Here is a 144,179-nt window from a genome sequence, read left to right on the forward strand (position 1 = left end):
GGCAGGCGGGGAGTGACAGGTTCCTCACAGAGCAGCAGGAGAGACAGCAGGCCAGCACGGAAAGGAGGACTTGTGTATATCTGTGCAGTCCCAGGTAGTGAAGGGCTCAGGTCTCCAAAGCCTCATAAGCCTTGCTGAGGTCCTAGGGTCCAGAGACCTGTGGGTCTAGCTCCAGGGACTGAACACTTTCCTACCTGCCCACCTGCCCCGGCCTTGGTTTACACTCAGCCAGAATATAAACATCAAAACCTCCTTTAAGATGGCACTTCAGTAAAGGTGCTTGCTGCCTATCCCCAAGACCTTAGTTCGATCCCCAGGCCTATGTGGTAGAGGGAGAAGTTACTACTACCTTCTGAACTCCACACACACCAAGGTACAATGCTGCTACCGCCCCCTGCGCGCGCGTACATACACACACACACACACACACACACACACACAGAGAGAGAGAGAGAGAGAGAGAGAGAGAGAGAGAGAGAGAGAGAGACACGCATGGGGTGGGAACGGAGAGAGAATTGTAAGCTAAAAGGCAATCCTGAAAGAAGGAAGTGGAGGGAGACAGTGGAAAGACTCCTGCCTCCTGTGGCCGCTTCTTCACCCTATTTCCTAAGCTTTTCTGTGGGTCACACAAGCCCAGGTTGTCAAAGCAGGGTTGTCACAAGCCCTGTGGGCTCTGTAACTACTGTTTTCAGATTCTTCCCCGGCACATCTGAACTCCGACTGAGGAGTAACTGGCCTCTGAATAGCAGTCCCAGGTGTCTATTTTCTTTCCTTTTTTTAATTTTTTTATTTTACAGAAAGCTCTCCTGCATTTCCATAACTTACTGTGTAGCAGAAAATGACCTTGAACTTGTAGTCTTTCTGCTTCCACCAAGGCAGGGATTTCAGGTCTGTTTTTACCCCACCTGGGTTTAGAACCTAGGGCTTTGTGTATGTTAGGCGAGCAGTGAACCACATAGATGCCTAGCAATGGGATTAAAGACAAGAAAAAGCAAAGAAGGAGAAAAAAAAAAGGCCAGACGATCAGTGTTCAGTGCAAGGAAAAACAAAAGCAACATTAACGCGATCCAGAGTGCCTAGGTACTCCTGCCACTGACAAGCGCTCCGTGTCTCTGGGGATCTGCCCTGGGCTCAGCGTCGGGGCTGAGAGGCCAGTAGGCCGCAATGAGGGTGGCCCTGTCCCCAGGGGCAGTGGCCAGGAGCGAGCTCCCGGTAAGGCACGGGAAGGTTCAGCCAGGTGCGGCCCAGCGCCGCCCTCCCGCCGCGCTAGCGGTAGGGGTGGACCGGCAGTAACCACGCCCCAGGATGCCACGCCCACCCGAGGCCCATAAAAGGCGCCGCCCGCCGGGTGCTCGGGTTCGAGTGCTTCTTTGGGGTGGACTGCTGGTGGTCGGTGTCGCCGCGTCCAGCTCGGTGCCACGCCCCGGCCGGTGCTGCGGAAGCCCCAGCCATGCTGTTCTGGCATACGCAGCCCGAACACTACAACCAGCACAATTCTGGCAGCTACCTGCGGTAAGACCGGACAGCACCTGCCTGCGATCGGGGTCAGGGCGCCGACAGACCAGTGCGGCCTCCAGGGAGGGAACTCTCCGGGAGACCCCCGGGGGGCTGATTGGGGAGGCCGCGCGCTGATGCCAGCGGGGCGATTCTGCGAGGTCTCCTGATCGCTTGCAGCGTCCCGGGCCAGGTCCCGCAGCCTTCCCTCTCCCTTCTCCAGTTGGAGAAATAAACTTGCCACATCCATCAGGAGCTCGTGTGTCCCAGGAAGCCAGGCCCCACTCTTTGCTCGTCTCGGCTGGTGGGCCCACAGGTGGGTGGTGGGAGCCGGTTTGCGCTGCAGCCTTGAGGGCCCGGGCTCTGGTGGGCTGGCTGTCCCTGTCCCTTGCCCGGGTGAGCTTGGTGTGGCCCCCGGGCCCCTGCCTCTAAATCTCTGCTGCGGGGATTTCTCTAGCGTGCATCAAGGGAAGAGGGTCCCGCGGGTATCGCAAAGTTCTCTGAACTCCCTATTTTAGGAAATAGACTCCCCCCCCCACTCCCTTTGCTTCGGTGACTATGGGATTCTTTTTTTCCACCGTGGTACAGCTGACTGGAGGGCCAATAGGCAGGCATTTCATTTTCTGAACTCGCCAGAACCAGCTTCAACCTGTCTTTATTTCCATCCTACTCCCAGTTTATTATATGTGCCTTACTTAACCCAAAAGGTGTTGGACGTGGGTTCAGGAAAAAGCGAGCTTGCAAGCAGAAGTCGATCCCAAATGCAGAACCTTACGTGCTTCCTTGGACCCCCAAATCTCCCAGCTTGAATTTTCTGTTATGTGTACTTTTAACTTTCTATGTCCAGAAGCCCTCTGGGAAGACACCCCCTTCTTAGAAAGCCTAAGCCTGACCAGGTTTCGCTGGTGTAGCTTCAGTTTTTGTTTGTTTGTTTTAACTCCAAGTCATAGAAAGTGGCAATCAGTCTGACGGCAGATCCTGGTGTGCTGAAGGTAATGCAAAGCCCACAGTTAAAAATGCTACAGAGTGAGTACGTGTTAGCTGTAACACCTATGAGGTTGCTGGTAGTTTCTTTTGATCTACTACTAGATGGAGTGGCCGCTAGGTAGCTCGTCCTGTCTTAATGAATTTGAAGGTGACCTTGAGTTAAAGTTGGAGGCACCTGTTAGGGGACAGTTTTGTGAGAGGAAAGGTGTGGTCTTGCATCTTCGCCTGAGATAGAAGTTAGTGAGCTAACCCAGATACTTTTAGGATTTGGACTTTGCATGGAAGGAGGAAGTCAATCATTGGGGCTGAGTGCTACCAAGCTGCACCGGTTCCTTTGAGGGAGCACTGGGTGAAGACAGTCCATGCTCCCCTCTTAGAAGCTGCCTTTTTTATTTTTTATTTTTACTTTCAAATAATTTTTGACCTCCTTGAAGGCCTGTGGTCCGTGCTAGAGCAAGGATATTTTTGTTTTGTTTTTTCCTCTTTAAATTTTTTAATTTAATTAATTTATTGTTGTTTTTGTTGTTGTTGCTTTGTTTTTTCTCTGTGTACCTTTGGAGCCTGTCCTGGAACTTGCTCTGTAGACCAGGCTGGCCTTGAATTCACAGAGATCCCCCTGCGTCTGCCTCCAAAGTGCTGGGATTAAAAGTGTGTACCACCGCTGCTTGGCTAATTTAATTTTTTACAGTGCTGGGATGAACCCCGGGACTTTCCATTTTGATAACTTCCGGCCCTCCTTTTTATTATTATTCTGCTGGAAGTTCTACAAGCCATCTGACTTCACCGAATAGTGAGTGGCCTTCAGGTCCCTCCCGCTCCTTTCTGTTTGATGTTCTGGTGACTTTTATTCCTTGGCAAATAAGGACACCAGGCCAGAAACAAGTTAGTGTTGAGTGACGGTTCTTAACAACCCCCCTCTTTTTTTAATTTAAAAGTAACAGCGCATGGATTATTAACTTAACATGGTCTGGGCAAACATGAAATTATGCAATTCCTAGGTGAGCAGGACGGCTTGCGCTCCTTCATAACTGCCCAGGCTGGAGAAGGGGGAAAGGGAGGTTTGCTTCTGGTGCAGGTGCAGCTAGCTGGTCAGCCCTGCTCTGTCTCTCTGGCTCTGTCTCTCTCTCTGTCTCAGCAGCAGACAGGAATAACAGAAGAGCCCACGTAGGGAAGGTTTCCCAGGTGTGCCCACAGGCAGGCTTTCTGGGAGTTAAACACTGTTGGGGTGTGTGCTGGGTTGTGTTTCATGGACACTCATTTATGATGCTGTACAGGGAACACATAGTCCTGGTGACTACGCAGTGAAGTTGGGTCAGCTGATCTGATTCATGGCCCAGACCCGTGGAGGGAGGAGGGTCATCAAGATAGGGCAGACACCCTCTGGGTAGCTGTTTCTGCAGCAACATAGTTTAGAACCTTTAAGCAAGTCTTTCCTGCCTGCAGGTCATCCTGATCCTCAGGGATTTCATTGGTCTTTGCAATGGCATTCATCTATAGTCCTTCAACTCAGTGGACAGTTCATTGAGTCTGGGAGTTCAAGGCTAGCCTGGGCAACATACCGACTAGACCTTTCTGGAAAGGTCTAGAAACAAGTTCCTCCGCTACAGGATGATTGGAGGCTGATGTGTACATGGATGTGATGATCTGTGCATGTGTGTAGGAGCCAGAGGACTACCTTCAGTATTGGTTTCTTGTTTGTTTTGTGTTTTTTTGAGACGGGGTCTCACTATGTAGTTCTGCTATCCTATAACCCTATGTCGATCAGGCTGGCCTTGGACTCACAGAGATCCACCTGTCTCTCCCTCCCAAATGATTAAAGGAGCGGCCACAGTGGCCAGCTAGTCTTTAGTGATGTTCCTCTCGCTGGGTCCCCTGCTGGCCTGAAATTTGGCAGGCAGGCTAAGCTGATTGGCCAGTGAGCCTTGGGGGTCATCCTGCCACCCCGTCTCTCCCATACTGGGGTCACTAGTGAACGCTACTTCATTCAGGTTTGTAGACTGGGCTCTGGAAGGTGACTTTAGGTCCTCATGCTTCCACATACTTTGCTGACTGAGCTGGCCCCCCAGCCCAGGGCTGACTTTTTGCTGTAGGGAACATTATTTAGTAGTGAAGGAAACAACTCTTAAGCCTTTTAAGATTTGCTGCTTGGGTAAGAAGACTGAAATCAAGGTTTTCTATCTTCATAGTATTTTGGGTAAATCATTAGGAGCTTTAAAGCAGGACTTTTGGACTGGCAACATGGCTCAGCAGGTAAAGGTGCTTGCTACCGAGCCTCATGACCTGAGTTCAATCCCAGGCATTCACATGGTTAGGGGAGAACCAGCTTCCAAAGCCCTCCCCTGATCTTGGTGTTAGCACACTCTGTGTACGCACGTGTTCACATGTGCCTGTGCGCAGACACATATGCAAATAACTAACTAAATAAACGTGTCAAATTCAAAAACCAAACAACAAAAAACTCCAGGCTGAGTGATGGTGGTGCACGCTTTTAATACCAGCACTCTGAAGGCAGAGGCGGGCAAATCTCTGAGTTCGAGGCCAGCCTGGTCTAGAGAGTAAATTCCAGGATAGCCAGGGCTACACAGAGAAACCCTGTCTCAACTCTGCCCCTCAAACCCAAAACAAACAAGCCAAGCCAGTTGTGTCCCCCTTTTGGGAGAGATGGGGTGCATGTCCATGTGAATGAGGAGGCACTTGCTCCTCAGCTATGCAGTTTATAGTTAGGGAGTACTGCCGAGTGTCGGTATATAGAGTTGATTACAGAATAAAAATTGAGGCTGGTGAGGTGGCTCAGTGGGTAGGGGTGCCAAGTTTTACTACCTGAGTTCAGTCCCTGGGACCCATGTGATAGGAAGGAACTCATTTTTGCATGTTGTCCTGTGACTTCCACATATGTCGTGACAGGTGTATTGCTCACACCGCCCACTAAATTAATAAATAATGCAAAAAAGCAAAAATTGTCCAGATGATTATTTTCAAAGCTGTTTTGAGTGTTTTGCTTACAGATGGGAAGCAGGTGCCCGTGTTGGGCTGTAGCTCAGTGTGGTATAGCATTTGCTTAGCATGCACACAGTTCCTGAGCACTATATACCTCTCCCACTGAGAAAAAGGAGGGGAAAAAAAGCAGCTCTCCAAGAGAAAAAGAAAGAAATAGTTGCTGGTTTCTGTCGCTTAGGCCTCAGGAGGTAGACAATTTTACACTTTCCCGTCTCCAGGCTTTGGGTGACTGGATCTCACGAGGGCCGTTGAACGGCATGCCGTAGTGGTTGCACCTGAGATTTGGACCGTGTCTGGGACCATGGCCTGCATCTCTCGCCCGACATAGCTCTGTATTCCTGGACTCGACTCCTTACCACCGCTTCCTGTGTTTTACAGTGATGTGCTGGCTCTGCCCATCTTCAAGCAGGAGGAGCCACAGCTATCTCCTGAGAATGGGGCCCGCCTGCCACCCCTGCAGTACGTGCTGTGTGCTGCCACCTCCCCAGCTGTGAAGCTTCATGAAGAGACCTTGACATACCTCAATCAAGGTAGAGACCTCCTAGGGGTGGAACCCGGGCTGGCCTCATTAGCTGTGACGAGACTCTGGAAAGAGTTCAGGCTTAGGGGTCAGGCATAGGCTCCAGTTCTGTGGCTTAGCTGTGTGGCTTCCCAGGACTGCCATGACTTCACTGGGTAAATGGAAATATTGAAAACTGAGCTGGGAGTAGTGACGTGGGCCCGTCGTCCTACTCCGGAGGCAGTGGCAGCCTGAATGACAGAACGAGAGTCCTGAAAATGAGGGAGGGAAGGGAAGGCCAAGTGTGGGTCATCTTGTAATGTTTCTTCCTCATGCAGCCTCCAAAAGTCGGTGATTGGTGGTTGCTACTACTGGTCTGCTATCCTTCATGGACTAAGAGCTGGCCTACATCCTTCTCAGTTCAGGGTCTGGCTTCCACCCACTGGAGAGCAGCTGCCCTTGGCTGCCCAGATCATTGTGCCTTCAGCACAGAGACCTGCTATTTCTTATTCTCAGAGCCTCAGTGATCTCTCTCTCCCTGCCACTCTGGTTTTTCGAGACAGGGTTTCTCTGTAGCTCTGTATATACGTCAGGCTGGCCTCGAACTCAGAGTTCTACCTTACTCTGCCTGACTGCTGGGATCAAAGGCCTACACCGCCACTACCCAGCCCTCAGTGATTTCTTACGGAAAATAAGAGTCTAATTTTGGGGGGCCTTTAAAAGGGTGACATGATGGCAGTTGTGCAGCCACTAGCCCTTCCAATTTGTGTTTGTTTGTTTGTTGTTTCTTGAGTTGGAATCTTGCTAGGTAGCCCAGGCTAGTCTGAAACTCAACCTCCTGCCTCAACCTCCTAAGTGCTGAGACTAAGGATAGGCGTGTACTCTGTGTTTAGTTTTCAATAATTCTTTAAAAGTTTCCATTACATTTATGTATGTATGTGTGATTTCATTATGTATATGTATAAGTGTATGTGTGTGATTACATTTATGTATATTTGGGTGTGGGTGTGTGCACCTCAAGTTCTCTTCAGCCAGGTCATTGATTTTACTCAGTCAGCCATCTCACCACCCCATATTCCCGTTTTTGAGTGTTTCGTTCGTTAGACACACGAGCCATATCCTGGTGGATAGAGTGTCCCCAGTCTCTGTCCTGATGATGGGACTGTATTTAGCACTGTCTCCTGGATGCCTCGGAATGAATCTGGTTGCTGTCTCCCATGCATGCACTGGTTCCACGCATGCACTGCTTCCTCCTCTGCTGTGAATTGCAATCTGGGAGAGGCAGCTGAGCCCCGATTTAAAAAAAAAAAAAGCTGCCTCCGTTCTCTAGAATTGCCTCTTGGATTTGACCTTGCCCTGGTCTCTAGCTCACAATGAATGGAAGTGTCTGGGCTACTCCTGCACAGAATCTGCCCATCTTGCTAGTCTCTTCCCCAAGAGGGCAGGGTTCACCCTTGTGGGCTGAATACTCACTACTCTGGCTGTGGTGCTGATGGCCATTGATGGCAGGTGACAAGCCAGTTGGAAGCAGTCCCTTGTGTGTTTGCACAGCGGCTTCTCTCATTGTCCTTTCTTACTTGTTGAAGGTTAAATGCTGCCAACTTTCTCTTTGAGCAGTTTCTTTCCTCATCAGCCCCCCCCCCCAATGCCCTCCCTACCACCCTCCTCTTGCTTAAACTTGAGAGTGAAGTAATGAGGCCACTGAGCTGATGTGGGTCTTGTCTGGGGCCATGTCCCGTGTGAGCAGTGTGAGGTCTTGTTGCTGAACAGGGACTTTGTGTTTTTGTCTCCTGCCCCCATTTTAAGGCTTTTCTTTGGCTGTGTTCATCATTCCCCTCCCTGTTATTTAGCCAACGGTAGGAAGTGTTTGATAGCATACTAGGTTTTATTAACAAGTTTAAAAGAGAATGTCCTCTTCCCCATCACAGATGGTGAAGGGCTCACCCTGTGGTTCCATCCGCCTGCCTGTGTTAACTTGGTATTTTTCCTTTGGATATATACAGATTTATTTACTATTTTACAACAAAGGAAACGGAGCCTAGGGCCTCGCACAGCAGGCCAGTGCTCCAGCACAGAACCACATCCCTCCATCCCTACATACTTTTCTGTTTTCTTTTTTGGTTTTTTGAGACAGGGCTTCTCTTTGTGGCTTTGGAGCTTGTTCTGGAACTCACTCTGTAGACCAGGCTGGCCTCAAACTCACAGAGATCCACCTGCCTCTGCCTCCCGAGTGCTGGGAGGATTAAAGTCTGTTTCCAAGGTTCTTCTGGAACCTCCTGTGCACCCCGAATTGACCTCTGTCTAACTCTGTCTTGTCTCAGTTTTGCAAATGCGGGGTCTTGCCTGAGGAGTAAGTAATAAGATAGTAGATGTTCATTACAGAAAGTGTAGATCAAATTGTTAAAAGGACTTGGATTAAATTGTTCAGGAAGGACTGGGACCTCGCCCAGTTGCCAGAGCGCTTGCCTAGTATGCAGGAAGCCATGGGTTTTATCCCCAGTACTTTATAACCAAGTGTGGTGGTGCATACTTGTAATGTAATCCCAGCTCTCTGAGAGGCAAGAGGGTCAGAAGTTCAAGGTCATCCTCAGCTACAGAGAGTGAGGATAGCTGGGGGTGCTTGAGACCCTGTCTTTAAAAAAGAAAGGAGGGAAGGGAGAAAGGAAGCTCTTAGAATTACAGTTTTAAAAATGAGTTATTTGGGTTTGGTGTGGTGGTGCAGCCTCTAATCCCAGCTCTCAGCAGAGACAAGGGGATTTCTGTGAGTCTGAGACTAGCCTATTTTATATTGTAGTGTAGGTTCCAGGCCAGTCAGAGTCACATAGAAACCCTGTCTTTTAAAAAGTTACTATTCAACAGCCAGGGCTCTCTGTAGTAGCTTCTATGTGACAATATCCATGCAATATGCAAAATATATTCATTGTTGCTAATTTGCATGTTTCTGCCAAATTAAAAAAAGTATCCAGCTGAAACTCAGAGTAACTGAAAAACAAAAGCAAAGGCAGAAAAATTCAAGGAAAAATCAAATTTAAGTTGCCTATAATATTGTGTGTGTGTGTGTGTGTGTGTGTGTGTATTTAACCCATTTATTTAGTGTGTGGGGGCACTTTCTTGCCACTGCACACGTGGGAAGGTCAGCTTTCTCCCACAGGGGTCCTGGTGGTGGGAGGGTCAGGCCTGGAAGCAAGTGCCTTTACTGTCTGAGTCATCTTGCCAGCTTGGCAACTAACCTTCTATTTGTACATATTTTAAAATTGGAATAGTGCTATATCATAAACTCTTTCTCTGGCCAGCTTTATATTGTGAGCAGTCATTTTTCTATGGTTAGAAATTAAACATTTAAAGACAATAAGATGACTCAACACATAAAGACGGCTTTGCCACCAAGACTGCTAACCCGAGTTCAATTCCCAGGACCCACATGGTGGAAGGAGAGAACTGACTACTTCAGATAGTTGTCTTCTGACTTCAACATGTGTGCCATGTACATATACAAATAAATGTAATGATTTTTTAAAAGTTAAACTGAAGAGTGGTGTTATAACTTAGTGGTAGAGCACTTGTCTAGAAATTAGACATTGATAAACATCCTGTGGATACAGCTTGATCATTTTTTAGTTGTAAACCTAACAAATAGAATTAGAGCATTAAAATGTTACACACTGTCTTGGCAGAGGGTTTCACGCCTCCCAGCCTGGTGTGTCTCACTGTCTCTCTCAAGTCAGGTGTTGCCAGTTTTCACAGGAGAATTTATTTTATTTTTTTATTAAAAATCTTTTGTGTAGTATCTTAGTCACTGTTTAAGGTGAGGTCCCAGTCTTTATGGAACTTAGTCTAGCCTCAAACTTGTGGTCCTCCTGTCTCAGCCTCGAGTGCTGGGATTATAGGTGGTGAGCACCAGCTTGGTTCAGTTCTCTGTGCCCTAACTAACATGATGAAATATCTAAGATACCGTAGTCTTTTAGGATGTATGCGTAATTTTACTGTGTCCTTTGTAAATTTCTCTTTGCTATTTGTCCCTTCCATCCGAAGAGACTCATTTATGACCATTTAGCGGACATGTGTTGCAGTGTTTATTTTTCCTCTGTCAGTCATCCAGCTGTATTTTGCGATAATTACACTTGTGTGTAGCACGTACGACCTGAGGGTCCTGAGCATGCTAAGCTAGCACTCTCAGACCAATGACTAAATTTTGTATGTATGAATATATGTTCATATGTATGCATGTATTTATTCATTTGTGTGAGTGCCTACAAACCATACACACATGTGGAGATCAGAGGAGAACTTGTAGGTATTCTGTCCTTCAACTATATAGGAACTGTATAGGTCCTGGGGATTGGCTTAGGTTGTCTAGCTTGGTGGCAGAGACATTTGGCCTTACCTGCTTAATGATCCTGCCTGCCCATGGCTTATGTATTTATTGTTTGACCTGCATTTTAAGCATTATGTTGGATGCCTTATGGTACATGAGCAATAATTACCCAGAAAATGTATGCATCTTTCTTCCTTTTGCTCTTATCGATAGCATACTCTGTCTTTTCAGCACACCTCCCATCCAAGTACTTAACCAGGGCCTGCCTTGATAAGCTTTAGATCAGATAAGATTGGGTGACTTCTGGTTAATCTGGGTTAATCTTGATTTGGTGGCCAGCCTGGGCTATATAGTAAGGTCATGGCTAAATAAACATGTCATTATGATCATATTATAAATAGCATGTCATTCAAGACCCTTTTATCCCATTGAAAGGTTTTCTCTTTAGTTATTTATGTTTATTGTATTGGCCCTATGATATTTATTGCTGTTTTTTCCCCTCGGTTGTGCTGAGAACAGAAGCCAGGGCCTTGTGTGTGCTAGGTGAGTGTTCTGTCTTTGAACTGTGCCCTCAGTTGCTTGCTGTTTTATCTGTGTGAAGCCCATCCAAGTCCTTCTCGTGGAGGGCTGTGTTTAAAGTTCTCTGAGAGCAGAAAGAGAAGTGTATGTATATCGTTTCTTACTGAACCAATGGACCACCACTCCCTGCCGTGCCTGAGGAGTGCCACACAGGGGTGTGCTGGTCTCCAAACCTAGTGGCTGGTTTTAGATGTGGGGAAAACTGTTTGAAAACAAGTATTTTCAGAGGAGATGTAAAGGAACGAACAACTGCAGAATGCAGAATAGACTGAAGGCTTGCAAGTTCCCTGTTGGGGTCAAAGTTCCTTGTGGACACAGCTTTCCTGACCCAGGAGCCTGAGGGGGAGGGAGGAGAATCCCAGGCGCTTCTGGCTTGGTGATAAGAAGCTGTTTTCAGAGTGCTTGCTGAGGAGAAAGCATTGGTATTTTCCACCCAAACGACTCTTAATATTTTTTTTAATTGAATTTATTTATTTGTTCTTGTGCTTCTGAGATCAGACAAGATAGGGTGCATTAGTTTGTGTGTGTGTGGGGGGGGGGGCTTTTGTGCTTCAGGGAGCATGTGTGGAGGTCAGAGTGTCGACAACCTGCCGGGGTTGGTTCTCTCCTACCATGAGGGGTCCCAGGTAGAATTCAGATCATCAGACGTGGTGGCAAGCGCCTTTATGTGATGAGCCATCTCAACAGCCTCAAAACGACTGTGAGCCTTAAACCTAGTGACCCAACGTCACTGGACCTTGATTTCATCCACCCAGGAACTACAGTCGTGGAGGGTGAAGGTTCTGAAAGGAGGGGAAACCGAAGGAAAGGCCAGCGTGGCTGACACATCTGTCTTGTAGCCAGGGGACCTCTCCTCTTCCATGACCTACTGTAAATTGGGCAAAGAACACCCTTTTAAGGTGCTCCTCAGGCGATACAGCCAGCTGGAGATTGCCGAGCCTGTGGCCAGCCGCCTGGCTCCAACAAGCCCATTTCTGCCATTACTGTTTATAGAGAGAAAACATGGGCTGGTGAGTTGGCTTAACTGGTAAGTGTGTTTGCTGCTAAGCATAACAGCCTGGCTTTGATCCCAGGACTCATGTGAGCAGAAACAGTGGCGGAGGAAGAGGCTCCTGCATCATACAGCCCTGTGGGGTAGTGTGTGTGTGTGTAGTGTGTGTGTGTGTGTGTGTGTGTGTGTGTAAAATTAGCAGTTGTACTTGCTTGTGCTTCTGTGTCTGGCATAGAGGACTTTTTTTTTTTTGAGAAGTCTTGGCCTCAACCTGAGGATGATCCTCCTGCCTCCACCTCCTAAAACCTGGGATTACCTGAAGGGGTTTATGTAGTTAGTGCTGGGAATCTAACCCACAGCTTTGGGTATAGCAAGCCAGCACTCTGTGGACAAAGCCATATCCCCAGTCCCTAAAACCATTTCTAAACACTGCTATTGACTGGCAGAACACATGCCTTCTAGGGCATAGGAAGCCTGCTCGCCAGAAAAGCACTTTCTAAGCTGTGTGTATGTGTGTGTGTGTCCCGCTGGCTGAGGCGCAGGCTCAGAGCCTGAGTCTTGGCCTTACCCTGATATTCTCTTCTAGGTATATTCTAAAATACAGTGTTCCCAGCTTTTTCAGTAACAGCCTGATGTCAGGCAGGGTCTGGGAAGTGATGGCACTCACTGTAGTGGGTCATGAAGAAATTTCTGGAAGGGGAGGAGTCATGGGCAAACTAGGTTTTGTTTGGGTAGGTCTAGGCCCTGCATTTTCTCTAGCCTCTGAGGACCTGTGGGGAAAATATCTCCTGGGAAGGAAGAAAGACATAGCCTCCCTTCAGGGAGGGAGATTACAACCCGGGCTGCACAGCTCCTGAAAATGGAGTTCAGCTTTCCCGCGGCTCCTGGGAAGTCCTTTCATCTCTGGGCTCCTGGCTATTCTCTTTAGGACAACCTCCCTGCGGCTGTTGCCCGGAGAACTGAGTGTTCCACAAATGTCTGGTTGCATTTTTCCTTCTTCCCAGGTCTCTTAGTGACTGAATTTAGAGAATGAGGTGGGATTAACCCCTGGTTGCTGACTTTCCTCCACAGCTGAATTTACTTTTTCAGATTAATTTTTAGCCCGAAGTTTGGGAATATAAACTACAGAAGACAAATGACCCTGAAGCACAGTACTTAAAAACAAAAAATACTTTCCATCTTCCTTTTTATTCCTAAAGGGGTAAGCGCTGCTCACAGCAGTGACTGAGCGGAGAGACACGCCCACTCCAGAAACCATCTCAGTTGTCCATCTTTTAGATTTGTTTCTTGGTCACACTAGCATGGCATGGGCATGTATATATCTGTGTGTTTGTGTTTTTGAGACAGTGTCTTAGTATGTAGCCCTGGCTAGCCTGGAACTCACTGTGTAGTCCAGGCTGGTCTCAAACTCTTGGACATCTGCCTGCCTCAGCCTCAAGAGTACTGAGATTAAAATCCCAGGTCACCACATCTGGATGTACGAATCATGTATAAATTTTTATGATGTGAACTTTTTCCTTTTTTCCCCTCTAAGACAGGGTTTCTCTGAATAGTCCTGGCTGTCCTGTAACTCACTCTGTAGACCAGACTGGCCTCAGAGATCTGCCTGCCTTGGCCTCCTAAGGACTCAGGTTAAAGGGGTGTGCACCAGCATCACCTGGCTTGATTTTTTTCCCTTTTGAAGATAAACAAGGTTATTTTATAAATACCACCTGAAAATTGCAGGCCACTGAACATTCCTATTCCTGCCCTAAGGGTACATTGTTGTGTTGGAGGTGTGGCTCAGTGGGCATTTGCCTTCTGTGCTCAACTGGAAGAATTTGCTTGTTTGTTTTTTCTCCACGTAACTATCCTGGCTGTCCTGGAACTCACTTTGTAGACCAGGCTGGCTTTGAACTCATGAGCTCCACCTGCCTCTGCCTCTTCATTGCTGGCATTAAAGGTGTGTGCCACCACCACCTGGCTAATCTTCTTACTTATTTTATATGCATAGGGTTTAAATCTCTGTTTAACTAATTTATTTCTTATTTGTTAGTTTCTAGTTTTTCAAGACAGGATTTCTTTGTGTAAATAGCTCTGGCTGTTCTGGAACTTGTTCCGTAGACTAGACTGGCTTCAAACTCAGAGATTCACCTGCCTCTGCCTCCCAAGTGCTGGGATGAAAGGCTTGCACCACCACTACATGGCTACTTTTTAAATTTATTTTTATTTTTATGTGCATTAGTGTTTTGCCATGGGTTTCACGTCCCCTAGAACTGGAGTTACAGGTAGTTGTGAGCTGCCATGTGGATGCTGGGAGTTGAATCTGGGTCCTCTGGAAGGGTAGCCAGTGCTCTTAACCACGGAGCCATCTCTCCAACCCTGTGCTTTTTTAATTTCTGAAAATTACATTTATTTATGTGTGTTTAGGGGGCAGTGTACTGTGATCCCACTATGGAGATCTGAGTACAGCTTAAAGAAACCGAGTCTCTCCTTCCACGATGTGGGTCTCCTGGATGGAAATCTGGTCCCCAGTGCTTGTTGGGAGGCTTCTCTCACCAGCCTGCCTCTCTCTCACCAGCCTCTGCTTTTTTTGAGACAAGGTCTCATGTAGTCCACGCTGTTGAACCTCCTAGTAGCTGGGTCTGTCATTGTCGTTAACTTCTGGTCTCTCTGCCTCCAAGAGCTGGGCGTACAGGAGCGTTCCACCATGCCCAGCTCTGTTCATTAACTTTTATCTGTCCAGCTACATCTTCGAACTCACTGTAGCCAAGGATGACTTTGAACTCCTTTCTGCCTCTTCCTCCTAAGTGCTGGGCTTACACCAGGCTCAGTTTACATGGTGCAAGGGATCACACCCAGTGCAATACGTGTGCTAAGCAGGTGCCTTACAACTGGGCTTCATCCCCAGTCTCTTCACATGGCTTTAATTAAAAAAAAAAAGATTTATGTTTAGGTGTAGGTGAGTGGGTGCCCTGGAGGCGGAGTTGTGAACCACCTGATCGCCTGGAACAACAGCAAGTAATCTTAACCACTGGTTATCTCTCCAGCCTGGCCCCTTTACCTATCTTATCATAGGAAAGTCCTTTGAGTAACCTGAGAGTCTCTTCTTCTTTTAACCCCATACAACTGATGAAAAAACTGAGGCCTGGAAGGGTAATAACACTTTCAGCTTACACAGTGGGGTCCTGAAGCTTACACAGTAGGGTCCTGACCATCTCTGAGTACAGTCCTGGCTCCTCGCTGGGGTTCAAGGGTGGCATTCAGATAGCTCCTAGAGGGTGGGCTTTTTTTCTCTGTGCTTGAGCCTCAGGAAAGAATGCTAGGGACTGTCTTCTCTGTGCACTAGAATGGGGTGGAGAAGGTGGGGCTGAGCACACAGTCTGTTCTCTCCCTTGGCTCAAGACCACTCTGTGCCTGAGAGAACCTGGCATATTCTTGACCTTAGCATTCTCCAGCTTGCTACTAAGGGTTCTGTGGGTGCAGAATGGAAGGGAGAGGTCAGGTGTTCTAGGATTCCAGAGTACAAAAATGAGACCTCCCACCCCCAAGCACAGGACATTTACACCGCCTTGCTCTCAATGTTCCTGCACTGTCCCTACAGAAATGCAGAGTCCCCTGGTGTCTGCCACCAGGACAATCGATCAGAACCTGCAAATTGCTGGTGCTTTTAAATGTATTCAGATTATAGAAACATGACTAGCCCTTGTGCCTCAGCCATCCGTTTCATAGGTGGGTAAACTGAGGTTTAGAGAGGTGGTATGGCTTGCCCCAGAACATGCAGTGGTACCCCTCCTTTTCCTTCCCTCCCTCCAGGTCTCACTTTTATCTTTCTCTAGGGTCTCATAGCCCAGGCTAAGGAATAGCCTTGAACTACAGATCGCCCCAAGTGCTGGAATTGCAGGTATACAGGCCACACTCACTTTTATGAGCTTCTGGAGATTATAGGCATGTGCCTGCCACCACACCTGGCTTTGCTTGCCTTATTTTTTCAGATTTATTTTACACATATGAGTGTTCTCCCTGTGTCTTAGTCACTGCTCTATTGCTGTGAAGCTATTGCTATAACCAAGGCAACTCTTACAAAAGAAAGGATTGAATTGGAGGCTAAAACGTACAGTTTTAGAGGGTTGTCCATTATCATCCTGGCAAGAAGCAGAGAGGCATGATGCTGTAGCTGAAGCTTTTTACAACCTTGATCCACAGGTACAGAGAGGAGGGGGTGCTGGAGAGGGCTTTTGAAACCTTAAGTGACATACCTTCTCCAACAAGGCCTTGCCCTTTCCCAAAAGTTCCCCTAACTGGGGACCACGCATTCAAAATGAGCCCGGGAGAGGGGGGGCATTATCATTCAAACCACCACACCCTGAACGTTTGGATGTGTACCACGTGTGCCTGGTGGTGGTGGAGGGCAGAAAGGGCCTCAAATCCATTGCAACCCGAGTTGGAAATGGCTGTGAGCTGCCTCGCTGATGAAACCAAGTTCAGTTCTCTGTAAGAACAGCAAATGCTCTCAACCATTGAGCCATCTTTCTAGCCCTTGGTCTGTTTTTTAAAGACATCCTTAGAAAACAGCTTTATTGGAATGTAATGTCTATAGCATGCAATCCATCCATTTAAAGTGTACAATTCAGTTGGGTGTGGTGGCAAATCTCAGCATGTCACTTTTCCTGGACAGGCGAGGCAGAGGCAGCAAGATTTTCAGTCCGAGGTCAGCCTGGACTACATAGCAAGACTATCTAAAAGAGATAATTTAATGTTTTTTAGTATGTTCGACTAAATACGCCAACATCATTTTGATTAATTTTAGAATATTTTTGTCCTTGGCATCCATGAGCAGTCGGTCTTTACTACTCTTATCCCTTTTGAAGGACAAAAGCTCACTGAATACACTGCACCAATAAACGGGCATCAAGTCGAGTTCCACCTACTGCACAGAACAATAATCCATATCCTGTCTATGAAATTTTCCTTTTCTGGCGCTGGAAAGATGGCTCAGATGGTAAAAATTGCCACGGAAGCCTGAGGACCTGAGTTCAGTCCCTCAGAGCCCATGTGGGAAAAGCAGACTGGATGTGGTGGTACCCCAGTAACTCCAGCACTGACAGACTGGATGTGGTGGTACCCCAGTAACTCCAGCACTGACAGACTGGATGTGGTGGTACCCCAGTCACTCCAGCACTGACAGACTGGATGTGGTGGTACCCCAGTAACTCCAGCACTGACAGACTGGATGTGGTGGTACCCCAGTAACTCCAGCACTGACAGACTGGATGTGGTGGTACCCCAGTAACTCCAGCACTGACAGACTGGATGTGGTGATACCCCAGTAACTCCAGCACTGACAGACTAGATGTGGTGGTACCCCAGTAACTCCAGCACTGACAGACTGGATGTGGTGGTACCCCAGTAACTCCAGCACTGACAGACTGGATGTGGTGGTACCCCAGTAACTCCAGCACTGACAGACTGGATGTGGTGGTACCCCAGTAACTCCAGCACTGAGTCAGTGAACGACCAAGAAGAAAGAAAAGAGTAAAGAGGAAGGTGGCCAAGGAGGACCCCTGACCCTGAGTGCTGGCCTCCCCATGGACACACATGGGCGTGGACACATTCAGTTTGCGCATCAGTGCTGTCCTAGAAATGTTGACCACTTGACAGACTCTTTAAAGTCAGCTTAGTGTTTACAGCTCAGCCATTATGACCACATGTCAGAACCTTCTCTCCTGGAAATTGCAGAACCATCTTCTATTGTGCCGGCAATGTATCCATATCTTATTTATTTATTTTTATGTTATGTTCATTGATGCTTGCCTGCATGTATGTCTGTGTGAGGGTGTCAAAGCCCTGGAACTGGAGTTAATACAATTGTGAGCTACTATGTGGGTGCTGGGAACTAAACCCAGGTCCTCTGGAAGAGCAGACAGTGCTCTCAGCCTCTGAGCCATCTCTCCAGCTCCCCCATATCTTATTTAATTGTTCTTTAGTTGGCTGTGTGGATGTGGGTGGGTATGGGTGTGGTTCTGGGGTCTTGTTCATAGTAAACAGCTGTTCTGGCTCTGAGCTAAATTCCCCAGCCCGTGTGTGTGTGTGTGTGTGTGTGTGTGTGTGTGTGTGTGTATGCTTGTGTATGGGGGCCAGAGGACAATCATTGTTCATCAGGTGCTAAATATCATAAAATGTCTTTTAAATCACTTTTATTTATTTATTCCATGAGCACGTGCTGTGGTGTTTGTTCATGTGAAGGTCAGCGGACACTGGGTGGGGGTCCCTGCAAACCAATGCCTGGAACTTGCTCTGTTGACCAGGCTGGCCTTGAACTCCCACAGACCTACCTGCCTCTCCCTCCGTGTGCCTGCTGGCTTTGTCTCTCCCCACTGATCTCCCAGCCTCCTCTGAGGTCTCTTATGCATGTTTGTGTGTGTGTGCGCATATATGTGCATGTCGAGGCCAGAGGATAACTGTGGATGGTCTTCCTTCAAGCTTCCACTTGCTTTTTGACTTTGGGTCTAACACTGTCCCGGAACCACACAGTCAGTCTGGCTAGTCAGCAAGCACCAAGGACTCCGTGTCTTTTTTTTTTTAAGATTTATTTATTTATTTATTTATTTATTATGTATGCAGTCTTCTGCCTGCATGTATGCCTTCCAGCCAGAAGAGAGTGCCAGATCTCATTTTAGATGGTTGTGAGCCACCATGTGGTTGCTGGGAATTGAACTCGGGACCTCTGGAAGAGCAGCCAGTGCTCTTAACTACTGAGCTATCTCTCCAGTAAACTCCCCCACCCCAATGCCTTGTTTTGTCGACTGTTTTGTTTTGGGTTGGGTTTTGGTCTGTTTGTATAGCCCTGGCACCTGGAACTCACAGAGAGCTGTCTGCCTCTGGTTGCTTACTGCTGAGTTTAAAGGTGTGCATTCGCCACCAGGTCTGGCCTGCATGGCCTGACTTCCTCCTTCCTTCCTTCCTTCCTTCCTTCCTTCCTTCCTTCCTTCCTTCCTTCCTTCCTTCCTTCCTTCCTTCCTTCCTTTCCGAAACAAAACATTGGTTCCAGGGATCTTAGATTCTGTATTTCTGCCCTAAGTGCTGTGGAAGCGACAGGCGCCTTGCAGGACACGTTACTGGAATCACTATGCTGTGTTTCTTAGTGCTAATGATGCTAACTTTGAAGACTGAATTAAGACTGTCAGTGTGTGCTGGGTTTCTGTGTGGTAAAATTGTATGTCCCCCTGTGCAGCTAATAAATACCTGAGCCGAGGAAGACACTTAGGTTGACCCTTTTCTTTTTCTTTTTTTTTTTTTTAAAGATGGAAAATACACAGAAAATCTTTTTTTTAATATTTATTTATTTATTATGTATACAATATTCTGTCTGTGTGTATGCCTGCAGGCCAGAAGAGGGCACCAGACCCCATTACAGATGGTTGTGAGCCACCATGTGGTTGCTGGGAATTGAACTCAGGACCTTTGGAAGAGCAGACAATGCTCTTAACCTCTGAGCCATCTCTCCAGCCCCAGGTTGACCCTTTTCTGCCTGCTGTCTAGTAAACAATTACTGCTGTAGTTGCCTGACATTGCTTTCCTATTTATTTCCTTCTTCCTGCACTTGGATTAGAAACACTTCTGTAAGGAGTTTTCTAAGGCTGGGGAGATTAAGATAATGCAGTCAGTAAAAATCTTGTCAAGCAAGCATGAGGACCCAAGTTCAAACCCTAACACCCGTAGGAGGAAAAAACAAACCTAGGCATGGTGCATACTTCCAATCCCAGTGTTGGGGAGATTAAAGACAAGGGACTCTCTAGAGCTCACTGGCCAGCCAGCCTCCCCAAATCAGTGAGCGAGAGACCCCATCTCAGAAAATAGCGTGGAGCGAGAGAGGACAACTCCTGACACTGACTTCCGGTCTCTACACCTGACACTGACTTCCGGTCTCTACACCTGACACTGACTTCTGGTCTCTACACCTGACACTGACTTCTGGTCTCTACACCTGACACTGACTTCCGGTCTCTACACCTGACACTGACTTCTGGTGTCTACACCTGACACTGACTTCTGGTGTCTACACCTGACACTGACTTCTGGTCTCTACACCTGACACTGACTTCTGGTCTCTACACCTGACACTGACTTCTGGTGTCTACACCTGACACTGACTTCTGGTCTCTACACCTGACACTGACTTCTGGTGTCTACACCTGACACTGACTTCTGGTCTCTACACCTGACACTGACTTCTGGTGTCTACACCTGACACTGACTTCCGGTCTCTACACCTGACACTGACTTCCGGTCTCTACACCTGACACTGACTTCTGGTGTCTACACCTGACACTGACTTCTGGTCTCTACACCTGACACTGACTTCTGGTGTCTACACCTGACACTGACTTCTGGTCTCTACACCTGACACTGACTTCTGGTCTCTACACCTGACACTGACTTCCGGTCTCTACACCTGACACTGACTTCTGGTGTCTACACCTGACACTGACTTCTGGTCTCTACACCTGACACTGACTTCCGGTCTCTACACCTGACACTGACTTCAGGTGTCTACACCTGACACTGACTTCCGGTCTCTACACCTGACACTGACTTCCGGTCTCTACACCTGACACTGACTTCCGGTCTCTACACCTGACACTGACTTCCGGTCTCTACACCTGACACTGACTTCCGGTCTCTACACCTGACACTGACTTCCGGTCTCTACACCTGACACTGACTTCTGGTGTCTACACCTGACACTGACTTCTGGTGTCTACACCTGACACTGACTTCTGGTCTCTACACCTGACACTGACTTCTGGTCTCTACACCTGACACTGACTTCTGGTCTCTACACCTGACACTGACTTCTGGTGTCTACACCTGACACTGACTTCTGGTGTCTACACCTGACACTGACTTCTGGTCTCTACACCTGACACTGACTTCTGGTGTCTACACCTGACACTGACTTCTGGTGTCTACACCTGACACTGACTTCCGGTCTCTACACCTGACACTGACTTCCGGTCTCTACACCTGACACTGACTTCCGGTCTCTACACCTGACACTGACTTCCGGTCTCTACACCTGACACTGACTTCTGGTGTCTACACCTGACACTGACTTCTGGTGTCTACACCTGACACTGACTTCTGGTCTCTACACCTGACACTGACTTCTGGTCTCTACACCTGACACTGACTTCTGGTCTCTACACCTGACACTGACTTCTGGTGTCTACACCTGACACTGACTTCTGGTCTCTACACCTGACACTGACTTCTGGTCTCTACACCTGACACTGACTTCTGGTCTCTACACCTGACACTGACTTCTGGTCTCTACACCTGACACTGACTTCTGGTGTCTACACCTGACACTGACTTCTGGTCTCTACACCTGACACTGACTTCTGGTGTCTACACCTGACACTGACTTCTGGTGTCTACACCTGACACTGACTTCTGGTCTCTACACCTGACACTGACTTCTGGTCTCTACACCTGACACTGACTTCTGGTCTCTACACCTGACACTGACTTCTGGTGTCTACACCTGACACTGACTTCTGGTCTCTACACCTGACACTGACTTCTGGTCTCTACACCTGACACTGACTTCTGGTGTCTACACCTGACACTGACTTCTGGTCTCTACACCTGACACTGACTTCTGGTGTCTACACCTGACACTGACTTCTGGTCTCTACACCTGACACTGACTTCTGGTCTCTACACCTGACACTGACTTCTGGTCTCTACACCTGACACTGACTTCTGGTGTCTACACCTGACACTGACTTCTGGTCTCTACACCTGACACTGACTTCTGGTCTCTACACCTGACACTGACTTCTGGTGTCTACACCTGACACTGACTTCTGGTCTCTACACCTGACACTGACTTCTGGTGTCTACACCTGACACTGACTTCTGGTGTCTACACCTGACACTGACTTCTGGTCTCTACACCTGACACTGACTTCTGGTCTCTACACCTGACACTGACTTCTGGTGTCTACACCTGACACTGACTTCTGGTCTCTACACCTGACACTGACTTCTGGTCTCTACACCTGACACTGACTTCTGGTCTCTACACCTGACACTGACTTCTGGTCTCTACACCTGACACTGACTTCTGGTGTCTACACCTGACACTGACTTCTGGTCTCTACACCTGACACTGACTTCCGGTCTCTACACCTGACACTGACTTCTGGTGTCTACACCTGACACTGACTTCTGGTCTCTACACCTGACACTGACTTCTGGTCTCTACACCTGACACTGACTTCTGGTGTCTACACCTGACACTGACTTCTGGTCTCTACACCTGACACTGACTTCTGGTGTCTACACCTGACACTGACTTCTGGTCTCTACACCTGACACTGACTTCTGGTGTCTACACCTGACACTGACTTCTGGTGTCTACACCTGACACTGACTTCTGGTCTCTACACCTGACACTGACTTCTGGTCTCTACACCTGACACTGACTTCTGGTCTCTACACCTGACACTGACTTCTGGTCTCTACACCTGACACTGACTTCTGGTCTCTACACCTGACACTGACTTCTGGTCTCTACACCTGACACTGACTTCTGGTCTCTACACCTGACACTGACTTCTGGTCTCTACACCTGACACTGACTTCTGGTGTCTACACCTGACACTGACTTCTGGTGTCTACACCTGACACTGACTTCCGGTCTCTACACCTGACACTGACTTCTGGTGTCTACACCTGACACTGACTTCTGGTGTCTACACCTGACACTGACTTCTGGTCTCTACACCTGACACTGACTTCTGGTGTCTACACCTGACACTGACTTCTGGTGTCTACACCTGACACTGACTTCTGGTCTCTACACCTGACACTGACTTCTGGTGTCTACACCTGACACTGACTTCCGGTCTCTACACCTGACACTGACTTCTGGTCTCTACACCTGACACTGACTTCTGGTCTCTACACCTGACACTGACTTCTGGTCTCTACACCTGACACTGACTTCTGGTCTCTACACCTGACACTGACTTCTGGTGTCTACACCTGACACTGACTTCTGGTGTCTACACCTGACACTGACTTCTGGTCTCTACACCTGACACTGACTTCCGGTCTCTACACCTGACACTGACTTCTGGTGTCTACACCTGACACTGACTTCCGGTCTCTACACCTGACACTGACTTCTGGTGTCTACACCTGACACTGACTTCTGGTCTCTACACCTGACACTGACTTCTGGTCTCTACACCTGACACTGACTTCTGGTGTCTACACCTGACACTGACTTCTGGTCTCTACACCTGACACTGACTTCTGGTCTCTACACCTGACACTGACTTCTGGTCTCTACACCTGACACTGACTTCCGGTCTCTACACCTGACACTGACTTCTGGTGTCTACACCTGACACTGACTTCCGGTCTCTACACCTGACACTGACTTCTGGTGTCTACACCTGACACTGACTTCTGGTGTCTACACCTGACACTGACTTCTGGTCTCTACACCTGACACTGACTTCTGGTCTCTACACCTGACACTGACTTCTGGTCTCTACACCTGACACTGACTTCTGGTGTCTACACCTGACACTGACTTCTGGTCTCTACACCTGACACTGACTTCTGGTGTCTACACCTGACACTGACTTCTGGTGTCTACACCTGACACTGACTTCTGGTGTCTACACCTGACACTGACTTCTGGTGTCTACACCTGACACTGACTTCTGGTGTCTACACCTGACACTGACTTCCGGTCTCTACACCTGACACTGACTTCTGGTGTCTACACCTGACACTGACTTCTGGTGTCTACACCTGACACTGACTTCCGGTCTCTACACCTGACACTGACTTCTGGTGTCTACACCTGACACTGACTTCTGGTCTCTACACCTGACACTGACTTCTGGTGTCTACACCTGACACTGACTTCTGGTGTCTACACCTGACACTGACTTCTGGTCTCTACACCTGACACTGACTTCTGGTGTCTACACCTGACACTGACTTCTGGTCTCTACACCTGACACTGACTTCTGGTGTCTACACCTGACACTGACTTCTGGTGTCTACACCTGACACTGACTTCCGGTCTCTACACCTGACACTGACTTCCGGTCTCTACACCTGACACTGACTTCTGGTGTCTACACCAAATAAAAAAAGAACCTAAAAAGGAATTTCCTTTGTTGGCAAGATGGCTCAGAAGGTAAAGGTGCTTCCTCCGGGCCTGATGACCTGAGTTCAGTTCCTGGGACCCAAACATTGAGAGGAGAGAGCTGACTCCCTTTGCTTGTCCCAACTTCTTATATATATTATGTACTCTTTTGCCCCCTAAATACATGTATTTCATAAGAACCTTGGAAAGAATTTGCTGTTGTCTTTTCTGCACTCTGGCACATTCAGGTACACATTTCAGGGCTCACATTGTCCTGCCCACACTGCAGGGAGTCCCTCTGCCTGGCTTCTGTCACCTGTTCCTTGAACATTTCCTCCTCTTTGCACCACAAGGTGCTTCATGTTCTTCTGGTGTTTGCCCTGACCCCGCCTTGGCAGCAGCCCCTTCTCTAAGTGTTCAGGCCATGGTTTTCTTTGTGGGCGGGGCTATGTGCCCACATAACTATCTGGCATATTCTGACTGGGGATCTACTGTGTGCCAGGCATGATACCTCATCCATGACACTCATAGAAGGAAGGAGGTTAAGGCCTTCCAAGGTCACATAGGTCATGGACCTTCTAGGTCAAGACTTGGGTCCTGGACAGAAAGGCCTTTGTCGCTGATTTGCGCTGTTTCCTTGAGTGCACTTGGTCACAGTCACAAGTGCTTGCATAGTGCCCTACGCATGGGGTGACAAGCCGCGTTACCCATGCTGCGCTGCTTGGCTACCTCACCGTGCTTTTCCTCCACTGTATAGGACTCTTGGCACATTGCCCTCCTTTCTCTGGCATGATAATGGCCTCTTATATATTTTACATGACATTCATTACCCAAACCAGCAACTGTTGGAAAGTAAACAACCTGTAAATCTTGGCTGGCCCGGGCAATTGCCTCCTGTTCTTGGGAACATGGTGATCTGGGCAGAAGGCCCTGCTCTGGGTTCTGCCCACTGGGAAGAACTATTCTGGTTTGTATGCCATTCTTGTAAAGGCACTTGGTGGGCTCTGCCCTTTGGAGGGCAGCTGGGATAGGCTGCTGCTCTGGGCAGCACTGTGTACACACAGGATCTGGCTTCTGGGAGACAGTGGCTGCCTGGTGAGGTCTAAACCCTGGGGATGGGACTCTGCTAGCCCCCCCCACACACACACACTTATTGACCTTGTGTGCCGGGTCACTTGGGGAACAGGGTGATGAGGCAGATGCCGCAGGAGAGTTTATTTGTGCAGTTTAGAGCGGCTGCACAGGAGTGGAGCAGGTGGGAAAGCACTGTTCTCACCTCACTGTGGTCATGCAGCGGTAACAAGAAGTGCTGCAGACAGTATTCTGCGGGCATTAAGGAGACACAGGGAGGTTGAAAACTTGGCTTTGGAAGCTGTGGAAATGGCTCAATGGGTAGAACACTTACTGGGCCAACATGAGGACCAGAGTTCAGATAGATTTATAGCGCACACGTAAAATGATGGGCGTGACTGCACCTGCATCAGTAAGCCCAGTGCAGTAAGGGGCGGAGACAGGAGGATGGCTGGGTTTTCTGCTGACAGCCTAGCTCTAGATGAGACCCTGTCTCAAGGAAATGAGACGGTGATAGAGCAGGACACCCAGTGTCCTTTGTGGCCTCTGTGTGGTGCCCAGGAACCTGGACACACATGCATCTTGCATACATACGCACTTAGCTAGTTCTCGTTCTCTCTCTCTCTCTCTCTCTCTCTCTCTCTCTCTCTCTCTCTCTCTCTCTCTCACACACACACACACACACACACACACACACACACACACAACTTCACAACTTGCCTGTAAGACTAGGGTGTAGCTCAGTGGTAGATGACTAGCTTAACACACATGAGGGCTCCGTTTGGTTTTATAACAATAAAAAAGTCAAAACCAGAACTGCTTGGTCACACAACAAACCTGGGAGGGTCTGGGCTCAACCCCAGGGTATCTGCACTGATCATGCCCCACTTTTCCCTTGCTTCACCTAGGCTGCACACCGCTGAGTCTCGCCACTGACTTAAAATACACCATGGCCTTGGGCATGTTAGCACCCCCTCCCAGGCCCTGAACTCCTTGTCACATTGCATTGTGGGCTTTTTGTTTTTTGAGACAGGGTCTCATAGAACCCAGACTGACTTAGTGCATTGTAGTCTGAAATGAACTCCTGACCCTCTTTGCCTCTCCTGACTTCTGGGACTACAGGTGTGCACCTTTATTCCCTGTTTGTGCAGTGTGGGGAAGCAAACCCAGGGCCTCAGCACACTGGGTGAGTGCTGGACCAACCGAGCTGCATTCCCTGTGGCTGCCCTGTGGAGTCTTAGCTCCTTGGGTGGGAGCCTCCTTCTGTCTGCTTGATGTGTCTTACTCATGTCTGTGCCTCTTAATTGATTCCATCTTCTCAAATGCCCCCTTGTCAGATGAGCCTTGGGGTACCAACTTGGCTCTGAAAGAATTAACAGCAGCCATTGTTACCCTGCACATTGTCTGTGGCCTGGAGTGGCTCAGACAGTCTTCTTAGTTTGCGTTTCTTCAAATTTACTCATAATATATACTCCAGTTTTGTATGTTCTTACTGTTTTCTTAAGGCATTTTGAAGTTGTCTTTTAGTGTGTGTATATTTGTAGTTGTCTGGGTATATGTGAACACTGGCTACAGATGAAGGTCAGAATAGATGGTATGAGTCTGTATGTATTTATCAGTCTCTGCATTTGTAGATGCAGTGTGTAGATGAGTGTGTGTGTCTGCATGTGTATGCATGCATATTTGGATGTGTGGGAGTGCAAGTGAGCATGTGTGTGCCTGAGTGTGGAGGTTCGAGGCTGATGTCAAAAGTCATTCCACAGTTCATTGCATCCACAACCCTGTGTTCCCTTCACCATGTGTTTCTCGAGGGCAGGACTTTTTGATACTTTTTAGGATTTATATGTGTGTGAGTATACATGTGCGGGTCAGACAACAACCTGTGGGTGTTGGTTCTGTCCTTCCACCTTGTGGGTCCCAAACTTGAGCTTAGGTGTTGGGCTTAGTGGCCGGCGTCTTTAACAGCTGAGCCATCCTGATGCCCCCAAGGACATTGTTTTATGTTCCCAAACTGAGGAAGTTCAGCCTCAACAGTGTTGATAAGGCCCTGGCACGGTGCTCAGGAGGCAGAGACAGGTGGGTCTTTGTGAGCTGGAGGTCAGTCGGGGCTGCACAGTGTGGCCCTGTCCTATCACCCCTTTTTTTTAAATAATATGCTGGGAATCAAACCCAGGGTCTCAAGCATGCTGATGAGTGCTCTTTCACTGGGCCAGACTCCAGCCCTAGATCGCACTGTTGGTAGCAGGTTTCTGGCTTGTCTGCATCTCTCCAGCAGCTGGCTAGCCTATACCCATTTGGACCCCCGTCTATCATAACACTGAAGGAGGCAGGCCAGGTGACTGTACAGTGTTACTCCACTTAGGTTTGCCTCCTGTGCCCAGATGATGCCAGCTTAGACCCTAAGTGAATGTGTGTGCCTTGTTCTCTGCTTCTGCTTTACAGTTTCCTGAGAACCCAAATGTGGGTCATTTACTGTTTCCAGGGTTAGCGCTCAGTACTGCTGCTTGATGCAGCCCTGTGCAAGTATTGTGTTTGTGTGTGTGTATGTGCATATGTATATATGTGTATGTATTATGTATGTTTGTATGCATGGGCATATGTTTGTGTATATTATATGTGTATATATTATCTGAGCGTGTATGTGTGTACACGTGTATGTATTATGTATATTTGTGCATGTATGGGCATATGCTTGTGTATATTATATGTGTTGTATTATCTGAGCATGTATTGTGTGCATGTGTATGTATTATGCATGTTTGTGTATTTGTAGATGTCCAAGGCAGACTGATATCTAGTTCCTTCATCATGTTCCACCCTATATATTGCTGTAGGGTCCCTGAGTTTGAGACTTGGCTTTTTTGGCTAAGCAGCTTGCTCCAGGGTCTCCACCTCTCACATGCAAAGATGGATGGGCTTCCATGCTCACCTGGCTTTTATATGAGCAAGGGCTTTACTGGCTGAGCCATCTCCCTAGCGCTGTGCAAATATTCTTAAGCACCAGTAAATTAATGCCCTGTGTCTTGTAAATTAGTGTCTGGTGGGGCATCTGAGGCCATTAGTTACTTGTCTCATTGCTGTGACATAAACCCAATAAAAGAAACCTATGGAAAGAAAGGGTTGTTTGGCTCATAGTCCATCATGGCAGGAAGGCAGCGGTGGGAACATGAGGCAGCTGGGCTTGCTGCCAGGAAGCAGGGACACTCTTAGACCCCTGCCCATGAAATGGTGCTGTCCACACTGGAATAGGCCTGACCAACTCAGCCTAACCTAGAAAGTTCTTCACAAGCACACCCAGAGATTGGTCTCTTGGGCGATTCTAAATCCTGTCAACTTGACAATCGGTATTCACCATCACACCGAGGACTGTCAAAATGTCAACTAGAATGTGTGACCAGTCTTCCTCCAGCATGGTAAGATAATGTTCCTCCTGTATCCCACAGGACACTAGCAGTCTGTGTTTGTTTCCTTATTGATAACCTGATGTGAACCAGAGTCTAATTTTTACTGAGCATTTGTTGATCATTAATGGGGGTAAGGAAGATTCCATGGTCTTCTTGGCTCAGCAGCTCCAGCTCTTATTTGCATTAGGGTTATGGTGAGATTGACTATATTAGGGGTTATGGTGAGATTGACTATATTAGGGGTTATGGTGAGATTGACTATATTAGGGGTTATGGTGAGATTGACTATATTAGGGGTTATGGTGAGATTGACTATATTAGGGGTTATGGTGAGATTGACTATATTAGGGGTTATGGTGAGATTGACTATATTAGGGGGTTATGGTGAGATTGACTATGAACAAGAATCTTGAAAGCTGTTCAGGACAACAGGTAGGCTTTGCCTGGGACAGCTGCCACTGGGACCTGTGACTTCCATGATGCCGTAGGAAGGACCAGCAGGGGACTGGCAGAAAGGTGAAGAAGCAGAGAGAAGGAAGAGAGTCCACAGGAAAGATGTAGGATTGTATGAAAATTCTCATTGCGGGCCAGTGGGGTGCCTCACCAGGCCCAGGCTCTTGTCGTCAGTCACGCCAGATGACCTGAGTTCAATCCCAGAACCTTCGTGGGAGAGGGATAGAACCTACTCCCACAGGTTACCCTCTGACTGCCACCAGGACGCCTATAAATTTTTTTGTTGACGCTCAGCTGTGCCCTTTCCCCACCTGCACGGTCCCAAGCTGCTTCCTCATTCTCATGGTGGGGTCCTAGCCACTGGGCCTGGCTGCTTCCTGGTCCTGATTATAGTAACTGCCTGAGGAACTTTGATAACTGCCAGGGATGCTATGAGTTACTTTAAGGCAGTGGTTCTCAGCCTTCCAGATGCTCATGTCATGACCCCAACCATAAGAAAATTACTTTCATTGCTACTGTAATTTTGCTACTGTAATGAATTGTAATGCAAATATCTGTATCTTCTGATGGTCTTAGGCAGCCTCTGTTAAAGCCTCACTTGACCCCAGAGGGGTTGTGACCCACAGGTTGAGAACTTCTGCTTTAAGAAGAAGCTAAGATTTACTCGTGTGTGTGTGTGTGTGTGTGTGTGTGTGTGTGTGTGTGTGTTTCACTATCCCTTCTGTCACCTGTCCTCATAGGTCAAGTAAGGAAAGGAAAGGGTAAGGGGGCTCGCAGGCAAAGCCAACAGAACCTGGAGATTTCCTTGCCCATTCTGGAGGCCCAGCCCCTTTGAGCACATTCCAGGTCATCCCTCTGAGGTAGAGATGAAGTTGGACTGAACTTAAATTACTTCAGGAAGTCCCCACCCCTCTTTGGGAGGGACAAACAGTACTCCTTAGAGCCCAGAGGTTGAAGAAGGAAGGAGTCATCCAGCTCAGCCACCACTGTGAGTGGGTGGTGTTGAGTCCTGCCTGAGTTCCTGCCACTCCCGGGTCACCTTGGTTCCCTGGGTTGGGCTGGGAGCTGCCTGCCAAGGGCTAGTTTAATCACAAAGTCACCTGGGGCTCTTTCCCTGGGATCCTTTGGCAGGCTTTTAACAATTGCAAGTAGAGGGCTTGTCTTCTCAGGGAATTTCCTTGAAGTTGTTTTCTGACGTCACCACCTGTTTTTTTTTCCATCTTCCTCCTCTGAGACTGGGACCCTCAGATTCCCTGCTGGCTGCACTGACCCTCTCAACAGTTTGCAGTTGCAAATGTCAGTTCTTGTCTACATTTCCGAGTGCAGAGACCAGGATGGGGAGGTGGGGTGCAGAGAGACCAGGATGGGGAGGTGGGCTCCTCAGAGACCCCCCCCCCCGCAAGAACTGGCTTCCCATTGGTATTTGCTTATGGTGCATAATTATTTTTGTTTGTTTGGTTGATTTTTGGGGGGGGGTGTTTTTTTGCTTTTTGAGACAGGGTTTCTCATGTAGCTTTGGCTGTGCTAGAATTCAGAGATTGACCTGCCTCTGCCTCCCAGAGTGCTGGGCCTAAAGGTCTTTGCTTCCACCGCCTGACAATTATGCTTCCTTAGGTGTGATTGTGCCTTAAAATATTGATCCAGGTTTAAAGCCACAGTGGTTGACGGTGTAGCTTGGTTGGTTGAGTGTTCACCTGACATGAACAAAGCAGGGGGTTTGACTTCGGAGTCCCATTACCCCATAAATTGAGGGTGATGTGGGATCTTGGTACCTTGGAGGTGGGGAGAACAGAAGTTCAAGGTCATTCACAGTTATCTGGAAATCCTATGTCAGAAACAAACATCCCAAGAACCCCTCTGTTTCATACCTCTGAGATCAAAATTTTCATTTCCTGTAAGACTTCTTTTCTCCTCTCCAATCTCAAATGGATTCTAAATCTTGGGATGTTGGAAAAGATCTTAACTTGGCAGAAAGATGTTGTAAGGTAGTTGGGGTAGCCTTAAGCACTTAACCAATAGGAACAGTTGAAAGAAAATCACACACAACTGTCTGGCCCTGTCACTCACTAGGTGTTTGAGCTTGTCCTGTGAACCTCTGTTGCTATTGGCTAGTCGAGAGACCTTGGCAACCAATCAAAAACTATCCCAGGAGTCTTTGCCAGCCATAAGTTCCCATGAGTGAAGGTGTCTATCATTCTCCAGAGAAATCCCCATGCCTTGCTGGGCTTTTGCTTAGAGTTTCTGTCATTCGTTTCTTTCCTTGACCATGGACACCCTGACCCTTCCCGTGCTCCCCACATCCTCCAGCCTTGCTTCACGTGTCCTGTCATAGTCAGGACGAGTGGACCTGGCCTTCCAAATTCTGCTTCATCCAGTCCTTTTCCCTGTGTTGTTTGAGTACCTGGAAAATTATAAACCTTTGAGGACCAGAGTGTGTTAAACCCTGTGGAACATAGAAGAGCATTGTAAAGAATTTAAAATTGGGGCTGGGGAAATGGCTCAATTGGTAAGATGTTTGCTGTGCAAGCATGATGATTGAGGTGGAGCCCTAGACCCCACATGAAAAGCTGGGCATGAGAAGGAGGCAGAAGTAAGCAGATCTCAGTGAGTTCAAGGCCAGCCTGGTCTACCAAGCGAGTAGCCAGGACTGTTACACAGAGAAACCCTGTCTTGAAAAACCAAATAAATAATAAACAAATAAAAAAAACTTGGGCATGATGAGGCTGGAGAGACAACTTGGGTTATGAGCACCTGATACTTTTTCTGAGGACCCAGCACCCACACCAGGAGGCTCACCACTGCTGATAACTTCAGTTCCAGTGACTCCCCTTCTCTTGGCTGCTATAGGCATGCACACATAAACAAAAATCTAAGTTAAATCTTAAAAAAGAATGAAAGAAAAAAGAGCTGGTGCTGGTATTCCCAGTATTGAGAAGGTAGAGACAGTTGGGTCCCAGAGGATTGCTGACTAACGAGCCTATCCGGTTAGTTAGTGAACTCCAAGTTAAGTGAGAGACTTTACCTCAGGAGATGTGGTGAAGAACCAGCGCACTCATTTAATCCCAAATTTGAGAGGTAGAGGCAGGCAGATCTCTATGAGTTCAAGCCCAACCTACTCTATATAGAAGTCCCAAGCCAGTCAGAGCTACATATGAGAGACCTGTCTCAAACAAAATGATACCAATCTACCAGCCAGTCAAACAAGCCATAATCCAAACCAGTCCAAAAGATAAGGAGGTTGACAGGGAAGACACCGTCTAGCTTCCATTATGTGCACGCATTTGCACTAAGAGCAATATGCATATATTTTGCATATAAGAACACTAATATACATATAGTATGTACATGTACACACCAGAGTATGAAATCACACAATCTTTTGCACAGCACCTACTGTGTGCCAACCGTAACTGAGCAAACAAAGCAGCAATTAGGCCAGACGGTGGTGGTGCACACCTTTAATCCCAGGACTGGGGAGGCCAGACGGTGGTGGTGTACACCTTTTTAATCCCAGGACTCGGGGAGGCAGAGGCAGGAGAGTCTAACAATTTTAAAGCCTGGAAGCCAACCCTCCCCTCAAAACAACAGCAACAAACCCCCCAGCAATTACACAGAGACCCCAGACATGGTCCGGGCCTTCAGAGAACCTTCTGCCCATGCGAGTGCAAAAGCATACGAAATAGCACTGGCCGAGCCACCCATGGTGAGTGTGACCATGCTCACCAGCTAGCTTGTGAGGGGTGGGGAGGACAGCCTGGTCCTAGTGTGTCAGCCTTGGGGCGCACAGGGGACAGGCTGACTTGGGAGGGGCAGGGTGGCTCTATAGAGAGCATCCTTGGCAATTTGTTTGAGATGGGGAAGACCAGGAAGATGGCATGGGAAGAGCATAGGGTGGATTCCCATTGTGATGAAGCTCACCATGTGAACCTGGCCCACAATCTACGCAATGGGTCCGACCTGCCAGTGCTGCCTCTTGGTGCAGACTTGGAAACAATTCTATACTGGCAGGAGTTACCTCTGCTTGACCTGAGTAGAGGTTGCCCTGCAGAGCCTGGGGCCAGAGCTAATTGACTCCCTGGGGCTCCTGTAAATGCATGTAATGACCACTTGGGCCTTGGGCCTCTGCCAAACACCACCTACATTCTTCAGCAAAGGCAAGGACACTGGAAAAACCAGTTAGGGTGTGGAAGGCCCTCAGTATGTCCAGGCTGAGGGAGTGCTGGACTCTTGGTTCAGGGGCCTAGAAGCGGAGCTTAAATGTCTGAGTTGCTAAGAACATAACTGATAAAAATGTTTGGTGCTGAGTTTGGTTCCCAGCACTCACATAGGAAAGTTGAGCATGGTGGCCATGGTGGCACTCTCTTGTAGGTCAAGCTCGAGGGAGGCAAAGACAGGTAGATCTATGGGGCTCTCTGGCCAGTCAACTTGGCAAGCCACCGGCCAGTGAGAGACTCTGAAAAACCAGACTGACTGATGGCCGAGGAAGGACAGCTGTTGTTCTCTGACCTCCACACGGCCAGCATCGGGTCCAGGCCTAGCCACTGTGGTCAGGAATCTGGTGCACATGTGGCTGGGGCCCTTCCACTCACTCTCAAAGCCCCAGGGTTTGCAGTGTGCTCCCTGTGTACTTGTTACTCAGCAAATATTTGCACCAAATGGTTTGATTTCCGGTTCTGTGCCCATTCCGGCATCCTCGCTTGGCTTGTTTCCTTGGCAGCTGGTTCTCACAGCTCAGAGCCTGGAAGAGAGGCGTCTCAGGGAGCTGGGCTGTTTCTTGGGCAGAGGGGCCACTGTTGTCCATTAACCTTCTGGCGTCTCCAGGCAGTTCTTGGCTTGTGGCCACGTCACTTTCCTCCACTCTGATAGTCTCCTTTCCCTCTCTGTCACTGTGTGTCACTGTACGCGCCATTGGATTTGGGCCCAGCTTTTCTCCAACTGTCCCCTTATCTTAGAGTCCTTAGTTTAATTGTCTGCTCAGACTGTCTGTCTGTCCTAATTTAAGGCCACATTCCCATTTCCATAACTGGATGAAGGAGGGTGTAGGTATTGATCTAACTAGTTGCCTCTTTCATTTAAAATGTTTTATGTGCATGCATGTGTGTGTGTGTGTGTGTGTGCGAGTGAAGGTTAGAAGACATCTTGAGGAAGTTTGTTCTTTGCTTCTACCACCTCTACCTTGTTTTGTTCTTTGACAAAGAATCTCACAGGGCCTGTGCTGGCCTTGAACCGCCAATCCTTCTCTCCTGCCTCAGCTCTACACTGGGATTCTAGGCTGCTGTGTGGTACACAGACATCCATGCCTGTGAAGTTGTCCAGTAGTCTCCGGGCTTGCTGACACTGCCTTGTTTTAGATTCACATTGTATATATGGGACTTTAGAGCTGTGTCTCCTGTTTGTCTCTGACTTCAGGTTGGGGAAGTCTTTCCCTGGTAAGCTGCTCATAGCAGCTGTTCATGTTAAAATGAAACTTTGAGGAATGGATTGTTTATTTATTCTGAGTCAGTGTCTCACCGTGCTTTTGAACTCTATGTTTGGAATTTCTTCCAGGTCATTTTCATTAAGTGCCATTATTATGGGATTAGTGATTAGCAAAGGAGTCATGATGTATTAGGTTTTCATATTGTTCCTATTTCTGTGCTGGGACTTGAGTATCTGGATTCAGTTGGTTGAAATTTTCTGGCTGGCTGGTAACCCATAGTGACCTGCCTGCCTTTTCCCCCCTGAGTGCCAGCATGCCTGACTGAGAATTTGATTTTTAACTTTTTAAAATCACTTTATGTGTATGGGTGTTCTGGCTGCATGTATGTCTGTGCACCACATGTGTGCCTGGTGCCTTCAGAAGCCAGATCCCCTGGAACTGTAGGTTATATATGGTTGTGAGCCACCATGTAAAGCTGGGAATTGAACTGAGGTCCTTTGGAGGAGCAGCCAGTGCTCTGAACTGCTGAGCTATCTCTCTGGCTCTGAGAAATTGGTTTTTAAAAATAAATTAAAATTTTAACTGAGTATGTAAAGTACTCGCTGTGCAAGAGTGTGGACCCGATCTTGGAGCCCTGGAACCCGTGAATAAACTGGCTGTGGCTGGGAGGCAGAAACAGGAGGACTGGAAGTTCATGTTCCTCCTTACCTACACAGCAGTCTGAGGCCAGCTAAGGCTACTGAGATCTTGTCTCAAAATAAAATTACAGAAAGAAATGGAAAATGTATTTCCATCCTCCCTCAGGTCAGTCATATGAAATCCGACTGCTGGAGAATCGGAAGCTAGGGGACTTCCAAGATCTGAATACGAAATACGTGAAGGTGGGTGAGCACTCACATGCTGGAGGGGGAGCACTATGAAGGTGGGTGAGCACTCGCATGCTGGAGGGGGGAGCATTGTTAAGGTCGGTGAGCACTCACGCTGGAGGGGGAGCACTGTGAAGGTGAGTGAGCACTCATACGTGGAGGGAGAGCACTGTGAAGGTGGTGAGCACTCGCACGTGGAGGGAGAGCACTGTGAAGGTGGTGAGCACTCACACATGGAGGGAGAGCACTGTGAAGGTGGTGAGCACTCACACATGGAGGGAGAGCACTGTGAAGGTGGTGAGCACTCACACGTGGAGGGAGAGCACTGTGAAGGTGGTGAGCACTCACACGTGGAGGGAGAGCACTGTGAAGGTGGTGAGCACTCACACGTGGAGGGAGAGCACTGTGAAGGTGGTGAGCACTCACACATGGAGGGAGAGCACTGTGAAGGTGGTGAGCACTCACACATGGAGGGAGAGCACTGTGAAGGTGGTGAGCACTCATACGTGGAGGGGGGAGCACTGTGAAGGTGGGTGAGCACTATGAAGGTGGTGAGCACTCACACATGGAGGGGGAGCACTGTGAAGGTGGTGAGCACTCGCACGTGGAGGGAGAGCACTGTGAAGGTGGTGAGCACTCACACATGGAGGGAGAGCACTGTGAAGGTGGTGAGCACTCACACGTGGAGGGGGGAGCACTGTGAAGGTGGGTGAGCACTATGAAGGTGGTGAGCACTCACACATGGAGGGGGAGCACTATGAAGGCGGGTGAGCACTCACACGTGGAGGGGGAGCACTGAAGGTGGGTGAGCACTCACACATGGAGGGAGAGCACTGTGAAGGTGGTGAGCACTCATACGTGGAGGGGGAGCATTATGAAGGTGGATGAGCACTCACACGTGGAGGGGGAGCACTATGAAGGTGGGTGAGCACTCATACGTGGAGGGGGAGCACTATGAAGGTGGGTGAGCACTCACACGTGGAGGGGGAGCACTGTGAAGGTGGTGAGCACTCATACGTGGAGGGGGAGCATTATGAAGGTGGATGAGCACTCACACGTGGAGGGGGAGCACTATGAAGGTGGGTGAGCACTCATACGTGGAGGGGGAGCACTATGAAGGTGGGTGAGCACTCACACGTGGAGGGGGAGCACTATGAAGGTGGGTGAGCACTCACACGTGGAGGGGGAGCACTGTGAAGGTGGTGAGCACTCACATGCTGGAGAGAGAGTACTTTGAAGGTGGGTGAACACTCACTTGCTGCAGGAGGGTCTGAATGCCTGGGGGCTGGGGATGGTTCCAGTTTCTGGAGTGTACTGTCTCCACGAAATGGGTAGGCAGTGGACCAGGGTAGCGTGGCTTATGTTGGTGGAGTGTGCTCTGGGTTGCCTCATTTTGCTCCCCACTGAGCCTTTCTTCCCTGCATGAATAATAGAATAGCGTATTAGTTAGACGTGTATGTAAAGCTGCTCAGAATATCAGGAACCATGGAAGGCATTGGCACCCTTCTTACCCTTGTCTATGTCTTTAGGGTTCCCAAGAAAAGGGTCTGGAGGGGGTGGCGGGTTCTTCCTGGTCAGGAACAAGGAGGCCCGCTTTTCTTGGGGCCCCTCGGTCCCTGCATATAGTCACCTCCGACATCTGCCTTCCACAGAGTATCATCCGTGTAGTTTTTCATGACCGCCGGCTACAGTACACAGAGCACCAGCAGTTGGAGGGCTGGCGGTGGAGCAGGCCTGGGGACCGTATCCTGGACATTGGTGAGTCTCCCCAGCCAGTGCCAACCATGAACACTTGGGCCATGTGGGGGTTCTTTGTGAATGCCACTTGGAATTATGCTCACAGGGAAGCCCAGCATGGCAGCACATGCATGCAGTCCCAGCACTGGAGATGGCTCAGGCAGAGACTGATGAGATGTCTCGCTGGCCAAGTGCACGCATGAGGACCTGAGTTCAATCCCTAGAATCTGTGTAAAAAGAAGCCATGTGTGGTGACAGGCACTTGTGATCCCAGCAATGGGGAGGCAGAAACAGGCAGATCCCTAGTGCCTGCTGTCTGGCTAACTGAGCTGAGTTGATGAGAGACCCTGTTCTGAAAACTATGGCGAAGCACCCAAGGGTGGTCGTCATGTATGTGCGTGTATGTGTCCATGCGCGCACACACACACACTGGCACAAATACCCAAATATACATATGCGGAAGGGAGAGGGAGGGAAGGAGGAAGGAGCTTTCATTGGTGACCCAAGCCACTCACTGGGTGCTGCCCACAGGGCGTTCTTTAAGGCCAGTCAACCTGGCTTGAAACTCTGTGTAGGCCATGTCGAATTCAAACTCACAGAAATCCACCTGCCTCTGCCTCCTGAGTGCATCATGTGCCGCCATGCCTGGCTCTCTCAAGGATTTTGATGAGTGGCTAGGGAAGGGTGGGCATATCGCAGAGCTGGAGGGCTCAGGTACTGACCGCCCCACTTCCACAGCCCTCAGCTGTGCTTTGGGAAAAGCTGCGTTGATGATAGGGTGTGCAGACCAGGGCAACAGCCAGCCCTTCCACATGGAAGTCAAGAGGAACTTTCCATAAGAAAGGATGAAGGCAGCAAGCAGTTCCTGCCAGGCTGTCTGCCAGCAGAGATTTGAAACTTAGTTTCAGATCAGCAGCGGGGTATCTGGGATCTAGGATCTGACTTTGCACTTTGTGTGTGTGTGCAGATGTTCCACTGTCTGTTGGTATCTTGGACCCCAGGGCCAGCCCAACCCAACTGAATGCTGTGGAGTTTTTGTGGGATCCGGCAAAGAGAGCATCTGCATTCATTCAGGTAAGCAAACCTGGGAGCTTTGGGGAGCACCTATCGGCCTGTTGGAGGGACATAGCTGAGGGAGGACAAAGGATGGGTGGGCTCAGGGTCACATGTCAGGAGGTTGAAGCGAGGACTTGGAATGTTGGAATTATGTTTGGGTTCTTGCTTACAGAACGCTGTGAGGTTGAAAAAGATTTGGTATTTTCAAGGCTAGGGAGATGGCTCAGTCTGTAAAGTATTCATCACAAAAGCCTACGGACCTGGGTTCAATCCTCCATATAAGAAAGACTGGAATGGTGATGTACTGTGTGGTGGGGGTGGGGTGGGGGTGAAAGTAGGTGAGTGCAGCCAGCCTTGCTCAGTTAGTGAGTCTCAGGCCTGGGAGAGACCCTGACGTAGAACATCAAGGTAGACTGAAGTAGATCTCTAATCTCTATGTAGATGCACACAAACACACTGTGTACACGCGTGCGCGCGCGCACACACAAACACACACACACACCATTAAAGAAAAAAAAGTATTTGGAATCATGAGATGGCCTGAGGTACAGGCACCCGGTGCTAAGCCAGATAGCCTGAGTTTAATTCCATGGACCTAGATAGTAAAGGGTTGAGCTGACTGCCAAAAGCTCTTCTGGCCTTGGCACCCACCCACCCACATTTACACACACAGTGAATAAAAATGTAACAAGTTGGGTTTTTCGTTTTGTTTTCTATTTTTGTTTGAGACAGTGTTTCTATGAAGCCCTGGGCTGCCCTGGAATACTCTGTCAGTGGTTCTGAACCTGTGGGTCTTGTGATCTTTTAGCAAACCTCTGTCTCCAAAGATAGATTCCTAGCGGTGGCAAATTACAGTGATGAAATAGCAGGGAAAATAATTTTATAGTTGGGGTCACTACAGCCTGAGGAACAAACTGTGTTAAAGGGTCACAGCACTAGGAAGGTTGAGAGCCACTGCTCTAAGTAACCCACGCTGGCCCTGAACTCACCAGAGACCCACCTGCCTCTGCCTTCCGAGTGCTAAGTTGAATGGGGAGCAGCTGAAGAAGAACCACAATGCCAACATCTGTGTTCCAGGTGCACAGGCATGTGTTTGCACACACACTTTGGAACACACTGAGAGTCTTTAAGAGCAAGTAATGTGCTTGTCACAAAATTTAGTTATATTTGTATTGCAGTAATGCTATCTTTTATAACAGTATAGTATCAGAGCACTGCACAGTATCCAGCATCTTCTCTGTCGTAAGCACTCAGAAGGACAGAGATGAGTTGGGCATTCTGACTATGGCTGCAGACTTGCTCAGTAACCAGGATATCTGGATTTCAGAGAGCAACAGGAATGTGCTCTACAAGTCTAGGATATACCAAGAGACAGGTTCCTGGGTAAAAACTGATGCTGTTTAGTGGACCAAAACAATGATAAGGCTTTAGCTGATCAGATAGGGACAGAAGTGGACATTGTGTGTGTTTCATGGATAGAGAGCAGGGAGGCCTTGCTTGACCTGATGTGGGGGTTAATGAGAAGTTAAACAGAGCCGGGAGTTGAAGCATGGATGGTCAGTCCATGGGGGAGAGGAGGCTTAAGGCATCCAGACTCCTCCCCTCCCTGACTTCTGCCCCCCCCACCTGCCAGGTGCACTGTATCAGCACAGAATTCACCCCCAGGAAGCATGGGGGTGAGAAAGGAGTGCCTTTTCGGGTGCAGATTGACACGTTTAAGCAGAACGAGAATGGGGAATACACGGAGCATCTCCACTCTGCCAGCTGCCAGATCAAGGTGTTCAAGGTAGGTGTTCAAGCCAACCCCGATCAAACCCGCCTGCCAATGACGCTTTGCTATATGCCCAGAGCATAGACCCTGCTGGGTATATGGCCTCCTGCGTTTCTCTCTCGTGGATCTAGGCCTGTCCCTGACCAGCCTTCTCTGGTTACTCAAAAGTGTTGGATGGGGTATCTCGCTACATCAGTATAAGGCTCTGCTTTTGTTAAGAATGACCGACTTGGCATCTTTTTAGAGTTGTATTTTCCCAGACTCCAAGAATTTCACAGGAATTCATATGATCTCCCATGTAGCATCTCCTTAAACATGAGGGCAAATGCCGGTGTACCGGTGCCTTTAATCTTTGATTTCAGACCAGCCTGGTCTACAAAGTGAGCTCCAGGCCTGCCAGAGCAGCAAAGTGAGTGAGATCCTGTCCCAGACAAAACAACAAAAAAGAAGTTAACATGAGCCCAAGGGGCCATTCTTGGAAGTCCAGCTCAGTGCCGTTTTTCTCTTCATTGGTTGGTTTGTGTGTGTGTGTGTGTGTGTGTGTGTGTGTGTGAGAGAGAGAGAGAGAGAGAGAGAGAGAGAGAGAGAGAGAGAGAGAGAAGGAGGAGGAGGAGGGAGGGAGGGACACACACACACACAGAGAATACTTTACAGATGTCAGAGGACAGAAATCAGCTCTCCTTCTACCATGTGGGCCCTGGGGATTGAACTCATGGCATCAGGCATTGCCTCTATCCGCTGAGCAATCTCTCCACCAGAGCAATCTCTCCACCTGAGCAATCTCTCCACCTCTATCCTGAGCAATCTCTCCAGCTCACTGTCCGCCTTAGTCTTTGAGACAGTGTTTCTCACTGAACTCGGAGCTCACCGATACAGTGTGGCTGCCCTGACCTCCCGGGATCCTCCTGTCTCTGCCTCCTCAGCACCAGTATTATTCCAGGTGTGTGTGTCGTCACACCTGGCTTTTTTCCATGAGTATTGGTTCCACACTGAGGCTCTCACACTTGCATGGTGCGTATTTCACAAGAACTCTACAAATGAGAAGACTCTCAGGTGGTGTGGGGCTCAGTGGTAGAGGGCTGGCTTTAGCATGCAAGGAGGTCCTGAGTTCTGTCCCAAGTACCAGGAGAAACAAATTCATCTTAGAAAGAAACATCTTCAGAAGACCATCCAGCCTCTTGCTGTCCTGATTCACCCTGCAGTCTCTCACCGCTGGTTCTTACCTCCTCAGTCTGGATTATTTCCTGAAGGTGGGAGCCAGTGTTCTTATCCACAGTCCCTTGTGGCCTCAGAGAAATGGAAGGTGCATTAGGCCCCTGCCATTCTTAGAGAGCGAGGTTAGCCCGTAACTAGCAGGTTTACCTGTAAAGAATTGGAGCCCCCTCCCATTAGAGGTCACGTTAGGTGACCAGCCTTAATATCTGTCCCAGAATCCCCTTCTTCACATCCAGGTGAATTTGGAACCTGCTGGCACTGGAGACCAGGGAAGAGTCGATTTCGCTAGGGATGTACTAGAGAGACAGCAGGCTCAGGCTGCTGTTCCTGAGCAGGGATAGCCATAGACCTGGAGGCTGAGCAGTTGAGGCTGCCCCCCAACTGACTTAGTGCCCCCAGAAAAGCAAGACTGCCATCACCCTCTGTGTGTTCTGGTACTTTGAGTCCATGGCAGGCATGTTACCTATAAGATACCTTTTCTCTCTGTATGTCTAAGGGGTGTTTGTATGTGTATGTGGGGGTTGAGTATACATGTGTAGCACGTGGAGGTCAGGGGTCAACCATTAGTCTGAAGGATCTACTGGTCTGCTTCCCCACCTCTGGAATTTGAAGTGTTTGCCCATAGTTTATCCAACTGTGCCATGGCCTTTTTATTTTTACGTAGTTTCAGGGGGATCAAAATCAAGTTCTTTTTTTTTCTTAAAAAATATTTATGTATTTATTTTCTGTATCTGAGTGTTCTATTTGCATGCACACCTTTATCCCAGGAGAGGGAATCAAATCACACTAGAGATGGCTGTGAGCCACCATGTAGTTGCTGGAAGAGCAGTCAGTGCTCTTAACTGCTGAGCCATCTTTACAGCCCCCCAAAATCAAGTTTTTGATGTGTCATGTTTCTGAAAAAGAAAGCCAACATGTTCTGACCAGCCAGCTCCTTGAAGGACACACGGTGGAGAGCTTTACTCCATGCATGCTAGTTGACGGTCTGGCCGCACCTACCTCACCTGTGGCCTCTGAGGCAAGAAGGAGAGGCTAAAGTTGGTATTAGAGCAGGGAGCTAGATGTGGCTGCCATGACCCTGGGTCCCTCACAGCTTCATCTGTTCACATAGTGAATACTCTGCCTGCTGTTAGTGTCCCTGTGTAGCTCACTGCAGGCTTATCTTAATCTGGAGATGGCTACCAATGGCCACTTGCAGGCCCAGCATACCCAGCCGGAGGAGGCTTCCCTAGAAGCCCTTGAGCATGGAACCGAAAGGCATGGCCTGAGGAAGGCACACACTGGCCTGGGAGTTCTGGAGGCCACTAGACCTGAACTAATTGCTGGTATCTGCATAGCACAAGTGTGTAATAAAACTGCTCAGGCTGAGGGGCTCTGAGTCTTATGCCAAGCAGAATGGAAGCCACAGGGGAGGGACAAGGAAGGGACTGTAGCCTCGGGCTGTTGCCATCAGCTCGGGCCCTGAGCCTATCTGGTTTGGCTGTGAGGCCAGGGCACTGTTGAGTAGCACGGAGATTCTGCACTGTCATTTAGCTACAAGAGAGACAGATATACCATTGAGGTTGAGATGAGTTGAGGGCTGGGTATGCTGGGCCTGAGTAGAGGTGAGCATGGCACAGGCTGCCTGCCAGTAGGCACTTTCACCTCCACCAGTCACCCCAGCACTGTGGTGTATCTCTCATCTTGCTTGGTTCTCCATGGCTCCTCCCAGAAGCAAGTGGCCATTGGTAGCCATCTTTCCTAAGTACCTACTGAGCTGCCAAACAGTTGGCTCAAGACCTCAGGGGAGGTGCAGAGCTGTCCTGCCTGCTCTTCAGATGCCAGGTTGATGTGGGAGCCCGAGGCCTCTTCCTTTCCCAGCCAAGGGACCCTGTATTTTGTACTTGCAGCCAAAGGGAGCTGACCGGAAACAGAAAACCGACCGGGAAAAGATGGAAAAAAGAACAGCTCAGGAGAAGGAGAAGTACCAGCCATCCTATGAAACCACCATCCTCACTGAGGTGAGTTGCGGCTGGGAGTGGGCTTGGAGTGAGCCGAGGACATGGTGCACAGCAGATTGGTAGTGTAGGCGCTGGCTTCTGTTTGAGACTGGGTCTTCTATGTGTCCCTGGCTGTCCTGGAACTCTCAATGTAGACCAGACCAGGCTGGCCTCTGCTTCTTGTCCTGGGATTAAAACTGTGCACCACAATGTGCAGCAAGCAAGCACAGACTTATGGCTCAGTAGAGTAAAAGTGCTTGCTGCATAAGTCCAGCAACTGGATCCCCAGGTCCAAGGTGGAAGGAAGGAACTGACTTCTACCATAAGCCATGCCAAACACACACATACACACACACTCACACACACACCATATATACTCACATAATACAATAAATACACAAGTAAATTTAAGATTCAGTGTCAGAGCTGGACCCTGGCCAAGATCTCAGGTGCATACAATGCTCGGCCACTGAGCCCCAGCCCGTCCCCAGCACTGGCTAGTTCTTCTTCGGACAGATACAGACATGCACTTCCTGACACCACAGAAGCAGCCCTCTGCAGCCATCCTTGGGTTCAGAGAGCTGCTCAGAAGCCATCGCCAGCTCTCCCTGCTTCCTGTCACTGGCTTTACTTTTGCTGGTCTATTTTCTTTTAAATAGCCATTCCTTACTGTGTTGGGGATTTTTGACTAGTTGGATTCCCCTTGAAGGCGTGTATAAGACCCAGGATGGCCATGCAAGGTCAAGGCTCTGGTGATGGTGAGACTTGCGTGTAGAAATCCAAGAGGAGGGAGGCCATGTCCTAGCTGTGCATATGCCTATGTGTGTATGTGTAAGACACATGCGAGGCATGTTTGCATAAGCTGGATAAAAAGCTAATGAGGTTTGCAAGTATGTACTGGCACTTTATTTTCCTGAGGGTGACAGTGGGCAGGGAGCCCAGAACAGGAAAGTTTCCGCATGCTCCCTGCCAGCAGGACACAAGGACTGTTTCATGCAGTTTCTTCCCATGCCTGGTCCATGCCTGGCTGATGACGTTGCCAGGAATACCCCATCTAGTGATGTTTCTCATCCTGGCTGAGCCCCAATTCTCTGTTCTAATCCCGACTTCCCTGAAAGAAGAGAGTGTGCTCTGTGGCTGTGCAGGCCCTCACCATAGCACAGCGTAGCTGGCACAAGGAATCCAGGCTGTGACCTTGGGATGCCAGCGTGCCCCTTCTATCAGCTCATCAGATTTCCTCCCTCAGTAGGATTTAGCATCAACAAATTCCAGCCCACACTCACAATGGTTAAATATTTACCAACCTGGCATTTGGTGGGGGATAGTCAGTCTTTAGGAATGCTTCAGGCTGCCCCTCTCCAAGCCTACGAGAGAGGGAAGGGAAGAAACTCAGGCTTGGGGCGCTCCCTTTCCCTGGAGGTCTGTGTTCTCTCCCTAGCACCTGCGACTGGCCTGTGCATTGGAATGTTCTCCAGGGGAAGGCTCGCATTATACATGTTTCCATCTTTTGGAGCCCAGATGGGTACTAAAGTGGAGTAACTGTGCACGTTGGCTGGGAGGAACAACTCTTGGAAGAATTCCAGGACCCCTCCAGCTTGCTGCAGCCCTGCCCTGCATGCTGTCTCCTCACTTTATAGAGTGGGTTTTAGCTCTGAATTGCACTGTTTTCTTCTTTAGAAGTTATCTATCTTCCTTATATCTTCCACACGTATTTCAACATATGTGACTAGTTGGGGTTTGATTGTCTGGATTTGTGGGTTTAGGCATTACATGATGCTTCTTTCCTCCTTCGGGTTGACTACCAGGAAGCTGAAAGGGGTGCACTTCTTGGTTTGCCTGCTCCATGTCATGTTGGGTGTCCATGCAGTGTGGCTGGCCATGGCTCTTTGTGAGTGCTGTCAGTATGGGCTGTGCTGACATGTCAGTACTGATTGCTTACGTCAAAGGGCCTAAGGTGCGTGGGCCGCTCTCTTGAGTTTGTCCTAAGATAGCTGTTGAGTCACACTGTCCTGTATCTCTTCCCACAGTGCTCTCCGTGGCCTGATGTAGCCTACCAGGTGAACAGTGCTCCATCCCCAAGCTATAATGGCTCTCCCAACAGCTTTGGCCTCGGTGAAGGGTATGTCCAACCTTCCTTTCCTTGGGGTTCTGGCATGCATTGGGGTAGAGGTTCCTGTTTGGGTCCACTTCCTTCATCCCATAGCCTGGCATCTATTTGGGTTTTAGTGTGGCTAACTGCTATAGCAATTGCAGCTATATTTATCTATTCCTTGTCTGACCCCCATGTTGGGGGTAGAATCCAGGGCAAGAGCCCTACCACTGAGCTACACCCTCAGCTCCCTTATTTAGCCTTGGGTTCCTGAGGTAGGGTTGTGTATAATCCAGACTGGCCTTGAGCTTTTGGTTAGCACAGGCTGGCCTGGAGCTTGGTTGGAGTCCTACTTTGCCAGCCTCTTGTGTATCATCACACCTGGTTATGTGTGTGTGTGTGTGTGTGTGTGTGTGTGTGTGTGTGTGTGTGTGAGAGAGAGAGAGAGAGAGAGAGAGAGAGAGAGAGATTGTGTATGTGTGTGTTTATGTGTTTCTGCATACTTCCACAAGTGGCATTGGGTTTGTGAGAATTTACCTTGAAGGCCAGTGTTCACCTGAGGTGGATGCTGGGTGGCTGAGGCATTTAGAAGGTTCTCCTTGGTTTTCTCTCTAACTCTGGTGTATGCTTCCTGAGGGACTGTCGAGGTAGGAGCCTCCACCCTGGGTTTCCGTGTTTGTTGTACCAAAGCTAGTTTTGCTGAACCTTGGCTGACTTGGCCACAGATAGGCTTGAGGCCCTGGCGAGTGCAGACCGAAGCTCTTGACATCACTATGATGGCTCTGTAGTAATGCCCTGGTAGTGAGGAGACTCCAGCCTGGATGCTGTTAGCCGGTGTGGTTTGCGCCTTGAGCCCCTGCTCAGCAGTCCTCAGCAGTCTTTAATGAAAAATCAGTGTTGGGGATGGAGCTGGAGCTCATTTGGTAGAGGAAACGCTGGGTTTGATCTTCAGCACCTGGTGTGGTGGCACCTGTGATTCCAGCATTCTGGAGGTGGAAGAGGATCAAGAAGTTTAAGATTATGTAGCAAGTTAAAGGCTAGCCCAAACTAAAGGAGATATGATCAAAAAAATTTAAAAAAAAGAAAAAGCAAGGCTGCCTGTGAGCCTGGTTTTACCATTGTGAAATGTCTTCTCGTGAGTATAGAATAAAAAGAAAAGGGCCATTTAGTTCAGACAAACCTGCTCTTTAATGTGTATACTCTGGGGAGCAACTTCCTTAACTTCCATAAGCCCTGCTTTCCCTGATGCAGAAGGGAGCTAGGGTTCAACACCAGTGATGGACCTGTGATACAGACAGTGGAAAGCTGCTGATGTCTGGGATGAGGGTCATCTCTGCAAGGGGACTGTATGTGTGTGTGCACGTAAATATGTATGTGTGTGTGCATGTGTCTGCACGTGGAAACCAGAAGTTGATGCCGGGTGTCTTCTGCTCACTGACTTGGTAAAACTGGCAGCCAGTGCTCTCCAGTGAAGTTTCTGTCTCGTCTCCAGCACTGGGATTAGAGGCATGCCCTACCACACAAGTTTTCGTGTGGGTGTTGGGACTTGAGTGTGCTGGCAAGCACTTCTGTACCTTCCTACTGGGAAAACCCAGGCCATGATTTTCTTCCTAAGTTGGTACCAACTTGTGTATCCAGGTTGTACCCCTGAATGTGCCCTTCTGGCTAGGATTCAGTTGATGATTCTGGTCCAACTGCAGCTTCCTAGGTGCAGAATTCCTATAAGGAGTGTGGCCTGGTCACCTTGTCCTTTCCTTAGACTAGAACTCTTGGGTATTATAGAAATTTCCTTGCACTGGGACAAAAATTCCTGACAAGAAGTGTCTTAAGGAAGGATTTATCTCAGCTCACAATTCAAGGAGGAACAGTCTATCACTGTGTAGAAGCCACAGCAGCCAGAGTGTGAGGCATTTGGTCACACTACATCCAGTTAGGATGCAGGATGTAGAGATGGATGCTCAGCTCAGCTCCCTTTCTCCCTTATAGTCAGCCCAGGACCCCAGCCCATGGATGCTGATGTGTAGAGTGGGTCTTCTCAGCCCAGGACCCCAGCCCATGGGATGCTGATGTGTAGAGTGGGTCTTCTCAGCCCAGGACCCCGGCCCATGGGATGCTGATGTGTAGAGTGGGTCTTCTCAGCCCAGGACCCCAGCCCATGGGATGCTGATGTGGAGTGGGTCTTCTCAGCCCAGGACCCCAGCCCATGGGATGCTGATGTGTAGAGTGGGTCTTCTCAGCCCAGGACCCCAGCCCATGGGATGCTGATGTGTAGAGTGGGTCTTCTCAGCCCAGGACCCCAGCCCATGGATGCTGATGTGTAGAGTGGATCTTCTCACCTCAGGACCCCAGCCCATGGATGCTGATGTGTAGAGTGGGTCTTCTCAGCCCAGGACCCCAGCCCATGGGATGCTGATGTGGAGTGGGTCTTCTCAGCCCAGGACCCCGGCCCATGGATGCTGATGTGTAGAGTGGGTTTTCCCACCCCAGGACCCCAGCCCATGGGATGCTGATGTGGAGTGGGTCTTCCCACCTCAATTAGCTTGATGTAGAAACTTGCTCCCAGACATGTGCAGAGGTTTGTTTCCATGGTGATTGTAAATCCTACCAAGCTGAACCGTCGCAAGGGTAGCCCTTTTTGGTTTTTGCTGCAGACTACACAGGTAGAGTAGTTGCTTGAACATGCTAAACTTCCCATGCAGTAACAGGTGAGTTCAAGAGACATTGTGAGAGATTAGGACAGTTTGTCTGATTCAGGCAGTCACACACCTGCTGGAATGTAGGCACCTTGTAGGTAGGCTCTGGAATCTTCTTCATGTCCCTGGAAGTTCGCATGTTCATCTACCATCTCTTTTCCATTACAGCAACAGCTCACCTACGCACCCCGTGGAGCCCTTGCCCCTGGGCAGTGATGTAAGTATGCATGGGTGTTGGCTTGCTGGTGGTCCCTCTGGCTCTGTGACCGTGTTGAGCCTTCTTTCTCTCACTCACAGCACCTGCTCCCCTCAGCCTCTATCCAGGATGCCCAGCAGTGGCTGCACCGCAACCGCTTCTCACAGTTCTGCCGGCTCTTCGCCAGCTTCTCGGGTGAGCGTTGTGGAGTTAGGGTCCCGTGGGCCCGTGGCTGTGTCCAGGGGAGCCCTCAGTGTGGATTCCCTTTCTCACAGCTTGAAGAACTGGCTCTACACAGTTCGAAGATAAGAGTTCAAGGCGGGGAAGTTGAGGCAGCAAGAGTGTGAGGCAGCTGCTCATAGGTCATCATCCACAGCCTAGAAACCAAGATGGACGCTGGAGCTCAGCTTCCTTCCTCTCTTTATTCAGTCCAGAAGCCCAGACCATGAGTTGGTGCTGCCCACGTTCAGGGTGGATCTTCCCATCTCTGTTAACCGAGTCTAGAAACTCCTCACAAACTTGCCCAGAGGCTTGTTAGATCCTGTCACGTTGGTAGTATTAAAAACGGCAGGCCCTCTTAGCGAATCAGGACAGCGCATACCTGTCGTGCAGGCCCTGACGTTGTATGGCTGTGACCTCCTGGGGTTGTTTAGCCTAATGCCATTTCTCTCTGTGGAATGTCTAATGCTCACTGAGGGTGGAGCTGGACCTACTTTGCCCCAACCCTGCTGTGGGGTCTGGAGGTGTATGCCATGTAAATGGTGCTGCATGTCTCCGCTTAGGTGCTGACCTGCTGAAAATGTCTAGAGATGATTTGGTCCAGGTTTGTGGCCCTGCAGATGGGATTCGACTCTTCAATGCCATCAAAGGCAGGTAGGTGCCGGTTGTACAGAAGCCAGCCAAAGACTGGCTACTAGGCTGCCTGTGTATAGCAAGAAACCCCACCCCAGCCTTTTGAACTGTGGGTGTGCCTGCTGGTGGGGCCAGCTGATGGAAGGAGTCCCTCCATACCCCAGCACTGGGGTAAATGCTGGAGGAGACGTTGGGAGGGTGGATAGTGAAGGAGATGCCATGTGGAGATCACGTGACACGGGGCTCCGTGGTCCTCACTCACAAGCACCTCAGTATTAGTTCCTTTTCTCTTTGCCTCGACAATGCCTGGCAAAGGCGGCTTATGAAGAGGAAGGTTTGCTTTGGCTCGTGGTTTGAAGGTACAGTGCCACATCCAGCACGGCTCCAGGGACGGACCAGACTGGGGCCGCTAGGGAATGAAGAAAGGACAGATACACATACAGGAAAGCCAGGCTTGGAAAGACTGGGCTCCTGATGGAGGCAGGCTCAGTGTGTTTATTAGAGCTGAACGGAGGTGGGTGATTGCATGCAGCTGAACAAGGGTTAGTGCCACAGACAAGCAGGAAGGAGGTTTTCCGGTGCACAGTTGAGGAAGGATGGTTTAGCTAACCTCAGTGGGAGCAGTCTCTGTAGGGGAGTAGTCTTCAGGCCGGAAACATCAAGGGGGGGAGCCACGGTGTTTGTTGGAGGACACCGGTTGTTTGTCCCAGCCGCCCAGAACCGAAATAACCACACAGAAACTATATTTAAAACACCGCTTGGTCCATTAGCTCTAGCTCCTTATTGGCTAACTCTTATATCTTAGTTTAACCCATTTCTAGTAATCTGTGTATCACTACGAGGCTGCTGTTTATGCTGTGGCATCTGTATTGACTACTCTCTGACCCCCCCCTTTTCTCTCTGCCTTCAGACCAGTCCTCCCCTCCTAGCTCTGCTCCGCCCTACCCTGCTCTGCTATAGGCTCAAAGAAGTTCCTTTATTAACCAGTGATATTCACAGCATACAGAGGGGAATCCCACATCACATGGCAGATGTTTTCTGAACTCACTATCCATATTCACACATGGACTCTGAGCCCCACTCCAGGGCAAGGCTTTGCTGTTTTCCCATGGGTCTGAGGTCTGGGTCCTTGACACGGCCAACTAGTGGCAACAAAACACATTCACTCAGGGCTTCCTCTGCTCCTCACAGTACAGTTCATCAAGGAAGTCATGGCTGCAGTAGCGGGAAGTGGCTGGTCACATTGTGTCTTTAAAGTCAGGAAACAGGAAGAGAAGAATGTTCAATTGCTTTCTTCTTTGTGTGGGGTAGGAGACCCTGGTTCATGAAATACTGCTGCCTACATTTATGGTGGGGCTTCTCACCTCACTGACACCAATTTAGAAACTCCCTCCCTCACAGAAGTTTGTCCCCTACATGATTCTAGACCCTCAATTAATATTAACCATCACAACCTCCCTTTCCTCCATTGGACCCTTGGATCTTGGCCTTTAGTCAGTAGCGCAGAGTCTGGACAGTTGCAGAGTCTTGGCTGAGAGCAGACAGTGCAATCTTCAAGGTGATGCTGTCTGACAGAACTCTCTACTACCATGGAAACGAAATGTTCTATGCTAGTCCAGAAACCTGGTACTAGAGTTCACATCACAGTCAAATCCAGTTTAAGTTCTTACTGAGATTTTGTGCTCCTTATTCTTTCTGGTGCTGAGACTGGAACCCAGAGCTTGTGTATGCCAACATGTGCTGGGTTGTTGAGCTGCTCCTGAGCCCTGAAGTTCAAACCAATTAGCCAGCTGGAGACAGCACAGTTGTGGAGTGAGGGAACACAGTTGAGGAGGAGCCATAGATCTGCCTCCTAGGAGCTGTGCAATGAAAAAAAAAATAGTTTCCACAAACATCCACCAGCGCTGAATTCTATCCCGGGAGACCATGAGAAGCACTCTGCACCCCTAACACCCACTTTCCCTAAATCCCTCCACACTGCAAATTCTACTCAAGGTTCCAGAACATTCTAGAGCATTCCAGAACATTCTAGAGCAACAACCTATCATATTTGTGAATTATTTTCTTTTCTTTTGCCAGGAATGTGAGGCCAAAGATGACCATCTATGTCTGTCAGGAGATGGAGCAGAATCGACTTCCCTTGCCCCAGGAGCAGGATGGCAGCGGGGACAATAGCCTGTTTGGTGAGTGGGGCGGAGCCTGCAGCTGTCTCCTGAGTCTGTTCAGTTTTTGCTCTCGGTGTTTTAGTTACTTTTCTCCAAGCAACAGCAACTTCAGGAAGGAAGTCTGTTATGACTCACAGTCTGGGGGCACAGTCCATGTGGCAGATGCACCAGGTCATGTGGCATCCACGGCAAGGAAACAGAGCAATGAATTCTGGTGCTCAGTTGGCTGGTTCCCCAGCATGCACTAATAATTGTCTTTAAAGATCCTTCTGCCACCGAGTAACCCCTGGAAGGTGACATGGCGCGCTCTCCTCCCATGGTGCAGGCTGTGTGCCCTCCAGGCACCGCATCTGAATTCCGTTGTTCCTCTAGGCCTCCCCTCCTCTAGTTGGGTACATTGTGGTCTGGTTGGGTCTGTGCCCTTGAGAGACAAAACCAGCCAGGCTATGCTTACCTGTCAGTAGGCTCTACCAGCCTCCTCAGCTTCCAGCAGAATCCATGGCTCTGGGCATGAGCATCCTCACACGGAAGCTTCTCATGATGGGACAGGTTCTTGTTCATTTAATGGCCCCTTAAAGAAGGCACTTGCTCCTCCTCTCCAGTGTACCATGCCATTTTCCTGGAAGAGCTGACCACCCTGGAGCTGATCGAGAAGATCGCCAGCCTGTACAGCATCCCCCCGCAGCACATCCACCGGGTTTACCGGCAGGGCCCCACTGGCATCCATGTGGTGGTGAGCAATGAGGTGAGCTGACCTGGACCTCAGGAGGAGCCCCAGATCCCCACATAGTAGCAGACGCTACAGCAGAGGTTCTCAACCTGTGGGTCACAACCCCTCTATCAAACCGCTGCCTCCAAGAGTTATGATTCACGATAGCAGCAAAATTAAGTTATGAAGTGACAGCGAAATAATTTTGTGGTTGAGGGTCACCACAGCATAAGGATGGCAACATAGGCAGGTTGGGAGGGCTGGAGAGGCCATTGGTCAGGGTTCTCAGTGTTTTCTACGTGTGTGGCTTGCTCAAAGCTGGATCTGTAACAGCCACTTGCGGTGCAAGGGATGTTCTGATCACGACTGCGTCTAAAGGGCTGCCACGTTGACGTCGCGAGCCTTTCCCCGGGGAAACATGAACAACTGTCTTCTCCCCTGAGATAGGACATCAACCACAGACTAAAGTAACAATTCCAGGACTGATTAATTTATTAGGTTCACTTAACAGGAGTGCAGGTGACCCTAGAGTCTCTCTTTCAGTTACCCTTCCAAACTAATTACATAAACCTGGGAGGGAGCTGTAGGAAGAATCAGCTTCACATGAGGAGCCAAGAATCCTTCTCCTGCCCTCCCTCTATAAGGGACTGGCAACAAGCCCTATAATTAAACACATTTTATTACATGTATTTCTTTATTTTGTGAGGGGTGCCAGGTGGGTGAGTGGGTGCTCAAGTGCCGCTGCACACAGATGAGAGGACGGCTTGCTGGATCAGTGCTCTCCTTCCACCACATGCTACCTAGAGATCGGAGGTGGGGCAAACACCATTATTAGTTCAGCCATCTCCAGGGCCCAATAGGCTTGTTCTTGCTCAACACAGTCCCATGGAAGGAAGCTGGAAGCAGCTGCTAGCAGAAGGTCTAGGAAGTCACAGAGTCCTGTTGGAACCTTGCCCCCGCCCTTCAGGGAGGAGAGATGTGTTGAGCCGACTTGCCCACCAAATTGGGTATCCCTTGCCCACGATGGATCAGATAATCTGAAGCTTGTGGCGTCCTGGATCTTCCTTCCACTGACTGTTCAGAATGGAAACAGTTAGCTTTCTGGCACTGTAGCAAATACCTGGGATCGCAAACCTAAGAAGAAAGGTTCATTTTGGGGGAAGGCTCGGTAAAGAGCTCATCTGAAGTGTGAGCACCTGGATTCGATCTCCTGTACCCATATCAACAGCTGGACACGGTGTATACCCCAGTGTAATCTCTGTGCCGGAGAGAAGGAGCTAACACACACACACACACACACACACACACACACACACACACACACGACTGTTTCACAGTGTGAGAGATTTCGGTCTGGCAGTTTCCTGTTATTGGGGCCTGGTGGTGATATTAGCCCTTCATGGTAGGAGAGTGAACATATTGTTCTCACTATGACCAAGAAGGAAGGGGGTGAGGGCGGGGCACAGGTCCCCATATCCCATTCAACACTAAGCCTTATTTACTGGGCCCAGTAAACCTCTTACCCCAGAAGCACCAGAGGCCAAGACCAAGCATTCAACACTGGGGCCTCGGGGAGACACTGCAGATCCAAACCAGCTAATGCTGCTGTGCCTTGCTGCGCTCTCTCTCTCTCTCTCTCTCTCTCTCTCTCTCTCTCTCTCTCTCTCTCTCTGTCTCTCTCTTTCTCTCTGTGTGTGTGTGTGTGTGTGTGTGTACACGTACGTACACTGAAGTCCCCACTAGGATCCCATGTCACACATAGGAAACTGAGGCACAGAGACACTGAGAGGTTGCCCACCGATGTGACAGCTGAGATGGGGTGGAGATCTGGTGGAAACCCAGATGAAGAAGCCTTTGGAGGACTGGGCAAGTAACAGATTCAGCCTCTTGAGGAATGGGTGCTGTGGTTTGGTTTGGTTTTGCTTTTGTTTTGTGACAAAGTCTGCTTATGAAACTCTAGTCATCCTGAAACTCGTGATGTAGACCAGACTCGCCTTGACTTGTGGCAGGGCTCTGCTTGCCTCTGCTTCCCAAGGGCCAGGGTCCCAGAAGTGTGTCACAGGCCCAGCTTAATGGAGTCACACTTCTTCGTTCTGTTCTGACTTCAGTGTAGAGCCCTGACCAGCCCAGCACTCACCGTAGACCCGGCTAGCCGTGATCATGCGCAGTCTTCCTGCCACTGCCTTGTGGGCACTGGAACTGCAGCCATGTGCCACCGCCAAGTCTAGCTTAAAGCAGCTTCCATTTCACAGAAAACGAAAATGGAACCAGAAGTCCCTGCCTCTAGAGCTGACTAAGATGAGTGAGGCGGGTGGAAGGCCCTGGAGTGGAGACTGCTCAGTGGAGTAGAAGACATGCCACTTCGTGCCTCAGAGAGAATTGCTTGTTTGGGACAGGATCTGTAGCCTAGGCTGGTCTTGAACTTGCTGTGTAGCCGAGAATAACCTTGACTTGCTGGTTTCCCCACCTCCACCTCCCTAGTGCTGGGGTAGTAGAGTGTTGGGATTACATCTCTTACTGTATCACACCTGGTTTCTGTAGCCCTGGAGGCGGAACCCAGGGCTTTGTACTTGCTAGCTAAGCAAGCGCTCTAGCAGTGGAGCCACATCCACAGGCCCCCGAAGATTTCATTTTGAGAAGATAAAAACATTGAGTGTAAATGCTTTGCAACTTCCCAAGTCCCCGAGGAAGCCCCTCCCCCACTTGCCCTGTGCCCTCAGCAGCAGGCCGTTAAGCAAGTGAAGCAGAGAACAGACCTCAAACGCCACCTTGGCTAAGTAGGCCATTCTCATTCCCCCAAGTCTCCTTCCCACTCAACCCGAATCAATTTGGAAACCTTCAGCTCGGAATTACCCAGAGTGCTGGAGGCAGCCTGGCCAGCAAGGAGCCAGCCCCTGGGGTGCAAGGGCACTCAATTAAACAAGGGAGTTACTGATTAAGCCCTTGTGGGCCCTGGTTTTTTCATGCCCAAGTGGCTGGGCGGCCAAGAGTCCGAGCTGGAGCAGGCTGAGGTATAGAATAAATGTTCTTCACGCACCATTAGGCCCTGCAGGGAGGGGCAGGGTCGACAGGTGTGTGCATTTGTAGGATTTGAGGCAGTAGTCCAGAGCAGGCGATAAAAAGTGGGTTGCTTTTTTGTTTGTTTTAATTGAAAGGGGCTTTGCTACCTGTTGGTTTTGGCGTGCATGTTTATGTATGTGTCTATATTTTACCTATTTCTGAACTATATATTGGGAAATGCAGCATACACATGCAAAGATTTCATACAATCTAATCTTGTTTTTACATGTGTGTGCATGTGTGCATTCAGGTATTTGTATGCTGTGGTGTGTGTATGGAGATCATAGGACACTATGTGTGAGTGGTTTCTCTCCCTCCTCTGTGGGTTTTGTGACTCAAACTCAGGTCTTCAGGCTCACACAGCAGGTGCTTGACCTACCTCATTGACCCTGACTGACACACTTTTATAAGTATCCAAGTCCCTGTACCCAGTTTACTAGACTATGATGGTTATAAACCCCTCTGTGGACTCGAATCATCTTTGACCTTTGCCTGTCCATGTGTGTTGTATAGCAAACGTTTCTTTTTTTCTCCCTAACCGGAAGGATGGTCTTGGCTGTTGTTTCTTGGGCACCACCCACCATGGCCTTGGAGACAGGAGCTCTTCATGCCTTAGAGCTGGCCAAGTAGGCTGTGATGGCTGCTCAGGGAAGCTGAGCAATCCTCTTGTTTCCATCTGCCCAGCCCAGAGTTACAAGCGCACGGCATCATGCCTGTTTTATTTGGTGGGTTTTTAACCTGCGTTCTGGGGATCAAACTCCTGCAAAGCAAGCATGCTACCAACCGTCCATGTCCTCACGCCAGTAGGCCGCTTTTTTCCGCCTACTTTAAAAACTTCCAGGTGTGGAGTAGCCATGCTCTCCTCCAGGGCATTCCCCATTTTTTCACTCTTACCGTATGCTTTTGATTCATGAATGCTGATGTGTGTAGCTGAGGCTCACTCTGCCTCTGAGTGCTATGATTGCTTAGATCCCACTTGGCTCACACTCCCACCACTGGCAATGCCAGGGATGGTATGAGCTTTATTCATCATCGTTTTGCTCTCAATATTCTTCGGCGTGTCTTGAGGGTGCACATGGGGAGGGGTTTGTGTAGTTCTCCATGCCTGTTTCTGTGCTTAGTTTTTAAAAATCGATTTTTGTTGTAACATAAAACCTTCCTTTAGTCCAGTACAGAGAGTAGATGTCCCAGCAAATAAATAAATGTTCTGTCTTTTACTAACTTTTGTCTTGGGCCCATGGGCATGCGGAGGTCAGAGGAGCCTGGTGCTGCTCTGGTGCCGCCCTCAGGCTCACACAGCACCGACTGGGCTGCCTCTGCGGCTCCCCCTCCCCCGCCCCAGCCTGCAGTGCTGTGAAGACACCATTGAGAAGAGCGTGTCTGTCTCTCTTTTGCCTTTCAGATGGTTCAGAATTTCCAAGATGAGTCTTGCTTTACGCTCAGCACGTTGAAAGGTAAGCCCCTCCCTGCTTTCCTGATTGAAGTGTGGCCTGTGTTCCCTATTGTCATAGGGTGGCAGGTGGCATCTGCCTGGGCAGGGTCCCTCCACAAGATGCTGAACTTGGAGCAGCCCCTTGGAACAAGAAAAGCCCAAGCTTCCTCATACTTAGTCCTGGCCATGACAGGATGAGAGGCAATCTCCAGGGAGGCCTGGGCATTTTTTTCTCCGTGGCCATGGTGCTGGAACTTTCATAGACGGTCTCTGGGAGCCCAAGCAAGGACACCAATGGCAAGCAGAGTGAACCAGGGGCTTGGAGAGTCCATTGGAGCCAGATATCTTGAGGTAGTGTCAGGATGCCTATCCTCTGCTGAGAGTGTGTAGCCTGGGGACCAAGGACAGAGCTCAGTGGACACATTGCTGTTGCGGGAAATCCGAGTCTGGCTGCCTGCACCCATGTCTGGTGGGTCACACCCACTTGTTACTCCAGCTTCATGGGACCCAAAGCCTATCTCTGGCCTCTGCACATACACACATACACATGCATAATTAAGCCTGAAACACGTCTTGAAGAAAATAAAGAACAAGAGACTGGATCCCAGACAATGTTGCTACCACTTCCTGCCCCATTCTGTGAATCTAGGGTATGTCAGTTAGCCGTCTGATACTGTGGAAATGCCCGAGATAACAAACAATGAAGACGGGTTTGTCTGGGCTCAGTTTCAGAGGTTTTAGCTCATGGTCAGTTGACCCTGTCACATTTGGGCCGATGGCAAGGCAGCTTGTGATGGTGTGAGGTTGGTGAACTGCTCTGCTTAAGGAGGAAGAGCTAAGACCCAATGTCTTCTCTGAGGTCACTCTCTCCCGTTAGGCTCCACCCCTTCAAGGTCCCACCATCATTCACTAGTGCTATAGGCTGGAGACTAAACCCATCCCGACATCAGTCCTATCCTGAATATAGCACAGACAGTGGATCTTACAGGCCTCAGCCTGAGCCATAGTTTGCCTGTGCCTCCTTGGGCCTATGGTGAGAAGGCTCATTGTAAACACCAGAGTGCCTGTGAAGATCACTCGGTTGATAAGAGTGCTTGCTATGCGAGCCCAAAGATCCGAGTTCAGTCTCCAAGATCCATGTTTGTTTTTTAAAAACTGGACATTAGGAGCTGGAGAGATGGCTCAGCGGTTAAAAGCATTGCCTGCTCTTCCAAAGGTCCTGAGTTCAATTCCCAGCAACCACATGGTGGCTCACAGCCATCTGTAATAAGGTCTGGTGCCCTCTTCTGGCCTGCAGGAATACATGTAGACAGAATATTGCATACATAATAAATAAATAAATATTTAAAAAAAAACTGGACATTAGAGGTGCATGCTTGTAACCAATCCCTGGATCCCTGGGGCTCACTGGCCAAGCAACCCAGCTTACCTGGTGAGTGAGCTCTAAACCATTGAGAGATCCTGTCTCCAAATACAAGATGGATACAGCTAAGGAGTGACACCTGATATTGTCCTTTGACTTCTTCACAGGTGTGTACACACAATAATTATTTAGAACAAATGCCTGGTTGAAATCCCCGCTTCTATAAACATAATCTTCCTTATGTAGCTATTTAAGTGGGTTTGTTTCTGTATTAATACACGCTTTCACGCCTTTCGGGACACCTAGATCCCACTGTACCCCGTGTCTTCTGTGGCACATGCCCACACCAGTGTTTCTCTTGCAGCAGAGAGCAATGACGGCTACCACATCATCCTGAAGTGTGGACTCTGAGCAGCCGCGACCTGCACCTGTCCCCACCCCATGGACCCCTGGCTGTAGAAGTCACATCAATGTCAGCTGCTGTTTCACCTAAGGAGCTCAGACTAGGAGGGGCTGTGCCCAGACCAGGAAAGCTGACAGCCGTGGACACCAAGTCTGCCATGCAGAAAGCCAATGGCTGCCTTCTCCCTTCTCTTGGCTTTCAGCTTTCTAAAAGTCCCTCGTTCTGTTTCCCAGGCAGACAGTGGGGACATACATCTCTTACACTGTAGATGGCGGCTCCTCAGTTGGTGCCTCCCCTGTTCCGCACCTCCTTCTTGGGCCACTGTCTTCATGGCTAGCTCTGCCAACCAGGGACACCTTGCACAGCTCCCCTACCCTAATGCCGACATCCCTTCCAGGTGACCCTGGTGGCGACCTCTCTCCTGTTCTTGGATGAATTACTAGGACTGGGGCTATTTATTTCGTGCCTTCCAACTCTTTCTCGGTTGCCTTGTTTCTAAAGATTTGCTCCAGTCAAACCTAGCAGCCTGTGCACGTTTCTGCCTTGACATGGTAGATTCCACAGTGCACCTGTGTGACCTCTCGTGGGCATTGTGTTCAGTTCATTTTCTGTGCTATAATAAGATACCCTGACAAAGGCAACTAAATGCAACCAGGGCTTGTTTGGGCTCTTAGAGTGTTAAAGTCATAGATTCCATACAAGAAGGATGCAGAGGGGAGAGAGAATTGAATGTGAACAAGAAGTAGTACAATGTTACAAGCCGTCAGTGCCCACCCCCAGTGTCATTGTCCTCAGACAACACCCCCAGCTGGGACCACGTGTTCAAATACACAGCCTATGGGATACATTTCTCATTCACACCACACCTTTTGCCCCATGTGACCTCTCCCAGATGCTAATTAGGGCGGCAACTGCTTAGGAGGAGATAGCACAGAACTTGCTCAACCAGCAAAGCGGGATGAGAACTAAATGATTCCTCTTGGGCTACTACAGTGTAGAATACCGAAGAGGTGTGGATTGCATTGGATCCAGTGACCTTGACCATCAGTTTAGAACTCTGTCTTGGAGCACGGCTCCTAGCAAGTATGCAATACTGGGTACCATCCCAGTACTACAGCAGGAGGGGTTTGTGGAATTCCTTTTTTTTTTTTTTTTTTTTGGATTTTCAAGACAGGGTTTCTCTATTTAACAGTCCTAATGGAACTAGCTCTTGTAGATCAGGCTGGCCTTGAATGCCTGCCTCTGCCTCCCAGTGTTGGGATTAAAGGCTTGTGCCACCACTGCCTAGTGGAAGTCCCTTGAGACAGCCTTGGTCGGTCAGATCTCCTAGGGGAGGTGTCTTCTCTGCATTGTTCTAACTTAAGAGTGTCTTAATTTTCCCAATTGTAGGTGTCTATTTAGGGTACTGTCTTGTTGCTATGCTTAAGTCACCTTTTTAAAAAAAAATATTGATTTTTATTGAGCTCTACATTTTTCATTGCTTCTCTTCCTTCCTCTCCCTTCCCCTTCTACCCTCTCTCATGCTCCTTCTACTTCTCATGTAGATTAGATCTATGTTAGTCTCTCTTAGTGTCCTCATTGTTGTCTAAGTTCTCTGGGATTGTGGTTTGTAGGCTGGTTTTCTTTGCTTTATGTTTAAAAACCACCTATGAGTGAGTACATGTGATAATTGTCTTTCTGGGTCTTGGTTACCTCATTCAATATGATGTTTTCTAGCTCCATCTATTTGTCTGCAAAATTCAAAATGTCATTATTCTTTTTTTCTGTGTAGTACTCCATTGTATAAATGTACCACATTTTCCTTATCCATTCTTCGGTCAAGAGACATTTAGGTTGTTTCTGGGTTCTGGCTATGACAAACAAGGTTGAGCACATGCCCTTGTGGCACAATTGAGCATCCTTTGGGTATATACACAAAAGTAGTATTACTGGGTCTTGAGGAAGGTTGTTTCCTAATTTTCTGAGAAATTGCCAAACTGACATCCAAGGGGCTGTACTAGCTTGTACTCCCACCAGCAATGCAGGAGTGTTCCCTTCATCCTACAGCCTCTCCAGCATAAGTGTTTTTGATCTTGGCCGTTTTTACACGTGTAAGATGGACTCTCACAGTTGTTTTGATTTGCATTTCTCTCATGTAAGTCACCTTTCTTAACCATGGGACGTCTGAGGACTGGTAGCTGTGGTAGACTGAGGACTCCTTCCTAATCCACGTTCCCCAAAACATGGTGAGCCCTCTGACCACCAGAGCTCTTGTGGGATACACTTCTAGGCTCAAAGGTCACCAGGTTTTGGCAAACATAGTTTTATAGGCAGAGGAACTATTCTTACAGTGAGGCTGGGCTCTCTGCCTTTTGCGAGTATGTGGGTGGTGCCAACAGCTTTATTGAGATGTTGGGAAAAGTACTTAGTTCCTAAAATAACTTTGCCTCTTCGTGAGAAGCTGCCCTGTGTTTCCCATATAACTGTACCTGTTTACCTTCCCACCAGCAATGAGTGGTTTAAGTTTCTCTGCCTCCTCACCCTATGGTAGCTGTGCTCGCTCTCCCTCTCCCTCCCTCCCTTTCGTGTAGAGTTCAGTCTGGCCTCTAGTCACCAGGCAGAAGAGGGTAATAGAACTTGTGACCCTTCTAACTGCACCTAATTTATTCAGCACTGGATGGGATCCAGGGCTTTGTGCTTGCTAGGCAGGTGCTCTACCAACTAAGCCACTCTCCTTGAGTTGATCTTTTTTGCAGGTGTCTTGTATTTCTCGGATGGCTAATGACGTTCAACCAATCTCTTCACATGTGGATTGGTCATTATGTCTTTGAGGAAATGTCTGTTCAGGTCCTTTGCCCATTTTTAAATTGTGCTGTGTTTTCATTGAATTGTCCAAATTTTTGGAAAATTCTAGGTGAGGCCCTTTATCAGTTTTGCTCCATTCTGAAGGTTGTCTTCACCGTCTTAATGATGTTCCTTGAGGTTTACAAGCTTGGAACTTGGTTGGACTTGGTGGTATGCACCAGCACTCCCAATACTCAGAGGCTCCCAAGCCCAAGGCCAGCTCAGCCTACATAGTGAGACCCTGACACAGAAACAATTATTATTATTATTATTTTAGTTTGTGATGACTGAGTTACCTACGTCTATTGTGCTTTTGATGTGGATGCTAAGAAACCATGACCTAATGCAAACTCAGGAAAATCAATGTCTGTGTTCTTCTAAGAATTTTTTAAGTTTTAGTTGTTACTATATTCTCTGTTTCAGTTTAAATTGGTTTTATATATGTGGCGTGTGTGTGTGTGTGTGCATCCTTTTGCTTGTGAGCATCTGCTTTTTTATCCCTAATTACTGAAAGGCCTGGACTTTCCCATTGCCTGGTGCTTTTTCTGGAGGCCTCTGCTTCCTGGATCTCTCTGGGATGGTGTAGTCTCTGCTGCTCTCTTCCTGGGTCTCTCTGGGATGGTGTAGTCTCTGCTGCTCTCTTCCTGGGTCTCTCTGGGATAGTGTAGTCTCTGCTGCTCTCTTTCTGGCTCTCTCTGGAATGGTGTAGTCTCTGCTGCTCTCTTCCTGGGTCTCTCTGGGATAGTGTAGTCTCTGCTGCTCTCTTTCTGGATCTCTCTGGGATGGTGTAGTCTCTGCTGCTCTCTTCCTTCCTCCTTCTTGTCTGCACCTGGGGCTCCTGCTCTTACCTCACTGCCCTGTGTTCTCTCTGTCCTTGTCAGCAGGGCTGGGTGACACTCCTCTGTTCTACTACCTTTCCTGGTGCACGACCTACCCTCCCTACTTCTAGAGGAAGGTTACAGCCAGTCATTTCCATGTTTCCACGTTTTCATCAAGAGGCAACTAAGTCACTTAGAACAATTAGCTCAGGGTCCAACACTGGAAGGAGCAGAACTAGATTTTGGGCCTCTGACTTTCAACCCATCGAGGTATCGTTGGCCACTGTACCCAGGTGATAGTTCTACATGTGCCACGTGAACAGAGACTAAACTTTAACTCTGAGAAATGGGGGTGTTGACACCTTTCTTTCTGAGTTCCAGATCAGGTCTAAATGGGGAGCAAAAATGGCAGGTGGTGCGGGAAGTCCCGAGTCTTGGGCTCCGTATTAGTTATTTTTCTCACTGTTGTTGTCTGACATAAAGCAGCATAAAGCAGGAAGGGCTTGTTCTGGCTCACAGTCTGAGCCTGCAGCCCACCCTGGCAGGGAAGGCAGGCGGCAGGAGCCCCAGCCCAGGGAACGTCAAGGTGGGTCTTCCCACCTTAGTTAGCTAATCCAGAAAGCGCCTCACACACTTACCATGACCAAGAAGATGGTTTTCCCAGGGGAGGTTGCCTCTTCGCGCTCTGGATGCCTGGCTTCTGATTTCCCCCAAACACAGGACTTGACTGCATAGTTTTTCTTGCTCTCGCTTAGTAAATTAAAAGAATAGAAATGAAAACCCTCACAGACATACCCAGAGGTCTGTTTCCATGGTGATATTAAATCCCACCAAGTTGACAAGATGAATCATCGTGGGGGTCTAGAAAAAAGTCAGGTGTTGTCCTAGTGACCTCTTACCCAGTCTGCCTGGAGCCCCTTGAGCAGAGCTATTAACTTAGAGAGATCCTTACTGGGGAAAAAGTAGGAACCCACACGCTTGTTACCAGTTCCTAAGTCCAGCGTTGCTTCAGGGGCTGGCCCAAATGACTGAAGTTCTGAAAATTATTAACATTTTAGTGGAAGAAATAGAAAGCCTCTTTAGCTGCTGTCAGTGGAAAGTTGAGGTTGGTGGGGGCATGGGGAATTGAATGTGGGCACTGTCCTAGGTACACTGGAGGGACGAGACCAAAAGTCAAGGGTCCCAGGCTGCTTTATGAGTGACGATCTCCCTTTATAAAAGGTGAACAGCATATCCCCTTGGTAGAGTGTTTTCCCTGGGCTTGAACCCCAGCTCTGCCCCCCAAATGAAATAAGAAGCACTGACTTGGAGACCTCAGAACACGGAAACAGGTGAATCTGAGTGGGGTCAAGGCCTTAGCATTGTTTCCCATTCATCAAAGTCAGCCCGTAGGCAGGTGAGGTGACCTTGGCTTGTCCTGGGTGTGCACAGTAGCACTAGTGCTGTGGCTGCTCACCAAGCCCCAGGCCTTCCCCACCAACTGCAGTTACATGAGTGTGTGCACATGCGGGCACACTCACATGTGGACCTCTGAACACGGGTGCTCTGTCATCCAAGCTAGTCTACTTGGCCAGTATGGAAAGTTCTTACCCTTTTTCTCCTCCACTTCCCTTCTCTTTACCCCTGAAAGACAGGGCCACTGGGCCCGAGAACCAGTAAGATCTTGGGAAGTACCCTGGTTCCCTGTCAAGGCCAGTTCCCTTCACAAGCTCCCCAAATCCTACCAGTCTTAATGGAAGATTCTGCTGCGGTCCCCGCCAGACAGGCGTTCCTGTAAACCCATGGTAAAGCACTAACCATGGTAAAGGTAACCCTGGCCTGCACCATCAGGCTGTTTTTCCTAAGGGCTAGAGTGATGGGGTCTCTGCTCCTTTCCTTCCAGGTAGCACCCCCAGCCTTCTTCATGTTCACAAGTCGGTCTGTTTCTGTCACCGATTGGATAATAGAGAACATTGTCTTCAAACCTAGTTTAGGAAATGATAGCCCTGTCATCAAAAATTATACTAAATTACTGTTGTTTGAATTGCTTATGTTAAATCATGCAGGACTGGGGTGTGGCTCATGGCAAGAGTACTTTCCAACTGTGATTGAGGCCTGGGTTCTATCCCCAGCAGCATGCATCAGTGGAGAGGAGGGTGTAGTGGTGCAAGCCTGTAATGCCTATCTCTTGGTGATGCTGGGACTGGAATATAGTACTGTGATTGGTTTGAGGCCAGTCTGGGCTATTTTAAAAAATAGAATTTTGTTTTCTCTTGTGCCAACATAATTTCACCTCTTGGGCTTTAAATACTGAAAATATTTACTCCCTAAACCCTCCTTTATATTTGTAATGTTTTGTTTTGGAGTGATAGGGAGCAAGCTAGAACCCAGTGTCTCACACTTGAGGCAAGTTTTCTACCACTGAGCTAGTTCCTAGCTCCTGAGATTGAACCCAGAACCCAGAGAGTCTCAAGCATGCAAAGTAAACCCCCTGCTACTGACCTGCACACCTAACCTCTCCCCTTTGGATTATTTAAAGACAGTCTCAGGTGTTAGGGACTGTCTTAAATAACAAATGCATTTTGTATAAACTTAGATGGTATATTCAGAGAAGTCTAGAATGCTCCTTGTGTCTGTGTGTCTCATTCTGGAAAGTTCTGAACTTCACTTAGCTTCCACGGACTCTGCCCAATCCCTCCGTGGGAGTTCAGAGGTCTCTTCCTCAAATGCCCCCGGCTACCTGGAGCCCTGCTCAGCCTTTGTCATGGTTCCCTGGCCAGGGTTGGATAGAAGAAAGGACTTTTTGTGCAGTATTCACAAGCTGTAAGGGGTGGCGATGGTCTGAGCTGCTCACTAGAGCCTATCCTGGAACAGGTAGGCAGATTTTAACTGGTGCCTTGACTAAAGCCCTGTTAGCTTAGTATCCCTGGAGCCTGCAGACACCTCCCATGTGTGCTGGTCCCTCTCTGCAGGGTTGTGAGTGCCTGGGTAGCTTCCTGCCTTCCTTGGACCCAGATTTCTTCTGGGTCTGTTCTCACAGGACAGTGATCTTGGGGTTTGATCTGGAATGTACAGCCTGCAATGGGCTGAGCCAGGACGAGTGTCTGGCATCCAGTCCAGGTCCCATCCAGGCCCTGTCTGTTAGGTGTCCTGAGGCTTTGTCCCTGGGCTGGTAGTGCTGCTGGAGAGAGCTTTATGGGGCTGGAGTACTAAAAACAAGCAAAGGGGGCTGTCTCATGCACTGACCCATCTTCTGCTGGGTAGAAGTCTTGGTTATTTACTGTGTTCTTTTCTGCCCATGCTTTTCGTGATTCTCTCCTGAGGCATACCTTCTTCCTCCAGATGGGGTGATTATTTTCTAACGGTGGTGGGGGATTTTGGGGAGTGGTCCAGATCCATCAAATGTGTGTGACAGGTCATGGGGAGGTGGCCATGGAAACCCAAGTTGTCATAATACCATTGTTGTTTTTGTACCTGAAATAAAGCATATTTTGCACTTGTAAATGAGAAATATGTATGTGGTCTCTGTGCTGGGTCAGAATGCAAATAAAACCATTTGTACTAAACCCCTGCGGCTGGGGTCTCAAGTTGCTTTGTTTACTGAACTGCAGCAAATGCATTCACTGTTGTGGAGTATCTGGAGACACAACTCAGTAGCATTGGGTACAGTCATGTCTCCCCTGCGCTCCACCTTTAGTGTTCTTTCCTTCTTGTAGAACTGAAAATCAGTAGCTGTTAAACAGTAGCTCCCCACCCCTTAGCAGCTCCCACCTACTGCAGGCCTGAATCTAGGGGCTTCATTTCAGTGAAGTCCAGTATATGTCTTGTATAGATGTATTGGGATCGCCTCCATCTTTAAAACTGATTCTCCATTGTGTGGTTGGACCATGTATGAGTCTGTTCACTCTAAATGGAAACTGGTGACCCCACTCTGCATATGGGTGGGAGTTCTTGCTTTTAATTCTTTGGGGTACAAATCCAGAAAAAGCCAGAGTTGAATGTGTCAGGTCGTGGGAAGACCTGTGACTTCCTGCTGCCCCTCTGTCCCTGTCACACATGGCTCTTACCCTCCTAGAGAGATGCGGAGCTTGCAGAGCTAGCTTGGGAAGGCCTGGTTGGGACACCATGACATATGTCCTCTGGTCTCCTTAAATCTTAAGCCGGGTGGTGGTGGCACACGCCTTTAATCCCAGCACTCGGGAGGCAGAGGCAGGCGGATCTCTGTGAGTTTGAGACCAGCCTGGTCTACAAGAGCTAGTTCCAGGACAGGCTCCAAAACCACAGAGAAACCCTGCCTCGAAAAACCAAAAAAAAAAAAAAAAAAAAAAACCTTAAGCCTCCTGTTTCATTATAATTATGAATTTTAAATGAGGACTGCATATTTCTGCTCCAGACCAATGCATGAAGATAAATTATATTTAACTCTGACACTTTTGACCTGGAGTTCCCAATATGACTACAGTTACTCTATAGAAAACTTAATTTTGCCGGGCGATGGTGGCGCACGCCTTTAATCCCAGCACTCGGGAGGCAGAGGCAGGTGGATCTCTGTGAGTTTGAGACCAGCCTGGTCTACAGAGTTAGTTCCAGGACAGGCTCCAAAGCCACAGAGAAACCCTGTCTCAAAAAAAAAAAAAAAGAAAGAAAGAAAGAAAAAAGAAAACTTAATTTTTAGGGCTGGGGACATAGCTCAGCAATAAAGTGTTTGCCATTTTAATATGAGAACCTCATTTAAAAACAAAGTCAGAGGTAGTGTCTCACTTTTGTAATCCCAGCATTGAGGAAGTGGACACAAGCAGATCCCTGGGGTGCTGGCAAGTTCAATCAGTGAGCTTCAAGTTCACTGAGAGAGACTCACTGAGAGAGACTTTCAATAAATTAGGGGAGCTGGATGTGGTGGCATATGCTTTTAACCACCCCAGCACTTGAGATAGGAAGCCAGAGGCAGGAGGATCTCTGACTTTGAGCCAGGCTGATCTACATAACTAGGGAATCCAGGGCAGCAAGGGCTACATAGATACCCTTTCTCAAAAAAAAACAACATCAACAAATAATGATAGAATAGGACCCCCAGGATTGTCTTCTGACCTTTACAAGTGCGTGCGCACACACATGCACACATGAACATGTATGCATGTTCATATACACATAAGAGGGTGAATGAGGGAGGGAAGGAAGAAAAGAAGAACAAGAACAATGCCAACGCTGCACACACTGGTTCTGCATGGCTGCATTCTGAGTCTGGTACTGAGGTCCATGGCACCTCTATTTAGACACCATAGTCAGCCCTTCTGTGCAAAAGGAGGCTGAGGCTGGGCGTGTGGTCCCGTTGGCAGAATGCTTGCCTAGCATGTTCAAAGCCCTGATCCTCAGCACTTCATGAACTGGACACCATAATACATGCCTGTAATCCCAGAACTTGAGATAAAGGCCAGAGGATCAGCCATTCATGTTCATACTCAGCTACACAGAGAGTTCAAGGCCAACCTGGGTTACCTGAGACCCTGTTCAAGCAATGACAACAAAACCAAGGTAACTCTTCCTTGGGGAGCCCAGACCAATGCTCTGAGATGTGTCCTTTATTTTGAGCACCCCTCTTCTGTGCCAGCCTTCTTGCTTAAAATCTATAGTAAGCCAGGTATGGGGGTGCACACTTTTAATCCCAGCTCTTAAGAGACAGAGGCAGGCAGATCTCTGTAATAGATCCTTATCTATATAGCGAATTTCAGGTCAGCCAAAGCTATATAGTGAAAGCCTGGCTCTAACAACAACAACAACAAAGTTAAAATAATAAGTTACAATTCTGCTTCATTAAAAGCAGTGGGGAGGAGGGGCCATTGGAGCAGAAGAGCCTCAGCTTGGAAGAAAGGGGATGGGGAGACGAAAGAAAAGAAAAGATGAACTGTGAACAGGATGCTCTTTAGGGGCTATTTCATAATTTGTTCATTCTCTTTTTCAACCGGTAGTTCTCCTGAGCTCACAACGTGGAGTACCAGACACTAGCTAGCTAGCTGCTGGAGACATGAGCTGAGAGAGGGAGACCATCTCCTACTTTCAGAATTTTCCAAGGCCCCTACTTGTGTGGCAAACTCAAACACCCAGTGTCACCTTTAAGAAAAAAGTGTGTTGCTATTGAAAAGACAAAGTGAGCGTGCAGTTTCCAAAGCCCCAAGGAAGGGCAATGTTTGTATACAAAACAGGAGGGCAGTGCAGGGTGGCCAGGGCTGGACACACAGAGGCCCACGGTCAGGCAGGGCTGAGGAGGATGGGCGCCAGGCTCCTGTGTGGCACAGCGGTGGCCCTGTGGTGGGAATTCCGACTGAATGCACACCTGCAGAGGCGTGTTGTGGAGGCTGGTAGCATGTAGACGCACCCTTCCAACCCCTCACTAGGAAAACAGCTCAGAGCTGCTGATCTAATCTCTGTGACTCCTGCTGCTACTGGGGAAACTGACACCCACTGAAAAGAGGCAAAGAGCTCAGGTGCCCACACCATAAGCTCTGTAGGTTGAGCCACATTCTCCTTGTAGCCCGGGCTGGCCTTGAACTTCATTTGCAGTTAAGGGTGATCTTGAACTTCTGTTCTTCATCCTGCACTTCCTGAGGGCTGTGATTATAGGAATGCATACCAAACCCAGTTTATGTAATGCTGGGGTCGGACCCAGGGCCATGTGCATGCTAGGCATACCAGCCGAGCTACATTCTCAGCCTGGACCCTGTTTTTCTCTATACCATACACAATGCTTGCCTCCTGGCACTGACCAGTGCTCCAACCCTCTAGACACCAACTGGGTGTCCTACGAATCCTCAGTTCATGTGGCGAGAGAATAGAGCCTGGAAGAGCGTCATCGAGATTAACATGACGCCAGTTAGTAGGAAAACAGGAAGCTCTTCCCCAGCTGGGCTTCATACAGCAAGCACATGGGAGAAAGGCCTGCAGTAGCAAAGGAGGAAGTTGTGGGTGCTATGTAAGTGACCACAGGAAGGTCCTGGGTCTCTTGGCCCAGCACGCTTTCTTTAAGGGCACTTGTCTGTTTGTTTGTTTGCTGTGTAAGTATACGCACACATATGCTACCTTATGTATGAGAAAGTTGGAGGAAAACTTGCGGTGGCAGTTGTCTCCTTCCGGGAATCAAACTCAGGTCTTCAAACTTGACAGCAAGCGTCTTTATCTGCTGAGCCATGCTGCTGGCTCCTGGACCAGCGCTTTGGAGTGTCTGCCTTTCTCCCAGCTCACTAGCCAGCCTTCCTTTTCATAATAACCTGTCTCTCTTCTGTTTCTATGTCTAACTATGTGTCTCTGGTCGAGTTCTTTGTCCGGGGACACAAGAGCCTGGAAACTTTTCCCACTCATTGTGAGACCTGAGTTAGTGTGCCACAGAGGAAGACAAGGTAAGGGCTGCCAGACTCCAGATGCCAAGCACAAATGAGGCTCCAGATTACCCACAATACTGCGAACGAGAGGGCCTCATGCCCCCTCTTCAAGTTCAGTACTTCTCTGTTGCCTCATAAACTAAGATCACCTGTCAGTGATTTGTTCATTCTATTTATTTAAAAAATTTTTGCTTTGTTACAGTGTGTGTGTATGTATGTGTGTCTATGTGTATGTATGTATGTATGTGTGTCTGTGTGTATGTGTGTCTGTGTCTGTGTGTGTATATGTGTGTCTGTGTATATGTGTGTTTGTGTGTATATGTGTGTATTTATGTGTGTCTGTGTGTGTGTCTGTGTGTGTGTGTATGTTTGCATGTATATGTGTGTCTGTGTGTGTAGGTGTAAGTCTGTGTGTGTATGTGTGTGTGTCTGTGTGTGTATATGTGTGTCTGTGTATATGTGTGTCTGTGTATATGTGTGTTTGTGTATATATGTGTGTCTTGTGTGTCTGTGTGTATATGTGTGTATTTATGTGTGTCTGTGTGTATGTGTGTGTGTCTGTGTGTGTGTGTGTCTGTGTGTATATGTGTGTATGTGTGTGTCTGTGTGTATGTCTGTGTGTCTGTGTGTGTCAGAGGATAAGGTGCAGGAATCAGTTCTCGCCCTCCATCTTTCTATCCTAGGGACTGAACTCATGCCATCAGACTTGACAGTTAACACCTTTAGCCACTGAGCCATCACCTGCCTCTGTTTGTTCTATATTAAAATAATGAGACTAATGTGATAAAGGACACAGGTTGTCACATGAAAAGGCCCCTGAAATGTATCAGCTGAGTGTAAAGTCCAGGAGCTTCCCATCCTGGGAGGATGGTGCGTCACCTTTTGGCACATGGACAAGCTCACCAACGTGGGAATTCTCTGAGCCTTCCTCTTTAGGGACTTCAGGGGAGGTGCTAAGGGTAGAATCCTGGACCTTGACTGTTTGGTAAGCTCTACCATTGAGGCTCACCCCGCTTTATACGGGGGTTTTCATAGAGGCACCGCCACATTGTCACAGTCTCTCGCCTAGAGGACGGGGTGGGGCTGAAAATCGCCAGTTCCAAATTGTGATTGGTCATCCTTGTGATCAACATATGGGCTGTCTGGGAGGCCTCCACGAATCATCTTATTGTAACAAAAGATGCTTCTGTCACATCAGAAATAGCATGGGTTTTATTTTTCAAAACTGTACTTATTGCTGGTCATGGCAACACCTTTAAATCCCAGCACTCAGGAGGCAGAGGCAGATCTCAGAGTTGGAGGCCAGCCTGGTCTACATAGAGAATTCCAAGCCTTCCAGGACCACATAGTGAGATTCTGCTTTAAAAAACAACTTATTTGAAGTGACCGAATTATCATTGTTATTATTGTTGCATGTGAGGGATTGCGTGTCCCTGTGTGTGTGCCGACACCAGAGGAGAATGCCACATGTCCCCTGTCTCTCTCTGTACAGAGCTGAAGGCCCAAAAGTGGGTATCTGTGGAGTCATGGTGATGCCATGTGCAAGGTGACTACACCAAAGTCATGAGGGAGGAGTCATGGGAGGGGCCAAAGTGTGGCAGGAACACAAAGGCGTCTGTTTCTGGGGTGGGTGACACTGGGTGGCTTTGTGCTAAGTCACTGAGCTGTGCCCGTTTTGTACTTTTCTGCATGGGAATTCCATCGCACAATGGGGAGCCTGGCAGAAGAGGAGGGGACACGAAATGAATGAATCGAGCCTTCCTGCTGTAGGACCAGCCCTCGGGCTGTATCCAGTGGACTGTAGTTCCTGGGACCTAGGGTAATTCTGACCTCTCTCATCACTTTCCTGGTAGAGGTGTGAGTGGGCTGCCAGGCACCTCCTACAGGGCCACACCCATCTCTGCCGCAAGCTCTGCAGTCACTCCAGGCCAAGGTTGTTGGAGTTTCTTCATTGTCCCTTCCTGTGGGTACTGAGATCTCTGAAGCTGGGCCCTCACGTGAGTGCACACAGAGATAGCTCTTTATTGTCTTATCACATTTTATTCACCTGCTTTCTGTGTGTGCGCACATGTGTGTGTGTGTGTGTGCACGCATGCATGCGTGTGTGTGCATGAGCGTGTTGTCCACACCCACGTTTGATGTAGCCCTCTCTCTGCTTCACAGGTTCAGGTCCAGCAGAACCCTACACACCTCATTCCTGACCTCATCCTGGCCAACGTAGGTCCAGGCACACCCTTAGATTTCGTGACCCCATAAGGAATCCCTGGATTAGAGACTTTTTCTTGGTCACCTGATCCCAGGAGCTCCTGCACCTACCAAAAAGGTCTGTCTATCCATCATCTTCAGTAAAAACAATCCCAGGAACCCAGATGTGCTGACTTAAGACTGTAATCACAGCTCTGAGGCAGGAGGACCATGAGTTTCCAGGCTAACCTGGGCCCCACAGTGGCGTGTGCGTGTATGTTCATGTGTGTCAACATATGGGTGTGCAGATATGCACACCCATGAGTGCACATGTGGATGCCAAGCAGAGGCTGACAATGGTGTCTTCCTCTTCTGCTTTCCACAGTTTTTTTTTTTTTGAGAAAGGGTCTCTTGCTGAACCTCGAGCTATTTCAGCTCTGTTAGTCACTGAGCCCCAGAGAGCCTCCCGACTTCATCTCCCCAGCACTGGGCGTATACCTGTGCTGCCTGGCATCTCTGGGTGCTTGGGATCCGAACCCAGGTCCTCAGGCTTGTGCACCAAATACTTTTACTCTCTGAGTCATCTCCCCAGCCCCTACTTCCCATGAGGCTTTTCTTTCTGAGAACTTCTGTTCACAGTGTGAATGGCTTCCAATCTCATAGACCAACAAAGGGCTCTCCATCCTTGACAAGCAATCCCGCTGCCATCTCTCATGCTCTGTCAATCCCCTGAATCTGTTTCACAGTGCCATAGAGAGCTGTGTCTGTCGTTGTCCCCATGGATTTGGTGTTAGGATGCTAGCCCATGGGATGTGGGCCTTCTTTCTTACCCTGCTATGTGCAGCTACCTGGACCGGAGTCCAGATGAGAAGATGCTCACTAAAGACAGGAGTGACCAAGCTGGGGAGATGGCTCAGTACGAGTGTTTATTGTGTAAAAATCGTGTTTAAGTCCCCAGAGGCCCATGTACAAGCCTAGGTGCGACAGTGAACACAGGCCTGTAACTCTAGGACTGGGGAGGCAGGAGGGCAGAGACAAGGGGATGGCTGGACATTTCCAGCTTCTTACCTGGCTCTAGGTTTGGCAAGAGACACTGTCTCACAGGAGCAAGCTAGAGAGTGATACAGGAGGACCCTTGTCCTGCTCCTCCAGGCTCCACGGATGTGCACCCTTGGGTGAGCCACATGCATTTGTGTTCATGTAGGCCTCTGCCACCAACACACACCCAGAATGTCCAGGCTGGGCCTCCCCTCGTGTCTCACACCTGTGTCCTCTCCACTTAGCTGTCGTACACTTGCCACGACTCTGGCTGACACTGATTCCCCCACCTCTGTCCCTCCCCTGGCTGCCTGGCTCGAGCCTCAGAGGGACCCTGGGCTCTCCCAGAGTCTGGTTCCAACTCACAGGGGCTGGTTGTTTTCAGTCAGGCGAGATAAAAGGCGTGGTCTCAAGGTTCAAGAGAGTGGGCCTTAACTGTGGCTCTAAGGGACTCCCCTAGCCTGTGGCTCAATGTCATTTTTCTCTTTTCCCTGTCTATCTCTGGGTGCCAGGCACCATCAAACATCCTTAACTGTTGAGCTGTCTCTGCAGTCCCATTTTCTTATATCCATGTGCGTGCACCTGTGTGTATATGCGTAGGTACGCTCACGCGCCTGTGTGTGTATGCGTAGGTGCTCACGCGCCTGCATGTGTGGAGGTCAGAGGTCAGCATCAAGTTTCTTTCTTAATTGGTCCTCACCTCATACTTTGAGACAAAGTCTCTCACTGAACTGAACTCACTGTTTGGCCGGCCTGGAGCTCTGAGTCCACCTGAATCCACACTCTCTTCCCCTTAGCACTGGAGATATGTGGGTGCTGGAGATAGGAACCCCTCCTCCTTGTAGAGCAAGTATGCTACCCACTGAATCATCTCCCCAGTGTCCTGTTTATTTTCAGATGAGTCCCTTGAACTCCCGACACGGGTAAGAAAAGACCTTGAAGCTCTGACCCTCACACCTTTCTCTAGTGTGGTTACAGGTGTAAGCACTGTGCCCCTTTACGAGGGGCTAGGAATTGACCCCAGGACTGGGCACATGCCAGGTGAGCACTCTGCCGACTGAGGCACATCCCCTACTGAGGGAATTGTAAGATATGGCCTCAGCAACATGACCCACACTGGGCAATTGTTGGGGTTCAAGGAATTAATTTGCATTGTTTTGAGCCTCTGAAGGTGTTGGCAGGAAGACCGGACTGGTGAAGTGCAGGGTGGGCAGGTGAGGCTGCAGGGTGGTCAGCAGGAGAGGGAGGAAAAGACCAGACTGCAGAGTCCCACAAAGGCCTGGGGTGAAGCGCGAGGCTGAATCAAACTGAAGTAGAGTGGGGAGCAGGGACTCCCAGGCGGGGATCACGAGTGTCCTTGGGCCCTGTGTCCACAGGGACTCCCAGGCGGGGGTCACTAGTGTCCTTTGGCCCTGTGTCCACAGGGACTCCCAGGTGGGGATCACGGGTGTCCTTTGGCCCTGTGTCCACAGGGACTCCCAGACGGGGATCATGAGTGTCCTTGGGCCCTTTGTCCACAGGGACTCCCAGGTGGGGATCACGAGTGTCCTTGGGCCCTTTGTCCACAGGGACTCCCAGGTGGGGATCACTAGTGTCCTTTGGCCCTGTGTCCACAGGGACTCCCAGGTGGGGATCACGGGTGTCCTTTGGCCCTGTGTCCACAGGGACTCCCAGGTGGGGATCACGGGTGTCCTTTGGCCCTGTGTCCCCAGGGACTCCCAGGTGGGGATCATGAGTGTCCTTTGGCCCTGTGTCCACAGGGACTCCCAGGTGGGGATCACGAGTGTCCTTGGGCCCTGTGTCCACAGGGACTCCCAGGTGGGGATCACGAGTGTCCTTTGGCCCTTTGTCCACAGGGACTCCCAGGTGGGGGTCACTAGTATTTGGCCCTGTGTACGCAGGGACTCCCAGGCGGGGATCACGAGTGTCCTTGGGCCCTGTGTCCACAGGGACTCTCAGGTGGGGATCACGAGTATCTTTTGGCCCTGTGTCCAGGATCCTACACAAAGCCAGGTTCCAAATTGAGCTGACAATCGCAGTCAACAAGGACCCTGGGTCCCCAGGTGGAGAATTGAGTCACTTGGTCCAGTGAGAACAGAATGTCCTCAAGCAGAGAACAGGGAGTGGAGGGGCAGAAAAGAACATAAAATCAAGTCAGGGATGGCATCTGGCAGGTGCCAGGTCTGTTTTGTAACCACCAGGTGAGTCACCAGTCTCTCAGGGCCGTCATCCTGCGTCTGTCACATCACCTACCTATGGCTCGTCTTGTTCAAACCACATCGTTCTCTCCCGTTCCTATTCGCAGTGATAATGGTGGACCCAGGTTACTCAGGACTGCATTTAAATCCTCCTGGGCGGGCTGCTGTGTGAGCTTGGACGAGGTCCCCTTTGAGTCCCAGTGTGGTGGGAACTCGGGGTGGGATGACAGGGGCTTGTTTGGAGCAGCCTCAGGCAAGCCTGTGTCTGTCAGGCTGGCCCCCAGGGGGCAAGATGTCTACTTTCCTATTTGACACAGATCCCCTAACATGCAAACGAGTCATTTGAGCTGTGGCCTGGGGCTGGCTCACCTGGATATTCTCTCTCTCTCTCTCTCTCTCTCTCTCTCTCTCTCTCTCTCTGTGTGTGTGTGTGTGTGTGTGTGTGCAAGTGCATGTGAATGCCTTTGCATTTGTGTGTGGAAACCACAGGATACCCCTACTATTGCTCCCCAGGTGCCATCCACTCTACCTTTTTTAAGTTTTTGTTTTGTTTTTGAGACTACTGATTTGATACTCACTTGGCTGCTCAATGAACTGCCTCTGCCTCCCCAGCATGGGAGTTAAGTGCGCACCATCGTGTGAGCTTTTTTTTATCCTTTTCTTTTTTTAATGTGGGTTCTCGGGATTGAGTAGAGAGAGGGCCACATGCTCGACAGATAAGCACTTTATTGACTGAGCCAGCTTCTTGGCTGGGACATTCTCGCCAGGCTTCAAACCACATGGAAGGGACCCCTGCCTCTGGTGTAACAACTGTCGCCCAAAGTTTCATTGAGCTAAACCATATGCCTAGCACATGACAGCCTTGGGAAGCGCCACATCTGCAAGGCCTTTAGACCAGACATGTGCCCCCACAGAGGCAAGAAACCTCAGGATGAGCCCCGAAGTTGGAGTTGATGGGAGGGACAAAGTGAGCTCAGCAGTGCTGGGAGATGCCTGCACCCCTGAGGTTCCAGAGGAGAGAGGTGGAGCAGCAGCAGCTAGAGTGTGCATGTGGGCTGAGGAAGGAGGTCACAGCTGAAGCCACAGTGCAGGCCAGGTACTGCCTGGGGAATGGGAGCAAGCAGTTGAGACGGGGAGGGGGCACGACACAGCCTTGCCCCTGAACCCTGCCTGCCTCCCCTAGCTGCTCCAATTGCAGTTCAAAGGTGATGTTCTGGGACCAAACAATGACCCTGGCCTACTGCCGCCACCATAGGCCTTGGTGCCAGCTACATTGTCTCTGAAAGACAAACAGCCTCTACGGCCTTGGAGTCTTGAGGTTGTCAGCATCTTCACAGGTTAGCACAGGGAGGAGAAGGCTGGGGCTCAGTAGAGGCAGGTGCTCCTAGGCTAGGTTCTGCAGCCAGCCTGATGCCTCAGGCCAACTGACTGAGCCTCCGGGGCCCTTGGCTAACTCCTCTGTGAAATGGGGCTGTTATTGGTCCAGCAGTGATGCTGTACTAGGTTAAATGAGCTCAGCCCTGGCCATCACAAGGATTGAAGAAGCTGGCTCCTTGACTGCCCAGAGTTTGGCTGTAGACATGGATGACTGAGACTGGATTTTAAGGTTGGTTCTGTCTCCTCTAGACATGCTGCTTCTTGTAGTTAAAGTTTTGGGGGATGCTGAAATGAGTGGCCTTGTCTACCTTAGTTCCCTGCTGCTGGGACTAAGTACTGTCTAAGATCCCCTTAGCTGAGACTCGGCCACCTTCCTGCCAGAATGCTTGTATCTTCTGTATGTTTGGACCTTGAATGATGACTTAGTGGAGGTTTAAAGAGGTGGCTTCTGGCTCCTGCCTGAGACAGCTCTGCAGGGTCATCTCCAACTCCACAGCTGCCTGTGTGATGGGGATGGACTCTCTGCCCCACCCTAGGAGATACCACTCAGCAGCCACTCCTCTGCTCCCTCTACTCTCCCCTGCCCTGCACGTCAGCCCTAGAGCGAGTGTTCTTCAAGTCTTCTGAGTTAGTTTCCTACTCAGCCATCTGAACCCCAGGATGTTGTAATAAGGCTCCTTGTTCATTTCCTGGCTGCCCAGACTCCCAAAATAATCACACAGAAACTTTATTACTTAAATCACTGCTTGGCCCATTAGCTCTAGCTTCTTATTGGCTAACTCTTTTTTTTTTTTTTGGATTTTTTGAGACAGGGTTTCTCTGTAGCTTTTGGTTCCTATCCTGGAACTAGCTCTTCTAGACCAGGCTGGCCTCAAACTCACAGAGATCTGCCTGCCTCTGCCTCCCAAGTGCTGGAATTAAAGGCATGAGCCACCACTGCCTGGCGTTGGCTAACTCTTATATATTAATTTAACCCATCTCCATTAATATGTGTATCACCACATGGCAGTGGCTTACTAGGTTAAGTTCCAGCATCTGTCTCCATCAGGGCTACATGGCTTCTCTCTGACTCTGCCCTTCTTTCTCCCAGCATTCAGTTTAGCTTTCCCCACCTAGCTCTGTTCTACCCTATCAGGACAAGCCAGTTTCATCATTGCTATAGAATTCACACATACAGAGGAGAATCCCACATCATCTCCACTTTTCTGTTTAAATAAAAAGAAGGTTTTAACTTTAACTTAGTAATATTATATCTACCAAGACAGGTATCAAGAAAGAATTATAATTATAATATTTATATTTACTTTATCTTTTACCAAATTAACAAAAACTATATCTACTTTCTACCTATTCTTTAACACCATCAAAGACTCCAGAAGGATATATTACCTAAATGCCATATTTTGAAGATCTCTGAAATATTTGAAGATGATCTATCTAACTGAAATATATTTCTATATATCTAGAAAACCTAACTAACACGACTACAAGTTTGACTATTATAGATGAGTCTCTATTTACCTACATTTTTAAATGAGCTATACAGTCACAATACCTTAATAAAGAGCAGAAATTGACCTTAAATTTGTATCAATAAAGCAAGATCCGTACCAATGCAAATCTCTATAGCATATCGTCCTTTAAATATAAACAAACATTTTAAAACAATATTTGGGAATATAGGTGTAGTTCTCTCCATACTGCTTCCTGATTTTTGTCTGGTGAAGTCGTTTTTGGGGTGTTCACAGTGATCTCTTAGGGGGTCTTGGTGCATCAACCACATTAGTCTAGAATTAATTCACAGGTTCTCATCTTTTGTGGAAACGAAAGAAGAACCTTTTTTTCAAAGCAACATATCCTTAGACTCAAATTCTGAAGTCAAGATACCTTTAAAGTATATATGTTGCTTACTTTGCTCCTTCATAGTCAAAAACTTCAAAGAAAACACAATAATATATAATCCAGATTCTCTGTTCATATTTCATCTTTATGTGGCTTGTTTTTACTCTATAACTTTTTAATATTTATTTTATCATGTTTACTTCTTTAATATATGACTCTACTCTGTCTCTTTAAAGACTTTGTTTTATTTTTTTAAACCATTTACTTCTTTTCTAACTCTCTATATTCTTTTTCTTTTCTCTTCCAAGCCTACTACATTTATTCAACACTGTGACTCACTTAGAGGTCTTTTTATTCGGGTTTTGTCTTTATTGCATATCTGTAATTATATGACCAGAAGCACTTCTTATAATGCTAAGCCCTTCTCATGAACTTAAGCAGTGCCATTGCTAGAGGAAATACAGCACTGCCTGCTTTGCCCCACCCAGTCCATCATGGAGGAGCGGAGCTGTTTGCTGCTTCCAAGAGCCATGTACATTGCCCCATTTTTAGGCACACAGTGGGTCTATGTTGCCATTAAGCAAGTTGTAGCACTCTGCTCACAAAATCCCATTTAAATGCTCCTTAGCTGGACCTCCCAAAAGACCCAGAGCTGTTTGTGCTGGCGAACGAGGAAGCTGCCACTTAAAAAAAAAAAAGAAACCACAGTTTTTACTGTATCTCTCTTAAAAGTAGCCGTGGCACCCCTGCTTGCCGCGAGCCCATCTAGAAAAAAAAATGTGCCTACCAAAAGCCATAATTAACTCTGTTCTTTTATGTCTAGAATTCTTTTTTAAGCTTTCTCAGGTTTTACATGGATTTTAGTTGGCCACATGGGCACCAATTTGTGTATTGCCACATAACAGTGTCCTGGTAAAGTCCCAGCATCTGTCTCTAGCAGGGCTACATGGCTTCTCTCTGACTCCACCTTTCTTTCTCCCAGAATTCAGTTTAGTTTTCCCTGCCTAGCTCTCTTCTACCCTATCAGGCCAAGCCAGTTTCTTTATTAACCAATGGTATTCACAGCATACAGAGGGGAATCCCATATCACCAGAAGCCCACAGATCCTGCTAACCTAAGTCCTGCTGGATAGCATCAGAGCATTCCTGAAGCCTTGGAGAGTAGGGCCAGGTGGGAGCAGTGCACCCAGAAGCCTTTGGGCATCAGTGTGGTGCTGGCTCATTCTCCCCAGAGTTCCAGATGTCTGAAGCAGAGTCCCATTATGGACTCTGTCATGCTGTTGCCAGATGGTACTTTCTTTAACATGTAGTTCCTGGCTCCCATTGGTGGAATCAAGGCATGAGCGACTAGACCGACCCAGAATAAAGGGGAAGGGTGTCTGGGGCTTGGGTTAGGGAAGCACACTTCAGCAGTTCTGAGCAGGAACCACAGGCACTGTAGAGTCAGCTTGCACCAAGCTAATGATAGGCAACAGATGTCTTAAAAAAAAAAAAAGTCTGTGCGTGTATGTATGTGGAGGCCAGAGGACAAACTCACCCATTAGGTTAGAGCAGTTGGCAGTAAGCCCAGGGATCTGTCTGTTTCTACATCCAAGGGTTCTGGTGTTAGACAGGTCCTCCTGTGTGTAAGGCTGAATCTCTATCTATCTATCTATCTATCTATCTATCTATCTATCTATCTATCTATCTATCTATCTATCTATCAATCATCTTTTCAGCCCTAGGAGCTGCTCTTTAAAATTCTTCTGCCTTTGCTAATGTCTGCTCTCCATGATTTCAGTTATGTGGGCTTCTTGCTGTCATTTCTTGAACCCCCTGTAAGGGCAAAGTATAGGGTCTGAGTTCAGATTTGACCCCAGACTGGGACTTCATACAGATTGGAACAGCTTAGGGGTAGCTGCAGACTAAGGTTATAGTTGGATTCAGCGCTGGGGAGATTCCTCCATCAGTGAAATGTTTGCCTTACAGGGTCCGGGAACTGAGATCTATCTCTGGGACCCGTGTAAAATAGCTGGGTGTGGTGGATGTACTGTAATCACAGTGCTAGGGAACTGGACACAGGAGAACCCCAGATCTCCATGACTGGCCAGCCTACTCAGTGAACCTCAGGCTAGAGAGAGACCCTCTCTCAAGGGAAAGATAGATGGCATCTGGGCAGCCAAACCCAAGACACACACATGTGTACATGCAACTGCGCATTCAAGGAACCTGCACACATGCATACTCATGCCCAAAGGTTCAACTAGTCAAGGTCAGAGGTCAGGGCTGCAGGTGCAGCTTGGAGCTTGGGTCATGTCCATACATCTTATGGGACAAGAGCATTGAGTTAAGGAGGATTTCAAGTCCTAAAGGGCCTGAGCACAGAGCAGCTCAGGGGCCTTTTTGTTGCACCAGCCAACTGGTCAGGGGGAGCCCTGCTGCATCTCAGAATTTACTATACACCGGGCTGGTCTACCTGGGAGGTGGTGCTGGCTTCTTGCAGACAATGCCATGGTCTCTCCTTTGGGCTCTGAGAGGGCTCTGGCAATAAATGCTGGCTACATGAGTAAGGCTAGTGTCTCTGGGGCAAACTCCCCTCCTCTCAGGGGCCTTGCAATTCAATTTCATCTTATTATTTAAAGTTTTTATTGACTATGAATGACTAATGCAAATTCAGGAGCTTTCTCCACTTTCGCGTATTCTCTGTTTGTGAGTCTATTCTCTCAGCTGTCCACCCACCCAGAAGCAGCTCATCTGTTTTAGCTCTACAGTGTTCTGAGACTTTGCTGAGCCCCCAGGGACTGAGGGAGATCTGTGGCCTATCATCAGAGAGCCCCGTCTGTAGGTGGGATGAGAACACAAGCAGATGATGGGCCCAATAAGACAGTAAACCCTAGAGTTCCAAGGGACCTGCAGGAGACACCCCACTTGGCCTGGGGATTTCTTTTTAATCTAGGAAGGTTCCTAGTATAATTTAAATACAAAATGCCTTCCAGAGACTTCTATGTTTAGACACTGGGTCCTGGCTGGTAGGGCTGTTCCAGCAGGCTATGTGGGACCTTTGTGAGGTGGAGCCTTGTGGGAGGAAGCAAGGCCTTGTGGGTTATAGTCATGTTCTATTCCCTTAAATTGTCAGGTATTTGGTCCCTGTGTGGGGAGAAACAAACCCACATTTCCCTAAAGGTGAAGTCTGAGGTTTGCAAGAGAAATAGGTGACCATTTGGCAGAGAAGATGTGAGCGTCTTTGTGGACAGGAGCACAGTGCACCACAACTCATGGTGGCATGGTGTGGTACAACCTCTGGACACTGGTTATTATTCGTATTTGTGTTATATTAAATTATACTATACCATTACATTATATTGTATTATTATATATTATGTATTGTCAAATATTCATTTTCTCATTATATATTATATTATACTATACCATTACATTATATTGTATTATTATATATTATGTATTGTCAAATATTCATTTTCTCATTATATTGTGACAAAATACTTGGCAAGAAGCAGTTTAAGGAAGGAAGGGTGTGCTTGGCTCACAGTCCATGACAGGAGGAGGGCATGGCAGCAAGAGTCTGGCCGGTCACATTGCATTCACAGTCGGGAACCAGAGGGAACAGGAAGTGGAGCCTGGCTATCAGATCTCAAGGCTCACCCCCTTTTCACCAGCAGTGTTCAAGAACCTTCCCATTGAGGGCCACCATCTGGGCACCAAGTGTTCTAACATTCGAGATTATTGGGGACATTACACATTCAAACCAGAATAGGAGGAAGGTGGCAGGCAAGGAGGGGCCATAGGGTGGGCCAGAGATCACGCCGTTTTTTCCGACTGATGGCCTTGGAAGGACTATGACCACAGGGCTGGTTTGGGGTGGGCTTTAGTTTGCAAGTACCATATCAAGGCTCTCAGCGGTTGGTGAGCTCAGCTCTCAGCATTCCAGTAAGGAGGGGTAGGAGGCAGGAGAAATGTGGTCCTGACTCTGAAGTCCCACAGAGACCTGAGGCTTGTGGGTGCTGGGAGGCGGGGGGCCGGGGAGGGGATGGATAGAGAAAGACCTCCCTGGGGAGATGCTTGTGGAACCTGACAAGGGATTGTAACTGAGTCAGGAATCCACACCGGTCAACAGCTCTCAGGTGGTTGTGTCGGGTGACCTGCAGCTTCAGCCAGAGGGCGTAACAGCCTGACCACAGATACTAAGCCTCATTCATGCCAGCATTTTGACCTTTGGAACAGCCAGAGGTGAAAGGCAATTCCCATTGGTGGTCCTGTGGGGCCTGGTGTCAGCCAGGGCCAGAAACTGGCTCTTCAGAGTGTGGGTTCAGGTTTCTCCAGGCTGAGGATTTGTTGCTCATCCATGTGGACCGGCAGATGCCACGGAGGGGGAAACTGAGGAAGAGGACTGGAGGGGGCAGAGTGTTGGAGAAGTACCAGGGCCGTGTTGCTGGGTTCTATGGCTTCTCCCCCTTTCTGAAAAGAGGGAACATGTTGCTCAAGCGAGCCCTCGAGCGGGAAACCTGAGGCTTGTTGATCTTGAATGCTTTGCCGGAATCTTGGCCCCAGATCTGGGCTTGAGACCCAGGGTATACATCATTTAGCCTGTGAAGGGGGAAAGATGAAGGCTGGTGCTGTGGGGGATTCTAGGTACGTGTGGTTTCCTTGCGTTGCTTCCTGAGGGGTAGATGGGACCTTCTAGGGACTCTACTTGCTGCCATTGCCCTGGTAACCCATGCAGACTTCAGATGATAGTCATTTTGGGGTAAAATGCTCCTATAGGGTGCAAGGCCAGGTGCAGAAGATACCATAGTTACTATTTTATTGACTCCAGGAGCTCAGTTCCATGTCACAGAGGGAGGAATTATGGATCAAATATCCAATGGTCAGAGCAGACAGGGCACACATCGTATGATCTTGCCCAGTGCTTCCTAAAGAGCACACTCCCTGTGTCACAGACAGAAGCCTGAGACATCCCCAAAGCTACTGTTCTCTGAGAAGCAGAGCTAACTGCTCCTCCTCCTGCTGCTGTTGCTATTTCTTCTCTTTAGCTCAGGCTGCCCTTGAACCTGCTACGTAGCTGAGAATGACTTTAAAATCCTGATGTGCCCACCTTCCAAGTCCTAGGAATACGGATGTGTACCACTATACTCCATTTATGTGGTACTGGGGTCAAGCTCAGAGCCTCATGCAAGGCAAGCCTTCTACAACCGAGTTATACTCCAGCCCAGAGCTGATAACTACCTGGTGGGGTCTTGTAAGGCAGTGTGACCTTGGGGAAGAAGTCAGTGCTGTGAGAAAGACAAGGGTAAGCGGGTGCTCGGAGGCACAGCCCAGGCCTCGTGTCTGACTAGAACCACCCCCTGCTCTTGCCTGCTGTTCTTCCAGTGGGAGGTGAGTGACCTAACAGGAGGGCTTGGTGGACTTGTACACAGAGCTGTCCCTCAAGGACAGAGAGGTAACGAGAGCAGGTTACCAGCGGCACACTTGGGGTTTGATATATCGGGTTTTCTGTCTTACAGGTAGAGAGGCGCTGAGGTCCTGGAGGGCATCGAAGGTCATGCATCAGGGGCCAAATCAGGACTCGCTCAACATCACCCACTTCCCTGTCCCTGTGGTGGCTGGGAGAAAAGGCAGGAAGTTTTTTTTTTCTTATTGCTGTGACAAGATACCTGAACAAAGCTACTGAAGGAAGAGAAGGGGAGCCTTGGGTCACAGTTTGAGGGCGCAGCCCACTGTGCAGGGAAGTAGACCGTAGAGGCACGAGGCTGCACAGTGCGTCCGCAGTCAGGAAGGGGGCGCTGACTGCTCACTCTTCCCTCTCTCCCCTCTTTCTCAGTACTGGACCCCAGCCCACATTAAGATGAATCTTCTTCTTCTGGAAGCATACCCAGAGGTGCCTCTCCATGGCGGCGTACAGTCCTGTCAAGTTGACAAGAAGATGAAGAACCGCCACACCCTCCTACATCACCCACACTAAAATGTTATTTACAAATGGCTGCTGTCCTTTGCCCAGCACATCTCTGTGTCATTCAGTACAGCTTCCTAGATGTCTCGTGTCATTTCATTGTTTCAAAGCTATCATTGAAAGCCTTTAAGGGTTTCCTGTTATCAAGCCATCTGTATAAAATGGAGTGGTTAAGGACTTGTTCAAGCACACACACAGCAGATAGAGTTGAGACTGAACTGTGGCTCTGTCTGACCTGAACCCCTGGCCCCAGGCCACTGCTATGTGCTGCTCTGGTAGACAAACCCTGAATGTTATCAAAATCTGGAGGAAAGAGATGACACTTGAATTATCCCAAAATGCCAAGGCTTCCTGGAGGAGGTGGTACCTCAGCTAAATGTTTTAAATATCACTTTTGGGTCTGGGAAGATAGCTCAGTCAGTAAAGTGCTTGCCATGGAAGCAGCAAGACATGAGTTTGATCCTAAGCACCCATGTAAAAAGAATGGCTGCATCAGTATGGCCTCGTGTCCCTAGTACTAGGGAAGTGGAGGTGAGGGGACCCATGGAGCATGCTGGTCCAGCCTGTCAAGCAGAATTGGTGAGTTCTTGCTTCAGTGAGAGATACTGGCTCAAAAACCAACGAGAGACTGAGGAAGACACCATCGTTAACCTCTGACCCCAACATTCACACACACACACACACACACACACACGGAATGTCCCTGGGCGTCATACAGCAAGCAGTTAAACCTCCCGAGGGTTAGAGGATAAAGACTTCCAGAGACGCCTCTGGCATCAGAAGTTGTCATTCTGTCTCAGCCAGGGTCACCGTGGATGTGGCCTACAAATAACCCTGTAGGTCTGGCCCAGGTATCACTCCTCTATCCACTGACATGTTTGTTGTCCTGCCTTCTTCCACAGTATGGCTCTTCCTTTTCCTGGCGATTCTTGTACCTTTCCCATCCTTTCCCATCACCTACATGAAGAGACAGGTGACCAAGAAAGCAATTTAATCAATTACCTAATTTATTTATTGTGTGTGTAAGTGTCGTGTGTGCTGGTATAAGCATGTATCCATGTTTGTGTATGTGCGTGTATGGAGGTACCCAGGCATATGCAAACATTGCGTGTGGAGATCACCAGAGGTTGTCTTCTTGATCACTCTCTACTTTATTTCTTTGAGTCAGGGTCTCTCAATGGACCTGGAGTTCAAGGATTGGCTAGGCTGGATGACCACTGAGCTCAGAGGAACCACATATCTCTGCCCACTGTGTCCAGCTTTGACATGAATGTTGAGGATCCGAATTCAGGTCCTCATTCTTGTATAGTAAGAATGTTACCCACGGAGCAATCTCCACTGTCCTTTCTTATATCCTTTTTTAATCTCCATCTTGTATCCATCTTCCTCAGGATGGCTCTACTGATGAGCAAGAAACAGCAAAGAGCAAAGTATTCTGGAGTCTCTCTAGGACGTGTGACAAGATCAATCCCTGTGCCCTTATGGGGGAGATGGAGGGCAGCTGTCAGGCACAGGAGGATTGCTGTTTTTCAGCTGTAAGTTCTTTTCAAATAATGTTTATGACATCAGCTCATAAAGTAAGATTAGAATATCTTCCATATGAGTTGTGTTGCAACTGTAGGACCGCGGTAAACACACTCATTTGCAATCTTATTTTGTCCCATGGCAACCATATGAGGTCATCTCTTAGGAGTGGGATTTACTAAATCACTCAGTTCTTTTCACAGAAAGGGAAACTGAGAGAGACTGGAGAAATAGTCAGTCATCCCCTAGAACCTAGGGTAATAAAAAAGCAGATATGGGAGCCCGCACTTGTATCCCAGTTCAGGGGAGGTGGAGACGGCAGATCCAGGGACTTGCTGGCCACTTCTTGGTGAGTCCTGGGCCAATGGGCGACCCTGCCTCACAAAACCAGGGGTCCAGTGCCTGAAGAATAATAACTGAGGCTGCCTCAGTATCTATTCCTCTTTTGTAATTCAGCAATAGATATTTTTTTTTGCCACCCGTAAGTCAGAACTTGGACTCACACAGAGTTTGAGTTGACTGTAAGTTGGAAAGGGTGGGACATGGCAGCAGGGGACAGTGCTCATGGGCTGTGCCTCTATCAGAGAGCACAGCCTGTGGCCGAAGGATGGGATGCCCTACCTCTACTTGATGGCTCAGTCCTGGGGAAAAACGGGGTTGCGTATACACACCTGTGGAGTGCATGCAGAAAAGAGAGGGTTGTGACACCATACTCCTGAAGGAGGAAGTCACCAGGAAGAGTTACTGGGAAAAGAGAAGACTCCGTAGGGCCATCACCTTCAGATGCCTGTGCACAAGGGAAGTGAACAGAACTTGGCTTTGCTTCTGTTTAAGGAAATCCCCAACAAACACAACTTAAGGGAGACACAGTTTGAGGGTTCAGTCTGTTGTGTCGGGGTAAGCATGGTGATAGGTGGTCGGGACAGCATTACATTGCGCTCGCTGGTTGTATCGCGCCCACAGTCTGGGAGTTAAGAGGAAATACGAGTGCTAATGCTCAGTTCACTTTCTTCTTTTTATTCAGCCCGTGGGATGGTGCTGACCACAGTTGGGGTGGGTCTTCCCATCTCAGTTATCTCAGTCTAGAAACTCCTCACAGATGTGCCTGGTGCTTGAATCTAAGACAATTTCAGATCCCATCAAGTTGAAAATCAATATTAACCCTCTCAAGGATATGTAACAGTCCAGTGGCTACATTCTGAGGATGCCCAGCAGCTGTGGCTTAGGCCACATTATCCATGACAGTGCTTCATCTCCAGGACAAGCCTGGGGCCTTTCCACTCTAAAGCCATGGGCTGGGGTATGTCTCTGTGCTAGGACAGTGGCCTGATGCATGCAAGGCCCTGGGTTAATCTTCAGTACCTCAAAAAGTCCAAACCAACTTTAAAAATGTTTAAGTTTGTTTGTGTATATGTGTGTGTACGTGTGTGCATGCATATGTGTGTGTGTGTGTGTGTGTGTGTGTGTGTGTGTGTGTGTGAATGTAGATGCCAGAAGAATACAGGAAAGGGTGTTAGACCCCTGGACCTGGAGTTACAGGCAGTTGTAAGCCAATTTGGGTGCTAGGAACAAAATTTGTGTTCTCTACAAGAACAGTACACATTCTTAACTTCTGAGCCATATCTCCCCACCACAAATCCTTAATGTTTATTCAGTTTTAAGGACATATATTGTACTAGATATCGCTGAATGTTAATCTGTCAGCAGGATTCTAAGAACTAAGAGAAGACTTTACCCTGAGTAAGTCATTCAGTTGATGAGTCCTGATCAAGGTGTCCGTGGAACGGGAGGTAAGCAGAAGCCACCTATGACAGTTTATGCCTCTAATCTCAGCACTTGGGAGGTGAAGGCAGGAGGATCACCACGAGTTTGACAAGCCAGCCTGGGGTACACAGCGAGACCACAACTAAAGGAGGAGAGAGGATGCAAACTCCATCTAAGTAGGAAGAAGGTCTGTCTAGCTTGCATAAAGCCCTGAGTTGGGTATCCAGCACGCCACAAACTGGGAGCCATTGCCCGAGCTGCTATTCCAACACTTGAGGGGCGAGAGCAGGAGGGTAAGGAGTTCAAGGTCATCCTCTGCTACAATCAAATTTGAGGCCAGCCTGGGCGACATGAGATCCTGTCTCAAAATGGGGAGGGATAAAGAGGGCAATGGGTGGGTAGTAAGTATGCTTAAAATATAGTATATACACGTGTGTAATAGTCAAATAATTTTTAAAGCAACAAGCGGAAGAGCTAAGAGTCATGATTTCATGAGTCCTGCAACCCCACGGAAGCAATGGTGGAGTTAAGACACTCTGAAGAAGCAGTGCCTATGTAATTTTAGGCAGATCTGGGAAGCAAAGAAACACTGCCACTGGCATTTAGAGTCCAGGTAAGATTGGATGGTGCTGGGGATTGAACTTGGGGCCTTGCATATACTAGATACATGCTCTACCACTGCACAACACCTCTAACCCGTGGCTTTTAGAGTTGCAAAGGCTCAGGGTCTCATTGTGTAGCCCAGGCTGGCCTCAGCTTTGCAGCAAGTCTGTTGGTATTTCTACAAAACACACAGGCCCTGAGAGGAGAGCCAAGCTGCCTGAGGCAGTCTATAGGCAGGAAGTAGAACTTGGACTCAAACACAACTCTATTTGTCTACAAACATGTGCAGCTTACTGTTTCTCCAGGGAAAGTGAAAGAGTTTTGAAAATTTGGCATCCAACAATTTAACCGGTGACCTGAGAAAGGGCTGAAGACTCCCTACATGCTAAATGCCATGTCAAGGTCATCTGGCTTTACCCTGAGAAAGCCATGAAAATGTGCGTCATTAGCCCAAGGAGTTGGACCCAGCCAGGTGACATGGACTACGAATATTATGATGATGATGATGATGATGATGATGATGATGATGAAAAAGACAGTTTCTCTGTGTAGCCCTGGCTGTCCAAGAACTAGCTCTGTAGACCAGGCTGGATTCGAACTCACAGAGATCGAAGTCCCAAGTGCTGGGACTAAAGGTATGTGCCCCCCACCAGCATACAGACATCAGTTTTACAAAGAATTTAAACAGGATTTTGTTCATTTCTAATGCCTGTGTGTATATGTGTGCGTGCTATGTATAAGCAGGCACATGTGTAAGCATGAACATGGAGGCTGGAGGGCAACTGTTAGGTGTCTTCCTTAGGAATGTTGTCCACGTTAGACACAGGGTCTCTCACAGGCCGGTAGCTTGCTGGGCAACAGTGAACCAGAGACAACCTGCTTCCATCTCTCTGGTGCTGGGGTTACAAGCAACCACCACTATGTCTGGCATCTTTACATGGGTTCTGGGATCAAACTCAGATCTGTCTACTTGCAAATCAAGCACTTTACCAACTGAGCCATCCCCTCATCCCCTGGGCTCTGTCTGCTTGCTGTTGAGACAGATCTCATACAGCCCATGCTGGTCTCAAACTCACCACATAGCTGAAGATGGCCTTAGTCTCCTGATCCTTCTGCCTTTACTCTCCAAGTGCAAGAGTCACAGGGGCACACACACACACACACACACACACACACACACACACCAGCAGCTTAAATAGTGTTGACCAGGTATAAGAGTTAGTTAAGTAACTAAAGGCAGACAGAATACCAACTTTTAGTGGAGATGATGACTACTGGAAATGTCCACCACCTGTGGGGAGGGGAGCTTGGGAGGAGTCTAGAATTACAACACGGAGCAAAGACTGTGGGAGGCGGAAGTGTTCAGCTGGAGACAGACACTAAGAGTGCTGTGCTTTCCTGTTGCTTTAAGGGACAAGCCACACCCACTTTCATTACCTCTGACCTGCCCGCTGCCATCTTGGGCCCTTCCTTTTCTGCTTCCTTGACATGCGTGCTTTTTATTATAAGGAAGACCTGGGAATGTTATGGTTTTGGTCCCTTTAAGAGACAAGCCATACCTGTTCCCCTCCCCATCCGCTGAGGCAGGCTGATCTTCAGCTTCCGGCCTGAGCTCTCTCTCTTTTCCATCTTCCTCTCAGAGAGGCTGCCTCTGCCTCTCTCCCCACTTCTCAGCTTCCCCCTTTATCTTTCTCTTTCTCCTCCTCCTCTCTCTCTCTCTCTCTCTCTCTCTCTCTCTCTCTCTCTCTCTCTCTCTCTCCTTCTTTCTCTGTCCCCCCTTCACCCTTCCTCCTCCATAACCCCCGAATAAACATTCAACTTCACCCTGCATGTCTTGTCTATCCATGTTTCTGTCTTCTGCCCGCCTGCCATGTGTCTCTGTGCCTGGGACCAGCCACTGCTCTGGGACCAGCAGCTGTCTCTGCCTGGGACTGGCTGCTCCCAGGGCCTGCTGTCTGCCGCCACATGGCCTGCCGCCACCGCTCGGGCGGCCACTCTGGGACCGGCAGCCATTTCTGCTGCCTACTGCCGCAGGGATCTTGGAGCATTTTTATAAAAGAACAACATTTTGGGACCGGCAGCCATTTCTGCCTGGGACTGGCTGCTCCCAGGGCCTGCTGTCTGCAGCCACATGGCCTGCCACCACCACTGCTCGGGCCGCCGCTCTGGGACCGGCAGCCATTTCTGCTGCCTACTGCCGCAGGGATCTTGTAGCATTTTTTAAAAAAGAACAACAAAGAGGCTGGCCTCTTGTGCTGGCTACTTTTATGTCAACTTGAAACAAGCTAGATTCACTGGAGAGAGGGGAGTCTCAGCAAGACTGAGCTATAAGCAGGCCTGTAAGACGTTTTCTTAATTAATGATTGACGAGGAGGGCCCAACCCATTGGGTGGTGCCACCGCTGGGCAGGTAGTTTTTGGTTCTAGTCAACAGCAGGCTGAGTAAGGTATCAGGAGAAAGCTAGTAAGCAGCTCCCCACCAAGGCCTCTGCCTCAGCTCCTATCTCCAGGTTCCTGCCTTATTTGAGTTCCTGTCCTGACTTTTTCCTTCAGTGGTGAACAACAATGTGGAACTATAAGACAAATAAACCCTTTCCTCCCCAACTTGCTTTGTGGTCACGGTGCTTCATCACAGCAATAGCAATCCCTAGTGAGACACTCCCCTTCCCCCCAGCCACACATAAGAAATGGAGTGTGAGGAGCTAAAGGTGCCTCAGGTGTCAACGTTGGTGATACCCCTGCCCTGCTGCCCAGCTGTAGAAACTGGTGGCTTCACTTTTCTTGGTGACCTCTGCTCCTCTGGGAGCTGTACCAGGATGGCCCAGTCCCTGGCACGTCCCTGCCCTTGGCTCTCACCGGCGGGCAGCACAGCTGGCGTTTGCCGACCTACAGCTCTGCCGTGCTCTAAGGGTTCTGGTCTTCTCTTGGACTCTCTGGCTACATTCTCTGGCCTTGCTCTGTTCCCCTGTTCTGGCAGGCCCAACCTGGCAGTGGTAACTGGCAAACATCATTCCCCTGCCTCAAAGCTACAGACAAAGAAGCAGCTTTGCCTGAGCAGCCACCTGCCTTTCAGAAGCCTCAGGAACGTGGGCTGGGATGAGCCCAGGGCCAACTTCCCAGAACAGAGGCCTAGAGGGAGGGAGTGGTGTGCAGGGCTGTCTGGCTCGCCTTCAGGAAAAGGAGTCTCTCTCAGGGAGTGCTGGTGTGGAGGTGGGGCTCATTTCAGTTCACCCATCCTGGGAAGCCAAACCAAGAGTATATTTAGTTATTCATTCAAACTTTTATTTTATTTTTTCTTTCCTTTCTTTATCCCATCTCTTTTTTCTTGTTTTCCCTTCTCTTCCTCTCTCTCTCCTTCCTTCTTCTCCTCCTGTCTCCCTTTTCTCCCCTCCTTTCTCTTCTCCCTTCCTTCGTCTCTTCCTTTTTCTTCCTTTCTCTGTTTCCCTCCTTCCCTCCTCTTTCTCTGTCTTTGGTGGTCTCATTCTGTAGACTAGGCTGTTCTTAAGTTTTTAGTGATCCTTCTGCTTCAACCTTCCAAGAACTGGGACTATAGGCATGTACAACGGTAAGTAGATTTGGTTTATTCTTCTTCTGAGTTGGTTTTTCTTTCCTTTTTAATTGTTTTGTGTTTTTTTTGTACATATTGTTTTGTTTTTTTGATAGAGGGTTTCTGTAATGGTCTGTCCTGTCCCTTTAAGAGACAAGCCCCACACACTCCCCCCTCCACCTGCCTGCCTTGAGCCTCTTCCTTTCCATCTCTCTCCCAAAGAGGTAGCTGCTGCCATGGCTACTCTCCTCTCCCCTCCCTCCTCTCTGCCTCTCTCTGCTCTTCTCCCTTCTCCTCTTTCCCTTCCATAACCCACTAAATAAATATGCAACCTCACTCTGCATGGCATGCCTATCCATCTGTCTCTCACCTGCAGCTGCAGCTCCTTGTGGGACTGGCTGCTCTGTCTTGTTCTCTTACCTGCCACAGGGCTCCCTGCCTAGACTCCCTAACTGGGATCCGCTGCCCCTTGTGGCCCAGGGACCACTCGGGGAATGGTGCTGTTTTAATTAAACCATAACAGTTTCACTATGCTGTTCACTATACTTCACCCACACTGGCCTAAAACTTGTCTCCTCTTGGCTTTGTTTGTCTGAGTCTGGGGTTACAGGAATACACGACCACATCCATCTTTTTTCTTTTATTATTATTTATTATTGTTATTATTATTTCCCACATAGCCCAGGTTTACCTTGAACTCACTACACAGGTATGGGTGACCTTGAACTTCTGATCCTTCTGCCTCTGCCTGCCTCCCAAGTCCTGGGACTACAAGCTGTGTACCACCATGAGAAGCTTATGAAGGGCTGGAGATCAAATTTGGAACTTGGTGCATGCTAGGCAAGCTCCCTCCAGCCACACTCCATCCTCCATCCTATTCTTTCCTTTGATAATATTTGCCCAGTGTATGCTATGGGGTAATAGTGGTGCTGTCTTAGAAAATTTAGGGGAGATGGAGGGACCAACTTTCCCACCTCGAAAGACCTTAAAGATTTTCCCATAGCTGAGGAAGGACAAGGAATGAAGATAGGTTTGATACCTTCATTTCAAGGTTTACAAAATTTTAACTTCAGTTTTTTTTTTTCAATTCATCTTTATTTGTCCTGAGACTTCACTTTACTGGGAGGGAAAATTTAAGTGTGAGGTTTTCTTTCTTCTTGGGTGCTATTATGTTTCTGGGAGCTTGTTTAGCCCCATGAAATCCAGGGTGTTTCATAAAGCCCAATCTCTCTCTCTCTCTCTCTCTCTCTCTCTCTCTCTCTCTCTCTCTCTGTGTGTGTGTGTGTGTGTGTGCGCATGCTCAGGCATGGCATGACACAGTGCACATGCAGAGGCTAGAGGGCAACTTTAGGCATTGGTTTCCTCTTTCCACCTTGTTTGAGAGGAGGTCTCTGTTGTTTGATGTTGCCTATCCTGAGCCACTTGGGCCCAAAGCACCTGGAGATGCTCCTGTCTCTGCCTCCCATCGTCTCTCTGTAGGAGTCCCGTGATCACAGATGTGCAGCCTTAGGCCTGACATTCCTTGGGTTCTGGGATCTCCATGCTTGCACTGCACAAACTGTGCTCGCTGAGCCCTCTCTTCCACCTGAAGGAAGCAGCAAACCCTTCACTCAGCTCCTTGTGGGTCTGTCTCCTCAGCATTTGTGTGTACTTGTACGGCTGCCCTAACTCCTACTCACCAGTCTCCTCTGTCTCCTCACTCCTAGAAGCAAATGTGGCCGAGAGCACTCAGTACTCCCGGACACACTCAGGGTGTGCTTACAAGGATGACACAGGGACCTCTAAGAGCCAGCTACATGGCAGTGTAGGTGCCAGACTCATCTCCCTCGATTCCCTCCCTCCCTTCCTTCCTCCTTCCCTCCCTCCCTTCCCCTCTTCCTCCCTCTCTCCCTCTCTCCCCCTCCCTTTTTTCTTCCTTCCTTTTTTGTGCATGTATGTGCTTGCTTGTGTATGGGTGTACATGTTGTGCAGGTGTGTGCACATGTATCATACACATTCCTGTGGCAATCAGAACTCAGCCTGAGATGCTGTTCCTCAGAGACCACCCACCTCCCTTTTTGGTACAGGGTCTCTACTAGCCTGGAACTTACCACTCACCAAGTGGTCTAGACTGACTGGCTGGAGAGACACGGGGACCTAACCATCTCCATCTCGGCACTGGGAATGCACTCAGCTTTTTACATGGGTCCTGAGGCTTGAACTCAGCTCCCAAGCTTATGCCAAAAGTACTTAGCCAGCTGAACCATCTCTGTAGCCCACCATCTTCTAAGTCCTTCCCAGACTCATTTTAGTAGGTGTGTTATTATTCCCTCTTTAGAGTGGCAAACACAGTTGAGAGTTGAGGACCATCTCTCAGCACAGGAGGAACTCTGACAGATTCCAGACCTTTCCCTACTGCCATATCCTGCTGGTTTAACAGACACCGATGTCCAGAGGGGCCACCTCTGGAAGCCAGCAGTCACAGGGCTCTGGGCTGCTCCCAAGATAGTGTCTACGTGGGTTCTCATGGCCTGGACTCAGTACAAGGAGAGTGACAGCAGGGAATGACAGCCCCAGGTGTTTGGTGCCTGCTGGAACTGCACATGCTAGGGACTTGGCTCTTAACCAAGGCACCTGAGCCATTGCAGATGGAAGGAACTCAAGTGTGTGGTTTTCCTGGTGCATGAGCAGGCAGGGCTGGGATGCTGGGGAGGGAACAGGGCTTGGTGTCACCTGAACCTCAGGGAAAGGGTGGTAGCTCTCCTCCTCCCTATCTGACTATGCCCTGGGGACACTCGGCCTCCACCCACAAGGCTGATCTGAAATGCCCAAGTGACCTCTGGGCTCCAGACTTCCTTCTGCAGACTAGAGAAAACTGGGCTAGAAATCCAGAGCACAATGTCTCTCGGGTCTGGAGCCTAGAAATGTCCAACCTCAGCACGTGAACCCCCATGAAGAATGTCACTAAGAGACTTGAGAGTTGATTCAGTCAGTGGTGTGCTTGTGCAGACAGGAGAAGTTGAGTTCAGTCCTCCAGAACCCACATGAAAAGCCAGGCAGAGCTACGTGTGTCTCTAGTGCTTCTACCTGGAGATGGACGGTGTAATGTGGGACTGAGAGTGCCCCATAGCTGGTAGAGCACTTACCTAACAGGCCCAAAGCTCTAGCTTTGATTCCCAGCTCCAGGCAGGGGGCATACATGCAATCCTAGCACTCAGGAGGTGGTGTAAGAAAATCAGAAGCTCAGGGTCATTCTTGGCTATACACACACACTCACACACACACACACACACACACACACACACGAGAGTCTGGAAGTCTGGAAGGAAGGGAGGGAGAGTGGGTGGAGTGGAAAGAGAAAGAGAGGGAGGGAGGGAGAGAGGGAAGGAGAGAGAGGGAGGAGAATGAATAGGAGCAGAAAGGGGAAGGGAAGGAGAGGGAAGGGGAGAGGAGCAAACAGAAAGGAAGAGCAAACTAATAAGTAGGAACAAGTGAGCCAATCACCTGAACAAATCCATTAAGGTATTTGAAGCAACAGTTTGTAGCACAATGGCAATGAGGCAATATTTCCGAGAAACAGAAACAGAAGCAAGCTTTCCTGACACCCAGCTCGTGAGTTCATGGACAACAAAGCAAAGAAGGTTAGGAGGCTGGGACCCCTGGCTTGAGATTGAGCTGCTGGTCCAGGAAGACCCAGGTAGCCCAGGCTCACAGGGTGGGGTCCACAGGGCCATGTGGTTGGGCCGGGGGACTGTAGGAAGTATGAGGTCCTCTGTTGGCCAGCGCAGAGAACTAACCAACCCTAGCACACGTCACCTCAGCCTTTCTCGAGTTTCTGCCATGGCCTTATACCGGCCTCCAGACAGATGTCAGGTTCCCTTTTCGAAAAGGAAACCCACTCTACTTCAATATTTTACCTTTCTGTAATTCTTAACAGAGTTCCTTCTACTTTGCATAGGCCCGCTAGAGCCCATGTCTGTCCATGTGTGAATCTTCACTGGTGTGAACAGGAACCTCAGATCCACTGTCTGAGGCTGACCTTTGGTGAGCATTGGGTGTCTGTCCCCATAGGACCCTGGATCAAGCACAAGTAGACGGAGAAAGGTCCTGCTGTACTAAAGGACCCTGAATCGTCTTCAAGGTGACAATCGAGGTTAACTGTCACACTCACTGAAGTTGGGGGAGTGGGGAGAGGTGAGGGGCCCAGGGTGAACCCTTGCCTGCTTCCACCCCACAGACTGGGAGACCACACGGTTTACAGCGTATTTGATGCAGTACTCAGCAGTGCGATTAGAGTGTCCCGGGCACAGTCATCTACGCTGTGGACAGAGGCTCCAAAAGGAAAGGAAAGGGGCCTGGGGAGATGGCTCGGCTGGAAAAGTACTCGCCTCCCAATCGGGACTTCACTTTCTAGCACCATGTGGAGGTGGGGGAAATGCAGACGTGGTGGCATGCACCTTTAAACCCAGCACTGGAGGTGAAGACAGGCAGAAAGACCCTTGGGGCTCGGTAGCTTGCCTGCCTAACCAAATCAGTGAGCTCCAGGCCAGTGAGCCCCTTTTCTCACCATACTAGTGGACGGTGTCCTGAGGGATGACTTCGACTTTAGTTTGCTTCTCAGTTCTGTGATGAACACCAAGAGCAAAAGCAATGGTGCACCCCGAGGGAAGCCATACAGGAGCTCATGCAGGGCAGGAAGTTGGAGGCAGGAGCTGATGCAGAGGCCATGCAGGGGTGCTGCTTACTGCCTTGCAGTCCATGACTCTCTCAGCCTGCTTTATTATAGAACCCAGAACCACTTGCCCAGAAACAGCGCTGCCCACTTCAATAATTAGCTTAGAAAACATCCCACAGACATGCTCGCGGACCAATCCGATGGAGCAATTCCTCAACTGAAGTTCTCCCTCCCCCAGGGGACTCCAGTTTTTGTCAAGAAGACAAAAAGCACAGCATCTAAGGTTGACCTCTGGTTTACACACACACACACACATGGGGGCATGTTTCTATATGCACAAATGAACATACACACATGCATGCACACATACATACACACACACAAGCACACATACAGATGTTTGTATGTGCACAAATGAATACACACACAAAGAGAGAGAGAGAAACAAAACAACAAACTAGTGATGGATTGGGGGGGACACATCCTTGCGATCCAAGCAGTTGTGAGGTTGAGCCAGGAGGAGGACCATGATCTAGAGGCCAGCTGGGTTACATAGCAGGAGGAGGACCATGAGCTGGAGGCCAGCTGGGTTACACAGCAGGAGGAGGACCATGAGCTACAGACCAGCTGGGTTACACAGCAGGAGGAGGACCATGAGCTACAGACCAGCTGGGTTACACAGCAGGAGGAAGACCATGAGCTAGAGGCCAGCTGGGTTTCACAGCAGGAGGAGGACCATGAGCTACAGACCAGCTGGGTTACACAGCAGGAGGAGGACCATGAGCTGGAGGCCAGCTGGGTTATACAGCAGGAGGAGGACCATGAGCTACAGACCAGCTGGGTTACACAGCAGGAGGAGGACCATGAGCTACAGACCAGCTGGGTTACACAGCAGGAGGAGGACCATGAGCTACAGACCAGCTGGGTTACACAGCAGGAGGAGGACCATGAGCTGGAGGCCAGCTGGGTTACACAGCAGGAGGAGGACCATGAGCTACAGACCAGCTGGGTTACACAGCAGGAGGAGGACCATGAGCTACAGACCAGCTGGGTTACACAGCAGGAGGAAGACCATGAGCTAGAAGCCAGCTGGGTTTCACAGCAGGAGGAGGACCATGAGCTAGAGGCCAGCTGGGTTTCACAGCAGGAGGAGGACCATGAGCTACAGACCAGCTGGGTTACACAGCAGGAGGAGGACCATGAGCTACAGACCAGCTGGGTTTCACAGCAGGAGGAGGACCATGAGCTACAGACCAGCTGGGTTACACAGCAGGAGGAGGACCATGAGCTACAGACCAGCTGGGTTACACAGCAGGAGGAGGACCATGAGCTGGAGGCCAGCTGGGTTTCACAGCAGGAGGAGGACCATGAGCTGGAGGCCAGCTGGGTTTCACAGCAGGAGGAGGACCATGAGCTACAGACCAGCTGGGTTACACAGCAGGAGGAGGACCATGAGCTACAGACCAGCTGGGTTTCACAGCAGGAGGAGGACCATGAGCTACAGACCAGCTGGGTTTCACAGCAGGAGGAGGACCATGAGCTACAGACCAGCTGGGTTACACAGCAGGAGGAGGACCATGAGCTACAGACCAGCTGGGTTTCACAGCAGGAGGAGGACCATGAGCTACAGACCAGCTGGGTTACACAGCAGGAGGAGGACCATGAGCTGGAGGCCAGCTGGGTTTCACAGCAGGAGGAGGACCATGAGCTGGAGGCCAGCTGGGTTTCACAGCAGGAGGAGGACCATGAGCTGGAGGCCAGCTGGGTTACACAGCAGGAGGAAGACCATGAGCTAGAGGCCAGCTGGGTTACACAGCAGGAGGAAGACCATGAGCTGGAGGCCAGCTGGGTTACACAGCAGGCACTTGTGCCAGTCTTGCCCCTCGAACTAATGTGGTAATAAAAGAGAGTAAAGTGGAGCCAAGCACATGGGAACAAATAGAAACAAATAATGTTAGATTTCAGCAAAATGTATCATTAATAGCAATAAGATGGGGCAGGGAGAAGGGCTGGAGAGATGGCTAAACTGTTAACAGTTTATACCTCCTCCAGAGGACCTCAGTTCAGTTCCCAGCTCCACGTGGGGCAGCTCACAACTGCCTGTAACTCAGCTCCATGGGATCTGGCTTCCAAGGGCACCGGCACTCATGTACACACCCACACACAGATACACACACACACACATGTACACGCACACATACACTCACACACGCATGCACACATACACAATTATAAAGTAAAGCAAAGCAAAACAAAACAATAATAAAAGGAGGGGAGAAGGAGGAGAGGGAGGAAGAGGAAGCAATAGTATTGCCTGGACTCACAGACAGGGAAGCTGGAGACAGCACTTCCCGCGTCGGTCTGAGCAGCGCCACTGTTTCCCATGCGGTCACTCCCCAATGTCTGATCCATGACCCCAACACAATTCCAGTCGCAGATCCTTGTACACCTTTTCGTAGTTAAGTCAAGCTGCTCCTAAGTGGATCCTGGGGTTCCTGAACAACCAAACTAACCTAGAAAAAGAAGAATGAAGTTGAAGCCAGGGGTTGTGGCTCAGCAAACACTTGCCTGGCATGGGAGAGGCTGTGGATCAAACCCACTGCCCTGCCAGAAAACACACATGAGCAGATTTTAACATTTACAAAGACATGGTAGTCATGATGGGGATAGAAAACTCTCTGTTTTCTTTTGTCTGTGTATACATGTGTTTATATGTGTGAAAGTGATTGGATGTGTGTGTGTGTGTGTGTGTGTGCGCACACACACACACACACAGATGCCAGAAGAAAACATGAGACCCTTTGAAATTGGAGTTACAGGCATCCATGGTGTGCTGGTTTGTTTTGTGGGAGTTGGGATCTGAACTTAACCACTGAGCCATTTCTCCAACCCTTATCCACATTGTTTGAGGCAGGGTCTCTTACTTGTGCATGCACTCCCAACCTTGCTTAAATACAAATTATAATGATGATGAAGATGATAATGAAATAAATGAATAATTATTTAAAAAGAGAAGGTGGCTTGAACTTGAGGAATGACACCAGAGATTGACATTGGTCTCCATATGTATGAATACATATAAAACACCACACATGCATGTACCTGCACACACAAACACACATACACACACAGAGAGACCTTAATAAATAAATAAATAAATGTGAGCTATTGCACATAATTAAAAAATCTGCTCAAAAACCCACTAAATATCCAAAGCCCTTCATCAATTATCGCCATGTCTCAGAACTCACTGGTTTACAAAACCTGTGAAAGTTTATTGATAATGCGCCATTCATTGGTTAGTCCCATTGCGTTTGAGTTTGTGAAAAGACAGGGTATCACTGTAGAAGCTTGTGGCATAGTAGAACCACTCACCTCAGGTGGTGCTTTGAATGTGACAGTACCCTATGGGCCCATGGCCTGGAACCTTTAATCCCCAGCTGGTGACACTGGGAAGGCAGTAAAACCATTAGGAAATAGAGCCTCATTGGAGAGAGTGGGTCATTAGGGGCTGGTCTTGAAGCTTTATAGTGGGGCCCTACTTCCTGTTCCCTCTCTACTTCCTGGGGCAGATGCAATGTGACCAGCGACCTCCCACTCCTGCTACCATGCCTCCCTCACACTGTGATGGCCTCTTCCCTACAAACTGTGAGTCCAAACCAATCCTATTTGCTAAGTTGCTTCTTAGCAGATAATTGGTCCCAGCAATGAAAAATGTAATTAATACATCTTATGTCTCAGAAGTCAAAGAGAGGAAGAGGGAGGGAGTGGTTGGTGTCCTACTATGTCCTTCAAGAGCACAAGCCAGTGACTTAAAAACCTCCCCTCCAGGGCAGTGTTCCACCTCTGAGTGAGGTTGTAAATCAAGGCCCTACCTCTTAGGTGTGCCACCATCTCTCAAGAACTACTGGGGGCTGAGCCTCTAACACGTGGGCTCTGTGGGTGTGTCTTAGCTGTCTGTCTCATTGCTGAACAAAATACCTGACCAAGGCTCCATAAGGAAGGAAGAATTTATTTTGGATCACTGTTTAGGATACTTGATGGGAAACGCAGGGAGACAGGGGTGGAGGAGGCTGGTCATGTGACATCCACAGTCAGGAAGCAGAGAAAGGTGAGGGCTGTTGCTCAGCTTGCTCCCTCCTTTTTGGACTAGGAGCCCAGCCCATGGGATGGTGCTGCCCATGGCAAGGGCCGGTCTTCTCACCTCAGGCAATGGAATCTAGACAATTCTTCACAGAGGTTTTCTTCTAGGTGATTCTAGATCCTGTCAAGTTGGCAGTATAAATCATCTCAACGCCACCCTTTGCTAACTTGACACCCAGGTATGTCATTTTAAGCTAAACCTTCCACCCCGTTTCCCCATGGAAATTCATGGCCGCCTTATGATAGAAAATGCATTCAGCCTAGTTTCAAAAGTCCCCATAATCTTCAACAGTGCCCACATTGTTTAAAAGTCCAAACCTCAGCTGAAAATCAAGCCTCTCATTCTAAAAGGCAGAAATGAGGTTACAGCAAGGAAAGATCAGATCAAAGCAAAAACTAAACTGTAATATGAGGGCCTGCTTGTTGGGGTTTCTGTCCTGCTCAGTTCCCACAGCTGGTAAGCCCCTAAAGAAAATCACACAGAGATTCTGCATTAGTTATAACTGATTGGCCCATTAGCTCAGACTTTGTATTAGCTCTTATAACTTATATTAACCCATTATTCTTATCTATGATAGCCACAAGGCTCGGTACCTTTTTCAGAGGAGCAGGTTACATCCTGCTTCTTCCGTGGTCTGGGCAGGACTGGAAGGAATGGGCTTCCTCCTTCCCAGAATTCTCCTGTTCTCATCACTCCACCTCTACTTTCTGTCTATAAAAGTATAGGTGGTTGACCCGCCTATACTTCCTGCCTGGCCAATCAGCATTTATTTAAAACATAACTGACAGAATACAGACAATTCTCCCACACCACTTCCCCCTCTTTTAAAAAAAAGAAAGAAAGAAAAGAAAATATCCATAGTCCATTTTTGGGGAATGTGGGCGTAGTATTCCAGGCTACCTTTGGCTGATTGGGGGGGTGCTAATCTTATGGGGACCTAAAGAAAATTTAGAATTATGATCAAGTCCTGACTTGAGTATCCTGTGAGTCTTGATCATCTCAGGCAGCAGTCTTGAACCTGTTCTGGATGAAGAACTCAGATATCTGGGCCATCTGTTCCTGCTAGAGATTTCTCAGGTGGTCTTCCTTGAGCAAACCTGATTTTTCTTAACTCAGAATGAATCCACAGCCTCTCATTTTCTGTAGAAACAAAAGCAAAATCTCTTCTCCAAAGTAACATACCTTTTGACTTAAGTTTTGAAGTCAAGGTATTTTCAAAATACCTATCTGGGATTAATTCAGCAGTATTTATAAGTAAATATCTTTTAGCAGCAGTTGCTCCTTCCTCAGCATTCAAACAATTCAAAGAGAGCATAATAACATACAGTATCAAGAGTCTCTGTGTATTTTTCATCTTTATGTGGCTTTATTTTAACCTCTACTTCTTTCATTTTTACTTTTAACTTTTGACCTTTTGAGACAGGTTCTCTGTGTATCTTTGTCCTGGAACTCCCTCTGTAGACCAGGCTATCCTTGAACTCACAGAGATCTGCCTGTTTCTGCCTCCCCTGTGCTGGGATTAAAGGTATGTGCTACCACACCTTGAAGTCACAGAGGTCAGTCTACCTCTGTCCCCAAAGTGTTGGGATTAAATATGTGTACCACTACACCCAACTACTCTCTTTCTTTCTTTTTTATTTTAAGGACTTTATTATTTCAAGCGTGCATATATTTTTAACACACTGTAAACCATTTAGAGGTTTTCTTTGTCTTTGAATCTCTCTTTCCTGTATATCTCTCTTTTTCTGACCACATGAGTCTTTAATTTGCTAAGCAATATGGGCAGGATTAAAGCCTATGGGTGGCTTTGACGGCTGGATCCAGTCAAGACAGGGTTTCTCTGTGGTTTTGGAGCCTGTCCTTCCATTCCTTAGCTTTATGAAATTCCAGCCTCATGGCTGAGGTACCAGCCAGAGCTGTGTTTATTGCCACAACTCTACAGTGTTTCAAGGTCCCTACCAGCAAGCAAGCTGCAGCAGTGTGTCCACAAACCACACTCAAATGCTCTGTAGTCAGACTGCCTGCCTGAAAGAGTCAGAGTTTGCCCTGGCAGGATGGCCCAGAAAGCTGGCATTTTAAAAACAGCGCGGCTTTTTCCCCCCACTACGGCTGAAAACTAAAAAGCATGCAGTTGGCTTTTCATCAATACTATGTAAGTGTTTTGTGGCAGGACCTCTTAAGAGCTGCAAGGTTTTGCAGCTAAAGCTGAGTGAGGAAGCCTCTCTTAAATGAGAGTGCTCGCTTGCCTCTAGCAAGCAGAGTAGACCCGAGATATTGCTGCTACCAAGAAGCCATGCTTTACTCTATTCTTTTATGTCCAGAATTACTTCCCAAGCTCTGTCAGGCTTTATATGGATGCAGGTGTCCACATGGGTGCCATTCTGTAGTATGGAGTGCATATCAGAGTTAGTTAATAAGAATCCTGAGCTAGCTGTGCGGTGGTGGCGCACGCCTTTAATCCCAGCACTCGGGAGGCAGAGACAGGCAGATCTCTGCGAGTTCAAGGCCAGCCTGGTCTACAAGAGCTAGTTCCAGGACAGGCTCCAAAAGCTACGGAGAAACCCTGTCTGGAAAAATCCAAGAAAAAAAAAGAAAAAAAAAAGAATCCTGAGCTAATAGGCCAAAAGGGGAAATGGCGTAGGATGTCCTTCTGTATTTGTGTTGCTTTTATTGGTTATTAAAGAAACTACCTTGGCCTAGTTGATAGGGAGGAACTCAGGTAGACGGGGAAGACAGAACAGAATTCTGGAAGGAAGAAATCTGAGACAGGCAGATGCCATGATTCTCCTGCCTGAGACAGACACTGGTTAGAATCTTTCCCCATAAGCCACGACCTCGTGGTGATGTACAGATTATTAGAAATGGGTTAAATCAAGATGTGAGAGTTAGCCAATAAAAGGCTAGAGCTTATGGGTCAAGCAGTAATTTTATGAATACAATTTCTGTGTGGTTATTTCGGGGGTTAAGCTCGCCAGGAGGGATGGAACAAAGGGGCCCTGCGCTCCATACTACACTAAACCAGAAGGGAAAACACCACATCCTGTAGCTCCACGTCCATCACCTGGGACTCAGAGAGGAATCACCTGGGCTCCAAAGGGCTTAGGCAGTCCCACCCCTGAAGCTCTGGCACCAGAGCACATATGGTCTCTCTCTTGGCTAGAGACACTCCGTACCTGCATCCTTCCACAGGACATCTCATGGTCCTGACATCGCCCTAGGATCTCCTCTATAACAAGGTCTCACCTTCATAGCTTCACGCATGGCTCCTCTGGGCCTCCTTGCAGGGACTCTGACCCTGCTGCACATTGTTGAGTTAGCCCCAGAGCCAATCAGGAACCACAGAGCTTAATGCCCTCAGTCTGGCATCTTTCATTCCTGCAAAATTGCTACCATGTGGGCAATGCTGCCAGCTCTTGGTGAGGCTTGGTCCTGTGGACCAGAATGGCGCTGGTCTCTCTGCCTTCCAGCCAGACCCTGGGAAACACTTCCCTAGGCAGCTGTCTTCCTCAAAGGAAGCCTTCAACCGCCTTCTCAGCCTAAGCACTCTCCTCACAAATCACTTTGCATTTTTGGAAGTTGGAACCTCTGTGCCTGGTCACTGGCCCTGAAGGCACATTCCTCTCACCTTGTGCAGAGTCTGAGGTTTCTCTGTCTAATCACAGACTTTGCCTCAGCATCCCTCTCATGGGCAGCTTTAGACTTGCTCTCTTCCTCACCAAACTGACATTCAGATTTTTTCTACCTTTTGCCCTTCTCACTGTAGACACGGATGGGGGCTGTGAGCAATAAGCAGTAGCCATGCTGCAGCCCAAATGAGCACCTTGAAATTTCCTCTGCCAAACTGATAAGTCCACTATCCTTAAATACAATTTTGTGTAAGCTCTCAGAATACCAGTCAAGGGTAGCCAGTGTTTTATTGTTTTTGTGTGGAGCCTAGGATATCACACGAATGGCCTCTAGCCCAGCTCCTAATACAGCCTATTCCCCTGTGAAACTTCTTGAACCAGGCCTTCAGTGCCTTTTCTGTCAACCTTCTAGTTTTCTAAGTCACGTTGGAATGGCCCACAAAGCTCTTGTACAGTGTCGGAGGGTTTGATAGTCCAGCGCTAAGGAGGGCAGAAACAGGAGGATTACCAGCCTTGTTGTTGCCTGCCCAGCTGGAAAATGTGTGCTCTGGGTTCAGTAAAAACCCTGTCTTAAGGCAACCAGACATCCATATGCCCAAACACATACACCACACACAGCCATAGGTACATACCCCATACAACATTAAACACACACACACACACACACACACACACACACACACGGCACATATATCACACATTGGTGTGGGACAATTCAATATTCTGTCAATTATGTTTTAAATAAATGCTGATTGGCCAGTAGCCAGGCAGGAAGTATAGGTGGAACAACCAGACAGGAAGTAGAGGCGGGTCAGTGAGAATAGGAGAATTCTGGGAAGAAGGAAGCCTATTCCTCCCTAGTCCTATCCAGACACTGAAGAAGGAACATGTGACCTACCCTGCCAAAAAAGGTACCGAGCCATGTGGCTAAAATAGATAAGAATAATGGGTTAATATAAGTTATAAGAGCTAATGGGCCAATTAGTTTATATCTAATGTAGACTCTCTGTGTGATTTTTTTGGGGACCTAATGGCTGCAGGAACTGGGCAGAACAAGGACTGGGAAGGACAGAAACCCCAATTAGCAGGCCCTCATGTTATAACACATACTGCCAAACACTCCACACAAAGAATACCTGAAGCCGGGTGGTGGTGGCGCACGCCTTTAATCCCAGCACTCGGGAGGCAGAGGCAGGCGAATCTCTGTGAGTTCGAGACCAGCCTGGTCTACAGAGCTAGTTCCAAGGACAGGCTCCAAAGCCACAGAGAAACCCTGTCTCGAAAAACCAAAAAAAAAAAAAAAAAAAAGAATACCTGAAGTATGATGGGGATACAGACAAGTATTGGTTGAGTATGTTATTTCATTGAGTTCTGCTATATTTATCTTTATGTTACTAATTCCTTAATATTTATAATAGGAAAAAAGAGAAGGGAGTTGGAGAGATGGCTCAGTTAAGAGCCCCTGCTGCTTTTGCAGAGGATCCAGGTTCATTTAACAGAGTTCAGTTCCTAGCACCTGTCTTCAGTGGCCTACAACTGCCTATAACGCCAGCTCCACACCTGATGCCCTCTTCTGGCTGCTGAGATCACCTGCAAGCATGTACACATAAATAAATGAGCCAGGCATAGTGGTACATGCCTTAGTTCAGAGCTGGGCAGGCAGAAGCAGGTGAGTTTGAGGCCAGCCTGCTCTACATAGTGAGTTCCAGACCCATGAGAGATACAGGGTAAGAGTCTGTCTCAAGAAGACAAGAAGGAAGAGGAGGAGGAGGGAGGAGGCAGAAGGGGAGGGGGAGTGAAGGAGGGGGAGGAGGAGGGGAAAGGAAGAGGAGGAAGGGAAGCACAGAAGGGGAGGGGGAGAGAAGGGGGGAAAGGAGGGGGAGGAGGGGGAAAGGAAGAAGAAGAGGAGAATGGGAAAGAATGTGATAGATACAGTATTTAACTCAGAGCCTAAAGTATTTACTGCTTTTTGACAGCTTTTTTTAATTTTACAGTTTTCAGTGAAATCAATTGATTAGTGTGCGGGAGGGCATACATGCCATATCATGTCTATGGAAGACAGAAGACAACTTTCAGGAGTTGGGTTTCTCTTCCCGTCATGTAGGTCCTGGGGATTAAGATCACGTAATTAGCCTTGGGGGCAGCGTCTTTACTCCCTGAGCCATCTTGCTGGCTCTATGTTTGCCTTTTATAGAAAAAGGTGCCAACTCACACTCCAGTGTATGCAGACATAGAAAACAGCACCGCGGTCCTCCTCCGTGTCTCAGTTCACTGCAGACTTGACTAATTGATCATAGGTCTAAAGAAGGTCACAAAATCTGTCTCAGTAATTCCTTCAGGTAACCATTTAAATCCACCAGAATTGGCACATAGACATGAAGCCTATTTACTGTCCCTGGGGTAATGGATATGACTGATCCTGGTTTTGTTTCTGATTGCTGCGATAAAGACACCCTAAGAAAAAGGTTCTTAGGGGATAGAGAATTTATTCTAGCTCACACTTCCAGGTTACAGTTCATCATTGGGGGAAATCAAGGTAGCGAGAACTTAAAGCAGCAAGTCACGTCTGCAGTGAAGAGCAGAGAGAGGATGCATGCATGCTTCCTGCTCTGCTCCTTCTCTGCTTTTCCATAGTCTAGGACTCAAGCGCAGGGGATGGCGCTGCCCACTCTTAGACTGGGTCTTCCCACATCAATTGACATAACCTACACAAGCCTTCACAGACATGCCCATCAGTTTACCAATTCTATTTTTCCCCTCATTGACAATTCCTTCCTTGGTGATTCTCTCTCCTGTCAAGTTGACAGTTAAAACTAACCACCACATGCCCTAGGTAGCCAGTCCTCTCAAGGCTGAGTGAGGCAGAATTTAAAATCTAGGAGCAGTTAAAAGTTGGTGAAGTATGCAGTACCAATGGCAATACGCTGAAGTTCTCCACTCTCCTAGGAGAAGTGATGGAAGGGCCAGTGAGATGGCTTAGAAGTGTTTCTGCTAACCCCAATGACCTAGGCTTGGTCCCCGGGACCCCATATGGCGGGAAAGGAAAGCAACTACTCCGAGTCGTCTTCTGACCTCCACCTGTGCACCACATACACATGTATACATACACAGGAAGGTAATTTTAAAAATATATAGGTGGGGAAAGTGATGCTAATGTGGACACACCAGTTTCTCCTCATTCCCCGGGTCACGAATGTCTGAGGACGGAGCTTCACGCACCATTAACTTGAAGTCCTTTCCACACGTCCCCGTGGCTCATAGGCTGGAGGTGACCTGAGAGCTGACAGTGTTCCTTTGGCTCGGGAGACTTTAAGTGTCTTAAACATGTAATGTGGGAAGAGTAAGAACAATGGAACCTTGTTGCCGAGCCATCTGGCCCCAAGTTCCATGGCAGAGGGTGGGGCTGAGCTCTTGCTGAAGGAGCTGGGACAGCCCACTTGCACTTGGCAGTGGTCTGCACGATGTACTTCAGTGCCTGCCCCACTGAAAAACACCACGGTCTGCACACACTCAATCACACACACCTCATAACATCTAAGGTATTTACATTGGACCCTGTTTGTTTGTGCTGGAGCGCTTTTACCTTAATAACAACGGCCGACACACAGCAGGTGGTGGTTTGCCTCTGCTGCAAATAACAATCCTATGAGTTGGTTTCGGTCATTTCCATTTACAGAGGCCATAAGGAGAACAAGAGCGTCCCAACTTCAGAGAGTTTAGGGAACCCAGCTAAGAAGCGTTTGTATGAGGGCTTGTGTCTAAGATAGTCTGGGCCTAAAGTTAGCTTTCTCCAGCTTCCTGGGGAGACACAAAGTATCTCTTCACCCTGCTTATGGTGCTGATTACAGGTTGAAGAAACAATTCTGAGGTCCAATGGTTTTTGACTAACCAATGGTTTTTGTTTTTTGGTTATTTACAGAAACACTAGTGACTCTCAGTAGCTCTGTCACTGAAAAGCCCCCCAGGAGGAGTGCCCCTAGTTCAGGGAACTTCAGCACCCCAAACCTCTACTTCCAGAGACTAGGACACACTCATGGAGTGGAACTGTCTCCTCCAAGAACTGCTGGCTAGGGGTCAGTCCTGGGGCTTATAGGGCTTGGGAAGCATCCAAATCCTAATCTGGGAGTGCTGGGGGACCATGGAGGATCACACCCGAGAGAACTGGGGGACCACAGAGGATCACACTCGAGAGAACTGGGGACCACGGAGGATCACACCCGAGAGAACTGGGGACCACGGAGGATCACACCCGAGAGAACTGGGGACCATGGAAGATCACATCTGAAAGAACTGGGGACCATGGAGGATCACATCTGAGAGAACTGGGGACCACGGAGGATCACACCCGAGAGAACTGGGGACCACGGAGGATCACACCCGAGAGAACTGGGGGACCACGGAGGATCACATCTGAGAGAACTGGAGACCACGGAGGATCACGTCTGAGAGAACTGGGGGACCACGGAGGATCACATCTGAGAGAACTGGGGACCACGGAGGGTCACACCCGAGAGAACTGGGGGACCACGGAGGATCACATCTGAGAGAACTGGGGACCACGGAGGATCACATCTGAGAGAACTGGAGACCACGGAGGATCACGTCTGAGAGAACTGGGGACCACGGAGGATCACGTCTGAGAGAACTGGGGGACCACGGAGGATCACACCCGAGAGAACTGGGGACCACGAAGGATCACATCTGAGGGTACTGGAGACCATGGAGGATCACATAGAAGGGATGGATATAGCTTAGATTTTAGTCTTAACTCTGGCTCTAGTATTAAGAATAAAATCTCAGAAATAGGGCAGGGGCTACACTACCTATAGATTGCTACAAACGTCTCTCTTTCTCTCTTTGTCTCTCTCCTTCTCTCTCTCCCTCTTTCCTGATAGAGTTTCATGTTTTTGAGGGTGGCCTTGAACTTGATATATGATGGAGGATGATCTTGACCTTTTTAAATTAACTTTTGCCTTAGATTTATTTATTATATTTGCACTAGCATTTTGCTTGCATGGATATCCGTGAACCACGTACATCCTGGAACTGGAGCTATGGGCATGTAGGCACTTGGAACTGAGCCCATGTCCTCTGCAAGAGCAAGTACTCTCAACCACTGAGCCATTTCTCCAGCCCCTGAACATGACCTTTGATCCTCCTGCCTCCACACCTCAGTGCTGGGGCACCCACACCTGGTTTAGGCAGTGCTAGGTATCAAATCAAGGGCTTTATGCTTGCTAAGCAAACACTTTACCCTCTGAGCTTCACCCCTAGCCCTGCAAGCATCTCTATACCACCTGTCACAGGCGAATGTATCAACCCCTGCCTAGCGGTCTGGAGGCGGCACCCGAACTTAGCTTCAAGAGTTCCCCTCCCCAGAGTGCCCCATCTGGGACAGGGTGAGGTCAAAAGGCTGCAGAGCAGCCTGATCAGAACTGGCCCTGGATGGACATGGGGAGTAGCGAAAGGGACCAGTGTTGAGCTGGACCTGGGCGCCCTATCTGCAAAGCCGGACCTGCCGTAGGTCCAGAGAAAAATCCAGGGAAACTGGTCTCCAACCTTCAGCCCCTCCAGTCACCAAGACAAGCTTGGATTCCCTGAAGGTGGGAAAGAGAGGGTAGACAGGAATCAGAAGGATGGAGGAATCTGGAGAGAGAAAAGTGGGGTTGAGCTGTTTAGGATCAGATGGGGTTGAAGCAGACATGAGAGGAGGGTGGGAGGTGGGACTGTTCCTGAACACTGGCTGGTTATTGCCTCCAGGAGTCTTCAGGATGGGCAGAGGATGCTCTGGTCTGACATGACTGAGACTAGACTTGTCCCAGGCATGCTCCTGAGTTGAGCGCTATGGCAATCACCAAACAGAACAGGCACAGCAGGAGCTGGTGGCCCAGGTGACACAGGGGAGGAGAACCTTATGGAAATAGTCAGAGAGCTTGGGGATGGTGAGCCCAGAGCAGGAATTTGAGACCTTGCACGTGCAAAGCCCAGGTTTTATCTCTAGACCTCATAAATTGGATACAATGGCGCTCACCTGTAATCCCAGCACCGGGAAGGTGGAGTCAGGAAGGCTCAAGTTCAGCTACAAAGTGAGTCAGAAGCCAGCCTGGGCTGCACGAGGTCCTGTCTAAAACAATGAAGTGTTCTATGCAATCACACTGAAGCTAGGGTCACAGCAGATGCTATCCCCAAAGTTACAGTGATAGCCACGAAAAAGAGGCGAGTTCTGCACCCTCAGATGCCCTTCATTCAGGCATAAGCCTCGTAGTGAGCCTCCCAGCACCTCCATTCTTTCTAAAGTATTTGCTGAGTCCTGCGGGTGTCATGAGTCTCTGACAGGACTGCAGCTGAGATGGAAGCCAGTGGAAATCTCTGTCCAGCAGGGGCTCCCAGCCTAGACTGCGTGACAGATGAGACTACATTGAGGGAATGAAGTCAAGGACTGGGGTGTGGTGCAGTGGGTACAGCACCTGCCTGGCAAATCAGGAAACTGGGTTCCATCCCCTGTGTGGTATAAGCTTGCTAGATAAGCTCATGTCTGCAATCCTAGCACCGATTAAAGGCTGTCTTCAGCTAAAAGGAAGATTGAAGCCAGCCTGGGCTCCAGAAAACTTGGTCTCTAAACCTTTCCCTAAACAAAATCCATAACAAGAAAAAGAGAAATTCTCTCAGCTATGGTTCTTCCAGAAAGTCCCCAAGGTCTATGCCATACCACCCTGAATGCACCCCTCTTGTTTGCTCTCAGAAGCTAATCGGGGTACAGCCCAGAGGATACTTGGATGGGAGGAAATCTCTCAGTGTCTGGTATAATGCCATCTGCTCCGCTACGTCCTGTCTCTCGGTGCCTCCTGAGACCAGTCTAGCACTCCATGCACGCCCTGGTCTGGGGATCCACCAGGAACACCCCGCGGAAGAAAAGAGACATCACATGGATCCCCAGCTAGAGTGGCAAGAAAGGCAAGGATCCTGACTCAGTTAGCCCAGTGATGGACATGCTCCTGGAAGGAGGGACATGAGCAGGCAGAGGAACAGTGAGATCTCTGGGCAGAGATGGGGAGGGTATCCACAGTCAGATGGCCCACCAGTACGCTGGTTAAGGTTTTTTTTTTTGGTTATTTTTTGATATATTTTAGTGTGGTGTGTGTGTGTGTGTGTGTTGTGTGCACTCAAATGCATGTCATGGCATGTCTGTGGAGGTCAGAGGACAAAAGTGGCAGGTGCCTTTACCTGCTGAGCCAAGTCTCCAGCCTGAGTCGGTTAGTTTCAGTTATCACCTTGCCAGCATCTAGAATCACTTGAGAAACACGTTTCAGTGAGTGAGGGACTGTCTAGGGCAAGTGAACCTGTGAGCACGCTCTTCTTTCTTCTTCCTCCTCTTCCTCTTCCTCCTTCTTCTCCTCCCCCTCCCCTTCCTCCTCTTCTTCCTCCTTCTCCTTCTTCTTTTTTGAGACAGAGTTTCTCAGTAGCTTTGGAGCCTGTCCTGGAACTAGCTCTTGTAGACCAGGCTGGCCTTGAACTCATAGAGATCCCCCAGCAGTGGGATTAAAGGTGTGCACCACCACCACCTGGCTGGGAGATCTTTCTTTCTTTCTTTCTTTCTTTCTTTCTTTCTTTCTTTCTTTCTTTCTTTCTTTTTCTCTTTCTTTCTTTCTTTTTCTTTTTTTTTTTTTGTTTTTTGTTTTTCGAGACGGGTTTCTCTGTAGCTTTGGTGCCTGTCCCGGTACTAGCTCTTGTAGACCAGGCTGGCCTTGAACTCACAGAGATCCACCTGGCTCTGCCTCCCCAGCAATGGGATTAAAGGTGTGCACCACCACCGCCTGGCTGGGAGATCTTTCTTTCTTAGTTGGATTAATTGATGTGGGGAGATTTAGCAGTCCACACGGAGAGAAGCCATTCTCTGGGTTTGAGTCCTGGATTGTAAAAGCGCAGAGGAAACAAGCCCGGTCCTTAGGCGTGTGTGCCTTTGTCTCTCTTGGCTGTGGATGGGAATGTGACTGGCTACGTCAAGTTCCTGCCCTGACTTTCCCGCAGTGATGCCCTGTGACCTGGAACAGTGAGCCGAAATAAACCTTGTCTCCCTAAACTGCCCCTTTGCTGGGATCTTTTATCACAGCCACAGAAGAGAGACACGGGTAGCCAAGCACTGAGGCTCTGGGCAGTGACTTCATAGCCTTGGGCCTCCATCTGTAAAACGGGAAAATGCAGCCACCTCGAAGGGGTTCCTAGGTGGGATGGAGATCAGCGCTGGGACTGAGCAAGTCCTCACCACACCCTGCCATTCACCACAGCCGCACAGCACAGCATGGGCCAGCTACTCATGGCCTCCGCCTCTGCAGGTCCAGCCAACTGTGACTGGAAGACATTCAAAACAAAGTTGTGTTTGCACTGAACCCACACTTTTTTCCTTGTCATTATTTCCTAAACAATGCAACTATTTCCATAGCATTTCCATTGTACTCGGGATTATGAGCAATCTGGGCACAATTTAAAGTCTATGAGAGGACGTGCATAGACTATATGCAAGCATTAGCCTTTCTTAAAAAATGTGTGTGTGTGTGTGTGTGTGTGTGTGTGTGTGCATGAGTGTGGAGGCCGAAGGACAGCCTCGGTGAGGTTCCACAGGGAGCCATCCATCTTGATTTTTGAGACAAGGTTTCTCACAGGCTAGGAAATCACCAGGCTAGGTAGGCTGGCTGGTCAGTGAGCTCCAGAGACCCTCACAGAGATTCTAAACTCATACCCCTATGTCCAGCTTTTTACTTGGATTCTGTGGATTGAATACAGGTTACCAGGCTTGCAAAGCAAGCATTTTACTGACTGAGCCACAGACCAACATTGTTTACTTTCTATACGGAGCCCAAGCATCAGCAGATTGTGGGACATGGCCCTGGAACCAGTCAGTGCAGAGACTACTGCCGTTTTCTTCCTTTCTTTTCCTCCTTCATTCTCTTTCTTTATTTTCCTCTTTCCTTCTGTCCCTTATTTCTTTCTCTCTCTCTTTTCTTCCTTCCTTTCTTTTTTATTGATTTTTTTTTGTTTGTATTTTTGAGACAAAGTTTCTCTGTATAGCCTGACTGTCCTGGAATTCACTCTGTAGACCAGCCTGGCCTCTGCTTCCCAAATGCTGGGATTAAAGGAGTGTACCGTACCACCACAGCCTGGTTTTCTTTTTCTTTTTTAAAAATATTTTGGCAGTGCTAGTGCTTAGCCCAGGGCATCAGACATGCCAGGGAAGCACTGTGCCACTGAGCAGTCCCGTCCTAACAAGTGCATATGCTCACACGGGAATTTCTGCCCCATCTCTGTCCACCTCTCTGATGTATGAAGAAAATTCTGTTTCAAAGACACAAGGGAAAAGCAGGAGGCTCAGCAAGTGTTTGGCTACTGATGGGTCTTTAACTAAGATTTAGACAGTGAGAGCCAAGGCCTTCTGGTGGTTTGGAAGCTGGGCCAGCGCTGGGGGTGTGGCACCTGGTAAGGGTTCTGGGCTCTTCTCGGGGTTGACATAAGCCCTTTGAAGATGATCATTACAAAAGAATTCAGGACAAAGACAGGTTTGTGAGCCTCTGCCTCTCTACTCCCCCAGGTTCTTGGACATCTGGTATACCTCCCCGGGCAGTAGACAAACCCTGGTCTCGCAGACTGGTCCCCTCTGGACTGAGTGGGCAAGGCTCCCTTCTAGTTTCCAGTGGTAGTTGCACAAAGAATTAATCTTTTCTTTATCTCTCTCCACCTCTCTTCCTCTTCATCCCCCCTCCCCCTCACTTCTGACAAAATATGATGTAGACTGACATTGAACTTGTTATGTAGCTGGTGATGACCTTAAACCTCTGATCTCTGTGCCTTCGCTGCTCCAGTGTTGGGACTGCAGGCGTTCGCCACCACACCTTCATGGAATTAAACCCAGGCAGGCGACTTCTCTTAAGACCATGGGAGTCCAGTGTGGGAGGGAAGACAGATGGCTTAGTCGGCACAGTGCTTGTCTTGCACGCATGAAAACGTGACTTTGATCCATAGAACCTACGTAAGAAAATCTAGGTTCAGTCAGGAAGTGTACACACCTTTAATTCTAGCACCCAGGAGGCAGAGGCAGGTGAATCTCTGTGAATTTGAGGCCAGCCTGATCTACAGAGTGAGTTCCAGATCATCAAGAACTTCACAGAGAAATCTTGTCTCAAAGAGAAAAACATGAATAAAATAAAGAAGAAAAACAGACATATAGACAGGAAGGAAGGAAGGAAGGAAGGAAGGAAGGAAGGAAGGGAGGGAGGGAGGGAGGGAGGGAGGGAGGGAGGGAGGAAGGAAGGAAGGAAGGAAGGAAGGAAGGAAGGAAGGAAGGAAGGAAGGAAGGACTATCCCAGTACTGGCAAGGCAGAGACACTTAGATCCCTGGGACTCAGTGACTATCCAGCCTGCATAGGCTACTTCTCAAATTCCTAGTCAGTGAGAGACCCTGTCACAAAGAACAAGGTGGGTGGCTGTATTACTTGCTTTTCTATTGCTGGGATAAAATACCCTGACCCCAAAAACTATTTAAAAGGGAAAGGATTTATTTTAGTTTACAGTTTCAGGAGGATGGGGTCTGTCATGGTGGGGAAGTCAAGGTAGCAGCCGGGAAAAGCTTGACCACAGATTTTCTTGCTTCGAACACACAGGAAGCAGAGAGAAAACAGGAAGTAGGGCAAGACTATGAACCCTCAAGGCCCCCAGTGGCATACTTCTTTCAACAAGGCTCTACCTCCTAAAGGTCCCTTAACCTCCCCCCAAAATGACACCAATTGGGTATCAAGTTTTCAAACATATGTGCCTATGGGGGATACTTTTGTTCAAAACATCATAATAGCATGCCTGGGAAAAATAGCTGAGGTTGGCCTCTATATACACCTGAACACACACACACACACACACACACATCATGGGAAGTTCAGCTTTCTTCTGGGAGTCAGAAGAGCTCAGAGAGAAGCGCTGACTGGTGGAAGAATCTTGTCCTTGGGTGGGCTGTCTGCTGTTCACCACTCTGTCTCCCCACTCCTGGGAGACATGGTAGCTGGCAACTTTCACAAGAACAGGGGATTATAGTCCCAAAGGGTGGCCAGTGTGCACCTCCACTCTCCCGCCTACCCTCAGAATCTGTGTTCTCACCCCCAGGTGTGAAGCTGGGGTCCTTTTCTAGGGTCACCCAGAACCTTGGAAGAGAGTACAGTGAGCCCATTCCTGAGGGGTCTGTTAGCTCCTAGTAATCATAAATCTGCCCTTTAGTAATATTTTGCTCGTTTGAAAATCTTACATGAATAGAGCATATGAGTGTGACATCCGAGATTGTTTTTTTTTCTCAATTAGTATAATGAGCTTGAGAAATGTGTTAATGCTCTGAAGGGAAAGAGAATCAACAGAACAGATGCATGCGTTGCTGAGGATGTGGTTCAGTGGTGAGAGTTCTTGCCTGGCATGCAGGAAAGCCTTGGATTCCATCTTAAATGCCACATTAGTGACATATAGTGGTACACACTTGAAATTCTAGCAATCGAGAGGTTGAGGCACGAGGACCAGAAGTCCAAGGTTATTCTAAGGTCATAGTGAATTTGAGGCCATCCTGGGCTATGTGAGACCTTGTATCCCCACTCCATTAAATGTATATAAAAGTATACATGTGTGTGTGTGTGTATGTGTGTGTGTGTGCATCTGAAATAGAGAATGGTCCACATGGTTGTAGGGCCAGGCAAGCCCAAGGTGCAGGTCAGATCAAAAGGCTTGAGCCTTGAGGAAGAACTGACCCTAAGGTTCAAGCCTGATATTAGCACAAGGGGAGATTACTCCTCTTCTTTGGTGCCTTTGCCTATTTTCTTTAGGACTTCAACTGGTTATCAAAGCCCATCTACACTACAGAGGGGATCTGTTCCACATATAGGCTCCTGACTTCACAATCCGCCTCACGTGCAAGATGTGCTCTCAGAGACACCGACTGGTTACAGACTAAATGGCAGGGTATCATGGCCTGAGAAATGGGCAATTCAAGTAATTAACACACACACACACACACACACACACCATTACACATCAGAAGGATTGTGTGTGATACATGTGTGTGCTGACATACATTTGACTCTTTAACCACTGGAAGTTGTTTGACTGTTTCCAGTTTGGGACACTACAAATAAAGCTGTCATGGCCTGGGGCATCGGCTTGGTTGGTAAAATGCTTGCTGTGCAAGCAGTAGGATGTGACTTTGGAGCCCAGAGCCCATGTAAAAAGCCTGGTATGGTGGCTCAGGCGTATGTATAATCCTAGAGCTGGAGAGATGGAAATGGGTTGCTCTCTGGGGCTTGATGGCCAGCCAGCCAAGCTCCAAGTCAAGCAAGAGGCCCTGCCTCAAAACCCAGGTGAAGGATGCCTGAGGAATGACAATATCCATGCATGCACAAATACGTGCCCTTCCAATGTGTGCCCACACATAGACACCCAAAAGCTATTGTGAGCAATTGTGTAGAGCTATTTGTATGGATATGTTTCTTAGTATCTATTTTATTTATTTTTTTTTTAGTATCTAATTTTTAATTTTTATTTTTCTCTGTGTGTAAATGTGCATATGCACACATGTGTGGGTGTCCACAGAAGCCAGAAGAAGGTGTTAGGTCCACTGGAGCTGGAGTTATAAAATGGTTATAAACTGTCCAACACAGAACTGAACTCTGGTCTTCTGTAAGAGGAGGCATGCTCTTAACCACCAAGCCTTCTCTCCATTCCCTGATTTTAAGTTTTTTTGTTTTTTTTTTTTTGATTTTCGAGACAGGGTTTCTTCGTAGCTTTTGGTTCCTGTCCTGGAACTACCTCTTGTAGACCAGGCTGGCCTCTAACTCACAGAGATCCGCCTGCCTCTGCCTGCTGAGTGCTGGGATTAAAGGCGTGCGCCACCACCACAGCCTGGCCTCTAATTTTAAGTTTTAATTAATTGATTTTATTTATGTGTATGGATCTTTTGCCTGTGTGTATCAGACTACATGAGTGTCTGGTGCCCAAGGATGCCAGAAGAAGGTGTAAGATCCCCTGGAGCTGGAGTTACAGACTGTTGTGAGTTGCTATGTGGGTGCTGGGAACGGAATCTGGGTTCTCCGGCAGGGCAGCAAGAGCTCTTCTCTCTAGCTTTTGGGTGTAGCTTTTGTTCCTCTAGGTGGTTGCTAGGTTGTATCATTTGTGTATGTTTAACTCTTCAAGCTACTTTCAGACTGAATTCTGATTGCCTGTCCCAGTCTACGTCCCTACCAGCAATACATATGAGGCAGCCACGTTTTGGAACTGGCAAGATGGCTCAGTGGGTGATGGTATTTGCCACTGAGTCTAAGGACCCGAGTTTAGTCCCCAAGACCCACATGGTGGAGGGAGAGAACTGAGTTCTGCAAATGTTCTTTGAACTTCATATGTAAGTCCTAGTGCATGCACACACACGCATGCACAATAAATAAATGTGCCAACCTTATTTCTGCAAAGTTACAAGGAGCTAGCCCTTGGCTCACTATTCGATCAAGAGACACAATGGGAGCAGAACTTTGGTGAGCTCCGGCACACACTGAGCTCTGCACCAATGGAGCCCACGCTATGCTGTTCTGTGCAGTGCTGCATTGTTAGGTGCAGATTTGGGGATAGAGTCTACATATCCCAGGCTGCTCTGAAACTCACCGTGCTGCTGACCATGACCTTCAGAACTTCTGACCCTCCTCCCAAGTGCCGATTATGGGAATGGACCACCCCCTGGGTTAAGCAGGGGTGGGAGGGAACCCAGGGTTTTGGATATGCTGGACAAGCATCCTAGTAGCTGGGCATGCTCTTGTTCTCAGGCGTCTCTGCACCGACCTTGCAACCACCGCATCACCACGGGTCACCCACAGCACCCTTGCCCTGTCGTGCTGAGCACGTGGCACTAGTTCAGGCCCCCAGCAGCTCTCCTCCCAGATGCTAGGGACAGATAGAGAACTGGCTCTGACCAGCCAAACCACCCGCCCCAGACTTCTGTGGAGAAACTTCACTTGGCAGAGTATGTGACCTTGTCCCAGGCCTGCTGGTGGATGCAGGCCAGTCAATGGCAGTACCTCTGGCTATTAGGTCACCTTTCCATGGGGGACACACAGAGACTGGAGTACACAGACACAGATGGACATGCACATCATACATATGTATACCACACACACACATAAACCTCAAATATACCTTCAGACACTCTTTAAAATGAGCACACACCCTTACATCCTGTGGATCTAACTCCTACATGCTCACACACACACACACACACACACACACACACACACATAAACCTCAAATATACCTTCAGACACTCTTTAAAATGAGCACACACCCTTACATCCTGTGGATCTAACTCCTACATGCACACACACACACACACACACACACACACACACATAAACCTCAAATATACCTTCAGACACTCTTTAAAATGAGCACACACCCTTACATCCTGTGGGTCTAACTCCTACATGCTCACACACATACCACACACACACACACACACACACACACACATAAACCTCAAATATACCTTCAGACACTCTTTAAAATGAGCACACATCCTTACATCCTGTGGATCTAACTCCTACATGCTCACACACATACCACACACACACACACATACACACACACACACACACACCACACACACACACACACATAAACCTCAAATATACCTTCAGACACTCTTTAAAATGAGCACACATCCTTACATCCTGTGGATCTAACTCCTACATGCTCACACACACACACACACACACACACACACACACACACACACATAAACCTCAAATATACCTTCAGACACTCTTTAAAATGAGCACACACCCTTACATCCTGTGGGTCTAACTCCTACATGCTCACACACATACCACACACACACACACATACACACACACACACACACACACACACACATAAACCTCAAATATACCTTCAGACACTCTTTAAAATGAGCACACATCCTTACATCCTGTGGATCTAACTCCTACATGCTCACACACACACACACACACACACACACACATAAACCTCAAATATACCTTCAGACACTCTTTAAAATGAGCACACACCCTTACATCCTGTGGGTCTAACTCCTACATGCTCACCCACATACCACACACACACACACACTTTTGCAAACACAGACAAGACCACATCCACTTCCATGCTCACACACATTCATGTATTTTGCTTAGGAACCCACAGGGCAGAGGTGGCTTTGTGTCTCCATGTGCCTTCCCTGCACGAGGCTGGGCACAGTGCTCAGCACTGGGTACTTACAGCAGTGCTATAGTTGGGTGACTATGGGGAGGGACAGGTGTCTGTAAGGACAGCCACTGATGACGATCCACCCTGTCTACTGATCACCCACCCAGCCACCACAGGTTGCTCTGTCTGGGCTCGTGCTTCAGTTGTGCAGTGAGGGAGAAAAGGTATTTCTGCTCTGTCCCATCCTCCAGGGCCCAATAGGGGACATCCCAGGTGGGCGGTCACACTTCCCTCTACCGTACCCTGTCTCCCTCTTTCTTCCTTTTTCCTTTCTCTCATGTGCCTGTGTATATGGTGTGCATGCCTATGTGTATTTGTGTTGGGGGTGCATGTGAGTGTGTGCCTATGTATGTGTGTGCATGTGTATGTATGTGTATGTACACGCACCTGCGTGTGGAGGCCCAAGGCTGAAATCAGGAGTCTTCTTCTCCTTCTTCACTGAGATGGGCTCTCTCAGTTGACTCCAGAGCTCACAGTACTCTAGCTCCTCAGTGTGCTCCAGAAGTCCTGTGTTGCTTTCCAAGTGCTGGAACCCCAGGGGAGTCCCCGCACCTGCCCGGCTTTTCCACCAGTGCTGGCTATCCGAACTCCAGTTTTTACACTTGCAGGACAAGGGCTTTACCTGCTCGCCCTTCCACCCCACCCTCTTCTCCGCTTCTAGTCTTGAACGTGAACGTGGGTGAGGCTGACCTCAGATGAGGTAGTGAGCTGGGCCTGCCTCTGTATGAACTGTCTAGGTCCCTGACTTGCCTCAGAGTCCTGCCCTGCCTAAAACACTGCAAACTCTCGGTGTTCTGGAGGTCGTGGAGCCCAGTTGCTGCCCAGCAGCTCCTGTCTGAACCCTGGGCCAGAGCGAGCTGGAGGACAACAGATGCGGTTGCAGACAAGGATGAAGGCAGTGGTCTGTATATCACAGCTGAACTCTGGCTGGTACTGTTGGGAGATGACAGAAACTTGAGTATGCTTACACACGGAGTAAGAGAGAAACTGGAGGGTCAGTCACCACCAGTCTGATCCTTTGCCATCTGCAAAATGTGGCTGCCAGGGCTGGGGGCGTGGCTCCGTGGACGTGGTTATACACACCTGGAATCCTAGCACTTGGGGACAGTACACAGGAGGATCAGAAGTTCCAAGTCATCCTCAGCTGGACGAAATTCATTCAAGATCAGCCTGGACGAAAAGTGGAGCCCAGAAACTGTTAGTAGAAATAAGGTGGCTGGAAGGACCCAGATTCCTTGCCCTTTCTTTCCTTTTTAATAAAATGACTTCTATTTTTAGTGTCATGTGTGTGCTTCTGACACGAGGGCTACAGATAATTCTTCCACGCCGAGTTCATGCAGTGCTGGGAGTGAAACCTAGCTCTCTGAGGAAGGAAGCTGAACTGTGAGAAACAACCTATCTAATGGGCTTGCGAGGGAGCGAATGAGAGGCCTTTTGGGGAGGCACCGGCTTACCATGATATGGAGGTGTCTGCTCCAGAGCAGGTGGGGTGCCTGACCATGCCTGGAATGGTGGCCGAGGGATTTAACTTAACCTGTGCTCATGGCAAGGGTAGAGATGTCTGTTATCAGAGGCCATGGGGCCATGAAGAGCCATGCTGTTTCCTCATCTCTGGTCACAGTGAAGAAAGCAAAACCAAACCAGACGGACAGCCCAGTGACGCTCAGTCCCTTGGCCTGTGCAACTGAAAAAAAAAATTAGCCACCCAGGCGTTGGAAAGGCCCAACACCCTTTTCTTTGCATGAAGGCCACCAGGCCCCTCCTGTTCTGTTCCTCCCTCTGCTACACCCAAGGCCCAAGGGGACAAGCTGGAAACCTCAGGTCCTGAGCCGAAAGTCAAGTTGTCAAAACAAACTCCCTTTGTGTCTTTTACTTCTTCCGTGTTTAAACAATAAGCATCCAAAAATACAGTCATTGTGTGCCCTGCCATTTCCCCAGCCCTCTGACGGCCTGTCCTGCCACTCTGAGTCCTGAAAGAGGCTAGAGACAATGTCCGACTGGCGCTGGGTCCGTGTCACAGCTTCATCCCCAGAATCCCTTCCGCATGGCCCCTCACGATCAACTTCCTCTCAACCAAACACAGCCACGTGTCTGTATTTGTATTATTATGCTCATTTAGTTATTTGGTGTTCACATGTGTGGAGGAGCAAGAAGTCAAGACAACTCTTGGGAGTCAGGTTTCTCCTTCCACCATGTGGATTCAGAGGACTGAACCTAGGTTCTCAGGCTCTGTGGCAGCCACCAGTTCTTGCTGAGCCGCCTGCCGAGCCGCCTCCCCGGCCCCTGTCTCATTCTTTGAGAGTATGTTTTCCTGCCAATCAAATGCACCAGACCTCTCCGTGAATGGCAGGCACCACCCTATGGAAGACAGTGGCTTTATGGAGAGAGGGCTGTTGTCTGGAGACAGAACTCTCCAGCCTGAAGACCAGGATACCTTTCAGGGGTGGAGTGTACAGTCCTGGGCAGCTGATGAGGAGGGATTGTGTGCATTTGCAGGTGCCTCTGTGTGTGTGGTGTGTGTGGTGTCTCATGAGAATAATCTTGAATTTCTGATCCTCCCTCCTCTTCCTCCTGAGCGCTGTGTGTGCTACCACTCCTGGTTTATGCACCGATTAGGGTCAAATCCAAGGCCTTGTGTAGGCTAGGTAGGCTCTCCACCACCTGAGCTGCCTCTGCAGCCTTGGGACTGCTTTCTTAATTGGATTGAGTCTGATTTCACTTGAAGTAGTTGCACAGGGTAGTGGCTGCTATGTGGGGGAGGGAAGTATGGTGGGTCGGGCACCCCTAATGTTCGTGGTGGGGTAGAGTGGGGTGGAAAGCCACACCTTACTTGGTCATACCCATGAAAGCCCATCACACAGTGGCTGCTATAAATGGGAGAACCCAGGTCCTTGCTGGACTGGAGGCCTGGTCGGCAGGCATGCTTTAGTATTCTCCTCCGTATAGTCAGGGGAGCAGTGCTGACATCGTACCCAGGCCCTTTGCCTATGTGTGACCAGCAAATTAGCTCTAGGAAGAGGCAGTTGGCATTGACCCAGCTGTGCTGCTTTGAGTGTGAAATGTGCCCCATAGGCTCCCGTACTAGATCACTTGGTCCTCAGCTGGTGGGGAAATTCTAGGAGCTGTAGGAGGCAAAGCCTTGCTGGAGGAGGCACTTCACCGGGGTGGAGGGGCAGGCTTTGGGGGTTTATAGCCCCTCCCTACTTGCAGCTCACTCTGCTTCATGTTTGCAGTTGAGGATGTGATCTCTCAGCTTAATGCTCTGGCTGCCCGCTGCCAAGCCTTCTTTGCCATTATGGATTCCCCTTGTGAAACTGTAAGCCCAAATAAAATCTTTCTTCCTTCAGTCGCCTTTGCCCATGGTGTCTTGTCACAGCAACAGAAACGTAGCTAACACTGACTCACTCTGAAATCCTTCTCTGCATCAAAGCCAAGGGTCTGGTTTTACTTGAGTCTGGGTCTCTGAGCAGTGGATCTCAACCTTCCTAATGCTGCGACCCTTTATTAATAGTTTGTTTCTCATGTGGTGACTCCCAACTGTTAAATTATTTTCTTCTGTTACTCATTACTGCCATATTGTTATTGTTATGAATTGTAATGTAAATATCTGGCATGCAAGATAACTAATATGTGATCCCTGTGAAAGGGTTGTTTGGCTACCAGAGGGGTCCTGACTCACAGGTGGAGACCCACTGGGTGAAGAGCACTCAGGCTGTGGAGGGCAATGACAGGGAACTATGCCTTTATCCCTGGCATGACTGACACTCTGAATTGACACACCTTATTGGTGACAAACCAGCACTAGCCTGCCTGACCCCACCCTGGAGACGGGAATCTGTGGAATTCCATTTTGTCATGTTGTCAACCAAGTGCTTTGACGATGCCATTCAGAAAGGACCTTCAAAGCCTTGGTTTATGGCTCACGCCTATTATCCCAGCCCTCAAGAGACTGGGGGAAGAGGATGGTTTCAGTTTCAAGGCAAGCCTGGGCTGCATAGTGGAGCTCACCAGTTTCAGGCCAGCTTGTCTCCGAAAACAAAACAAAGCACAAAAAGGAAGGAAGGATGAATGGAAGGAAGGAAGATTTATAAAGAAAGAAGAATCTACAGAAACTCACCTCAAGGAGAGGTTGTGAGGGCATGATCTCATCCCCCATCGTGTTTTCTGAAGCTAAAAAAGAAGTCACTTTGAGACATCAGTGCTGTTGGCTGTTTTTTCTACTCTTCTTACTCTCTGACTCTTTAGGGGTGGAGGGCTGCCACCCAGATCCCAACTAAATACACATGGAGACATTACTTATGAATGCCTGGCCTTAGCTGAGCTTATTTCTAGCCAGCTTTTCTTAAATTATCCCATCTACCTTTTGCCTCTGGGACTTTTTCTTTGTCTATTCTATATACCTTTCTTCTTACTCCATGGTTTGCTGTGTAGCTGAGTAGCCTGAGTCCTCCTCCTTTTCTTTCTCCTCCATCCCTCCTTCCTTAGTCCTCTCTTCCCAGATTTCTCCGCCTATTTATTCTCTCTGCGTGGCAGCCCTGCCTATCCTTTCTCCTGCCTCGTTATTGGTTGTTCAGCTCTTTATTAGGCCAATCAGGTGTTTTAGCCAGGCAAAGAATCACAGCTTCACAGAGTTAAACAAATGCAACACATCTTTGCATCCTTAAACAAATGTTCCACAGCAAAAACGAACATAACACAAATAGTATTCCATAACACCTCAGGTTCCAGTCAGCTTGTCTACAAGACCAAACAACCTCCCTCTTGGTTCTGGCCACTAGGAATCTCATATATTTACCCCATTTCTAGCATTATAGCACATGGTTTTATATATTGATTTTGTCTTGTTTTTAGCTTTACTCATCATTAACCAAAACACAAAACAAACAACCCCCCCCCCCCCGCCACAGGAGCTTGGAGACAGCTTAGTCAGTAAAGTGCTTGTGGTGGAAACCTCAGGGCCTGAGGTTGAGTCCTAGAACACAGAAAAGGCCAGGGAGGCGGAGACAGGAGGATGTCTGGGGCTCAGCCAATCAAGCTGAAGATTCACTGAGAGAGCCTGTCTCAGAAGGTGAGGTGAACAGCTGCTGAGACGGCACAGCAGATAAGAGTACCTGTTGCTGGTCTTGATGACCTGAGTTCAGTTCCCAGGATGCACGTGGCAGAAGAGACCTGATTCTGAAGGGCTGCCCTCTGACCTCTATATGTGTGTCATGGTGTGAATGCACACATATATGCACACATATACAAACACACCATCTATCTCTCTGTCTGTCTGTCTGACTGTCTGTCTGTCTGTCTGACTGTCTGTCTGCCTATTCTAATGAATGGATGGATAAGTAAATAAATATGTTTTTAAAATAGCAATGTGGAGAAAGCTCATCCACTCTTCCAGTCTCTGGGGACTGCCATCTCATATTTCCCCTGCAGATTCTCTGCAACCATTCAGACTAGCAGTTGGTCTTTGGTGGCTGCAGTCTGTGTACAATCCAGACCAGAAAGGAGACAACACCACCAGGATGAAGCTATGAGATTCTTAATGAAAGTGTAACTCCTTAAGGCTGTGAGGAAGATCCTGAAGAACACAGAGCCTGTTCCCAGAAAGCATTCTGCGATACTGTATTCTATCAGACAGCTGGAAACAGCATTTGATACTATATTCTACCAGACAGCTGGAAACAGCATTTGATACTGTATTCTACCAGACAGCTGACCTCCGGATATGCTACTTGTGAATGTTGAGCTAAAGTGACAACTTACAAAAGGGAAAACATCGAGGTTGAGGGAGAGGAAGAGGCTGTGACTGTAGCAGAGGAAGAAGAGGTCCTAGGTGACGCTGTCTCCCTAGATGACTGCTTCAAAGTGATGAGCAATTTGGGATATTTTTGCACAGGTTTTATTTGTTGTTTTTGTTTGTTTGGGTTTGTTGTCATTTGTTTTTTGAGGTTTGTCTATATAATAGTTCTGTCTTGGAACTCGTTTTGTAGATCAGGCTGGCCTTGCACTCACAGAGATACACATGCCTCCTCTGCCTCTGCCTCCAAGTGAGTGCTGGGATTAAAGGTGTGTGCCACCACTGCCCGGCTGTTTGTTGGTTTTCACAAACATAAATGTGAGGGAAAATAATAAAGTGAAGAACAGTTGAAGACCCCAATGTTGACTGCTGACCTCCATGCATACTGCTCTCTCACAGGTATGCATGTGCACAAACGTGTGCAGGCATGTGCGCATGCACACACATGCTCAAACACATACACATATGTGCACACACATGCACACATGTGCACACAGACAGCATACACGTGCACAGACACACAGACACATAGACACACACACTTGCATATACATGCATGCACACACAGCATGCATGCACGCGCGCGCGCGCACACACACACACACACACACACAATTAGGTGATCAGGTTTGTGTCTCAGGAAGATCTCCCAGGTACAGACAGAAAGGAGAAGCTGGCCAGGGTACCGGGGAACGCGTAGCTGCAGCAGGCCAGGGAAGATGCAATGCTTGGTTCAGCTGGGGCCTGAGGGAGGGTCAGGCTGTCCACAAGCAGCGGCTCCTCGGACTTGCCACATTGTTTGTCTCTTAGCACTGGAGAAGTACCAGAATATTCCTGTACAGATAGATCTCAGAAAAGGGACTTGGTGTTAAGAGTACTTGCTGTTCTTGCGGAGGACCTTAGTTCATCCCACATCAAGCTGCTCACAACCGTGTACAACTGCAGCTCTAGGGGATCCAAAGCCCTTGTCCAGATTCTGAGGGCATCTGTGCACATGTGCACATGCTCCATACAGACATATGAATAGACACATAATTAAAAATTATTTTTAAAATAATAAACAGTTTAGAAGGTTTTTTGTTGCTGCTATTGCTTGTGTTGAGAATTGAACCCAGGGCCTTGTGCATACTAGCTGAATGTTCTACCACAGAGCTACACCCAACCTGTCAAACATGGAAAAATACCAGCTAGTGAGTAGGGTATGAAGGAGAATCAGTGTAGCTGCTGTGTAAAGAAATCATTATACTTCACAGCAAACTAGGTGCTTCCCTCCCTCAAACCTCCACAACAATACATGCGCGTGCGTGGGTGTGAGTGTGTGTGTGTTGCATGCACACGAGTGTGTATATGCCTATGATGACACACGCAGAGGCCAGGGCACAGCATCTAGGGTCCTCTATTGCTCTCTGCCTTATTGCCTTGAGACAAGGTTTCTCACTGAACTGAAAGCCTGCCACTTCAGTTAGGCATGCGGCCAAGCTCTCAGACCTGCCTGTTCCCACCTCCCAATACTGGGGTTAAAGGCTTGCATAGCCAAGATCAGCTTTGTATGTGGGTGCTAAGGGTTTGAACTCAGACCCTAAAGTGTGCAGAGCAAGTACCTTTACCCACTGAGCCATCTCCTCAGCTGCCTAACTTCTGTTTAGTATTTTATTGTTTTTCTTTTCTTTTAGTCTGTGTGTTTATTGTGTATTCATATCCATGCATGTGCAAGCACATGTGGGCACACTCGGAGGCTAGAGGACGACCTCAAGTGAGTGACGTTCCCCGGGTGCTGTCCTCCTTGGTTTTGTTTTGTTCTTAAGGCAGGGTCTCACTGTGTAGCCCTGGCTGGCCTGGAACTTAGAGAGCTCAGCCTGCCTCCTCTGGAATTAAGGGCATGCAGCACTATGTGGAACCCCTTGTTTTTGGAGACAGGGTCTCTCATTGGCCTGAAACTTGCCAGTTAGTCTAGACTGGTTGGCAAGTTTGCCCCAGGAGTCCTCCTGTCTTCATCACTCAGAGTTGGAATAACTGGCATGGACCACAGCCTGGACTTAATAGGTTCTAGAGTCCAGAAAGAAGGGAAAATCTATAACGTGGGAGATATCAGCATTCCCTACCTTCAGAGTTTCCCTGGCTGTGCAGCCACTGTTAGTCGGATCAACTGACCAGATTAAACACTTCCCTATTATATATATATATATATATATATATATATATATATATATATATATATATATGTATATATATATGTGTGTGTGTGTGTGTGTGTGTATATATATATATATATATAGCACTTCCCACTGTTTTGTGGGGAGGCGGATATCTTGCGTAGGTTTGTCTCAGCCTTGCTGTGTAGCTGGAGATGACCTTGCATTTCTGATCCTCCTTCCTCCACCTTCCAAATGCTGGGATTGCAGGCACGGGCCTCCAAGCCTGGTCTGCGCAGTGCTAGGGATGGAACCAGGGATTTTCGAGTGTCAGAAAAGCTCTCTCCCCACTGAGCCACGCTCACAGCTCCAGTGCTTTCCAATGTCATTTCAAGTCTTTACCTATGACTTTGCATAACCAGACCCTGGCCCATTATTTCCAGGATAAATACTGGAGTCTGATTACATATTGACTGTAATAAAGGCTGCCATTCTAACTTGTTTAAACCCACGCCATACTGTTTTATGGTGCGTAATTTCCCGCTAACACAGCCCAGAACAGGACTCGTTGGGTAAACAGGGATCAAAACCAAACAGAAGCCCAGAAAAACACTCACCTAACCCTGACAATGACATCTGCTTTAACAGGCAGCAAAATCACAGCCCGCTCACAGTCCGGGGTGCGGGCATCACAGCTGGGGCTGGGCCTCTTTCTCCTTGCCAGTGTGATCCAGTACACAAGCTGGGGCTCTCCTAAAGGATGCCAAGCAAAACCCAACTGGCACTCCACCTGGGGTTTTGGACCTCCTGGCCAAGCCAGGAGCCACAAACAGGTCCTACCTTCTGCATGACCTTGGACAGGAGACTTGGCGTGCCCCAAGCACTTGGCGCCTACCTGGTACCATGTAGGACTCAGTAGTGGATTCCACTGAAGTGTTCAAGGGTCAGTGGGCTTGAGCTTGGGGGTCTGGGAGGAAATGAGGAAGCCAGCTGTGGTGGACACGTTCTGTCCAGTCACAGGCTAGGGCCTTGTGTGGCTGTGATGACCCCACCCTGTGGCTACTCCGGAAAAAGTGATTGAGGTTGGAATAGTTTGTTTGAAGTTGGAATTTATTCTTCTATGTGTGTGTGTGTTTTCATGTGTGAAGGTGAATGTGTGTTTGCACATGAGAGTACATGTGCTCATATGGTGTTTATTTTTGTAGAAGCCAGAGGTCAACCTCCGAAGCTGTATGCTTGGGCTTTTGAAGATGTGGTTTTTTGCTGGTCTGAGACGTGTTAGTTCAGGTAAGTTAGTTAGTCAGCAAGTCCCGGGATCTGCCTGTCTCTGCCTGCCCAGCTCTGAGATTACGAAGCACATGCTACTGTGCCCATTGTCTTGCGTGGGTTCTGGGGACCAAACTCAGTTCATCTTCTCTGAGGCAGATGCTCTACCCACTGAGCACTTCCCAGTTCTGAGGGATTCCTTTTCTTTAACTGCTTCACTGGGGTAGAGTGGGCTTACAATGGGCTGCACAGATTTTTAAATGCATGTCTTTGTTTTTAGAACCCACACTCTGGTGAAATCATTACTGCTTGCCAGTCACAGTAACCAACATGTCCCTCACCTCCAAACCTCTCCTGTGACCCTTACAGTCTCTCTACACCCAACCCCTGGCAATACCAATACCAACCTGCTTTCTCTCAGTCTGGATTACTCTGAACTTTCTAGAACTAGGTGCCAATAGGATTACACAGTGGGTCCCTTCATCCTCATTTTACAGTGCAGGGATGGAAATGAGGGCCTTTAGTGTTTTCTTAAACATAGTTTCAAATTCTTTTTTTTTTTTTTGGTTTTTCAAGACAGGGTTTCTCTGTGGTTTTGGAGCCTGTCCTGGAACTAGCTCTTGTAGACCAGGCTGGTCTCGAACTCACAGAGATCCGCCTGCCTCTGCCTCCCAAGTGCTGGGATGAAAGGCGTGCGCCACCACCACCCGGCCATAGTTTCAAATTCTTATTGCATCTGTCTATCTATCTATCTATCTATCTATCTATCTATCTATCTATCTATCTATCTATCTATAATCTATCTATTTATCTATCTATAATCTATCTATCTATAATCTATCTATCTGCTTATAACCTACCTATTCGTGTGTGTCCCAGTCAGGGTTACTATTGCTGTGTTGAAACACCATGACCAAAGCAACTTGGGGAGGAAAGGGTTAATTTCAGCTTCCACTTTCAGGTAACAGTTCATCAGGGAGGGAAGTCAGCACAGGAGCTCAAACAGGGCAGGAACCTGGAGGCAGGAACTGACACAGAGGCCTTGGAGGGATGCTGCTTACTGACTTGTTATCTCTGGCTTGTTCAGCCTGCTTTCTTAAAGAGCACAGGGCCTCCAGCCCAAGAGTGGTCCCATCCACAATGGACTGGGCTCTCCCACTTTGATCCACCAATTAAGAAAATGATTTGCAGGCTCGTCTACAGTCCCATATTACGGAGATATTTTCTCAGTTGAGTTTTTCTTCTCTCAGATGACTTTAGCTCGTGCCAAGTTGACATAAAACCACCTGGCCCAGTGCGTGTGTGTATGTATGTGTGTGTGGCACGTGCACACGTGTGCACATATGTGTATGCATGTGTATGTGTGGTATGCACTTGCCAGCAGGCATGTGTGAAAGTCAAAGACAACTTGCTGTAGTCTGCTCTCTCCTTCTACCTTGTGAGACCTGGGGCTAGAACTCAGGTTGTAAGAGTGGGCAGCAAGCGCCTCACACACTGAGCCAGCTAACCAGCCTAACCTAGTGCTTATTGTGCCCCAGACAAATGTCTGCCTACCTTGGGTCACGCTCTGGCCCTAGGTAGGCTCCTTCGCTTGGTTTCTTCCACGACTCTGAGAGCACGTGTCTTAGCAGGCTCCAGCAGGCTGTGTTGTCCTTGTCATGTTAAACCCTTGGGGCTCAGCCAGTCACAGATGTCACCTAGGCAGAGTGGAGAGATGGAGTCTGGCCCAGAGCCATCTTCTCATTCCACCCCAGCCTCCGTGAGTAGCTTAGCATGAGATCCACCTCCGTGTGGCCACTTTGGCTTTCTGTAGGCTTCTTGACCTTCCGTTCTGTCACCTTTCCACACCCTCTTCTGGAGAATCAGAGTCCTACTCCCTGGTTCCAGGGAGGGACTGAATGGACAGCCCTAGTTCCCCAGCTAGACCATGAGGAGCCAAGGTGGGAACAGAGCTCATGTTTCCTCCCCAGCACCCAACACAGCATACCACGGTAGTGGGTCTTACATCTTGCACAGATTTGGATTGCATTCTGGGTTTGTATGTGTGTGCATGTGTGTGCATATGTGTCTATGCCTGTCATGGCCAGAGGGTTCCTCCTCAGGTGCTATCCACCTTGGCTTTTTTTTGTTTTGTGTTTAATCTTGAGAAAAGATTTATTTTTAAATGTGTGTGTGTGTGTGTGTGTGTGTGTGTGTGTGTGTGTGTGTACTTGAGTGCAAGTACCCATGGAGGTGAAAAGAGGATGTTGGATCCCCTGGAACTGGAGTTACAGGTGGTTCGAGACACTCAGTGTGTGTTCTGGGAACTAAACTTGGGTTCTCATAAGAGAAGTATACGCTTTTATCCACTGAGCCATCTCTCTAGTTCTGTTTTGTTTTGCTTCTGAGTGCTGGGATTAAAGGTGTAAGCCACCAGGCCTAGGTCACACTTTTTGAGACAGTGTTTGTGGTGGGGAGGTAGGCAAGGCTGGTGTGGTGGTTTGAAAGAAAATGGCCCCCAAAGGGAGTGGTACTACTAGGAGGTGTGGCTTTGTTGAAATAGCTATGGCCTTATTGGAGGAAGTGTGTCACTGTGGAGGTAGGCTTTGAGGTCTCCTATGCTCAAGCTACGCCTAGTGACACAGTTCACTTCCTGTTGCCTGTGGATCAAGATGCAGAACTCTCAGCTCCTTTTCCAGCACCTTGTCTGCCTGCATGCTGCCATGTCCCACAGTGATGATAACGGACTAAACCTCTGAAACCATAAGCCACCCAGTTAAATGTTTTCCTTTATAAGAGCTGCCGTGATCACGGTGTCTCTGCAGAAATAAGAAACCCTGACTAGGACAGTGAGTTAGCAAATGAGTGCTGGGAGCAGAAGGTTTGCACCACCTTTTCTGTAGGTTCTGGGAACTCAAACTCAGGTCCTCATGTTTGTTTGACACGTGCTTTCCCACATGCCAGATTCCAGCCCTTGGTGTATATTCTTTAAGCCTCTTTTACATCAAACCTGAGGAGCCCATGCTGATCAGGACATCTTTTTGCAAATTTGCTGAGTCCCTAAGGTTCCTGGAGGATTGGATGTGTCCCTGTGTCTCCCAGAGCAAGGGTAGAACCTCCCTGGAAGCCCTACTAAGCCCATTCTGTTGTGTTTACCATCTCCTGAGCCTCAAAGGAGGCTCATGACCTGAAGAACAAGAGATTGGAATAGAAACAGAAGACCATAGCCCACTCTCTCCCTTCCTTTCCCCCTCATCTCCTTCCTTTCCTCCCTCTTTCCCTTCCTCCTGCCTTCATTCCTCTATTTCCTCCTTCATCCACTCACTCATTCCATTTACACAGGCCCCATCAGACCCAGAGGTAAGGTGGACCCACGTCAGGGTACTATGTTATTGTTGCAAGTTGCGTCCTACCCAGACATTCTAAATTCAAGGCTGCAATGTCCTGGAGGAACATGCTTGCATGGTGGTTTTAGGCCTCAGGAGTCCATGGTCAAGGGTAGCATGGGTAAGTGACAGAAAAGTTTCCTTTAGACGTTATGGCCTGTGTAGCTGTGCCAAGAGCACTGACTACCTACAAATTGCCACACCAGCAGGGGCCTGCCTAGGGGAGGCAAAGGCATTCCAGAAAGGATGGAGGAAAAGGCTATGAAGGCAGAGCCAAGATGGCAAGATGACCCAGACAGAGGCGGAAGCAAGCGGTGCACAGTGAGCCTACAGAGTGGCAGACTGATAGGGATAGGCAGGGGCTTAGAGGACAGCAAGGATTCCTGGGAACTTCTGCTAGGGGCGTGGAAATCTTTGCTTCCACTCCTTTTCCTTCAGGAATGGGCCTGCCCACCCTGCCTGTCCAGCCAAGTGGTGTGCGTCTGACATTGGCCCGTCCATGAATGAGCCTGCCCCCAACCACAAGAAGGACAGGAGTCGGCCAGCTGGGCCTGGTTGGCACCACCTGCCTGCTCCCTGCTCTGGTGCCTGGCACGTCAGGGTCAAATGATGAAATTAGATCTCAATCCGGAGAAGTGAGACAGCGTGCCTCTCTGCTACAATCCTCCAGATGCAGCCCTCAGCCCTGACACCTGGCTCACCTCGTCTGGCAATCAGCCCTTGAGCCAGGGCCAAAGTATCTGGGCTGGGCCAGGCAGCATGTGGGATGGTGAGGTTTCCTGGGACCGGTGCCCAGAGACCGCAAAGGAGTCAGGCATATCGCCCTTCTCCCCATCCTGAGCAGGCCTGGCCGGGCTCTGCTAACAGTCACCAGGGGGTCTGGTGACTGGCTCAGTTGTTAAAGTGCTTGCTGTGCAAGGGTGAGGACCCTAGTTGAGGAACCCAGCACCCAAATAAACGCAACGCCCGGCAGGCATGGTGGCCCACCTGCAATCCCAGAACTCAGGATGCAGAGGCAAGGAATCCCTGGAGCAAGCTGGCTAGATAGGCTAGCTGATGCTACGTGTTCTGGCTCCCAGTGATAAGAGTCTGCCTCCGTACACAAGACGGGAGTGGTCAAGGAAGACCCTCCAACATTTACTGATAGCTTCCACATATAAACACACACACATGCACATACACATCTGCAAATACTTACCCAGTAACATACATGTGAACACACATATACCCACACACATCCACATGCAAAAACCCAAAAGAGAGACCCTGCAAAGTCCTAGGTCACCTACTCCTTCCATCCAGTCAGCACTCCCAAAAGCTCCTCTCCTAAGTGTTCAGCTCAGCAGAACTTTGTGGGGTGCGAGAAGGGGCATAGTTCAGAAGACCCGGCTAGGGATGCTCTCTACACAGTCCCACAAGTGAACAAAGTGATGCAGGCCCTTCTCTGTCACCTGAGCCTCAGGTTAAAATAGAGATGAATTCTCACTTTAGAAACATGGAGAAATGCAGACAAGTAACTAGAGAGGACAGAAAGAAAGAGCCCCATTACCAGAGATCAGCACTACTCAACTAACGGCCACATCCACGCATCCTGGAATTCTCTATGTGTGTGTGTGCACGCGTGCATGATGTGGAGGTCAGAGGACAACTTTTAGATCCAGTTCTCTCCTTCTACTGCATGGATCCTGGAGATCCAGAGGTAAGAACCAAGTCTTCAACACACAGCCCTCTGGAGCACATCCTGGATTTTTAACCAACACCTGCTTGTGCCTGCATTTGTCGCCGTTGCTCCAACTGCTTAAAGGAAGAAAATGCTGCAGAATAGCATGCTGTGCCCAGGGTGTATGCCAGGAGCATGCTGTGTCCGGGGTGTATGCTGGGAGCATGCTGTGTGCCCCAGGGTGTATGCTGGGAGCATGCTGTGCCCAGGGTGTATGCTGGGAGCATGCTGTATGCCAGGGTGTATGCCGGGAGCATGCTGTGTGCCAGGGTGTATGCCGGGAGCATGCTGTGCCCAGGGTGTATGCCGGGAGCATGCTGTGCCCAGGGTGTATGCCGGGAGCATGCTGTGCCCAGGGTGTATGCCGGGAGCATGCTGTGCCCAGGGTGTATGCCGGGAGCATGCTGTGCCCAGGGTGTATGCTGGGAGCATGCTGTGTGCCCAGGGTGTATGCCGGGAGCATGCTGTGCCCAGGGTGTATGCTGGGAGCATGCTGTATGCCAGGGTGTATGCCGGGAGCATGCTGTGCCCAGGGTGTATGCTGGGAGCATGCTGTGTGCCCAGGGTGTATGCCGGGAGCATGCTGTGCCCAGGGTGTATGCCGGGAGCATGCTGTGTGCCCAGGGTGTATGCCGGGAGCATGCTGTGCCCAGGGTGTATGCCGGGAGCATGCTGTGCCCAGGGTGTATGCCGGGAGCATGCTGTGCCCAGGGTGTATGCCGGGAGCATGCTGTGCCCAGGGTGTATGCCGGGAGCATGCTGTGTGCCCAGGATGTATGCCGGGAGCATGCTGTGCCCAGGGTGTATGCCGGGAGCATGCTGTGCCCAGGGTGTATGCTGGGAGCATGCTGTGTGCCCAGGGTGTATGCCGGGAGCATGCTGTGCCCAGGGTGTATGCCGGGAGCATGCTGTGTGCCCAGGGTGTATGCCGGGAGCATGCTGTGCCCAGGGTGTATGCCGGGAGCATGCTGTGCCCAGGGTGTATGCTGGGAGCATGCTGTGTGCCCAGGGTGTATGCCGGGAGCATGCTGTGCCCAGGGTGTATGCCGGGAGCATGCTGTGTGCCCAGGGTGTATGCCGGGAGCATGCTGTGCCCAGGGTGTATGCCGGGAGCATGCTGTGTGCCCAGGGTGTATGCCGGGAGCATGCTGTGCCCAGGGTGTATGCTGGGAGCATGCTGTGTGCCCAGGGTGTATGCCGGGAGCATGCTGTGCCCAGGGTGTATGCTGGAAGCATGCTGTGCCCAGGGTGTATGCCGGGAGCATGCTGTGTGCCCAGGGTGTATGCCGGGAGCATGCTGTGTGCCCAGGATGTATGCTGGGAGCATGCTGTGCCCAGGGTGTATGCCGGGAGCATGCTGTGTGCCCAGGGTGTATGCCGGGAGCATGCTGTGCCCAGGGTGTATGCTGGGAGCATGCTGTGTGCCCAGGGTGTATGCCGGGAGCATGCTGTGCCCAGGGTGTATGCTGGAAGCATGCTGTATGCCAGGATGTATGCTGGGAGCATGCTGTGCCCAGGGTGTATGCTGGGAGCATGCTGTGCCCAGGGTGTATGCTGGGAGCATGCTGTGCCCAGGGTGTATGCCGGCAGCATGCTGTGCCCAGGGTGTATGCTGGAAGCATGCTGTGCCCAGTGTGTATGCTGGAAGCATGCTGTGCCCAGTGTGTATGCCGGGAGCATGCTGTATGCCAGGGTGTATGCTGGGAGCATGCTGTGCCCAGTGTGTATGCCGGGAGCATGCTGTGTGCCCAGGGTGTATGCCGGGAGCATGCTGTGTGCCCAGGATGTATGCCGGGAGCATGCTGTGTGCCCAGGGTGTATGCCGGGAGCATGCTGTGTCCAGGGTGTATGCCGGGAGCATGCTGTGTGCCCCAGGGTGTATGCCGGGAGCATGCTGTGCCCAGTGTGTATGCCGGAAGCATGCTGTGCCCAGGGTGTATGCCGGGAGCATGCTGTGTGCCCTGCCCTCTATGCGCAGACTGCCTGACGACCGCCATTCTGGTTCCTGTCTTCACCCACCTCATTTTGTAGCTGGGTCTGTGGAGCCTCCTACTTCAGGTACGCACCTGCCCAACCCCATACAGATAGAAAACACTAACTGAGCACAACCTGAGGCAAATCTTCCCATTCTCTCTCTGTCTCCTCCCCACAACTCGCTGCAGCACCTCAGTAGCTACATGAACTAACTCCATTTGGGTGATGAAGAAGGAGAAGACAGCTGACTGGTGGCAGGTGCACATAATGCCCTGCTTCTGGCCAGCGGGCCCTGCGTGGATGCCAACAGCCTCTTTGTGCATCTGGTTTTCTTCCATCACAGTGGGACAAATTCTCTGATTGCTAACACCAATCTGTCTTTTAGTGACTTTGTTTGTGCAGAATTCCTATTAGCAGCTATCAGTCCCCACTGATGGATATCTGAGCTGTTTCTAATTTTCCACTCAAAGGGACAGGGCTGCAATGCAGAGGTGAGCATGCATCTTTGCCCATGCGTGAGGAAATATTTCCACCCAGAAGTTAGCTTGGCATGCAAGCATCAGGTCAAGGGACAGTTGAATTGTGTGTCGGGTAAACATCAACAAATTGCAATCTTGAAAGACTCAACCAGTGACCACTCTCTGCACATCACGATCCTGGTCGATGCTCCCCAGCCGAGGTGTATTTCCTTCTGGTCCACTCAAGACGCTGGTGCATGATCTCCTTCCCTTGTGTGTTCTTTGTGGCTGAACATCTGTCTGCGGTGTTGGCCGGGTGTACTGACTCAACTGTACTCTGGTTTCTTTGCCCCTATCTAAACCTAATCTTTCACTGAATTAATTTTCTTTGTCGATTCATTCTTTGGTATGATTTTATGATGTGTGTGTGTGCATATGCGCGCACGCATGCATGTGTATGCGCATGTGCATGTGTGTGTCTTTGCATGTTTGTGTGCATGTGTGTGTCAGTGCATGCATGCACACATACATGTTGAGACCAGCAGTTAACTATGGCTGTCATTTCTCAGAGTACAGTTCACCTTTTTTTTTTTTTTGAGATAGGGTCTCTCACACACCTAGAAGTCACTAAGTAGGCAGGAGCTGGTTTACCAGTAAGCCCTAGAGATCCATCAGTCTTCTTTATCCACCACTGGGGCTAGTGTGTGCTACGCCTGGCTATTTGGCATGGATTCTAGGGCTCTAACTCAGGTCCTTAAGCCTGTATAGCAAGCACTGTACTAACTCAACCGTCTCCACGTTGACTCTGTTTGTCCTCACAACCTTCTTCTCATATGCTTGCCTTTTCCCCTCACTTCTTGGTAGAATTGATATCACTTTCAAAGAGAATCCATGTATGTGGATTAGAAAATTGAAACAAGATAACAGACATGAAGTAAAAAGGAAGTTGTGGCCCCATCCTTCTCTGACCCCAGCTTTCTGTCCAGGGCTCAGGGTGACATCTCCGTGAGCAAATACGACAACATCGGTGGCCACATTTTTTTTTTCAGGGAACCCCTAAGATGTGTGTGTAAATGCGTGTGCAGGTGAACATGTGTGGGGGTGTATGTGCACATGCATGTATATTCACAGAGAGGCCAGAAGGCAACCTCAAGTGTCCAGATCCTCTCACTGACTTGGAACTTGCCAGTCCAGCCAAACTAGCTGGTCACTGAGCCCCAAGGACTTACTGTCTCTGTCTCCACAGTGCTGAGGTTACACACATGACCTTCCACAGCCAGCTTTGACATAGGTTCTGGGGAATAACTCAGGTTCACTTGTATGGGGAGCACTTAGAACAGGGATGTCATGTTAGTAGGCACATGGTCACATTATTCTGATGCTGTATGAACACAGAAAGACAAGGCCACTGACGGCTGTCTACTATCCTAAACAGGTCCTAACTACTGACTATAGGAACAGGCCACACTAGAGATGAGACCCAGTCCTCGGCCGTGCTCCTGACTCGCACTGTGACCTTGGTCCCTGTCCCTTGCAGAGTCCCCAGGTTCTCTCCTAAGCAAAAGGCTCTCTCTCTTTGTTTTTGGGGACTGAACTCACTAGGCTAGGCTGCCCTCAAGCTTGCTATCCAGCCAAGGATGACCTTGAGCTTTTGATCCTCCTGACCCTTACCACCAGAATGTTGCGACTGTAGACCCTGGGGATTAAACACAGGGGCTCATGCAAGCTAGGCAAACAAGCTACCTGGGGGTATTTCTAGCCAAACAGGGGGTTTGAACAGTGCTCAGACCCTTTTATTTTACTTTAGCAGAGAATTTGGAATCTCATTTTATGAAAGAGACATTCCCACCCTGACATGCATGCTTCAAGCCCTGGGGTTCATTTTGAACTAACAAAGCAGAAATTTCATGTATGTAAATGCTTACAGCTCAACCCATCAGTGACATAGAAGCTCTCTTCCAGGGCTGCAGCCTGGTGCCCTCCCTTTAGCACAACTGACCATCTGATTGCAGGACCTCTGCCAACATGCCAGTTCAGATGGGCTGGAGCCTGAAGTTCAGCAGAGAGATAGCTGGACAGTTCCCAAGGAACTCAGAGGAACCACCAGCAAGGCAGCTGGAGCTAGGAAAGTGTGGGCCACACCTTCTCCAGGAGAGGGCAGAGTGGGCACCCCCACCCTGGCGGGTGCCATCACTTTTACCTAGGTTTGCCCCTTCCCTCCAGATCTGAGATTCTAGAGGGCCTCAGTCATCTGAGGCTGTAGGTCATACGGAATGGCACTCTTTGTTGATCAGGGACCTTGGACTGGGGTGCTTTAGTCTGTAAAGTGCTTCACAAGCCCTAGGTCCTGAGTTCAGGCCCCAGGATGCACTTAGTGGAAGGAGAGAGCTCTCCTCTGACATGTGCTGGGGCATGTGTCTTCCCCACACTAAGTAAATATATGTAAAATAAATACTAAGAGCCAGGTGCAGTACTGTGCTCTTATTGTTTCGGTGATGGGAGCAGACTGGTGTGCTCAGCAGCTAGCCTAGACTTTTCAGAGAGTTCCAGTCTAATGGGAAACTCTGTCTCAAACAAAACATGGATGACAGCTGTGGAAAGACACCAACGGTTTTCCTCTGACCACCACATGCACACACACATGTGTATATGTACATATCTGTACACACATGTACATCCACACAATCACATATGCACATATATGAACACATAAAAATTAATCAGGTGAGGATTGGTAAGATGATTCAGCAGGTAAGAGCACCTGTCGCCAAGCCTGACGACCCATGTTCGATCCCTGGAACCCGTGGAAAATAGACTCCTGACTCCCTAAGGCTTTACTCTGACTGTCACGTGTGTGCCTAAATTCAAACGCACACACCGGCAACAGATGAAATGTTAAACAAATAAACATCCGCTGCTTCCATCCCTCCTACTAGGCCTCCCTTTGGGGAACTGGGTTGCTCAGGTTAGCCTCATGAAAGGCAACGATGGTTCTAGAAGCAGGAAAAGTGCTTGGCCAAGGAGAAGGAGGGAAGTAACCGCATGGCAGGAATTATGAGCATCAGACTCTTAGCCAAAGCCCCGAGCCAGCGGCATAATCGCTATGGGGCCAGTTTCCTCCAGGGTCTTGATCTTGACATCTATGCTGAATGTCGGGAGCCAAGCCCCGGGTCTGTAGAAGAGCGTGGCACTGAGACCAGAGTTCGGGTGTCTGGAGCCAGCCTGGGCTTCCAGCTCAACTCTAAGCTGTTGTCACATCCCCTCCACACCACCGCCCTACACCTTCCCTCACATATCCTTTCCTGGCCAGTCTCCTGCCTCCTGTCAACCAAGCATTCCCCTGACACTCCCGCTGTCTGCTGCTGCTTTCCATATCTCAACCCACATATCACAGACAGACAGAACTCACTTGCAGTCGTGTATGTGGCCACGGATGGCCAAGAGCGACCAAGAGGTGTTTGAAGTTTCCAGAAAGAAACTTCCATCAGATTTCTCCCAGGCTGTGGGAGTGAATACGTGGGAGGGATTGAGAGGGGGTGAGCTTCTCTCAGGGCATTCGCAAGATCAGGGTCATGGTTCCATCACTGGAGGTGGGTAAGTCTTGGAGAGTATCCCTGAATCACAGACTAAGGCCGTGTGTGTGTTCCTGTTTGTGTAGGCACACACACATGCATGTCCAGAGGGCAGCCTAAGGCATGTTTCCTCAGGAGCTGTCCTTCTGCTTTTTCTTTGTTTTATCTCCTGCTTGCCAGTAGGCAGCTTTGTTTGTCATGGGTTCTGTGTAGTGATGGGCGCCAATTGTAGAAGGAGCTGCAGGCAGGCCTGCTTTTCATCCTGCCCAGCTCCTGCATGGCTAGCTTTACCCCGGAAATAATAATACGGAAATGTACTCATTTAAACACTGCCTGGCCCATTAGCTCTAGCTTCTTCTTGGCTAACTCTCATATCTTGATTAACCCATTTCTATTAATCTGTATAGCACCATGAGGTGGTGGCTTATTGGGAAAGATTCAGCATGTCTGACCTGGTGGCTGGCTCCATGGTGTCTGCCTGAATCTGCTTTTTTCTCCCAGCATTCTGTTCTGTCTACTCCACCTATCTAATCTGCTGTCCTATCAAAGGGTCAAGGCAGTTTCTTTATTAACCAATGAAAGTAACGCATAGACAGAAGACCCTCCCCCATCAGTTCTGAGTATCAGATTCGAGTCCTCATGCTTGTAAGGCAAGCATTTTTCCAATGAGCTGTAGCTCCATCCCCTCAAGACAGTTTTTAAAGATAATGTCTGATTGTCTATCTCTCCTGTGTGTGTGTGCATGCGCAGAGGTCACACGGCGTTCAGAGGGCATTGTCTGTTGGGGTCAGTCTTAATCTTCCACTGACTTTGAACCAAGCAACCTGCCTAAGAGATTCTGGGGTTTCTTCTGACGCTGCCTCTCATCTTGCTGTAAGAGTGTCGGAATTACAGAAGCATGGTACCACATGCAACCCTGTGTGGTTACTGCAGCTGAAATCAGTCCTCACACGTGTGGTGAGCTCTTTCTACACTGAGACATCTCCTCAGCCTTCAAGGCAGTATTGATAGATCTGGCATCCTTCAGAACACATCCACCCGGAGTGCACAGACCTTGAACCTAAACTGTAACACTTCTCCCATTCACTGCCCAGCCCTTTCTCCTGATGCCCTGGCACAACATCATCCCCCATTTCCCTGCTGCCATTGAACTCTTTAAGAAGTCCATGGCAGGCCAAGTGAGCAGGCTCCGAATTTGCATTTAGACACCATAAATGACAACCAGTGCCATTACCTCCTCTTGCCTCACTCTGTCTTAGAGATGCTACACCAGGGGTTATAAGAGCTACATATGCCATATTTAAATTTCATTGCAAGGCGTTGGGCCAGTTACATGTTTGTTTTTCTTTTTTGAGACTGGGCCTCATGTAGTCCAGGCTGACCTCAAACTTGATATGTTTGATGACCTTGAGCTCCTGATCCTCCTATCTCAACCTCCCAAGTGCTGGCATTGTAAGTGTGCACCAGCGTGCCCACTTTGAGCGGCACTGAGGAAGGAACCCAGGGCCTCATGCATACGAGGCAAGCACTCCTCCAGCTGAGCCGCATCCCCAGCCCCATTACACTTTATTAGTATTTGTGTTCAGTATTCATTTACTGCTCTCACCCCCACCCAAGTAGTGGAGCAAATAGAACAGCTTAAATTATGCTTCTGGTAGCTTATATTTGTAGAATGATCCATTTCTTAAGTTACACATTAATTCAAGGTTTCATTAAGTCGCTCAATGCCTTGGGCAACAGATTACTTATAAATAGTATAATATTTAGTGGTTCCTTAGTTTTGCAGTAAGACATTATTAATGGCCCATGACTCGAGTCAGGATCAGGTTTGAACATGAGCCCACACCTGAATGCGTTGAGTGATGGACACAGCAGGATGACATCAATGCTATGAGCTGGCGCTGCCATTACTTTTAGGGAAAGTAAGGTCAGAATCAAAGAAAAACCAGATCAAAGTTCCTTTCCATTGAAGAAAACAGAAGAACTCCAAGTGTTGGCTGACCAGTTGCCCTAGTCACGGGGAAAGAGTCTTTTCAGGACACCTTTTCCAGGCGGCATTAGGTACTATGGACAACTTACTAAGTCTTTCACCAGACAAAGAAAGTAGAAATCTTCCCCAACAAGAAGAGATTGTGCACACTTGTTATTCAAGCTCTCCAGAGATGGAGGCAAGAAAACCAGGGTCCAAGGTTATCTTGGCTGAATAGTGAGTTTGAGGCTAGCCTGGGCTACAAAAGAACCTGTCTTAAGGAAAGAAAAGAAAAGAAAAGAAAAGAAGAGAAAAGAAAAGAAAAGAAAAGAAAAGAAAAGAAAAGAAGGCTGAGGAGGCGGCTCAGTCGACGAAGTGCTTGCCTCACAAGTTTGGGGACAGGGTGGATAGTCGAGGCATCAAAGACGAATGTTAGCACAATTGCCTAAGGGATACTCATCAAAGGGCTGGAGGGATGGTTCAGTGGTTAGTGTGGTACAGTCCAGTGCTCATGAAGCTGTATGAAGCACTTCTATTTGGAGATCATCCTTAATTTTTCCCCTCTGGTCATCTGGGGTCTGGGAATGAGTTTTCAAGGTGAGAGCACAGGAGAAAGAAACCTGGGGTTTTGGGGATGGTTCAGTAGGAAAAGGGTTTGGTGTGCAAGCATGAGGACTTGAGTTCAGGTGCCCAACACCCATGTAAAAGTCACATGCAGCAGAGTGACATGTAATCCCTAGCCCTGGGGGACACAGATGGTTGGGGCTCTCTGATCCCAGTCTAAACAAATTAGCAAGATCTAGATTCAGGGAGAGACCCTGTCTCAAACAGCAGATGGTGGGCCACTGAGAAGTGAGCTCCAGATTCAGGGAGAGACCCTGTCTCAAACAGCAGATGGTGGGCCACTGAGAAGTGAGCTCCAGATTCAGGGAGAGACCCTGTCTCAAACAGCAGATGGTGGGCCACTGAGAAGTGAGCTCCAGATTCAGGGAGAGACCCTGTCTCAAACAGCAGATGGTGGCCATTGAGAAGCGAGGTGACTCGGCTGAGGAGGGCACTTGCCATCAGCAAGGCTGAGAACCTGACTTCCACTCCAGAATCCATGTTGGAAGGAGAAAACCAACTCCTGAACATTGTCTTCTGAGTACACAAATAGCATGGCATGCATGTATGCACAAATGCGCACGCACACATGCGTGTGTGTATGTGCAAGCATGTGCCAGCATGCACGTGCACACACACAGATAAAAATTTTAAAATTCTAATGTTAGAAAAGCCAGCAACAGCAAGATAAAGTATTGAGAAGATATTTGACACGAACCTCTGTTTTCCACACACATGCAGACACGTGTGCTCATGTACACGTATACACACACATGGAGAAAGAAGCCTGAGCCATATGTCTGTTAGAAACTTAAAACTTCTTCTGTGTTGTCCTGAGATAGAAGGCAAGCACACCCTCCACTAGGGCCTCTTCTTAAGTCCTGCTGGGCTGCTGTGATCTTGAATAGCAGATGGCACTTTCAGGGTGTGAAATGGTCACTCAAGAGCTGGTGGCTCCTGCTTGTCATCCAGTTACTAGAAAGCTTTTGAGTTTATGCCAGCCTCTGCTATGTAGTTTTTTAAAAAGTAAACTAACCAGAGAAAACAAAGACACATATGACATCACAGCTGGTTATTAGGTGGGACTAAGAAGTCCCCAACCAAGCTGGCTTCAGTGTGCCAGCCACACTCTTGGAAACAGATGTCCACTGTTAGCTGTGTGCCTCTAAAGCACATTCCTGGCACCTGATCCGTGCATGGCATGCATTCCTGGGTACCTACTGATGAGGTATCCCTTCTGGGGACAGTGAACACTTCCCCAAAACACAGTGCTTGCAAGGTGGCAAAGGGGGCTTGTGGGGAGTTCATATTAACTTAGAGTTCGAGCAGGAGGTCTTATTCAATCATGTCTGTATTAACTCAGAATTTGAGCAGGAGGCCTTATTCAATCATGTCTGTTGGGGATGAGGTGGGAGCTTGGGATGGAGCAAAAATGGTGGATTTTGAACAATAGAGACAGGCGGGGAGAGAAGGGTGTCTGTGTGTGCTGAACGGGGAAGACAGCAGGGCTAGACGGCAGGCTGAGCTGGGGGGGGGGGCAGGTGGGCAGGTGGCAGAGAGTGAGAGATGGGGGAAACCTTCACAGTGGCTGTGTGTTTGTGTGTGGGGGTTCATGTGCCCCTGATGAACATGTGGAGGACAAAAGTCAGTGTCAGTGTCGTCTTTAATCACTCCTCACCTTATTTTTTGAGACAGGGTCACTCACTGAACTTGGCCCCCCATACTGGTTCTCTCTCGTGGGTTTCTCTTCTTACCCTGGGCCTTCCAGAAATGCTTTGTTCAGATTAAACATAGACTTATTAATTCTTTATTTGGCTTGGTTTGATTGGCTGCATTGGCAGAGAGGCTTAATGCCAGGGTACAGAGAACGACAAGAGATCCTGTCTCAAACAAGATGGGAGGTGAGGACCGACACCCGAGCTTGTTCTCTGAGCTCTACGACCCTTAAGCGCTGACACCCACCCGGACACACACACTTTTTTTGTCTTTGCAGAAGCTATCAGCCCTCTGTAAATGCTGCTTTTCTTCCTATGATGTGTGTGTGTGTGTGTGTTTGTGGGGGTTGACTATGTGTATGAATGTGGTGTGTGCGTGGACGGATGGTATTTGTGGATGAATGGTGTATGTGAATATGTATGAATGAGTGTGTGTGTGCGTGTGTGTGTGGTGTGGAATGGTGTGACCTCAATCTTGCCTTGTTGTGTATGTGGAGGTAAGGAATTAATTCTCTCTGTCTGCCACGTAGGTCCTTGGAAGGAACTGAACTGAGGTCCTCAGGCATGGCAACAAATGCCTTTATCCTATGAACCATCTTGCTGGCCCCATCATTTCTTCTTAGGATACTGGGAAATGTTAGGTAGATGTTCTGCCAAGGGCCCCCGAGATAACCTGTCCCCCAAGGCCATTACACTCTCACAACCCATTTAAGTCCTGGAAACTGCTCAGCTCAGGAATGGAATGTTCCAGCGGGCCGATTTGATTTTCAAATCACTTCCCTCTGAGCTGTAGTCTCCCCTAAAGCAAGCCCGGCCAGGGCTTCCTCACACCAGGGACCGGGTTGGTTGGTTGAAACTAAAGTGGGAGAAGGGCACCCTACCTCATACTCCCCACCCCCACCCTAGCTCCAGAATGCTTTTATAAAAACCAGGCCTGG

The 144,179-nt window shown here is 48.9% G+C and overlaps 1 protein-coding gene across 1 annotated transcript; it reads left to right on the forward strand.

The window, feature by feature from the left end:
* The first annotated feature begins 1,361 nt into the window (after window positions 1–1,361).
* On the forward strand, window positions 1,362–61,439 carry Tfcp2l1 (transcription factor CP2 like 1). Its single transcript, XM_075987715.1, has 15 exons — window positions 1,362–1,512; window positions 5,857–6,008; window positions 35,171–35,247; window positions 36,885–36,990; window positions 37,937–38,043; window positions 39,659–39,811; window positions 42,901–43,011; window positions 45,018–45,109; window positions 47,941–47,989; window positions 48,070–48,163; window positions 48,751–48,841; window positions 50,900–51,003; window positions 51,588–51,730; window positions 56,157–56,208; window positions 57,914–61,439. Exons 1-15 carry the CDS (start codon window positions 1,451–1,453, stop codon window positions 57,958–57,960), a joined length of 1,440 nt encoding a protein of 479 aa, XP_075843830.1. The 5' UTR covers window positions 1,362–1,450; the 3' UTR covers window positions 57,961–61,439.
* The last annotated feature ends 82,740 nt before the right edge of the window (window positions 61,440–144,179 follow it).

This window comes from Microtus pennsylvanicus, chromosome 10 (assembly GCF_037038515.1).
Source record: "Microtus pennsylvanicus isolate mMicPen1 chromosome 10, mMicPen1.hap1, whole genome shotgun sequence".
Classification (NCBI taxonomy): Eukaryota; Metazoa; Chordata; class Mammalia; order Rodentia; family Cricetidae; genus Microtus; species Microtus pennsylvanicus.

Bases quoted from the DNA above. Each gene is read 5' to 3' on its own strand.
- Tfcp2l1 (XM_075987715.1), top strand. From the start codon at position 1,451: ATGCTGTTCTGGCATACGCAGCCCGAACACTACAACCAGCACAATTCT. The intron at 35,248-36,884 runs GTGGGTGAGCAC...TGCCTTCCACAG, and splicing joins TGAATACGAAATACGTGAAG to AGTATCATCCGTGTAGTTTT. The intron at 36,991-37,936 runs GTGAGTCTCCCC...GTGTGTGTGCAG, and splicing joins GGACCGTATCCTGGACATTG to ATGTTCCACTGTCTGTTGGT.